At 46.2% G+C, this 143,140-nt stretch overlaps 2 protein-coding genes, 1 long non-coding RNA gene and 1 pseudogene across 6 annotated transcripts; 1 reads left to right on the top strand and 3 right to left on the bottom strand.

Moving 5' to 3' along the window:
* Positions 1-23,687: 23,687 nt before the first annotated feature.
* LOC120395045 lies at positions 23,688-96,078 on the top strand. The gene is made up of 3 exons (XR_005592464.1): positions 23,688-23,789; positions 35,688-35,883; positions 95,960-96,078. It is a non-coding gene; the product is annotated as an uncharacterized LOC120395045 (long non-coding RNA).
* LOC120395043 (kell blood group glycoprotein-like) lies at positions 29,180-60,695 on the bottom strand. Of its 4 annotated transcripts, XM_039519234.1 has the most exons (18): positions 60,425-60,695; positions 52,389-52,530; positions 50,649-50,698; positions 49,536-49,658; positions 48,461-48,607; positions 44,672-44,737; positions 41,264-41,452; positions 39,720-39,865; positions 39,143-39,269; positions 38,451-38,561; positions 36,656-36,754; positions 36,002-36,079; positions 35,387-35,490; positions 34,670-34,780; positions 32,092-32,159; positions 31,534-31,700; positions 30,770-30,865; positions 29,180-29,291 (listed from the first exon to the last, which is right to left on the bottom strand). In XM_039519234.1, the coding sequence occupies exons 1-18, from the start codon at positions 60,449-60,451 to the stop codon at positions 29,217-29,219; spliced, it is 1,926 nt and encodes a 641-aa protein (XP_039375168.1). In that variant the 5' UTR covers positions 60,452-60,695; the 3' UTR covers positions 29,180-29,216. The 4 variants fall into 4 exon arrangements, with proteins under 4 accessions (XP_039375168.1, XP_039375169.1, XP_039375170.1 ...); XM_039519235.1 differs by lacking the exon at positions 41,264-41,452; XM_039519236.1 differs by lacking the exon at positions 60,425-60,695 and having other exon boundaries at positions 52,341-52,518.
* Positions 96,079-119,020: 22,942 nt separating the features above from the next.
* LOC120395042 (taste receptor type 2 member 9-like) lies at positions 119,021-119,950 on the bottom strand. The gene has a single exon (XM_039519233.1). It carries the CDS (start codon positions 119,948-119,950, stop codon positions 119,021-119,023), a length of 930 nt encoding a protein of 309 aa, XP_039375167.1.
* A 15,633-nt stretch (positions 119,951-135,583) lies between these two features.
* LOC120395041 lies at positions 135,584-136,523 on the bottom strand (annotated as a pseudogene).
* Positions 136,524-143,140: the final 6,617 nt, after the last annotated feature.

Here is a 143,140-nt window from a genome sequence, read left to right as displayed (position 1 = left end):
AGTCACATTTAGAGTTTGTGCTTTCCCATTCCAGATAGGAGTTATTTTATCCATGAGGTTTCAATTTAGAATCAACTCTGTGAAATTCTGACTCATAAAGAGTGTTCATTTCCTAATTATGTAAAGTAAAACTATTCAAACTCTTTTTTTTAGCAATTATATGCTATATATATACACTATTCACTAATCTCTGAATTATCTCTAGTCTTAGCGGGCCAGGGCCATCCCCTGCCCATATGCAAAGTATGGAGCCGCATGGGGCACCAGGAAGTACAGACACCAAATTTCCTGGTGCCCTGCGCAGCTGCATCTGCTCCATTTGCTCTGGCTCTTCCCCAGGGCCCCTATGCCAGCCCGGCCTCTTCCACTTCCGCCACCCCAGCCGCCCCACTCCCTGAGGACTCAGGCGGGCCCCAGGCGGGCCCATTTGTGCTCCTCCCCTTGCTCCCCAGCTGCGGTGGTGCTGGGGTTCAAGCCTGGGAGCCAGGGGGGCAGAACAGGCTGGGACTGGAGTCCTCCACTTCCTGCAGTGGCCAGCCCCCATCCCTGAGGCTGGACCAGCCTTTTTCCGGGGCCAGGGCAGGGCTCCACAGCCCCCCATGGAGGCCTGAGAGACAGCCCCTCCACCCCCATGGAGGCTGGACGCCAACCCCCCCTACAAGAGGCTGCAGGGCACCACAATAGCTGAGGATGGCCCTGGCTGGACGCCTCCATTACTAAATTATTTAAAACTAGACTAGGAGGGAAGTGCTGGAAATAGACTGTAAGGAAAAATCTCTCCATTGGCTGGGAGCTTGGGGGTATAGGGTTTGGGACAGAGATTACCTAATAGAGTTGTTTCTTCCCTTCATAGCTATGACTCCAAGAAATTCTCCAGCCACTTAGCTCCCTGCAGCCTCCAGTAAACCTGAGATTATCATATTGCTGTGATGCAAATTATTTTTATTCACTATATTTCAGTACTTTCTCTTTTGTAGTTTGGGGATGGTGCAGACGGTAGTGCTGATGAGTGATGCAGTAGAGGGCACCCATCTCATAGAGTCAGCACTGAAGTTAATAACATAGCATAATACATAGAATCATAGAATCATAGAATCTCAGGGTTGGAAGGACCCCAGGAGGTCATCTAGTCCAACCCCCTGCTCAAAGCAGGACCAAACCCAACTAAATCATCCCAGCCAGGACTTTGTCAAGCCTGACCTTAAAAACCTCTAAGGAAGGAGATTCCACTACCTCCCTAGGTAACCCATTCCAGTTCTTCACCACCCTACTAGTGAAAAAGTTTTCCTAATATCCAACCCTAAACCTCCCCTCTAGGGAGTATTACTTTGGAAGGTGACTTGGTAGGGGCTTACTTCTCCTGGTTCAGTACTGATCTCAGTGCTCCACCATGTGGTAGGGAGCACTGCACAGTCTAGCATTCCTGCACTAGTTCAGGCTGACTCAGAGTGTACAGACACCACTACAGAATCTGCATCACATTTTTCCTACTGCATTGAGGTTATTTTTGGGTTTCCTGTCCAAGTGTCTAATCTGACTTTATTTAGCTATGAGACCCGATGAGATCACAGCTCAGGGGTGGCATGATTGCAATATGGTGTAACAATGCATACCAGTACACATTCCTCTCAACCCTTCTCTTTGTGGCACCAAGAAGTGAGTTACTGCCCTCTTGTGGTGTCATGAGAGTATCAGGTCAAGTTTTACCATGTTTCTCTGTTTTAATAAACTTCAAAGTGTGGTTAAGGTCTGAAAAATGACAGCTGTGTAAAAATGGCACTTTGTTACGCAACACATCTGCTACCACTGTGCCTGAATCATACCTGTCCTACTTCACTGACTCAAACACATTTTTCTCCTGTTAGAACCATAGAGCCACCAAAACTCAAGAGCTTGAATTAGGGTTGCCAGTTTTGTCCTGGAGGCTTCCTCATATGACATAATCTTTAATTAAATATTAATCTTTAATTCCTGGAGACCCCAGGACAATATTGGAGGGTTAGCAACCTCTAGATGGAGTCTATTCTTCATGCACCATCACCCTAAATTTCTGCTGGAACTCAGTGAATTATTCACTGCAAAAAAAAAGTATCCAACAAATTTGGCCCTTGTTTCTGTTCATGAATTATTTGAGAACCTACCAAAATGTCTGTGAATCTCTTCAGCATTTGCAAATATTTACTAAATAGTTTTTACAAACAAATGTCAGTTTATGGGATGTTCACAAACTAGCAATTTCATTGATGTCTTTAGTTCTTTGCTGTTTGTGGGTCCAGTTGGTTGTATGTTACATTTACTGTTCCTAGTCCTTAGGTGAACAATTGAAACTTTTAAAACAGAAGAATAATGATTGCTGAGAAAGAGAAGCAGTGCTTTCTTGTCTGAATTTGTGGATGAATGACTATTTGCATTAAAATTCATGAACCTTTTGGGATTTATAAACTTCTTCACAAATAAGTTGGCAACCATCTAAATCCTTGTAAATAATGAGTAGTATCTCCTGAAATACCAGCAAAAAGCTGCCACACCTATAGCTTTTTTGTATTAATACCTGTCCACTGAATTTTGATAATGAAACATTTATTATTGTTGGAAGATGGGGCACACAGGAGTGCTGAAGGCTGCTCTTTATTTCCTGGTTAACAAAAGGTTTTAAGGTATAACCCCTGTCACATGGCAGGAGTGAATATCCACTTATTCCAGTGGCTCCTTTTACAACCATGACCAATGATTTCAGAAGAAGAAAGTGTCCAACTAGACACCAAGACAATCACTGCCCTGGACACCTTACAGTGTAAGAGGCAAACCTTTCCTGATCTGTCCTACCTAGAACGTAATTCTCATGTGACCTTCTACCCAATGCCAGAAACTGTTGCCAATCCTCCTAAACTCCAGTTTCACCCATGATTCACTCAGAAACCCTCCTAACTTTGCCAAGACCCAACTACACCATGTGATCCATCTATTTTCTTATCTGATGCCTCCTGGGGATGGGTGGGGATTCAGCCTAGAGCAGAAGTTTGAGGGAAAGGCTTGGTGGTGAGAGTGAGGGAAGCAGCAGAGAGGACACTGGATTGAGTTGGGGGCCATCTGAGTTGATGGGAGAGATGAAAGAATCATATAAAAGTGGGGCTGGAAGAGATCTCAAGAGGTCGCCTAGTTCATCCCCATGCTGAGGCAGAATCAAGTATACCTAGAGGGAAAGGAAACTGGGAATAGATGCTTGATTAGAAGTTATTCTTGCATATGTGACCGTCATGTCTGTTGTTGGGAAGGAGTCACTCCCCACTCCCCAAACCTATGGGATACAATTTTAGGAACTTGGGATTCATCTTCCTGTAGTGCATTGAACATCCCATGTGCTTGATTCCTCATGAGAGCAAGAGGTTACTAACTGACAGTGTGGGCCCTCATTACTTCCCAGCTTCTTCTAGTTTCAAGGTCCTGGGATACAGGGAAGGTCTCTTGGGCTGCCCTGAACATACTGTAGGTCAGTGATTGATAGCCTGTTCAGTGTGACCTTCATCCAGACCCTGAGTCTAGAGCGTTTTCCATCTGAGCATCCTCCATCCACCCAAGGGCATTTTCCACACTACATTCTTTGAGTCACTGAGTTTATCCAGAGACATGCTTAGCAAATACACTCTCTCACTCACATCCTCCTCTCTGTGAAATTAATCATGAGGCTAGAGTCGATAGCTCGGAGGCAAGAGTAATTCTAATAACAACTTTCCCTCTTTAAGTCCCTGTTTCTGCGATCGACTGGTCAATTGTAAAATTAACTCCTGGTCAATGCTCATTTAATATTCATCTAATCTGCCATCCCAATTCCCACTGTTAACAGATCCGATTATTGGCTCATCCAGTCAGCATCTTGCTTCCTGATCTTTCTTACAGATCTCTGTAATGTCATTTTCTGTTTTTTTTTTTTCTTCAAACTATACAATAGACTATCTAATCTCTCTTCATATGGAAACCTTCCTTCCTCCTATGGCTATAATCTTTCCAATTTGCTGCTTTTTCTGAAGCTTTTAATCTATGTCCTTTTGAGATGATGTTACCAAAACTGAATATAATATTTGAGGTATGATTATGAACTGATTTATGCTACTTACTGGCATTATATAGACTTTAGTTATGTGTGTGGAAAAGAAAGTGTGGCAATATTTTCTTTCCCTCTCTTTCTTTTTTTACAGAGAGAACTGTATTTTGGCCATATAGAATTCTAAAATGACTGAAGAGATTTTTCTCAAGCTACCTACATAATGGAAATTTTTAGCCCAAATGAATCTTTTTTGCCTTGTCCCGTTAGTTGGGGTCAGCCGCTCTTATTCTTTGTCTCCAAGAGTTCTTGTTAAGTGCATCTTTCAAGCTGATGCCAACCTTCTTCATGTTCTCCTTCTGTGTCTTGAACCACTATATTCTGGGTCTGCCTCGTGGTCTTTGTTCTGTGACTACTAGATCTTGTACTCTTAAAAATAGCAATAATGATCATAATAAATAAATAAATAAAATTGGGGTCCATTCAAATGCATTTTATAGTTCAGATTTGACCTCAGTCTGCTTATTGACTACCCCGGCATAGCCTATCAGCTCTCGACTTAGCTCCACCTGAGTATTCTCATTTTGACAGTGTGAAGTAGTTGTACTTTTCTCTCATTGGCCAGCATTCTGATGCATACGTCATGGATGGCCTAATCATGGTTGTATACATTTTGTTCTTTAGTTTACTTGTCATATTCTTATTGCAGAGAATTTCTGTCAGTTCCCTTTTCCTGCAACTCCTAACATTCCCATCCACCTTCCTGTCATGGCTTAAAGATGAACCGAAGCATTTAAATTGTTGCATAGACTTTAACTCTATACCATATAGCTTTACTGGCTTCTCATTGTCCCTCTCAACAAAGCACTTCATGTTTTCCATCTTGTGTTGGTTGATTCATAAACCATTTATACATACAACATGATGGGGGCTAATTTAGCTACAATGAGTCAGGAAAAAGATCTTGGAGTTATCGTGGATAGTTCTCTGAAGATGTCCACGCAGTGTGCAGAGGCGGTCAAAAAAGCAAACAGGATGTTAGGAATCATTAAAATGGGGATAGAGAATAAGACTGAGAATATATTATTGCCCTTATATAAATCCATGGTACGCCCACATCTCAAATACTGTGTACAGATGTGGTCTCCTCACCTCAAAAGATATTCTAGCACTAGAAAGGTTCAGAAAGAGCAACTAAAATGATTAGGGGTTTAGAGAGGGTCCCATATGAGGAAAGATTAAAGAGGCTAGGACTCTTCAGTTTGGAAAAGAGAAGACTAAGGGGGGACATGATAGAGGTATATAAAATCATGAGTGAAGTTGAGAAAGTGGATAAGGAAAAGTTATTTACTTATTCCCATAATACAAGAACTAGGGGTCACCAAATGAAATTAATAGGCAGCAGGTTTAAAACAAATAAAAGGAAGTTCTTCTTCACGCAGCGCACAGTCAACTTGTGGAACTCCTTACCTGAGGAGGTTGTGAAGGCTAGGACTATAACAATGTTTAAAAGGGGACTGGATAAATTCATGGTGGCTAAGTCCATAAATGGCTATTAGCCAGGATGGGTAAGAATGGTGTCCCTAGCCTCTGTTCGTCAGAGGATGGAGATGGATGGCAGGAGAGAGATCACTTGATCATTGCCTGTTAGGTTCACTCCCTCAGGGGCACCTGGCATTGGCCACTGTCGGTAGACAGATACTGGGCTAGATGGACCTTTGGTCTGACCTGCACGGCCTTTCTTATGTTCTTATTTTCTTTTAATGCAGCCCTTCGTCATTCTAGATCCCTTTCCAGTTCGTATTAATCTTCACAGCACAACATGTCACTGGTGAAAAGCATGCTACATGGAGCCTCTCCCCTAATACCCCGAATCAAGGTGTCCATTACAACAACAAATAGAACGTACTTAAGACTAATCCTTGATGACCTACCCTCACAGTGAATGGTTCACTGTAGCCACAGCTTCTTCTCACGAGTGTTCTGCTACCGTTGTACTTGTCCATGATAGTCTAAACATATATCCTTGCAGACTGTGCAACTGCAGGCACCACCATATCAGTTCTCTAGGAACTCTGTCATAAGCCCTCTCTAAACTCACAAACACTAAAAGCAATTCCTTGCAATCTCCCTGTACTTCTGTGATATTCGGGTTTCAGATACTACATCCATCCGTTGTTGACCTTCCAGGCATAAACCTGAGCCGGTTGTCACCTACTTGGTGCTCCACTTCCTTACAAAGTCTTTTCTCAATAATTCTAATAATTTCATCATATGAACCATGAATTTGGTGGATTGGTAATTACTATATTCTTGCACATCTCCTTTGCACTTGAAGATAGAGACTAGTATGCTCTTCCTCCAAGAGGAAACCCAAATGGATAATTTCGTAAAAAGTTATGAGCAAATAAAAACATGGGGAAACCATTTTCCAGTGTTAACTATGGCTTACACTACCAATGAAATATTATAATGATTTCTATTATTATCTGTTAGCTAATCTTAACTCTACTATGTAGGCAATTTCTGTAACACTTTTAGTAAATTTGTAAAGCCTTTTAAGATCCATTGGTATGAAGACCATTATATAAAATAAAGGTTTTCTATTAATAATAGCATGTTTAGATCATACATACTTGACAGCCCTTAAAAGCTATAAATAAAGGTTCTAGTGGAAAAATACCAGGGACACACTTTTTAACTACAGTGAATATGGAGAGTTTGGGGGTCAGTTGTCATATAACATGATAAGAAGCTCTCAGGGCAACAGTGTAATGTTACTACATGAAGTGAATTTGAACTTAGTCACCTTTGAGATCCAACTCAGCCTTAACATCTATGATTCTGTGTTCTCTGGAATGAAGGACCAATCCCACAACCAGAAAAAAACAACCCACCTCCGCCCCCAAAAAACAAAACCAAACCCTGTGCTGTTTGTTTCCTGGGGCAAGGCTATGAGGCAAACACAAACAAACTCATCCTGTATCTGAGCACAGGTATCACAGTAATGAGCATAGTACAAATTCCAAGACAGATAGATTAGATTAGATATTTGGAGGTCACACTGTCAAAAACACTGTGGGAAGAATGCATATTCCAGAATGATGCTCTAGCATACTGCTGTGAGAACAGCAAAGATAGGGCATGGTACTGGAGAATACTTGGGCCAAGCATAAAAAGATATTTTAAAAGTTCAGCATATGATGCACACTTTATATTAAGTTTGTCGTGTAACAGGGAAATATTAACTGTTGGCTATTATTTTATGATTATTGTACAGGAAATATCTCTGAGAGGAGATGAGAGAGCTCCAGGCATGACAGAGAAGGAGATACAGATAGGGACACACACATGTAGAGAAACTCACACACTATATGTCCCAGCAGTGCCAGTATTTGGGAAGGTCAGTTCTTTATTGTTGTAGCAATCATTTGTCCCATCTGCCTTTTCAAACGATGTTGAAAATGCATCTTTTTCTCCAAATACCTTCATCTGCACAATTAAAATGGTTATTATATTTCCCATACACAAATAGCAAAACATTCCCATTCAGTCTGGCTGACTTTTGTTTCCTGGTAAGCAGTAAGAAAAGCAACTAAATAAAGTAAGAACAAATATAAGGTGTCTATGGGAGAGCACAGCATCAAACTCTCTGTACCAGCCGTTTTGAAATGACTCAGAATCGTGATTATTTTACCAACTTCTACGGAGCCGGGATTTCACCATTTATATTTAAAGGTACAACACCTGGAAACGATAATTTTTTCATCACCCCAACATTTACATAGCTACATAGGCTACATGAGTATGGCAGATATGGGAAATACAGAGATAGAAACAGGGAGAGAGACTGGGAAAGAGGAACTTCTCAAGTAGAAGGAAACTGGAGTGATTTCAATTTTGTTACTAATTCGGAAGTTAAAGTTGTCTGGGTTAAATTATAATATTCAGTGGCTATTTGGAGAATGTGATTAAAATAATGAGAATTAAATAAGAATAATCTCTCCGATAATCAGGATTTAAATGTTAAACACAGAGTTATTTGTTGACTTAGTTCTTTTCAACCTTGGAGATTCTGTCTTGTTGGAAAGGGATATCTAAATGTGTCAGTGATGGAGCTCATTAATATAGAGGCAGTTTATGGTAGCAGCCGAGATAGCAAGTGAACCCTGGCACCTCCAGTTTCACAGACACCAGGTTCCCTTGGCACCCAGAGCCTAACATTCTACTACCCTCATTCATCCTACCCTAATTGCAGCCTGGAAGAAGATTGCAACAGTGATTCGCATGTTTTAGCAAATGAAAAGTTAAATCATGTGCTCTACTTCGGAACAGGCTCAAGGGAAACGAAGACAGAATCCAGCAGAACTGCCCATTCATAAAGAAAACGTGTCAGAAAAATGTCAGTGATTCTGTGCCCCGGGAGGAATGAACGCAGTGGCCTGCCAGAGCACTCAGTGACTCCATGAAGCAGCTCTACGCCAACCTCCTACCATTGCTTTCTGTAAGCACCTGCATTGAGGCATGGCACCCCAGTCCCAAAGGAGCCCAAGTAAACAGCCTGCACTCCCTGTCCAGTGGCCCCCATATCAATAATAGTAATTACTACTGTTAGCAATAAGAATACCTAGCTCGTCCGTGGTGCTTTTATCTGTATATCTCAGATCACTTTACACAGGATGAGAAGCAGCATTTTGCCCAAATATCACAGAGTGTGAACCCAAGGTACATATGGTATCAGTGATAGGCACAGCTTCCACAGCAAGTCAGGGAGGTATAGACCCCTGGCCTTACCGCCCATGTCACACACACACACAAACACACCCCGCAATTGCAACAGGAACCAAAACAAGGCCTTGCATGCCTATTGCATCTCACAGGGAGACTGAACACTCAAATGGAAAAGAGGTCTAGAAGTGAAAAGACATTAGTGGAATACGTCTGCTGGGTCTCACTGTGGAGATGGTTTTATTTCAGTGCTGCATGTGAGAGATCCTTATATAGCTTGTATATCGGTTTGCAAAGTATTTCGGGATGGGAGAAATGCAAGGTATTATCTAGACCAGGGTGGGCAAACTTTTGGGGCGAGGCCACATCTGGGTGAGAAATTGTATGCAGGGCCAGGGCAGGGGTGGTGTGTGGGATGTGGAGGAAGGGGCTCAGGACAAGGGATTGGGGCAGAGAAGGGGTGCAGAGTGTAAGAGGGGGCTCAGGGAAGGGGGTTGGGGTACAGGAGGTGCAGAGTGCAGGACGGGGCTCAGGGCAGGGAGTTGGGGTGCAGGGTGCAGCAGGAGCCCAGGGCAGGTGGTTGGAATGCACAGGAGTGCAGAAAGGGGCTCAGGGCAGGGAATTGGGTGCAGGAGGGTGCGAGGTACAGGCAGAGGGCTTAGGCAGGAAGTTGGGGCGGGGGCAGGAGGGGTTTGAGCTCCAGCCCGGTGCCGCTTACCTAAAGTGGCTCCGGGGTGGCAGTGGCGCACACCAGGGCCAAGGCAGGCTCCCTGCATGCCTGCCCTGTCCCCACACTACTCCAGGAAGTGCTGCGGCCCCTGGGGCAGAGGGCTCTGCATGCGCACATGGAGCCCTTTGCCTCCCGGCCCGGGGGCTGCTTCTGAGAGCAGCGCCGGGCCCGCACCACCAGGGTAATCCCGCGGGCCGGATCCAAAGCCCTGAAGGGCCGGATCCGGCCTGCGAGCCATAGTTTGCCCATCCCTGATCTAGACCTTCGCTCTTAGTCTATAAATGTGTCACTTTAGGGCAAGAGTGCAACGGTGTTTGGATGGGTCCCCAAATACAATTCTGAGTGCCCCAGTGTCAGGAGTATGGCCAAATGAGCTAGCGAGGCTGCTTGACACACCATCCTGCCTGATCGGCTGAGCAAGCCAGAAAGCTGGTTCTTAGGCCCTGCAGCAGCAGGAGCTTGCTGGTTGCTCAGTGCCCATGCCTTCTGGTGCTCATCTTGCTTCTAGCCCTGCTCCTGCCTAGATCATGACCTGCATACAACCTTGCTCCAGCCTAGACCCTGCCTTGCACCCAGCCTTGTTCCAGTCCTGTCCCAACCTGCTCCTGCCTCCTCAGACTACAGGTACTTCGGTTCTGACCCTCAGCTCTGATCTCTGGCTCTGACTCTGCCTTGTCCCTGGGCTCTTGCATTCAAACTCTGACTCTGGTTCTAGCCCTCACTCTGCCCACTAGGTCTGACTCCTGTTCCGTCCACAAGGCCAAACTGCCTATGACCCAGTCTCCTGACACCCTCCCTACCCTACATAACCTGGAAGTTTACATGCCCATCATGTACCCCAGCCTCCCCAATCCCTAATGGATCTTGATGTTGCCACTTCTCATGATTTCATCTTAAATCTTGATATATTTGGTGTTTTCTGAAAGCAACAGCTCCTGGAACCATTTAAGTACATCAGAATCTCTATGAGCAGTAGCTCTACTGGTAATGTCATAAAACTGTGCTACGGGCACGCTCCTTCCTCCATCTCACTCCCTGCCTCCTCCTGCTCCCTCCACCCCTGGCATGCCCACTACCTGGGCTTGTGCAGTATCCTTCAGAGAACTACGTAGGGTGCTATATGCTGTACCTGTGTTGAGGGAATTCTCTCTTTCTCCCTACCAGCTACAGAGTGTTACTGGTCTTTTAATGTTGGTACAGGGGGCAGGCCGTGTTGGGCTGAGCTGGGGGAGGAGAATCCTTCCCTGGTCCTGTGCCTGAGCCACTCCATCAAGCTGCCTCATGTTCAATGGAAAGACGATACATTTTAGTGGAGATTTTAAAAGGAATAGCAAGCTAATGAGGTGGAAAAATAGAGGCTGTCTTCTACAGAGGCTTCCACTCTGAGAGTAACAATGAAGTGTCAAGGAGACAGAGGAGAGATTGTTGCCAGACAAACAAAGGGAGCCAGGGAAGATAGTAGAGAGAACCAAGAGAGGTTGCCCAGTCTTGTGATTTTAGCATGCATTTCACACTATTTGGTGTTTTTCTTCAAGCTCCAGATCCTGGAGTCAAGAGATTACACAAAAGTCTTTGCTTTCTTTTATTTTAAAAAATAAGTTGCTAACCAGAGAAAAACCTGAAAATCTGAATCAAGTGTACTCAGAAACCAGAACCTTGGAACTCTGGAACTTGACTTTCAATGACATTAAGGTTCCTAAGTCCCTAAGTCACTTTTAAAAATGGGACTTAGGCGCCTGTATCACTTAGGTGCTTTTGAAAATGTTACTGCTAGTCTTCTGATCCTCAGAGTCACATCTATTTATGTGGACTGCTGGGGAGGGGGGCCTTTGTGAGAAATCAGCTGTGTGGGGAGAGGGGAGTTTAGTGTTCTGTGGGGGATCTAGTTTTGTTTGGTAATTTATGGCAGGCTTTTTATTATATTTTTAAAACTGTTGTAATGCTAATTAAGGCAAGAGGAGAAGGTGGAAGCCCAGATGAGCGAGGCAGAGGGCAAGGTAAGGAAGTGGCATTCATGCACAATGCTGAAGAGGAAGATAAGTTTGCAGAGGAAACATATATCTGACACAGTCTGCACAAAGGTTCTAAAATGACCTTCCTATAGCTCACAAATCATCATAACTTCCATCTTATTGCTACAGCCAGGTAGGGAGAGAGAAGCAAGCCATACACTGGGCTAATAGGGTCTAGGCTTGTTATTTGCACAGGAAGGCATCAGTGAACTGCTGGCACCTGCAGTAACAGAGGCAGCGAGATGTTTTTCTGTGTCAGAGCTGGAAAGGGGTTATTTTGCTGAAGCCCCATGTCAGGTTTCTGTATGACTTTGCCCTTTCCCCCAAGTCCGCCTTACAGGCCATGAATGCCGCATGAGAAAACAAAGAGCTAAGCGGGCATGCCTAGAGGTGGAATGCATATGAGAAGCATGAAAAACAGATTCTGACAGAACCGCTTAACACCCTGATAATAAGCAGGACAGAGAGCTGTAATGGATTATCTGCCCCAGGAGGAATGGCCGCTCAGACCTTGCAGTGTACTCACTGACTCTCAGTACAGATACCATGCTGTTCCTATCACAGTCTGTGATCACTGTGCCAGTCTTACTGTGGTCTCTGGACTGAGGCACTTAATTGACAATTCCCCTGGAGCCTGGTCTGAACTCCTTCACCTCCATCCCCATAGGTTTACATTCTGATCTGCAGCACCCACTGCTATTCCAGCCCTGGCCCCACTTTCCCCCACAGCTCTGCCAATGCCACTTAGTCCATACCAGCAGCCTTCCCTACTAGTCCAGTCGTGGGGCTCCCAAAGAGCTTTCCTAATGTACCTGTCTCTGACCTGCAGCGCCCCCTAGTACTCCCAACAACATACCTGTGCCAATGCACTGCATTGCTGACCCGCAGCTCAGTCTGCCTGACTTCCTGTCCCTATAACTCCACAAATGCACCTCAATCCAAATTAACTGCACTCCTTGCTGATCCAGTCCTCCACCCCTTCCCTCCTCCCGCCACAGTTCTGCCAGTGCCCTTCAGTCCTGTCCTGCAGTTCTCCTGCTATTCCAGTCCCGGGCTCCCCACAAAGCTCTGCCAATGCCCCTCAGTCCTGCCCTGCAATCTCCAAGCTTTTCCAGCCCTGGGCCCCCATAGTCTCCTAGTTCTGCCAGTATCCCAGTCTGTTGCACCTATTGCTCACAGACAGGTTGTGGGAGTCTTTGTGTAGCTTAACTCCCTCCTGTCCTTTGAGGAGCAGAGCCTGGGGGGAGGATGCAGAAACCTCACTGATATGATCTCTTAATCTATTTCTTTTCTTCCCTCCACTGGCTCCTTTTTGCCTCGAGGCCTTCACTCCTCCATCTTGGGAATGACTTTGCAGCCTCCTCCACCTCCCGCCTGCAAATGTATTGGAGTTTGGCCTCAAAAGAAGAGAGCCATCGGATGTGGAGAGCAATAATCCCCCTGGTGCGGCTGATGGCTTTGTGCTCCACTGGACCGGAGAGCTGCTTGACTGGATTTCATGTACCAGCTCACTCACCTTGGTGGGGAAGAGGGTACATTAACCCTTCTGTCCTAGCCCTCTCCCCCTACTGATCCATGTGCAGTGGCTGGACCTGCCTCTGTTGGAGAGTGGCTGGGAGATATGGCCTTTTTTATTCCCTCCCTTAGATCATGTCGGAGAGACTTGCTAGGTAGAGGTGGGAGCCCTGAAAGACGTAGTCACCTGCAAGCCGCCTGAATGCCCTTATCCTGGTTTCCTCCTACTTCATTGCTACATTCCTGCATTGCTACTTCATTGCTTCATTCCTCCTCTTCCTTCTAAGCAGCTTATCCCAGAATCCATTTAGGGGGCACAGGAATCCAGTTAAGGTTGCCAAATTTCTAATTCCACAAAACCAAACACCCCTTCCCGGACCCCTTACCGAGGCCCGCCCTGCTGTCCATTCCCCCATCCCTCTGTCACTCGCTCTCCCCACCCTCACTCACTTTCACTGGGCTGGGGCAGGGGGTTGGGGTGTGGGAGAGGGCTCTGAGCTAGGGAAGGGGGGTGAGTATGGGTTCTGGGCTGGGGGTGCAGGCTCTGGGTGGGACCAGAAATGAGTGGTTCAGGTGCAGGAGAGGGCTGTGGGCAGGGATTAGGGTATGTGGGGGTAAGGACTCTGGCTGGGGTGCAGGCTCTGCTGTGGGGCCCAGATGAGGGGTTTGGGGTAAATGAGGGGGCTCTGGGCTGGAGCAGGGGGTTGGGGTGTGGTGGGAGTGAGGGCTCTGGGGTGGGGCCAGGAATGAGGGGTTTGGGGTGCAGGAGGGGGCTGGAGCTGAATGTTGGGTGTGTGTGTGTGGACTCAGGGAGGGAGTTTGGGTGCGAGAGGGGACTCCAGGCTGGGGCAGCAGGTTGGGGTGTGGGAAAGGATTCAGAGTACAGGGTACCTGGGGTGCTTACTGCAGCTCCCAGGAAGCGGCTGCCAGGTCCCTGCAGTGCGGTCCCTAGGTGCATGGATGGCCAGGAAGGCTCTGTGCACTGCCCTCACGTCTGCAGGTGCCACCCCCGCAGCTCCCATTGGATGTGGTTCCTGGTGCAGCCTCCCTGGCTGCTCATGCATCCAGGGGCTTCAGGGACCTGGCGGCTTTTTCCAGGAGCTGCGTGGAACTAGGGCAGGCAGGGAGCCTGCCTTAGCCCCGGGCCTCCGCTGCACTGCCGACCAGACTTTTAATGGCTCAGTCAGTGGTGCCAACCAGAGCCGCCAGGGTCCCTTTTCGACCGGGCGTTCCAGTAAAAAACTTGGATGACTGGCAACCCTAAAACCAGTCCAGGCTATTCTCTCACACCCAGGGCTGCCTTCTGCAAGGGCTATAGGAAAGTAGGGCCAGTCCCCAAGGAGTTGCACCTAGACTCCATTACAAGGGGCACAGAAATTCAGTTGTTTCTGGATTTGGATGGTGAAGAGCCGGGGTGGGCTGGGGTTGGTAGCTTGTAGGAGTTAAGATTGATGTTAACAGAATAGGGGTAGACCACAGCAGGAGGGGGAGGCGTGCAGTGAGGTTTCCAGGGGCACAGGGGAAGCCAACCTAGTTCAAAAATGGTAAGTGGTGTTTAATCTGCCTTGTGATCTGTCAGCGCACAGGCTGGGGAGTCCAAGCGTGAGGAGACTCGAGTACAAAGAACAATTAGCTCAGACAGGAAGCCAGCAATGCAGAACGGCCATTCACACATCAATGTCAGAGCCAGGGGGCTTTCATCCCCCTCCCGCCTCACTCCAACACACACCTGCTCACCTCGCTCCCTTTACTTAAGAACATAAGCACGGCCATACTGGGGCAAACAAATGGTCCATCTGGCCCAGTATCGTGACCTCTGAGTGTGGCCATGTCAGATGCTTCAGAGGAACGAACAGAGAACAGGGAAATTATTGAGTGATCCATCCTCTGTCATTCAGTCCCTGTTTCTGGCAGTCAGAGGGTCAGGGACACCCAGAGCATGGGGTTGCATCCCTGACCATCTTGGCTAATTGCCATTGATGGACCTGTCCTCCATGAATTTATCTAGTTCTTTTTTAAACCCAGTTATACTTTTGGCCCTCACAGCACCCCATGGCAACAAGTTCCACAGGTTGGCTATGTGTTGTGTGAATAAATACTTGCTTTTGTTTGGTTTAAACCTGCTGCCTATTAATTTCATTGGGTAAATAACACTTCCATATTCACTCTCTCCACACCTTGTCTCTCTCTCTTTCTCCTTTCAATCCTGCCCCCCTTCCTCCTCTCATTCACACCCTCTCCCTGTATCCTGGTCTCATTCTCTCAGGCCTGGACTACACTTAAAAGTGCTATTGGTATAATTAGTTTGATTAGAGGTGTGATTTTTTTAAACCAAACTAGCGGTATCAATAAAAGCCCCTATTGTGGACACAGTTATTTCAGTAAGAAGGGGCCTTATACTGGTACAGCTTATTCCCGTAACTGAACCAGAATAAGGCCAAGTCTAGACTACAGACTTCTGCTGGCACAGCTCAGTGAGTCAGGGAGTGTGAAGAGGTGTGATCCCTGACCAACTGAGCTGTGCTGGCGAAAGCCCTGAGCACAGGCATAGTTATAGCAGCAGATCTGCACTTTTATAAGTATAGCTTATTTCACTTGGGAGTGGGGGGTGGAAGAAGCTATGCTAGGAAATGTGCAGCTTTTCTGACATAAGCTGCAATCCCAATAGAAACACTTGGCTAGTACAGTGCACTGGTCTTCTTATATTGGTAAAGCCTTCCTAGTGCATACACTGACTCAGCAATACTAGTATAAGCACCTTTAGACCAATATAACTATAGCTATGCTTTGGGGTGAGGTGGAGTGCATTTCATTATACTGGCACAGTTAAAGTGGTAAAACTTCCTAGTGTAGTCAAGCCCACACTTTCACGCTTCCCTTTTTACTCTGGCTATGCCTACACTAAAGAGTTTATAGTGGCACAGCTGTACTGATGCAGCTGTGCCGCTTGGAGATCTCTCATGTAGCTGCTCTATGCCGGTGGGAGACAGCTCTCCCATCGACATAATTAATCCACCCCCCACTAGTGCTTATGCCAGCATAATTTATGTTACTCAGGAGGGTGGAATATTCACACCCCTGAGCAACATAAATTTTGCCAACTTAAGTGGTATTGTGTACACAGCTAAAGTCTGTTTGATACTTATTTTCATTAGGGTTTTATTAGGGAGACAAACCAAAATCCCACCTCTGAACAGCCTGATGTTCAATTCAGATCCCAGCTTCAGAGTTGACCCATATCCCTTTCACTGAAAAAAATATGTAAAATTTTAAACATTCAATTGGCCTGGTGTTATACACAGACAAGCAGTGGAAACATCTACACTGTGTTGTCTGTACAGGAGAAAATATAAGGCCAGAGCTAAAGTTGTGCATTTGATTGGCACTGAACTGTTGCTGCAGATCTCTGGACGAGGGTACAGGTGGGAGGGATAACTTAACCCTCCACAGCAGGGGGCTTGGCTGGTGAACTTGCTAAAGCCTGCCAGACAGGGGCCCTATGGTGAACCAAGGGAGATTTGCCAAAGGAGAATGATGTTCATCACAGCATGTAGGAAAGACTAGGAAGAATCATATTACTAAGATTACCAGCATTTCCCAAACGTGGGGGTGGGGAGAGGAACGAAGGACAAGCTGACCAGAGCAGAAGATGGGCAGGCCTTTAGCAACAGGCCATGACTGGGGTCATTTTCCTGAAGGGAGGAGAGGGGGGTGAGCTTTCAAAATGTGGGAAAACACTGGGGATTGCACCATACTAGCTGCTTGGGAGCCTTATGAAATTACCAGGCTCCTCCACTGTGTGTATTGCCTCACTCATAATTTCCCTGTGCTGAGTGTTTTATTAGCTTGACGGCCTAGGTGAAAACATCCCACTGCCACAATGCCCCCCCAGTTCCTTACAGACCCTGAGCTCCCTCTGATCTGAGCATCTGCTCGTATGTGGGGGTGGGAGCATAGAGTCAGAGCAACATGCACTCAAGTGCTGGAAGGGTGGTGCCTGAGCACCTCCTTCTGATGGGGCTGTTCAGACAACCTGTCTCATCCTCACCCTCCAGTTCCACCCTGCACATAGTTTCTATTTTTAGGAATTTTACTTCCTGATTTTTGCTCAGCCAGGAATCATAGACTATCAGGGTTGGAAGGACCTCAGGAGGTCATCTAGTCCAACCCCCTGCTCAAAGCAGGACAAACACCAACTAAATCATCCCAGCCAGGGCTTTGTCAAGCCTGACCTTAAAAACCTCTCAGGAAGGAGATTCCACCACCTCCCTAGGTAACCCATTCCAGTGCTTCACCACCCTACTAGTGAAAAGTTTTTCCTAATAAGAACTGTTTTTAAGTAGGGCTGGCATTAACCCAAAGTCCTGTCACTCTCTACAGCACCTCCGTATGGGTTTGTGCTATCTCAGTTACGTGTCTGCTCTGCTGCCAGATTTATTTTCTGTGGGCTGAGTGAAAGCGGATTGCCCAGAACTTTGTGTAATCGGGGAAGATAATACAATCATCCTGTTCCAGTTTCACGGGCCCATGAGCTTCTAGCCTAGGACTCAGCTCCTAGCTACTGCACCTCCTTTAAACAAGAAATAGGTCCCCATAGGGATACACTACTGGGATACACACTACACCATCCTTAAATTGGGAACAGGGTCCAGTTGGTCCCCTGGGGTCTCTATAGGAACATGTTCCTGGGAGTTACCTTTCCAGCCACTGCACCCATTTTAAACCGGGACAAGCTGATTTCAAGTAGTGATCAAGAGATGAAAATCTCCATAGCCCAGTCTCATTCCCCTTGAACCATATCTGGGGATCATATGGCACCTGTGGTGTCTTGTGTACTAGAGTATCCTTGAATCAAGACACTGAGACTTGATAGTGGTATTCATAAACAGTGATCTGTATTGCTCTCACCTGCACTGCATGGTATCTGTACAGCACTCACTAAAGGCCAGATTTTCAAGGAGCTCAGCACACTGCAGGGCCTATTGTGACACTAATGGCCTTCACTGGCCTTCATTTGGCCACAAACTCCTGAAGTCCCTGTCCCAGCCAGCGCACCCTAGGCTCATTGTAGAAACAGGGAAAGATTATCTGAGGGCAAGTCTCTTTTTTGATTGTTTCAAAGTCCGAGTCAGGAATCTGAAGGTGGCCCAAGAACATCCCATGATATAGAAAATCTCCATATTCCAGCCCATTCAGTCTTCTGATAAATTCCTAGGCTTGAAAGAAACGGTATCCTGAGTATAAGGCTAAAAATCCCAGGCACCCAGGAAAGAAGCAAATACCTGAGAGTAGAAGCAGCATCCCTGAAAAAGAGCGTAAGATCACTTTGGGTTTGACACAGATAAGTTTGTTAACCAGCTACTGCCCAACAGTTATATCCAGGGCAGAGTAAATAGCCCAAGAGTCTGTCCCATATTCATAGATGAAAGGTAAACAACCTGAAACAAATAGGAAGAATAAGAAAATGTGCAGGGGAGGGAGGGAAAAGGGCAGAGGAACAGCCTATAAATGATTATGCAAAACTTTCTGTTTAAAATTCCACAAACTGTGTAGGCATCCACTAAAGGCAAATGGAGCTGGGGTTACGCCATGAGTTTGAAAATGATTAATGAAAATTGCTTCCCAAGCCATGTGCTGGAAACCCATCACTTGGGACACATAAATGTGCTCCAGACAAAGACCTGAAGGCTAAACTGTAGTGGACAATCTTCTAGAGGCTGGGGGAAAGAGAAGTGATGGACAAGACATGACCTAAAAGAACTTTTTCATCTATAATATAAAACTACTCAGTAACAGCAGCTGTGTCTCTTCACTGATGATGCTAGAGCACCATCTGGAGGCTGTTTTAGGGCACATACTTCTATTTAAAGCTTCATGTTGAAATCTAGTTACATTCTACTTAAGAAGAAGATGGTTTCAGGCCTCACCTCTGCCCCTGAGCCCCTTTCACGTTTTTTATGGTTTTGCAAGCACATTTTCCTATTTTTAAAAATGTTTCTCTCCACTGGTGCTGTGTGAAAGACCTACACAAATAACAGGGATTCTAGCTAACTGGTAATACAGGGAAACTACTACACACCCCCTTCCCTTGCACAAAAACAGAAAAATATGATTTGTGAAGTCTGTTTCTGTTATAGTGTATGAAGTGAAACTTGTAACCATAATAGGTACATGTTCAGAGTGAAGTGTGATTTTCAGATCAGTGGTCTCCCTTTAATTATGATCTTACAGTTTGCTGGCCCAATTCCCTTCACCTCCCTTTTAGTTTTGTACAGTCTTTGCTGTAAGTAAATCATAGTCCTACAGGTTCCCAAAATGCTTTCCCACTATCTCCACATTCTAGGTTCTTGTTAGCTGTGAGTCCTTGCTCCATTCTGAAGGGGACTGTTCCCCGCCCTCTCCTCCTGTTCACAGGGCAGATGCATAACAGAGTATGACATCATGGTATGTCACAAGGGCCTGATGATGTCATAGCCCACCCTGAGCTGGGGTCAGTCTGCCAGGAGGATCCTGAGTCCTTCATTAATTCAAGGGGCAATGAGTACAGGCATCTCCTGCTGGACGGGAGAGGTGGAGGAGGGGTGATCCAATCCTGATGGTTTCCCTGGGGTACACCATCTATCTGTTGGCCGTACTCCTGGCCACTCACTTCCTCGTGTTCTCTGATGCCTTCATACCATCAAAAAGCCAGACCATGTTCCATGGAGTCAAGGACAGGAAGCCTGAGGGAAGGAGCCCACCACCAGGTTAGAGAGGCTGTCTCTGGCTTTCCTGTGTGGAGAGCCAATGGGGAGAGAGGATGGACTGAGAAGATGGCAGAGTGGGAAGGAAGAAAGGATGTGGTGAAGGAGGGGTTAGAGTGTGAGGATTAAAAGAAGGGAGGGTGCAAGGTGACAGCTAGAGATGGAGAAAGAGGGAGGGAATGGATAGAAAAGTGGGAATAGGGGTTGGCAAAGAGGAATGAGGGGGAAAAGGAATGGGATGGGGAGGAAGAAGGAATGACAGCATAAGGAATAAGGAATGACAGCATAAGGGAAGGGTAGATATAAATTGAGGGGATATCAGAGGAGCTTGTTTTTTAGTTATCTATATGTCCAATGCCTCAATTCAGTGAGGCCCTGCTCTGGGCCAGGGCCTCTGAGTGGTACTAGAGATTGGTAAGCCTGCTGCAACTGTTGCTGAAAAAGCTGTCTTTTAGTTCAGGCAGCAGTCCTGCATTAAGATCAAGAGGTCTCAGGTTTGCTCCTCACTGCTGGCGACCCATCCAGGAGTCATAACTGCTAAATGATACAATCCTGTCATTCTCTCAACCATGCCAGCTGAAATGCCGCTCATAGGCAGGGAGCAAGGTTTCCCCTTTATCCCCTCAGCTTCCCTTCCCAGCAGGGGTTGCTCTCACAGCATCTCTGAACAGGCAGCCAAGGCTTCCTCCCCTTGCCCCACCCTCACTTGGCCTCACTGCTTCCTGCCTCACATGGGGAGAGAGAGGTGAGCAGGCTGTGAGCTTGAGCACATTCCACCTCCAGCAGCCTTCTGTGCAATGAGGGAGATGGGACCAGAGTTCACAAGCTCAGGGGGAGCAAGGGCTCTGCGAGAGGGGCACTGGATCCCTGTGGGAAGAGGGAGAGCAGAAAAGGGGAGGAGAAAGGGCTGGGTGAGAGCAAAGAGAGAGAAAGGGCCAGTCATGAAGAAATAAAGGTGGGAGAGACTAGATGAGAGATTGTGGTTGAAAGAGGGGAGGGAAAATGCTATAGGGACAAGTCATGTGGCTCCTGCACAGGCCTGGAACTCCTGACTTCCATTGCCAGCTCTGCCACTGACTTGCGGTAGGACCTTGGGCAAGTCTCATCCCTCCTCTTTGCCGCAGTTTCCCCATCTATAAAGTAAGGATAATGACCTTGGGTCACAGGTGGGTGAGAGCACCTTCATAGCCTCGGATGGCAGTATAGCATTCATTTATTAGCATTAGATGATTTTTCTGGTGTAGAAAAAGTTCACTCACTTCACACACATCCATAAGCGCGTCACACAAGGAGCTACATAGAATTTGGCAGCTATGACAACAATGTGGTGAGGGATGGGCTAACATCTAGGGAGACATCTAGGGAGAGGAAGGATAGTGAAGCTAGGCAGTTTGGAAGAGAGAAAAGGGGACAGGAAGGAAGGGAAGCAGTTGGGGAGTTGGAGGGGACTGAGTGCAGAAGGGAGTGAAGGAGTGAGAGAATGGAGATGGGATGAGGATGAATTGAGGGAGAGAATGGAGAAAGGAGTGGAGGAGAGGAGAGACAGACATAGAAGCAGCAAGAGACCAAAAAGAATGAGGGAACAGCTAGGATGGACAGTGAAAGAGACAGAGAGGAGTAAGAGAGGCAGAGAGGAGAGCTTATGTCCCCCTCTCGGGTTGCAGGCTGGGAGCAAATGGAAGAAACCTTTGTGGCCTCATCAACAGGGGAAGGCATGGAGGTGATTGACATGGTGCAGAATGAGGATGCACAAAGACTGAGGAATGCAGTGGTGAAGGATTTGCTGTTGGATCTGGCCATCTCCTTGAACACAGGCAGCATCGTGCTTTTTTTTTTATGCGTGACATAGAACCAGAAATCATTGCCATGCTCATGGATGAAGACAACCTGAATGTCTACCTGCGTTTCATGATTGCCTACTAAGCAACAGTGCTTTTCCTCACTACTCACACCCCAGGGAACCTGTGAACCAAGTGACAACAACAGGCACCTTCCCCATCACCTAGACCTGTCTCATCTCCCAACCCCCTTGAGAACCCTCAATAAACCCTCAATCCAAAGCTTGTGGAATCTCTTATAAACCAGACTTCCCCATCTCAGGATCTCCCTCCTCTATCTCCCATCTGCTTTTTATGGCAGAGCAGAGCACTCCCCACTGAGCTGGGCCGGAGGGCTCTAAAGGCGCTTATGCACTGCATTGCCATGCTGGAGACCTACCTATGGGTCATAGTCTTGATTCCTTTCTCACCTGGTACTGCTAAGGTGACAGAGACCCAGTTCCTAGTTACAGTGTGGCAGCCAAAATACCTGGTCCACCTGGTGCAAGAATCTGGAGTGACTCACCCTGTAGGTACTTGCTCCAAGTATGTTAATGGTTAAATCAGTGATATGGATTGTTCACATGAGAATGAGTGAAAGGAACTATCTACGCCAGGGTTAGGCAACCTGTGGCACGCGAGCTGATTTTCAGTGGCACTCACACTGCCTGGGTCCTGGCCACTGGTCCGGGGCTGCTCTGCATTTTAATTTAATTTTAAATGAAGCTTCTTAAACATTTTAAAAACCTTATTTACTTTACATATAACAATAGTTTAGTTATATATTATAGACTTATAGAAAGAGACCTTCTAAAAACATTAAAATGTATGACCGGCACACAAAACCTTAAATTAGAATGAATAAATGAAGACTTGGCACACCACTTCTGAAAGGTTGCCGACTCCTGATCTACACAAAGGGAAGCAGCTGATCCATCTGGCCTGGTATTCTCTCTGCAGCAGGGGCCATTACCAGATGCTTCACATGAAGCTCTACCATAACTATACAAATACATGCTTACAGGGGAAGGTATTTCTTAATGCAGGCAGCTAGTGTTTGTTTTATCCATAAACCAGTAGGTCTGATCCTAAGAGTTGATCCTACCCAATGTCATTGCAGATATTTTCTTACTCAGATACGTATCAGCCTGCTTTGAATCCCACTATACTCTGCATCTCCATAATATGTTGAGGCAATGAGTTCCACAGGCCAACTATGTCCACTGTAATAAAGTCAGACTCTGTAATGTCCAAAAATAGTCCAAATGTTAAGATGTTTCTGTCTTTGAAAGAGCAGCAGTATAAAGGGGTTAAACAATTATGTTGTGTCCATTGCTGGAAAAGAAACTACTGAATGACAAACATTTTTCTCAACTAACATTCCAGAGAAAATGTTTTTTCCCTGATTAACAAGGTATAAAAAAGTCAAAACAGAGCTCAATGTAGATTACTATCAGAATCAGTTTAAATAATAAAATATAGGTTTTGTTGGGGACATAATCTTTTTTTGATTATGAAAATTATGAGTAAAATAATTAAATACACTCTGAGATACCAATTATAAAAAAAAATCCACCATGAGCTGAATTATTCCCAGTATATGTTGCTAACAATTCATTAGCTCAGGTTGTAGTATCTGAAGAAAATAAATGCAAAGGAAAGAGGAGTATTTTTCAAGGAGCCTTTCTTGAGCTGACTGGACTAGGAATTGAACAAAGAGGAAAAGTTTGGGTGTGGAATCAGTAAACACTTTAAGAGTGACCTGCAAAGGATAGTAACATTGGGCTTGTGCTCTTCTTTATGAGGGACAAAAAAAGAGCCTAACAGGATTTGTTAAGGTAGCACCCAGTCATGAACCTGGACTCCATTGCTAGGCACTGTACAGACACCGAACAAAAAGGGAGACCTGCCCAGAGAGTTTACAATCCAAGTAAGGGTGTGTCAGCTCATGGAGTTATTCAATAATAGCTGTCCCTGAATAACTCCATGTGTGGTTAAGCTGTAAGGTATTCAGCACCTTCTTCTTCTTCTTTTTTTTTTAAAACCTTAGAAATACCAGGAAAATAAAATCTTGCTTTTCCTGTTTTGCTGGAGGTCTTTCTTGGAAGAAATGGATATGTAGATTCTCAGATCTCACAGCCCATACTTGAAGGGCAAGGTGTGCCCTATCTACAAGAGCTTTGCTTCACACTAATCATTCAGGTATTTGAATTAGTTAAATAGATGTTTAAAAAAACAAAAGCATCACCACCAACAACCAAACAAATCGTTTTAAACAGTTAGAGTAAAAAAAAAACACCTCTTTCCATATCAATGAATCAGGTTTCATTTGCATGATTTCTCTGATGTCATAAAGATCCTAGATCTCTAGTAGTCCAAGAGGCTTCCAAGAAAAGCATGGCTGACAAGACCTGAATTTCCAATGTTGGAAAAAAAAAGGGAAAAAAAGGAAAAAATATTGGGGGGCAGAGGAGGAAATACCAACACTTTCAGGAAGCAAACAAACAAAAGAAAAGAAAAATCCCTGTGGTGTTTAAATGTTGCTTCTAATCTTAAATATATAATATTAGGTTGTTTTTTAAAGGGAGTCAGTGTGATGTAGTGGATAAAGCATAGGTGTAAGAATTGGAAGGCCTGGGGTGAAATCCAGCCGTATTAATGTCATAAGGGAGTTTTGTCACTGACTTCAAGGGAGCCAGGATTTCGCCTATGGTTTATTCTCTCATCTCTGCCACTGACCTGCTGTGTAATCTTGTTTAAGTCATTAGTGTCTCTGTGCCCCAGTTTCCCCATCTGTAAAATAATGATATCTAACCCTGTCTGCATAGTGCTTTGAAGTCTATGCATAAAAATCACCAACATATGTGCTATTACTTATATCAAACCGTGAGTTTGATATACACCATTTTTTCAAGACTAGTAGAAATGTTTCTAAGATTTTCTTTGTTCACTCCAAGGAATACAGATTTTAGTTTGTATTTAAACATTCTCCTGCAGCATTTGCAACTCTGATATTACAGCAATGACCTAATGCTTGAGAGCTGGAAAATAAAACTGACAGGAAAAAAAGTGAAATTCACCAGTCTATTTTCATTCTCTCATACTGAGTGAAATTCAAAAATGAATCAATCAGCATTAATAGTAAATAGTACATTTAATTTTTAAAAAATATTTAAATTATATTTTTTCAGTCAAAAGACTTATTAATAACAACACAGGTAAAGAACCTTTTATTCACATATATTCTGTTTGGCCTTTAATCAGTGAGAATACAACAGTGGAATAGTCTTTCAAAAGAAGTGCTGTGTTGGCCTATACTGGTTGGCACTGGATTCATAGATGCCAAGGCCAGAAGGGGTGATCATCTAGTCTGACCCCTTGTATAAACAGGCCATAGAACATCCCCCAATAATTCCTGTTTTTTAGAACAACATCCAGTCTTAATTTAAAAATTGCCAAAGATTGAGAATCCTCCACAACCCTTGCTAATTGTCACAGTGATAGGGATTAACACAATTAATAGGTCTTTTCCAGCTTTAATTTTGATGCTCATTCCCAATACCAGTATCTACTCCCAAAGAATTACCACACCGGTAATATAATGGTCAGAATAAAACAGCTCCAATCATTTAAAATTTTTCCCAGGGACAGCTTTACAAAGAAACAGCGGCCTGTGAGCTGTAGGAGGGTTGTGTTTGCCAATTCTAGTGAATTTTAGTTTTTTTTTTTTTTTAATATAGGTCTAATTATCAGAGCCTCCAAAATTATAGTTTAAAGGGGTTCTTAGTAACATAGAAAAATGTTCTTATATGCCAAGTTTCTTGCTGCTCCTGAAATCCACCATATCTTTTACGCTTTGCCCCCCTACACTGCATTACTGCATGACATTTGGTTACAACAATACCATGTCACAAAACATAACAGCAGCAAAACTCCCCATCTGGATAGCAAAATTCCTGAAAAGCAGTTTGGTATTTGGAGAAGCATTCTAAAATCTGGGTGGTTAGTCTGACCTCTGGAGGCTCCCATAAACCCTGGAAACCATCCCCTATCATCCCAACCTTTCCTTAAACAGGCCCCGGCCCTAGCTAACTTGATGTAGGGTAACCATATTTTCCAAAGGGAAAATGGGACACCATACGGGCTAGCCTGAGGCACCTCCTCCCTTCCCGTGTGGGGCCTACCCAAGGCTTCCCTCTCTCCCATGTGTGTGGGGCCAGCCCTAGACCTTCTGCCACCCACCTGTGGAGGGCTGGCCTGGCCTGAGCTGCTCTCCCAAGCCCTCCCTCCTGTGAAGGGCTGGCATTGCTGCTCACCCCCACACACATGTTCCTCTGCACCCTGCTAAAGTTGCACCCCACTTTTTGGGCAAAACTGGGCATTTGTCCAGTTTGCTCTTGCCAACTGACCAGTTTTGGGACAAATGCACAGTTTTGCCAAAAAAAGTCAGGACAGCCAGGACAGGGCTTAAAAAAAGAGACTGTCCTGGCCAAAATGAGACATATGGTCACCCTAACTTGATGCCTTTTTGTGAGAGGGAACAAGACGTGTCTGTTATCTCCATATGGAGTGACTGGGGGCAACTACTAGGAATCTCTATCTTAGGGGGGCATAACACCCTCCCACACCCCATTGCCTCCTGACACTGCATGACAAGGCCCTGGTGCAGGACTAGGTTAGGGGCTCCCTTCCCCATTCCAAAATCTAAAATGTTGCTTATGCCCAGCATTGGACCCACATCCTATCCCACGGCCTCCAACATCTTCAGTTGCCCCCCAAAGCTCCCCCCACCTCTCCCACTTGCCCCCCTCCTCCCAGTCCTTCCCACTCACCCCATAGTACACCAACACCTCACCCCCCCAACCCCTCATCCACCGGCCTCCAGGACTTTCCAGGCCATTCACCAGCGCCCAGCTGAGCACTCTGCTCCCATTCCAGGCTAGGGAGGCAACTCCTAATCTTGGCTGGCAGCTGCCCCTCAGTTCTTCTCACCCCACTGTCCACCCCACATCATGCAGGAGACCAAATCTGAGTGATGAGTGGTGTCACCTGGTCACAATGCCGCTTAAATCTGGCCTGGGCCCCAGAGGGGTGAGGGCCAAATTTGTGTGAGCAGCATTGCCACCCTGTGAGCCAAGTGATATGCCGGAGTGCCATTCCATCTGGAAGTCCCTCATAACTCAGTGGTTCTGGTGGAACTTCACTACTTGCAACATTATAGCTATGTCACTGACTCTATGTCACTGACTCCTGAGATTCCACTCCCTGTCCTGTCCATGCATTACTTCCCACCTTCCTCTTCTCCACAGAAGGGGTTCCACCGTTCCAGCCTTTCTTATCTCTCAGCCAGTGCAGGCTCTTCCCCTTCTTCTGAGTGCGAAAAAGCTTGAGAATAGCTGCTGCTGCTATGTCCTTCTCGGCAGAAGTCAGCAGGGGGAGCAATTAGAAAAGAGAGGCAACCGCTGCATCAGAGGAGCGATATCTAGGGTTTGATCCAAAGTCCAATGAAGTTAATGGGACTGAGCTTTCCATTCAAGCTGGCACTGGGCCAGGCCCCTAGTGGTCAGAGATAAGAATAACCGGGGGGAAAGCAATCCCAAAGAGCTAGACAGGTCAGATCCAGGACACTAGGCTAAATAGCAGAAAATAACATAGAATCCCAGGACCATCCCACTCATATTGGGGGCACTAAGACAGGTTTGCCATAACATATCTAGGTGGGGTTTTTAGCAATGTACATTAATTAAATGTCTCATCTTCCCATCTGGAAGCAGTAACCAGTGAGTCTCTTCCCCTCGTGTAATTTCAGAGTGAGAGATCCGGGTTCTTCTATCCCTGGTGGTCCAGGGTGGGAGGTGTGCATGGGAACTTGTGAGGTTCCCCCCAGAATTATTAATGATTGCAACTTGTCTTCTGACCTTGCAATCCTGTACCCCCACACTCTGAAAGGCAAGTTTAGCCTAATTGGGGCAGGGCATGGGGAGCATTTGGGAAGTAGCACACACTGTACTGGCTGCTATGTTTAGCCTCTCTTCCCTCCTGCTACCCGGACTGGAATCTTCTGCCACCATGACCTGTTGGTGGGGGAAAAGTATGAGAAGAAGGGATGGGGAGGAATGGGTTAGGCTCCAGAATGTCTCTGTGTGAGGGCAGGCCATTCTTCAGCAGGGATGAATTCTACAGCTCCAGTCTCCATACCTCTGCCTTTCTCTCTCTCCCCCCCTCCTTCTCCATGTGGATTACCAGATGTGGCACTTGAAGGCTGGATTCATTGGTGCTGTGCTGGAGCAGTGGAAATGCCTGGCAAAGTCCTGGCTGTTGCTGAGGGGCCCGCGGACGCGGAGTGGTGGGGGGCTGTGTGGGTCCCTGTGCAGGAAGGCTCGCAGTCTCTCACGGCTCTGGTGCCCACATCCCCTGGAAGGAAACAAAACAGTCATGTCAGCATCTAAGAATGATCCCAAAGGCTCACTTGCCCACGAGCCCTCACATAGGGTCTGCCAGGTTCCAGCTTGTCATCCTTCCTGGGCAACATGAGCATGAGGAGACAGGGCAAACAGAGAGAGATGCTGGACAACAGTGCCAAGAGAGAGGATGACACAGATCTACACATCTGGATACTGCCATTTCTTAGTGCATGGTAAAGGGGAAGAGTTCCATCTATCCATATCTATCTGTTCTAAACTCTTCACTACGTTATTTCAGTATGTTAATTTAGTCACAGCCCCAACAAGGCAGAATTTACGCTGGCTGGCAGGGGAAACACCTACAGGACAGGTAGTGCTGTGAATATGCCATTCTTTGGAGGGGAGTGTCCAGCTTTTATTCAGATGGTTTGCAGAGTCTGGGGCATACTGGACTCATCACTGTTGCTGGAAGCCCAGATGATCACTCTGGTTAATCCTGCCTGCATTCACTGACAGCTGGTCTTAGAGCTGCCATATCCCTTCTCTAATTCAGACCTTACCAGAGTGACCCAATTCTTTGTAGCCTCAGGACTGGATCACCTTCTTCTGCACTCTTCTCAGGGCTACTATCAATAAGCACCCTGAAGCTCCAGCTAGTGTGGAATACAATGGCTGATCTCTATGATCCCTGAATCTCTATGAGAACATAACACCAGTGATCTATGAAGTGCACTTCACTTGCAGCTCAAGGGTTTGGTTATGTACAAGTCCTAAACTTGCTAAGAGGAAGGTACCTGAAAAATCTCACTCCATCCATCCATCCACGTACTTGACCCCCACCACCAAAATACTTGATCAGCTCTCTCCCTAAAGCTCATTGTGGTGGCGGTGCTGGTTCACTATTGCTGTCTTTTCCTTCCTGCAAACCTAAATTTCTTCTTGCCCACTCTTCCCAGGTAAGTAAATTATCTTTTGACGGGCAAGTTAAATATCATTCATTTTTTTTCTTTCATTAACATCAGTCATCAAAAACAAGGGTGCTTAGATATTCCAGTGACTGCTGCCTTAGATCAACCTTAAATGATGGATAGTAGATAGTATGTTGTGCTTGGTCCCTTTGACAGTCTGATATTACTTCAGAGCCCACTGTAAGATGTATGTCTTCAGTGAGGCCTTTGATCAGCATTTAGGGAGCAGTCCAGCACTGCAAAGTGGGGAGAGAGACTCAGACCAGCAGGGCGGGCTTTAGGAAATGCGGGGCCCAATTCGAACATTTTCGGCGGGGCCCTGGCAGGAATGACTAAAAAAAAAAAAAAAGTGTAAAAAAAAAAAAGCCTTTCATTTCTTCCATGTATTATTTACTTTCCATAACTATATAAATAATAAAATTATATAGTATGTACATTGCATCATATATGCTGTTGATTGGTTATTAATGACTGCTGTTTCACATGTGTGGGTCCCCGCCAATCCCTGGGGGTGTGCACATGTGTGGGTCCCAGCTGCTCCCTGCCCCCCTCATTGAAGCAGGTGTGCAGGGTTACTGCCCTGGGAACTGCAGGGCACCAGTGGACCTGGGGCTGGCTGGAGGCAGGGCAGGGGCTGACTGGAGGTAGGGTCTGGCTGCAGGCAAGGCAAGGGGTGCGGGGTTGACTGGAGACAGGAGGGTGTGGGGCGGGCTGGCTTCAGGCAGGGCCACAGGGCAGTGCAGCAGGGGTTGGCAGGGCTGGAGACAGAGAAGTGCGGGACTGGCTGGCTTCAGGCAGGGGGGTGCAGCAGGGGTTGGCTGGAGACAGAGCAGGGGGTGCAGGGCTGGGTGCGGGCAGGGGTGTGTGTAGGGCTGGCTGGCTTTGAGCAGGGCCGCAGGGGTGTGTGGCAGGGGTTGGCTGGAGACAGGGCAGGGGGTTTGGCAGGGGCTGGCTGTGGGCATGGGGTGCAGAGCTGGCTGCAGGCAGGGGAGGTGGGGCTGGTGCGGGCAGGGCAGGGGATGCAGCAGAGGCAGCTGGAGCCCTGGCCCTTTAAATAGCCCCCAAACCCCCCGCTATCCCAGGGCTCTGGGGGCTATTTAAAGGGCCCAGGGCTCCCCTGCTTCTACCCCGCCCCGGACCTTTTAAATAGCTGTGGGAGCCCTGGGGAATGCATGGGGGCGACGGGGCTCCGGCGGCTATTTAAAGGACCGAGGTGGCAGAGGCAGCTGGAGCCCCGGCCCTTTAAATAGTCCCCGGAGCCCCCCGTTACCCCAGGACCCAGAGCGCCAACTGGGAGAGCGGGGCTGCAGGGAAGGGCTTGCCGCACTCTGGCCGGAGCTCCAGCCGGGGCCATGGGGCTTGCCGCGCTCCAGCCGGAGCTCCAGCTGGGAGATCAGGGCCACGGGGCTTGCCACGCTCCAGCCAGAGCTCCAGCCGGGGCCGCGGGGCTTGCCGTGCTCCAGCCGGAGCTCCAGCTGGGAGAGCAGGGCTGTGGGGCAGCCGCGCTCCCGCCTGCGCTTTGGTCAGGGGAGCGGGGCCACGGAAGACCCCGGAGCAGACAGACGGCAGCCGGAGTAAGTAAAAAAAATTTAAAAAGGCGCCAAAGGCGCGGGGCCCTCTTAAGCGCGGAGCCTGATTCCCAGGAATCGGGCGAATCAGCCTAAAGCCGTCCCTGCAGACCAGGAGGGAGGGAGATGGTGATAATCAGACACACAAACCAGAGAGAGAAAGTATGAGAGGAAGATACATTAAAGGAGGCCAGATGGACTGGGACAGACAAGATGAATAAGATCAGCAAGGTGTTCATTACATTGGCAAAGCTGATGTAGAAGAGCTGATGATGTGAGAGTCCACTCCCAGGTAAATTCCTCTCCTGTTTGTGCTTTTTCAGCCAGTTCTTATAGGCCTGTGGGCAAAGAGGGACAGATAAATTAAATAAAAAACTCAGACTGTCACAAATATCATTAAAGTTTAACTCACAACAGAGAGCTGAAATCAGGAGCCTCCATCCTCCCAGTGTGCATGCTGGTGCTGCCTGCTGGTGCTGCGCTGGAGCTCTTATGCTGGGACCACAGACATCCATCCACCCACTCACTGAGAAAGTATAGTATCCTTTTCTTTCCCGTCCCATCTCCTTGCTCTCCAAGTTGGCGTATCCCTGCCCTCTTTCCTATCAACCTAACTGTTGTGCTTCCCGTTCCAGGCAATACCACATAGTGGCAGCAGAGGGTCAGAAGATGATGATGTTTGATGCACTATAAATGAATGAAAACCATTTCAACTTGAGTCACCCATGCTCAAAAAATACTTGCCATGCTTTGCATTTCACTAGTACCTTCTGTCTAAAGATCTGAAGACATGTGACAGACATTATTGAATTAAACTTCATAACTTCCCTGAAGAGGAACTTTCTTCCACAGAGTTCTTTCAGCTTCATAGATATGGGTATTGATTCATACAGGACCAAGACAGGACCAGAGCAAGAAGGTTGCAGGGCAGGGTAGGGCAGGACTGAGGGGCACTGGCAGAGTTGTGTGAAACTACAAGACTAGAACAGCAGGTAGCTTGTGATACCTGGTAAGCGATGGCGAGTCCTCCTGTGTCAGCTGCATTCTCCAGCAGGGTGAAAGTGCCATTGATTCTCAGGCCCTGCAGAGAGTAGCGTTCATACTGTTCCACCAGGCAGCCTGTACCCCGCACTAATGCATCCCTGTTGCATCTAGGACAGCTCTCAGGCACCACTGTGGAGAAGAGGGAAATCCAGGAAGGTAAATGTAATGCCAGTGTCCTCTGGGATTCAGTCACTGCTCCCATTAGTAATGAGCATGGTCTGGGATTGAGTCTTTTGAATTTACCAAACCCACCTTTGCACTACACATTTAAATAGGGAGCAGGTCCTGGAGGAGCGCCCCTGAGCTCTCCAGAGGGAACACACCTCTGAGGTCTGTGACAGTGAGCAGAGGGAAGACTCTATTATAAATTACCAGCAATGGTTTGGGGCATTGGAACAATTTTTATAGTCAGGGTGCTGAAAGTGGAAACCATGGTTGTTATTACTACTTCAGGCCAGGGGATGTTTCTGCACCCCGGCACCTCTAGCTCCAGCACCCCTGAATGGTTCACAATACTCACCGTAATCATAGAATGCGTGAAGCAGCTCGTGTGCCATGATGACTCCCATGGCTCCAAAGTTCACAGCGCTGAAAAACATAGAATGTAAAAAGGTGTCAGCTGCCAAACCTGCAGGAGGCAGGGGACGTAAGGGTTTCTCTGTACAACCCTGCTCCATTAAGTGTGATTCTACTCTGCCAAGTGATGGTGTAAAACCAGTATCAGGGGCTGCATGCTTATCGTCTCTGTTATTCCAGACCAACATGTTCAGTAAATGTGCAAGTAAAGGTATGATTCTTCTATCAGCACTGCCAATTCCCCCTGGCTATGTTTACACAGCAATTAAATACCCACAGCTGGCCTGGGTCAGCTGACTTGGGCTTGCTGGATGGCTGCAAAATTGTCGTATAGACTTTGGGGCTTGTGAGCCTGAATATCTACACAACAATTTTAGCCCCACAGCCCGAGTCAGCTGACCCAGGCCAGCTACAGGTCTTTTATTCTAGTGTAGACATACCCTGAGAGTCAAGCTGAATTCTTTCTAGCTCATATCCTTTCATCATTAATAAAAATTCTGCAAGTCAAATTCTGCCCTCATTAATTGTGGAATCCCAGTGTCTTCATGCCAGGTTAGTGACATGGTAATGCCAGGTTAGTGACATCTGTTGAAGAGTTGCACAAATGGTAACTGAGGGTAAAGATAATGGGGTTGTACAAGTGAACAATTGCAATTGGATGTTTGTTAACAAGTCTGCTAAGTATGCGCAAGATAGTAATCTAATTGAGGGTTTCACTAGAAATAGTTGTGGTACTCCCACAGATTCCACCCACAAACCAAGCTCCACCCATTTGAAACACCAGAATGAGTCCACTCACAGTCAAATTTCCACAGTATGATCATCCCTCTCCTTTCTTATATGCATTGATCAATAATGAAAAAGCAAAGCATGTACGTAGTGATCATCACTAGATTTCAGAATTAACAGGTCACTGAAATGAATAGGAGCAACTCACATCTCTCTAACAGCAGCTGCTTTAAGAGTTCTACAGACTCAGTTCGCATTTTAAAGGTTATCTGCAACTACAGCTGGATGTATAACTGATTTTTCAGTTTACTGGCCATTCTGAAAAATCAACACTAACTTTTGTTTCAGGGTTGGCCAGAATTTATTTTTTATTTTTTTTTAGCAAACTGTTGAAAAAAAAATCTGATTGTATTGAATGAAGCATTAAGTTCCACCTGAAATGGAATGTTTCATTTTCAGTTTTTTAAAAAAAATTCTTTAATAAAATTGAAGTAAATTTCAAAATGAAAAGTCATTTAAAATTGAAAAATCAAAACTTTGCATTAAAAAATGTCAAAACAAAATGTTTTGATTTTTTTTATTTCAACTGAAACAACTTGGAGAATTCAAAATAAAATCGTGAAATATTTTTGTCAACCCCGAACTGCATTTTTTTGAGGAAAAAACCCCAAACCCTGGATGTCTGACTCCTGAATCTAATGCTCTCTCTCTCTGAACTGTTGGCTCTGCTGGGCTAACAGTGTTAACAAACTTACTTCCGTCACAGTCAATTTAGTCAGCAGATCAGACTGAATACAGGGGGCAGATCTGCTGATTCAGAAGTGACTCACTCATTAAGTGGAAGCACATAGCATTAGAAAAGTATATTTGTCTTGCCATTATTCATTTCAGCTGTGTCCCATTCTTAATCCTGTTATGAGTTTTATGAGTCATCAAGGACACATGGGTGTTCTACAGATAGGAGGTGTAAGTTTCACCATAGACTAAAAAGAATTATAATATTGATCAGACCACTTATTTCATTTCTTTCCCCAGTGAGAGCCTATTTTTGTACAATAGGAATTTAATGAGTCTGGGATTATTCTCCCTGTGCAAACCTTTCTCCCGGGGGACAAAAAAAAATGACATCAAACAATGTTTGATGTCTCTTCAATGACCACTCAATGACAACAACTGGTTGCTCAACAGAGGTGCTCTCATTATAACAGAGGAACAGAATTGTACTGTTTGATGGTTCACAGGAATGCATACAAACCTCATAATGCAAAAAAAAAAGTTGCTTAGTAGAGGTGGTCTTTTTATAAAGGAGGAACAGAGTTGTCTTTGATCCATTTGAAGACACTTTGGATAGGAGATTGCCTAAAGGTTTCACAGGATTTATTCTTGGACTCTAGAAAATAATATAGCTCCATCTTTGAGTGACTCAGTATTGAGGTGGACTCAGGAACTGTCTTCTTTGTAGCCTGTCTTGATGAGCCTCATGTCTTTTTTCCTTCTCCTCTATTATATTCTGCCTGCATGGGAGGGCCAGGAAAACTGCCAGCCTGAGTCTCAGGGTAAGAGCCTGAGGTTACTCAGTGACAGATGAGAGATGGCTTATCTCAGCCCCTCATGGAAAGCACTTAGGCTCTGATTTTGCTCGAACTGAAGCCAGTGAACAAATTCCCACTGAGTTCAGTCAGAGCAGGACCCTCTCTCCCCCGTTTTGGCCTTTTACAGTGAAACAGTGTGGTACAAACACAGCATGCCGAAGGGGTGAGGTTTATGCTGGTGGCTTTGCAGCCTCTCAGTACCTGGGGAACTCAGCGTGGAAGAAGGGGCTGCGGAACATTCCCGCCGGGAAGACCACGGCGTGGCGCCTCAATGAGTAGTAGGAATGGACAGACCAAGGGAAGACCTCCCAACTAGAAGCAGAAAAAGAAAAGAGAGAGAACACCCACTATTAATGACTTGGGACCTTCTCCTGATCTCTCTCCCTACTGGACCTTTGTGGGAATGGTGGTGACATAGAGAAAGAACTCCCCAGTGCAATCCCATTCAGAGAGGAGGCAGAGTTAGAGGTTCACATTATTCAGAGCCTCATGTGTTCAATACAAACACTGTATCTGCCTTTATTTATTTATTTATTAGGCACTTATCACTGCCATAGCTAAGTTCCTTGAAAACATTCATGGATGTACCCTCCTCACACCACTGTCAGGTAAGCCACTGCTAGTAGCCTCATTTTACAGAATGGCTAAGAGACTTCCTCACATGCAGGTGGTATGTGGCAGAACAGGGAAATGAACCCAGATTGTCTGACTTTCTGCTCAGTGCATTAACCACAAGAGCAACTTTCCTCCCCACTATCTTGGCCCATTCCTATACTATATCTCAAATCCTCTTGTTTTTGTTGTAACTTCTTCTGTGTCCAGTCAGCTGCTCCTATACCTCCTCTCCGCAGCCTATATACATCCTATAACCAGTCCCCTACCACACATCATCCCCACCACCTGTCAGCTGACACATACTTATCCTGCAGGTGGGGATGAAGGAGCCTCAGGGAGAAATTTTCCCTCACAGCCTTCAGGCAGGCCACCACATTGAGCAAAAAGGTATTGTCATGTATCTCCAGCTGAGGAAAGAGAAAGGCAATGAGAGCGAGTTTAAAAGGACACAGAAGAGAGAGCAAGAGCAAGAGAGAGATGAGAATCAGAAAGAGGATGGGGCAAAAGAGACAACACCAAACAGGGCAGAAAATGGGGTTAATAAAAAAATCAAACAATCAAATATTCTCTTTTTTCTCCCAACCCTCAAAATCTCCAACCTAAGATGTGGAAAAGGACTGCAGGAGATATTATCACAAGCAAAGCAGAGCACGGCTTCTTTGGGGGATGAACTGTGCCACCCCCAACTTCTCCTGTCCCAACAGAAGGCAGAGTAAGCAAAGACGCAAGAGCACTGGCTGGACCTCCCAGCTTCTCCAGACCCAACCTCTTTCAAAACGACATTGGAGGGAAAGGAGAAGGTATGCTAGTTGTATGGAGTATGCTCTGCTTCCTTCCCCTCCAGCAGAAATTCCCCTTGGGTATGGAACAGGTATATTACCAGTAACAAGAAAGGTATGTTTGCATTGTATAACTCACATCCTGGAATTCCCGGTCCATTTCAGGAGTTTGGAGGGTGCTGTCTGGATAGCCAATTTCCACCTGCAGCTTAGAAACCTTAAATCATTAAAATAAAATAAAATAATACACATAACCAAGAGGATTCCTTACATTTTGAATGTCCCTATAAAGTGTTTCAGGGCAGGGTAAGAAGGACTTATAAATTAGCTCTGTAAAAATAAGAGATGTCCTATTTGACTTCTCCAGGTAACACATCTCCCCTTGCTCTTCTCCTTTCCCAAATCAGTGCCATAAGGCCAAATGCAACCCTGACATAAACAGCAGCTGCTCTAATGAAGCCCATGGAGTTGCAGCTGCTTACACCAGGGCAGCTTTGTGCTTTTTTATCTCCCTCCATGTGGAAGCTTGTTGGTGTTCATATATGTTGGCACGTGTGCAGCTGTGGGTGCGCATGGACAAACACTGACCTTTTCCATATATACATCAGAGTATGACCATGTGCATATGATGGTATATGTGTATCCACCTAGAAGTGTTGAGCAGGTATGTATAAAAGTGTCCATGTAGGATCATGTACATGAGAACACATGTCAAAGTATGTGCAGGTGCACATCCCTTCTCCACGGGCTTCTGGGACATAAGGACCCAGTGACCTGTGACTTCAACACATGCCTTGTCCTTGGCCTCTTGTCGGGTCTGCTCATCCATCCACTCCACCTGATCCAGCCGACTGTTGAGGGCATCTCGGACCACAGAGAACATCTTCTCAGCCTGCCAAGGGGAAAGAGAGATATACTCAGGGCTACAGAAAAGCAGCTACTCCTTAGGAAATACCATATCTGGCTCTGAGAGGAGAGGGGAGCAATCAGGGCCCGTGTTTATTCAGTCCTGGGCTACTCTCTCTCTATGCTCCACAAATTGAGCTACAACCCAGCCCTGGTAAGGATCCCTCTTTCAGGGGCGGCTCCAGGCCCCAGCACGCCAAGTGCATGCTTGGGGCGGCAAGCCACGGGGGGGCGCTCTGCCAGCGCCACAAGGGTGGCAGGCAGGCTGCCTTCGGCGGCTTGCCTGAGGAGGGTCCGCTGGTCCCGCGGTTTTGGTGGACCTCCCGCAGGCATGCCTGCGTGAGGTCCGCTGAAGCCGCGGGACCAGCAGACCCTCCGCAGGCAAACCACCGGAGGCAGCCTGCCTGACATGGTTGGGGCGGCAAAATCCCTAGAGCCGCCCCTGCCCTCTTTCCAGGGAGTGAGAAGGGATTTCATTCTTCACTTCCTTTCAGCCATGGGCTTGTCCCTGTACACTGCTCCCCAGCCCTGCCCTGTTCTCCTCATCTCCCCATTGCCTCTGCTTAGGTGAGAGGAGAACACAGTCCCTTGTTCATTCAGTCCTAGACTTCTCCTCTCCTAACATGGGATGGGATCTACTCTAGACTCTTTCCCTTTGTTTGAATTAAAGGAAAATTCAGGATGTATTTAGTTCCAGCTCCCTCTCTTATACAATCTGACCCTCCTCTTTACTGGTGGTGTCTGAGGGGGATTCAATCAATCAGTTCAGGGCTCCGCTACACGCATGTGCACACACACATACACTTCTCTCACAGTGGAACCTATATTCTGCCTTGGAGGAAGCCCAGGAAATTCACTTCACTGATGCCCTTACAAGGAAGATGAGTGCTGTAGTTTGACAGGCTCTCCTGTGTCCTTCTTCCCTCTTTCTCTTCTCTGCTTCTTCATTGATCTTCCCTCTTAATGTCTCTCATTGTCCCATGTCCCTGGGTTATTTTGTCATGGCATTTTTCACACATTGCAAACCCTTTATAAATTCAATGCTTGTGCTAATAATCTTGGAAATGGAAATCTGATCCCTTAGCAAAAAGGTTCCCCTTCCGCAGGGTATGCAGACTTGTTTGTTATTACTGACCACTCAGAAGCCCTGGCATATTGGTTTGTTAATATAGGATTGTTCACAAGTACTGGGTAATCCATGCTAGTTTGTTGTAATGAGATGGTTAATGAGTGCTGGAACTGCACTTACTGGGGCTGCATGCACTAGTTTGTTCTTGTAGGGTCACATATAAGTACTGGGCCTGCAAGCACAGGTTTGTTATTATAAAATCACTCATGGGTATTGGGGCTGCATGAACTGGTCTGTTATTGTAGGGTCCTGTATGAGTGCTGGGGCTGCACACAATGGTTTGTTTTAGTGTAGGATCATGCATGAGTACTGGGGGTCCCACTCTCTGCTTTGTTACTGAAGGGATGAGGCTAAGGATAGAGGTCCTAGTACTGACTATTTTAGCAATAAGTGTATTGAAGCTCCAATAACCTACCTCACTCCCAAAGAATGATGGGACATTTGTAAGGAATAAGGAAGTGACCTGACCTTGATAGTGTATCAGGTGAGAATGGAAAGAGAAGAAGGAAATTAAGATGAGTTTGTGTTTGGGTGGGGGAAGAAGAATACCTACGAGTTCCTTTGTCTCTTGAGGGAAAATCTCTTGCACAATCATCTCCCCAAGGACAGGCTCAAAGAAGGTGCTGGTGTCACTCAGGCATTTCCTCCAGCGATGGGCCAGTACCTGGGAAAGAAGCAGAGAGAGAGAGAGAGAAACAAAGTTCCAGAGGAGGAAGGCAGAACAACACATAGAAAGCAAGAGGGACAGAGAAATATGTGTACATGTGTAGTAATGATCATAGCAAATAATCAAGAATTTAATTTATTTTACTTAGATTTTTATCAACCCTAAAAGGTTTTGAGCACTTCAGAAAACATGGCCATAGAACTCAAGGCTGGTTCACCCTCTTCGCTTCCACAAGTGGAGGGAACTCATATCCTGGCTGGAAGGGACAGAAAAGGGAAACCTGCCCATCTGTATATTGTTCTCCAACCCCTGTCCTTGTGGAAGTCTCTTAGTGTGGATTGGACTCCATGGGTGCAGTAGCAGGTACAGGACTGGCTTCCTCCATGGCATCATCACTAGAGGAAAGTGCTAGGAAATAGGAAGTAATGCTGCTATCCTGGTCAGCATGTCCTTCCACTCTGTCCCTCCAACATGAGAAACTACTTCGAGGACTAGAGATCGGGGCAGCAGCCGGAGAGGGGGGTGGCCATGGGAGCAGAGCATCTACAGAGCTGCCTTGAGAAGGAAAGCTGACTCACCAACCCAGATTCCCCTGTCTTTCCATGCAGCTTTTCATATAGCTCCCTGCGTGCATCTTGGAACCGGCTGTCGAGGGCTGGGGAGAGGTTTCCAACCAGGCAGAGGATCATATAGATCTGTAGGACCCTGGGGAAAAGACACAAAGCAGCACATTTATAGGGATTAATATATAAGGATCACTTCAGCCAGTACTAAATGCATCCATATCTTGGGTAAACTGTGGCAGCTGTTTAACTGCAAACAGCAATACCACTTAACAGCTGAAGACAAGGAGTGATTAACAGTACCTCTGCCTGGAATTGCAGGAAGAATTTAGTTTGGCAGAATATAATTGCCTGAGCTGGAACTGGGCCAGGAAACAGGTCAAAGCTTGCAGAAAGTGCCATAGGATCTTTAATGACTACAAGTGGGAAGAGCCTTGCTAGTTAACCCATTGATCTTCTGCAGTGCCTTAGTGTTTCCTTGGCCATCTCCTATCTGAACACTGATTAAGTCCATTCAGGTTTAGTTTGACACCTGAAGCTATCACAGCCTCCTCAAGGCACAATGGCTACAGTATCAGACATCAGCTCGTACCTCTCCTTCTGCCATTTTCCAATCATCCGCGACATGCCTTTCAAATAATCCATGTCATGCACTGCGATTGGCTGGGAGATGTTCAGCTGCACAGGATGGAAGGCTGCCTGGAGGCATGACAGCCAATCGATCGCGGGTGCCTTTTCCTAAAGGTAAAGCCAAACAGAAATGCTGAAATGTGACTTCCCAGCCAGAAGCAGCTGCGCCGCGCCGCCCGCTGCGCCCCCAGTCCCTCGAGTCCGGCTTCCCCTCTTCCCGCGGCTCCGGCATCCTGGGGCGTCTCGGTGCTCGGTGGAGCTCTGCGGCGGCAGGTCACGGGCCGGACCCGGCGGACCTGCGCCTGCATGCCTGCGGGAGCTCGGCGGGAGCAGCGGAGGCAGGGACCGCGCGGGCGGCGCGACTGCGGCGCAGGTCCCGTCGCCGGCCGGAACCTCCCCGGCAGGCATGGCATGGCGGAGCTCCACGGGCCAAATGGCGCCCAGCGCCCTCCCAGGATGCGCGCGGGGGCCCGCCGGTGCCTGCCTGCCGCCCCTGTTCCCAGCCTATCCCCAGGACTGAATGGGGAAAATAGGAATGTCTCCAAGGAGACTGAAGTGCTGGCAAATGATGGCATATATCACATTGGTAGATGTGCACAATGCCTCTGTGCCATGTACATTGGCCAAACCAGACAGTCTCTACGCAGAAGAATAAATGGACACAAATCAGACATCAAGAATTGTAACTTCAAAAACCAGTAGGAGAGCACTTCAATCCCCCTGGACACTCAATAACAGACTTAAAAGTGGCCACTCTTCAACAAAAAAAACTTCAAAAACAGACTTCAATGAGAAACTGCAGAACTGGAATTAATTTGCAAACTTGACACCATCAAATTAGGTCTCAATAAAGACTGGGAGTGTCTGGGCCATTACAAAAAATATTTTTCCCTCTGTTGATACTCACACCTTCTTGTCAACTGTTGGGAATGGGCCACATCCACCCTAACTGAATTGGCCTCATTAGCACTGACCCCTCACTTGGTAAGGCAACTCCCATCTTTTCATTTGCTGTATATTTATACCTGCTTACTGAATGTTTCTCTCCATGCATCTGATGAAGTGGGTTATAGCCCATGAAAGCTTATGCCCAAATAAATTTGTTAGTCTCTAAGATACCATAAAGACTCCTCATTGTTTTTACTGATACAGTCTAACACGGCTACCCCTTTGAAACTGACAATTCAGTGGCAGAGGAGACTCTAGGAGGCAGGAGAATGGCAATTTCTGTTGGGCTCCTGCAAGGGGCTCCACACATCCAGAGCCGGCTCTAACAAACACTCCCCCTGGAGCGCTGCCCTGCCCCGCTGAAACAAACAAACAAAAAAACCTCAAGCGCCACCCTGCCAAACCAAAACAAAAAACAAAAAACACCCTGAGTGCCCCCCGCCACCCGAAGATTGGCCGCCCCTTACAAGGTGCCACCCCAAGCACGTGCTTGGTCGGCTGGTGCCTGGAGCTGGCCCTGCACACATCCTCTCTCATCTGGAAGTTCAAGACACACACCTGCAGCTCCCTGATAGTGGTGTGATAGAACAGCATCCCTTTCTCCCGCCGTTCCTGCAGTGGGGTGACCTCCTTCTGGAGGTTGGAGATGAAGGACAAGGCAAAGGAGATGGAGGTGGAGGTAACATTCTGTGGCCCTCCCAAGAGTGTCCCCAGCTTCATCAGGTATGAGAAATACACACGGACCACCTGTGATTTAAAACCCATCACCAGTAGAAGAGCTATGAGTTGGGATCTGAGCCATCCCACTCACCCAGCCATTCACCTGGATCATCCCACCCAACCCTCAATCTTTCAGGAGTTGCTCCCCACCACCTCACCAACACAAACCACCTCTTTCATCCCAATGTTCCTGTGTATCTGTCTGGAGCAAGGTTTGCTGAATAGGACTGTTAGAGCTGTGAACAAAACTGAATAATCAATTAGAAATAAATAGTGTATAGTTCCCTCACACTTTACAAATGGTTTAAATATAGGGATCATTTTAGCACTGAAATGCAGCTACTTTTGGGCTGGGAGGAGGCAGCTGTTTAATTGCATGAAGCAGTAGTGAACAACAGTGAACAGTGTGATGCTGTCTTCCCTGGTGCCAGCTCAGGACAGGGCTGCAGGCTAATTCAGTCATATGTTAATAGAAATCAAAGGAATGTCAAAGGTATTGTAGTGTAATCAGGCCAATTCATTTGTGAACACACAAAGGAAATGTTAGTGGTATTGTCTTTGCTTATCTATAACCTGTTGATTGATATCACATTACATTATGTATATCTCTATAACTAGATAACCCTAGATCAAAAGTGTTAGTGTTAAAATGAGAATGTACTTGATGTGTAAACTTCACAAAAACTAATGAAGAATTGTTATTTGCTATTATATTACCTTTTACATTATGTATATCCCTCTAATGAAATTACCCATCAAACGTGATTGGAACCTTGGAAATGTAAATGAAGAAGAGTGCTAAAGTCAAAACAAGGGCCATTGTATTTGACAATAGAAATTCACTGGCCCATGTGGGTGAAGACATGTAGATGGCACTAAACTGGGAGGAGTGGTAGATACGCTGGAGGGTAGGGATAGGATACAGAGGGACCTAGACAAATTAGAGGATTAGGCCAAAAGAAACCTGATGAGGTTCAACAAGGACAAGTGCAGAGTCCTTCACTTAGGATGGAAAAATCCCATTCACTGCTACAGACTAGGGACTGAATAGCTAGGAAGCAATTCTGCAGAAAAGGACTTAGGGGTTACAGTGGATGAGAAGCTGGATCTGAGTCAACAGTGTGCCCTTGTTGCCAAGAAGGCTAACGGCATTTTGGGCTGTCAAAGTAGGAACATTGCCAGTGATCGAGGGACGTGATCATTCCCCTCTATTCGGCATTGGTGAGGCCTCTTCTGGAGTTCTGTGTCCAGTTTTGGGCCCCACACCTCAAGAAGGATGTGGAAAAATTGGAAAGAGTCCAGCAGAGGGCAACAAAAATGATTAGGGGGCTGGAGCACATGACTTTTATGAGGAGAGGCTGAGGGAACTGGGATTGTTTAGTCACAGAAGAGAAGAATGAGGTGGGATTTGATAGCTGCTTTCAACTACCTGAAAGGGAGTTCCAAAGAGGATGGATCTAGACTGTTCTCAGTGGTACCTGATGATAGAACAAGGACTAATGGTCTCAAGTTGCAGTGGGAGAGGTTTAGTTTGGATATTAGGAAAAACTTTTTACCTAGGAGGGTGGTGAAGCACTGGAATGGATTACCTAGGGAGATGGTGGAATCTCCTTCCTTAGAGGTTGTTACAGTCAGGCTTGAGAAAGCCCTGGCTGGGATGATTTAGTTGGGTATTAGTCCTGCTTTGAGCAGGGGGTTGGACTAGATGACCTCCTGAGGTCCCTTCCAACCCTGATATTCTATGATTCTACGATTCAGATTGTCTTCTGTGAGCAGAAACTATAAATATTGATTCAAAGGAATAATCATTATCTCTGACTGTTTGGACTTTTGGATATTCTATGATTCTATGACTTTTACAGGGAAGATGCCAAATGCAAAGTGGAGATCCCCAGAAATGTCTGGGTTTCCTGAAAAGACTTTTGGGCAACTAGCAGTTTATTATATCAACTGCTATCATTTTGGACTTCCAAACTTTGAGTCACCCGTTAATGTATTTTACGTACTTTAACCTCTCATCAATTCTCATTCCTTTTCTTAGGCCTGGTCTACACTGGCGGGGGTGTGTCGAACTAAGGTATGCAAGTTCAGCTACGCTATGTAGCTGAACTCGAACTACCTTAGTTCGAAGTACTCACCCGTCCAGACGCCGCGGGATCGAAGTCCGCAGCTCCCCCGTCGACTCCGCCACCGCCGTTCGCGGTGGTGGAGTTCCGGAGTCGACAGGAGTGCGTTCGGAGTTCGATATATCGCGTCTAGATTAGACGCGATATATCGAACTCCGAGAAGTCGAACGCTAGCCGCCGACCCGGACGGTAAGTATAGACGTACCCTTAGCTAATACATCTTTAATTAGTTTACTAGAGAATTGGCTGCCAGCGTTGTCTTTGGTGTGAGATCCAGAGTACCAAATTGATCTGGGTAAGTGACTGATCCTTTGGGCTTCGGAGTAACCTAATGTGATGTGATTATTGGTTTATATAACCTTTTATCACAAAGTCCAGTTTGTCTGGGTGGCAAGATAGACTGCAGCGGCTATGACTCTATGGTAAGACTGGCATAGTGATCCAGGAGTGCACCATTTGTTACTGGCTTGATGAAATCTAATTATAGAATACACCACCAGTTTGGGGTGTCTGCCCTGTTTTCTGACAGTTCTGAGCCACTCCAGACAGTGAGACAAACAAAATGGAAATTTTGGACAGAGATAGCAGACCAGACTCCTGTTTCTACTTTGATTATCAGGGGATCTTAAACATCCATGGTGGGAAGACAGAACTTTGGTATTTAAGATCTCTTCTGAAAGACCCACAGTCAGTAAATTGCAGCCAATTCAGCTGATCCAATTCAGAAAGATGAAGAAGACGAGATGACTAAATGGAATTCCAAGGGCTCTCATGTACATTAGAATGAAATGTATCATATTTTAACTAATGGGTTATAAAGTCCTAGTACAATCAGACAAGTTTTTTGTAAGCCATGTTCCCCCTGACAAGCTAACATATTAAAAAACTGCAACATGCCCTTCCTACACCAGGCCTTAAAAACCTGTTAGCTAAAAATGTTCCAAAAACCCCTGCATCCTGTCCTAGTGTGGACAAGCTCTGGAATAGTCCCATGATCTCATCAGACACTGAGCACATGTGATCACCACTCACAAACCATTCCAAATCAGGGGACATTTCAAAGTAGAGCCGTGAACCCAGTAGGTATTTTTTTGCCTAGCCCCAACCTCTGACAGGGTACCTCGGGATAATTTGCTTTTTCATTGTAGTCACTCTCTGGTGGCATCTCAAATTCAGGATGGTCAATCTGAGGAAAGGAGCAAAGGAAAAACACTTAGTTAATGCCATAAATGCTAGAGATGGGGAAACAATTTATTCAATGACTTTTGTTTCTTTATCTGTTCAAGAATTTGTCTGCAAGCAGGTTATGATTGTCATAAACTGATTTTATTATTGGGAAGTGTCCCCCAAACAGTTCTAGGCTTAATTTTTGGTCTTCAGATCATTTTCAAGAATTTTGCCGTCAGTATTTGACATTTAAATTCAAGCTACATTTGTTAGTCTTCACTGGATACATGGTAAAGTGGTATTATTATTAGGGCCATCGATTAATCACAGTTAACTCACGCGACTAACTCAAAAACTTAATTGTGATAAAAAAATTAATCATGATTAATCACAGTTTTAATTGCACTATTAAATGATAGAATGCCAATTGAAATTTATTAAATATTTTGGATGTTTTTCTACACTTTCAAATATATTGATTTCAATTACAACACAGAATACAAAGTGTACAGGGTTCACTTTGTATAATTTTGATTACAAATATTTGCACTGTAAAAATGATAGACAAAAGAAATAGTATTTTTCAGTTCACTTTATACAAGTACCGTAGTTCAATCTCTTTATCATGAAAGTGCAACTTACAAATGTAGATTTTTTTTGTTTCATAACTGCACTCAAAAACAAAACAATGTATAACTTTAGAGCCTACAAGTCTACTCAGTCCTACTTCTTCTTCAGCCAATTGCTAAGACAAACAAGCTTGTTTATATTTACAGGAGATAATACTGCCCACTTCTTATTTACAACATCACCTGGAAGTGAGAACAGACGTTCACATGGCACTTCTGTAACCAGCATTCCATGGTATTTACATGACAGATATGCTAAACATTCGTATGTCCCTTAATGCTTTGGCCACCATTTCAGAGGACATGCTTCCATGTTGATGGCACTCATCAAAAAAAATAATGTGTTAATTAAATTTGTGACTGAACTCCTTGAAGGAGAATTGTATGTCTCCTGCTCTCTGTTTTTACCAGCAGTCTGCTATATATTTCATGTTATAGCAGTCTCAGATGATGACACAGCATGTTGTTCATTTTAAGAACATTTTCACTGCAGATTTGACAAAATGCAAAGAAGGTACCAATGTGAGATTTCTAAAAGTAGCTACAGCACTCGACCGAAGGTTTAAGAATCTTCAGTGCCTTCCAAAAATCTGAGAGGGATGAGGTGTGGAGCATGCTTTCAGAAGTCTTAAAAAAGCAACACTCTGATGCGGAAACTATAGAACCCAAACCACCAAAAAAGAAAATAAACCTTCTGCTGGTAGCATCTGACTCAGATGATGAAAATGAACATCTGTTGGTCTGCACTGCATTGGATCGTTATCAAGCAGAACTCATCATCAGGATGGATGCATATCCCCTGGAACGGTGGTTGAAGCATGAAGGGATATATGAATCTTTAGCACATCTGGCACATAAATATCTTGTGACATTGGCTACAATAGTGCCCTTTGAATGTCTGTTCTCACTTTCAGGTGAACAAGAAGCGTGCAGCATTATCTCCTGAAAATGTAAACAAACTTGTTTGTCTGAGCGATTGGCTGAACAAGAACTGAGTGGATTGTAGGTGCTAAAGTTTTATATTGTTTTATTATTTTTTGTACATCAAATACTAGTTTAACTTTCATGATAAAGAGATTGCACTACAATACTTGTATTAAGTGAATTGAAAAATACTATTTATTTTCTTTTTACAGTGCAAGTTTTTATATTAAAAAATATAAAGTGAGCACTGTACACTTTGTATTCTGTGTTGTAATTGAAATCAATATATTTGAAAATGTGAAAAAAACATTTATATAAATAGTATTCTATTATTGTTTAACAGCGCAATTAATCGTGCAATTAATAGCAATTAATTTTTTAATTGCACAATTAATCATGATTATTTTTAATCACTTGATAGCCCTAATTATCATTATTACATATAATACATAACAACAACAACAACTTATGGATTTTTATTTAAGTGATGCCAAGAAACCCCATTTGAGACCAGGGCCCCACTGTGCTAGGCACATAACAAGAGCCAGTCCCTTCCAAGACAGCTCACTATCTAGCTAGACAAAGGCAGATAAAGGGTGAGAGAAAGGGAAATAACTTTATCTGCATGTGCTCACCCTAACCCACTCCCCATATGCTCAATTCCCAGAAATGAATGATAAAGATGATGTTTATCATAGGGTCGGTGCTGGGGCCGGTTTTGTTCAATATCTTCATTAACGATCTGGAGGATGGTGTGGACTGCACCCTTAGCAAGTTTGCAGATGACACTAAACTGGGAGGAGTGGTTGATACGCTGGAGGGTAGGGATAGGATACAGAGGGACCTAGACAAATTAGAGGATTGGGCCAAAAGAAATATGATGAGGTTCAACAAGGACAAGTGCAGAGTCCTGCACTTAGGACGGAAGAATCCCATGCACTGCTACAGACTAGGGACCGAATGGCTGGGTAGCAGTTCTGCAGAAAAGGACCTAGGGGTTACGGTGGACGAAAAGCTGAATATGAGTCAACAGTGTGCCCTTGTTGCCAAGAAGGCTAATGGCATTTTGGGTTGTATAAGTAGGGGCATTTCCAGCAGATCAAGGGATGTGATCATTCCCCTCTACTCAGCACTGGTGAGGCCTCATTTGGAATACTGTGTCCAGTTTGGGGCCCCACACTACAAGAAGGATGTGGATAAATTGGAGAGAGTCCAGCGGAGGGCAACAAAAATGATTAGGGGGCTGGAGCACATGACTTATGAGGAGAGGCTGAGGGAACTGGGATTGTTTAGTCTGCAGAAGAGAAGAATGAGGGGGGATTTGATAGCTGCTTTCAACTACCTGAAAGGGGGTTCCAAAGAGGATGGATCTAGACTGTTCTCAGTGGTAGAAGATGACAGAACAAGGAGTAATGGTCTCAAGTTGCAGAAGGGGAGGTTTAGGTTGGATATTAGGAAAAACTTTTTCATTAGTAGGGTGGTGAAGAACTGGAATGGGTTACCTAGGGAGGTAGTGGAATCTCCTTCCTTAGAGGTTTTTAAGGTCAGGCTTGACAAAGCCCTGGCTGGGATGATTTAGTTGGGTTTGGTCCTGCTTTGAGCAGGGGGTTGGACTAGATGACCTCCTGAGGTCCCTTCCAACCCTGAGATTCTATGATTCTATGATTCTATGTTATTGATTTTAAAAAGTAATTACAGAATTAAGAAATGAGTGGAAAATGTAAGAAAATGAACTGATATAAAATAGCATCTGGTCTCCAGTCTCCGACAGACAAAGGCTTTAAAATATCCACAACATACCTCATTATGTAATATTATAAAACTGGAGCATGGAGGACTCCTTGGCCTCCCAGCTCATGAGGGCTGATGACCAAAACAATTTAGCCCTTACATAGTTGGTGTTGGTTCAGTTCATGGAAGTGCCTAATCCTCTTCTAGTCTCACTGAGCTAGTAGCATCAACGATATCCTGCAGCAGTGAGTTCCATGTGTTAATTACATAGTGCATGGCAAAACAGTTTTTCTTGTTTATTTTAATTGCATAGATTTGCAGAGATCTTTTTAAGGCGCTAATGTGTCCGATTTCCACTGCCTCTCCCAGTAGCTTAAGCAGTTATTTGATCCTAAAGGCCCACAGGTACTGCCCTGATCCTGTCCTTTCTGACTGCTATCTACTGCTGATCCTCTCACCTGGATGATATTGGTGCTGGGGTCAGAAGAGTTGGGTCCCACATATGCTCTGAAGAAGGGGAAAGTGTTGTATTTGCCCATGAGTATTTGCAGGGTCTGGTTAAAATCGGTCTGTTTCTCAGGGCCTGTGAAGTTCCAGCCACCAATCTGAGGAAATAGAGTGACAAACAGAGAGAACTTACATTGGTGGAAAGAGAAACGGGAACATCTGCTAGATACTGATTTCCAAATTTCTCTCCCCCCTGCCACCCCACGGAACATGATGAATATGACAGCCAAGGTTCAGGATCAGTACAAATAATGAAGAATGGGAAGAACCCATGAAAATCTTCACACTCGCTGTGTGACCCTAAAGTGACACTGTCACTTTATCTAGATGGAATGACATAAAATTGCCATACAGGGCAGAGGCGAGCAAGAGGATGAGAGGAAGTCACTTGAGGGCCACGAGTGACATAAGAAGGTAGAGGGGGATGAAAGGAAAGTGTCTACACTTCATTGTGACCCTCAAGCAGGGCAGTTAGGGCTCATTTTTCATACTTGGGGATTTAGGTGCATTCCTTGGGCTGCAAAATTCCATATGTTTTGCAGGGAGTTTCCTATCCTGCTGTCTGGATCTTACTGAATTACACTGAGTTCCTGTTAAGAAAAAATATCCCTGCCTGCAGGATGGGAGGAATTCTAAAACTGCAAGGCTGCATGTGCCTGAATGGACATTAAGGTAATAAATACATATTCAGGGCCTGAAATCAGGCAGCCAAATATGACCTTTGAGCCCATCATATCTATTAGGGAAATGCTGTTTGTGCCATGGAGTCTCGTCAGTTATAAATTAGGCTGTGACTCCTCATATACAAATTTTGCTCATTCCATGGGCAGAAGCCACTAACTTGCCATCACTGACACCTTAGTCACCAATGACCTGGTGCTGGCAAGTGCAATAATGAAGGAGCAAATAATGAAGCAGATTATTACTCCCCCCCCATTGTTTTCTATCCTTTTCCTGGTAGAACTCTTTTCTGAAGTGTAAGGGTATACATATGCTCAGAAATAGTATTGTGTGAACAATGATCACCTGATTTATAAGCTCCTTCAAGGGCTGAGCCCCTTCTGCTTCTATCTGTTGGGTATCCATGCAGGAGTGGTAGAACTGGATGGCTTTTTCCTTGGCTGAGCTTCCAACCCTGAGCTGTGGAACCTCTGAGAAAAGGAAAACACACAAAACACTAACGAGCCAAAAATTAAAGAAGACCAAGAAATAGCATCAGGTGAAGAGGTGGGGTTAGTAAGAGGTAATGTGCATCCTGAAGCAGGAACTACAGCTTGTTTGATAATCCATGATGAAATGTAGCACACTGGAGCTGCATAGATAAATGCCATGGTCACCAGTGCAGATCAAATCTGGATCTTCCACATTAAAAAGTACAACCCACAATCACCTAAACCAAAGTAGTAGCTTTAGCCGTGAGCAAGGAGATTTCTGGTATAGTTTCTAGGGGCCCAGAGAGTCCAGGAGACAGAGGGATACAGTCACAAGTCAGCACTGGAGAATCCCAAGAGAGCTTTATGTTTCCATCTAGGATGGTTATAGCTCTGGTGGCAGTGACAGGGAGATAACATGCGGGTGGTTGTGTGTCATTGCACGGTTGGTTGTATTGCTGCCCGATTGGTGTGGCTACTTCCACAGTGGTGATGGTGTGAGATGGCAGGAAAATGATTTGGACTTAAGGGGCTGAAGTGAGAGACCATGTGGTGTTACTGTGGCTATGGTGACTGAAATGGTTTGGTCATTTTCTGGGGAAGTTTGTAGTGATACATGGTGGTGGTTATGGTGACAGGGGGATGGTGTTATTCCCATTGGTGTGGTCCCATACTGGTACATGCTGGGGTTCCTGGTTGTGGTTGCAGTGACAGAGAAGTAACAGGGGTTGGGTTTGGTCCCTGTTGGGAGTGGCTGCACTGTTGTATGTTAGTAATCAGAGCTCTGACTGAAGAGCACGCTGGCAGTACATACACCATTCATCTCCACTCCCTACCTAAGAGCCTCTTCAGGATCAGCTGGTTTTCTTCCAGCAGGACATCAAACACATTTGATGACTCCATAGTCCCTGTGCGCAAGTGGTTGGCTTCCCAGTTGCCACAGGCGTAGCTAAAAATCCTCACAGGGGTCTATGGTGGCATTTCTCACCTCCAGGAGTCTGGCCAGTAGCATGAGACACTCCTTGGTATCACAAGGTTCTGAGCAAGGAGCAAAGACAGGAGCCATCATTAGCAGGGTGAAGGAAATTCAGGACAACTGTATGAAAATATAGGAGAGAGGTTATTTTGAAGTTTTATTTGTGGTAAAAATTCTATGCTTTTGGCACAGTGTTGGATTCTTTGAAAAATTATTGCTGAACAGAGGATAAAGTGTATCCTATGTTTGACTTTATGGATGGATGTCAATAAGTACCAATTAAGGGAAGCCATTAAAATAAAGGATGAATGGTCACCCCAGGGAGAAGGTCGAATCTTGGCACAACCCAAATGGCCACAAAGCTGATTATCAACAAATTTCTCCTCCTATTTTCATCTTCTTACCACATTCCCTGTATGTCAGTGGGTGTTTGGCCAAGTAATGATCCCAAGGGAATATGATAACCACTACAAGGTTAGGAAGGGTGTAAACACCAGAGAGGAAGAGAAGGGCATAGCTACGGGAAAAGAGCTAAACCTGAACAATGATATATCAGGAAGCATTTTTCAAAAGTGAAATCTGTCAGACCTTTTCTACAAAGGAAAGTTGCACCAGTCCAACTTATGTTAATTTAAAAACTGATTTAATTAAGCCCATGTAAACTCCTGGGTAGACACTCTTATTTTGTTTTAGGAGTAGTTTGTGTTGGTTTCCAGTTAAGTCAGTTTTTCCTGAAATAAGCCACTCTTCAGTCAAAATAATAATACATCTTTAGTTAAACCCTTGGAAGTTTATGTCTAGACAAGGCCATAGGCTGCGGCTTAATGTCTCAAGGTGAAGGGTGGAAGGGCTATTTTCTGAGACATAGAAAACTGGCCTAATCAAAGTCCTGGCTCAGACCTTCACTGGTCGGTATGATGTATGTGGGAAAAGGTGGGAGATAGAGAAGATCTGAACTAATACAGCCCTTCTGTCTCGAACTTCTAGGGGTCTATAGTCAGGGGCTCCCCAACCCTCACACATGGGGAAAGGACAAGAGAGGAGTTAAAGGGAAATGCCAGCTAAGGGGAAAATTAGTAAACTGGGGAAGAGGATGTGTATGACTTGGCCTCTTCATATTTATAGATACTTATAGCAGAGAGCTGTCTAATGTGAGAAAAGTGGACTGCTTGTGGATCTGGATTCCTGGGCTCTATTTCCAGCTCTGCCACTGACAGGAACTCTCTAATTGTCTTATTAATACAAGGATTCCATTGGTTGGACCTGTGAAAACTAGGACGGGACTATGAATTCAGGGTTGGAAAGGAAGGGCAATTCCAAGCCCCAGCCCCAAATTCTAGACTTATCCACATTTCTGCTGGGTCACCTACAGACAGACCACTATTGCTCAGGGATACAGAAGCTGTGAGTAAGAGGGAGGGGATGAGAGTACTGTAATACAATAGCTTTTAGAAAGTGAAGTGCTGATCTTCATGGAAGCTGGGCCACACCACACTAGGTTGGCAGGAAGCTTGGGAGTGAGGAGATCTCCACATGGCAGGGAAGGCTTGGAAAGGGGTAGGGCAATATCTCTTTATTAGAATATATTTACTTCAGACAATTATGTTTTCCTAAGACTTAGGAATCGCCCAGGGAGCTGGACCTCATATAGATGCTCAGCCCAAAAGGCAATGAAGGGAGAGGAGAGAGAGGAAGGGGTCTCACTGGTGGGTCAGGTGTGAGGGAAGGGAGAAAGACTGTCATGTCTTGTACCCAGGCCCTGGTGTAGGATGGTGTAGGCAAGAAGCAATGCAAACCCAAGGACAGTGCTGAGCATGAGAGCACACAGGAGCAGGCTCTTCCCCCGGAGACATCTTCTGTTCTTTGCAGCCTCTCTTGGATCCTCCTCACAGGGCTGAAAAGGGGGAGTTAGGAAAAGAGAGGAGATGAAGAGAGAAACATTCCTGTTAAAGTTATGCCTGGTCACATGCCTCCCAGCTCTACCCGTTCTACTAGTATTGACACAGGAGAGCTGGTAACCAGAGACATTAGTAATTGTACCAGTTCCCCAGCTGCTTCTATCCATGCCTTGCAGAACCCTCAACAGCAGTTTCTGCATCTCTTCCTTACCAGCTGCAGCGAACCTTCCCTTTCTTTCCATTTAGCTGACCCCACAATTCCTCCCCAAAAATCATGGCAGTAACATGCTGCCATCCCATTGTTCATTCTGCTTGTGTGTTACCCCCTTGCCCCCACCCTGTGTCTCTCCGGTCTGTTCAGACTGTAAGCTCTTCTGGGCAGGGACCATCTGCTGCTCTGTGTTTGTACAGCACAATGGGGGCCCAATCTTGGTTGGCCTTAGGCACTACTGCCATAAACATGATTAATAATAAACAATAATCATAATAAAATCAGAGAAAAGATAAGAACAGAAAACCCAGGCGGGGAAGGAGGAATGTGGAGATGGTACAGAAAGAGAAGGATGCATTGGTGCAGGAGACAAAGCTTTCTCAGAGGCTGATCTGAGAGTGTGGAATGGACTCCTCCAGAAACTAAGGACCATCCCAAACCTCACCACTTTCTGCTTCAAGTGCAAGGTGTACTTATTCAGCCTGCCTTCTTTACCATAAACACAGAGCCATAGGTATATTTAAGCAACAACAACGACAACACAAAACTAAACTAAACATTCTACCAAACTGAACACTCTTGTGCAACACCCTTTTCCCCATGGGAGAGTATGAGACAACTAACCAGACATGACAGATGTTAGTCATGCTGCTTAATGCACTACTGGAAGGTGCTCATACATCTGCTGGAGGCTGCTCATACACTACAGTGATGAGCGTGATAAGATCCTATACAGAGCTGAATAGAATAAAAGGAGAAGAGCAAAAAGCAGTGTTATAGCCCCAGATCCACAAAGGTATTGAGGCTTCTAACTTCCATGATTTCAATGGAATTTAGGAACCTGCCTCAACATTTTTATGGATCTGGGCCATAATGCTTAGCACACCTAGTATTTTACATCCTTGTAATGCAGCACAATTGTTAATGTGGGATTTTCAAAGACAGACATTCCAGTACTTGGTCCTGCTAGTGAAGGCAGGGGGCTGGACTCAATGACCTTTCGGGGTCCCTTCCAGTTCTATGAGATAGGTATATCGCCATATATTGTATTATATTACATTATTATTATATTAGGTGCCCAGTTCCCACTGGCTTTCAATGGGTGCATAACTATGCCTTTGAAAATCTGCCCCCAACTAATTAAGGCAGGATTTGGAATAGGAGAAAGGAAATCAAATAGTCAGAAGCTGGGCCTACACAGCACAGAGAACATAGAAAGTGACCAGACAGAATACAACAAAGGGAGAAAAATGGTTTTCTTCCACCCTTCGATCCCACTGTGATGGTAACACACACTGAGTTTTACTCTGAAAGTGAAGAGAGTCTCAGGGAAGGGGTGGAAAGGGAAGGAGAATTTGCATGGCTTAAGGACAGAGAGGAGTGAGTACCCTTTTCTTCTGTAAAAAAAACAGGAGTACTTGTGGCACCTTAAAGACTAACAAATTTATTTAAGCATGAGCTTTCGTGAGCTACAGCTAGACTCTGCCTGTTGGTATGCATACTTCCACCTTTTCATGTTCTCTGTATGTATAAATATCCCCTGTCTGTGTGTTCCATTCTATGCATCCGAAGAAGTGAGCTGTAGCTCACGAAAGCTCATGCTTAAATAAATTTGTTAGTCTTTAAGGTGCCACAAGTACTCCTGTTTTTTTTGCGGATACAGACTAACACGGCTGCTACTCTGAAACTTTTCTTCTGTGTGCAACTCCTTCACTCTCTCCAAAACCATTCCTTGTGCCCCCTCTTTACCCCTGTAATACGTTTCCCTGTTTTTCAAGTTGGCAGCCTGATTACAAGGTGTTCAAAATCCTGGATTACCCTGGTCTTGTGCTCTTTGAACAGTATATCTAGATCTAGATTTAGATCTAGATCTCCTCCTCAAATGCTGAAAGTTGTGGTATGTGATACAGCATGGCCAGAAGGCAGCAGGAGAGTGTTACAAGGGAGCCTTATTCCCTGTAAGGGGAAGAAAGTTTGCTATAGATTAACTAGAGCACCTAAAGCCAATTAGAGCACCTGCAGTCAGTCACATGATAAAAAACCCCCCGCTTCAATCAGACAGTGTGGGAGTTGGAGCAGAAAGGATTGGTATTGGAGCAGAGAACAGTTTGAAGGAGTTGGAGCAGAGAACAGTTTGAAAAGAAAACAGAGGAAAGTTTGGAGGAGTGCTGTGGTGGGCTAAGAAGTCCAAGACCCTAGGTAAGGGGCACCTGGCTTGTGCAGAGGGAGGGCAGGAAGCCCCCCCCACAAGCTGAAGGGCAGGAGAGGGAAGTAGCCCAGGGGAAGGAACCGCCAGTTCAAGTGGTTCACCACTATCCTCAGGGCCCCTGGGCTGGGACCTGGAGTAGAGGGTGGGCCCAGGTCCCTCCCTCTCCACTCCCCTGCTCAAAGACATTAGTGGGGCAATTAATATTCCAATTCAGGGGCAAGAAATGGTGCCCTGAACCCCCCCCCCCCAAAGAAGAGAAAGTGCGAGACCCATCATAATAGTGCTGGCAATTTGCCACATGTATAAGAAGACAGGAAGCAGCAAGATGTGACTTTTCATTTCCTGTGGAAGCTATGATTCAAAGCACACTCTACACAAACAGTGTATTAATATTTTCCTTATTAAATAATGCCTCTATTAAATAACAGTGTTTAAAACAAAGAAGCAAGCAAACAAAAACAGACATTTAGAGTACTCCTTCCAAATCCACAATTCTGAACAATGCAAGGAAACTGAGATTTTAGGGTCTGTGCAATGAGGATATGACAAGAACAAATGTTCCTAAAACACTTCATATTTCCTAAATAACAGCCTTTGGATTTAGCTTATCTGTTTTTGATGTCGGGTTTGAAGGAATGACATTCAACTTTTGAAATAACAATGTCCTGGGTCTGCTCGGAAGAACACTGATCTCCTCCCTTAGTGCTGTGGGAAGAAGATACAGAGTGGGAGAATGCCTCCTCTGCCTTTCATGGCTAGATACACATGGCCCAACACAAACTAACTAACCCTGACCATAGCTCTGGGGGACTGTAGGGAGGAAGGGGTGCCACTGATCTACAGAATTTTTCACATAGTCTCTGGTTTCAGTCTGGTCGCAACTCAGGAAGGTCAGGATACTCAAAGGGATTTGGCAATGGGATATGGAGGCTTTTACATCTTGTTCCAATCTGGCCTGAAGTTGTGGGGTGCAAGACAGTTGGATGGCTTACATGAGACTGAGGAATGGGATATGGAGCCTATCATGTGCAGGTTGCCCCTGCCAACCTGGCCTCAGGTAAGAGAGGAGTGAGAGGGTAAACTGGCTGTATGGTTGGAGGAAACTGAGGAAGAAGATAGAGAGCCTTTTACCTCCAAGCCATCACTAGCTTCAATTCATGAAGGAGTGTGGAGTCTGAATGGTTTACAGGAGACTGAGGAGTGGGTCAGCATTTCCAGTGCTTCTCCATATTGTGGGGACTGGATATTCCAGGGTAGGGGATGGACATGGGCGAATGGGGTATGGACCCTGTCATTTATAGGTTACATATGGTAATACAGATAGGATTGCCAGGCATCCAGTTTTCAACCAGAACACCCAATCAAAAAGGGACCCTGGCGGCTCCAGTCAGCACTGCTGACTGGGCCGTTAAAAGTCCGGTTGGTGGCACAGCAGGGCTAAGCCAGGCTCCAGTGTCAATAAAAGCAGATCTCCCCAAAGCTCTGCTTACTTCATGAGCTCCTTACAGAATAAATGGCCAAATTCAAATTTTCTGTTTCAGTCTTTAAGGTTAGACACAGAATCAAGCCAAGCCAAGTAATCACCTGGGCAGATACCAAAAAACAAAACAAAAATGGGTTTAATTAAAATATTTTTGTGAATAAATGTATAAATAAATATATCATTGCTGATGACTTGTTTGTTTAGAAAAATTTCTAAACAAAAATGTTAAAATATCCAAAACTTTTAAAATTTTTGAATTTTTTATTTCAAAATAGTTAGAAATTTCTCAGTTTCTATTTTACTTACTTCTCAACTTTCTTCCCCTGAAAAATGGGGATGGGAAAGGTAAAGAAGTTAGAGAAATAAGGGGAAAAACCCACTCTCTCTTATTTAAATTATTCTCTACAGGAAATGTATGAAAATAAGTGTGTATATATAGTGAGAGAAAATCCCCCCCACACACACACATTTTTACACTCCCTTACCTTTTTAAAAAATGGGCAGGAGTAAAAATTGATACAAGTGGGAGGGGATCCAGAAATTCAAAACACATTTTTTCAAAATTTATTTTCTTTTCCCTTTTTTTTAAAAATTGAAAACAATGTGAAAAAATTTTAACAAAACAAAACAGTTCATTTTCTTTTTAATATTTTTTGCTGAATCTTTAACTGTAATTTCAACCAGTGCAGTGCTAGAAAATGTCTTTGGCTGTCTCCATAGATGTCTAATCAGGAACTATGAAAATGTTAGTCTGGACAGTTAATCCTGGGAAAGAAGAAATCAGAGCTTTTTCAGCAGCTGGCTCAAGAGATAGAATTCACTTCCCATGAAAAATAAGCTCACAGCTCTTAAAGCAAAGTATCAAACTTGCTTCTTCAGCTGATCTTTCCCCACATCTGCAGTAAAGGGGATGATAGAGGAGGAGAGGAATTGCTGGAAAAAACAACCCAGAGTGTCTAAGGAAGAGGCTTTTGTCTTGTGGTGATGATAATTTTGTAAGGTGCTCAGATATTGAAGTGCTGAGTGTGGGAGAAATTCTTGGTGGTTGGAGGGAGAGAGAGAGAGAATCGCCATCTTAAGCAAAGATATATCTAGAGGTGAACAAAGCAAGGAGACAATTTTCTAAGAATATTAGCATGAAGTGGAAAGTGTACTTCGACTCAACCATGTTCACAATACTATTTGCTTTCCACGAATATTCAGGCACTGAAGTTTTACTAACACCAATTCTTGCCAAATTTTCAATTTCAGCCCAAATGCTTGAACAGTCACTGGAAGCTAATTTCTAACGTATTTGAGAGTACAATACACAATTTGGAATTTACAGTGTGTAGGTTAATTACAGAAGTCATCCACTCAGGGATGTGAACCATGTGACTAAACTAAGAGGACATGAACTGAGACTGATACAGTTAGAGCCGGTAGAATTATTTGTTGCAAATAAATTCTCCAAATAATGTAGCCCTTTTTCTGTTTGTGACAGATTTCTGCCTATGCATTCACTGGGCCTGGTTCTCCATTGTCATTAACATTTACACTTGTGCAAAAGGAGGGCAAAGCAGGTGTAAAACACTACCAACACAGAATGGTAGCATTCTACATCTAATTTGCACTCAGTACGGGTGTAAATGATTAAACAAAAGGTGCAAGACAGCGGAGAATCAGGGCTATTATTTGTAAGTATTCTCTAAATAACTTGAATGAATTGTTTTCAGCCACTGGGTTGTTCACAAACTGTTCACTTTGACCATTTGCTATTCAGTGGGCCTGAGGTGTGATTTGCCATGGTAATCACATGCAGGGGTGGATGTAGTCCCCCAATTCAATGGGTGCACAATGCCTCCTCCTCCTTGCCTTGCTGAGGGAGCACTGGCCACAAGCAGCAGCACCCTCTGCCTCAGCACTACAATCCTAATACTGTCACCGGGCAGATGGGAGGTCCCAGGGAGCAGTGGGTAGGTTGGAGAACAAGCCTGCCTCACATTCACCCCCCGAGCAGAGGTTCCTGTCCCTTGGGGCTCTGCCCTGCTCCCTGCTCCAGGCATTGTGACCTGGCACCGAGGGTCTCACTATCATTCAGATTTGGCCCAGCCCCCACTTCATCATGAGGGAGGAATGGCTGATCCAAACCTGGTCCCAACACCACTCACTCAAATTTGGGCTGAACATCATACTGGAGGGGTGACTGAGCAAAACCTGAGATGGGGGCCCCGTGCAAGTGCATTCAGTACACATTGGTTAATCTGGGCCTGATTTCTGTGGGTGCACTTGCACCCAGAACCTCCACTAAAACCCGATCACATGCTATTATTATTTATGCTCCCAGATTTAGAGTCCCAATCCAGCAAAATACTTTAGCACATGCTTAAATCCATCTCTGTTTAACAAGGCACTTAAGCACGTGCATAAATCCATGGAAAACCAATGGGATTGAAGGACACATTGAAAGTGAAGTACATACTAAAGTGCTTTGCTAAATAGAGATGGTTTGCTGAACCCTGGCCTGGAAGACTGAAAAGTGTGAAGCATAAAAACAGCCAATAAAAAACTAAAATAATGAATGACACCTACTCTTGTTCTTATGAGAATAGGGTATTTGTCTGTAAAAGAGCCATTCCCCAAATATACATGCCTCATTTGCCTGAACAGAAAATAAAAATGGGTATGAACACGAACAAATGGAACAGCAATTCAGAATACAAACAAAGGCTTATGAACTCTGTCTTTTGCTGTATTCAACAGCTTAATTATAATCTAACAGATATTTTGAAATTAATAAGAACAGGAGTACTTGTGGCACCTTAAAGACTAACAAATTTATTTAAGCATGAGCTTTCGTGAGCTACAGCTCACTTCTTCGGAGACTAACAAATTTATTTAAGCATGAGCTTTCGTGAGCTACAGCTCACTTCTTCGGATGCATCCGAAGAAGTGAGCTCATGCTAAATAAATTTGTTAATCTTTAGTGCCACAAGTACTCCTGTTTTTTTTGCGGATACAGACTAACACGGCTGCTACTCTGAAACCTTTGAAATTAATGTTATGTTGATTAGTTACATAACTCATATGGTATTGTTTCTGTTCCATTCGGATCTTATATATTTAACCAAATTAGCATGACTTGGCAAATGTACATTTGATTATAAATTTGCAGTTATGTTGATTAATTACATAAGACATCTAGTCAGGAAAGAGAAACAAAACCACATGACATATAATTAGGCAATACAATGTGATTTTCAATTTGCAAATATGTCCAATTGAAGAATGCTCTCCAGGCTAAAAAAAATGTTGAAAAAAATTGCAAATAATTCTGAATAAAGAGGTCATCTGGAATTCTGAAATTTGTGTGTGGACAATTTGTGGATACTATAAAAAAAAGAAACTCATCAGATACATTATTTGTTGCAAATTGTTCACTTAGGTCTCAGCATAACCTAAATATGGCCACCAATGGGAACTGGTTTTCTGAAACCTTTAACTGTGGACAGCAATTCCAAGACAAAACTGCCCACTGGGATGACTCTGAATTGTAGCTGGTTCTAGCAGCAGTTACCAATTGGAATAGCGCAAAATGAGCCTCCCCCTGCAATTCACTCACTCTAACACAGAGATATGGAAAGAAAGACTCTTAGAGACAAATGTGGGCAAAGCAGGGGATACAAATAAATATAGAGACAGAAAACTCTGATATCTTGTCTCACCAGCAGCAGGGAGGGGGATTTATCTACGTGTACATTAGGCAAGTCCAAACAAAGTTGAAACTCAATCTTCATAGATCCCCATGCTGGAACCTGAACCCCTAGTGTTGGGCCCTGTGCAAGTTCTTTTGTACCCCAACTCTCAAGTGCAATTGAGTCCAGCTGTTCAACCCCCTTCGGGCACCGATCAGGGTAAGAGTGAAAGAGAGTCATAGAGAAGAAGGAAAAGAGAAGGAGCGCAACTGAGTTAAATGATATGAATAGGGGACTAGAATTCTTTCCCTACCTGCTGAGGAGTCCTTATGCCATTCATTGTGGAGACTCTCCTGCTCCCTGTGTGGTTGCTGCTGCTGCTGCTAGGTTGTCTATGCCCTACTCCTCCCCAAGGGCTGGTAAAGAACACAGTTCACATCACAGACAGTCTCTCCTTCCCACCTTGGCTGAGTGCTCGGAGGAGGAGGAGATGGGAAAAAGGGCTCTGAAAAACACCCTTAAAGAAAACAGGAGGCAGAGAGCGAGAGATATGGATGCATTTCTGCAGCTCCCCGCCCACCTTCTCCTCCTGACACCCGTTCCTCCCCTGACAGTGCATTTTTGCTTTCTACTTCCCTTTGGGAGAGCAAAGTTCGACCACAGTTCATCTATCTGTCTGAGTTACCCTGTGCACCTGCCCCCTCCCCACCATGCCAGGAACCCATGTTGGTCACAAATATGCAATTCTTTCCCCTGGCCAACTCTCCACTTCTTCCTTCCTACCCCAGCTGCCCTGCTGTTCCTTGCACTCCACATGCCTGCTCTGATATTCAAACTGCCTGTTTGAACCTGCTGTTCTGGGCCCTGAGGCCTTTGCTAACCTCCAAGATAATGAGAGTTACAGATTCTGGTGCTCCTCCTCCCCCAGAACGTGCAAAAATCCACATGTGCTTCTCCTGCTGCTTCTACAACAGCACCAAAATCTATTTCCAGCAGGAACAGAAATGGAATTCTGATTCTCTTCCTTCTGCATCCAGAATCCATTCCAGGGTGTCAGGTACACCCGTGTGCATTCCAGCTTGGTACAAAATAGCAGCAGCCCACTTCCCTGAAGACCCTTCCTGGGAAAATTTAAGAGGCGTGGTTCCTCTGCTTCGAGAAACCAGCTGGTGGTCCCTTGAAGGTTTCATGAGTGGAGTGGGAGTTTAGGTTACTTCCCCCAAGACCCCTAAAGCTCAGTGACAGGGAAGGACAGTTACAGAGGGGTGGCTGGGACCTATTTGGGGGGTGAGAGTTTACAGAAAGGTTAGACCTGAGCAGAGGTCCAGGGCAGGGTCCTCCCTCACCACTCCACTCTGACCGACTCTCCAGATGAATGTGCCATTGTCTTCCCACACTGCCTTTGGGGTATACAAACAGGGGCGGCAGCTTATATGGGCTCGAGGTGCTTAAGCACCAGGAATATTCAAGGCTGAGGGCTCTGCTCCACCAATATTTGGAGCTGGGTTTCTCCCCTGCCCCTGCCTCGGAGCTTCCCTGCCTGAAAGAAAACAGCCAGTGCCTCTCTCCTTTGTTTGTGCTGCTTCTGCCTAAGGCTATAGAGATCAGCAGCCGGCAGCCTCTTGGAGCACTGGGGGAGGGGAAGAGGGAGAGAGCAGGAGGCACACAGGTGCTTGGGAGCTCTCTTCCCTTTCCCCTCCCTGGCACCCAGGGGGAGCAGCAGGGGTGGGGAGACCACACATGATGGCAACCCCCCACCCCGGTGTGACGAACTGGGAATGTTCTTAATGTTTTCTCTGAATACTGTGTTGGTGCCTCAGTGTCCCCTATGCAGTTCTTAAGTATCTAGGTGGTGTATCAGGGTGTGTGATTGCTACAGAGCAAAGGGCCAGTGCACCTAAATGCCTGACACTCTGTCTCCTAGCTACCGATGGCCTGGGCCCCTCCCCTGCAAAGGTGCCTGCTGAAGGTGTTGGAGACAAAGAGGTCAGGTGACCTCCTGGCCCAGGCAAGGAACTGAGCAGAGAGGAGGGGCTGGAGGGTTTGGGAGTCTGGAGCTGGCTGGGGACGAGGAGGGAAGTGCAGGCGGGGGTCTGGCTCATTGCCCCAGAATGGACCCGGCCAAGGGGTCCGGTTCACTGTACCTACAAGCTCTGTTTTAGACCCTGTTCCTGTCATCGAATAAACCTCTGTTTTACTGGCTGGCTGAGAGTCATGTCTGACTGCAAAGTGGGGGTGCCGGACCCTGTGTCTTCCCCAGGACCCCGCTGGGGCGGGCTCGCTGTGGGAAGCACATGGAGGGGCAGGGATGCTGAATGCTCCAAGGAGAGACCCAGGAGGTGAAGATGTGTGAGCTTCTTGCCCTGAAAAAGTCTGCTCCAAGGGAGAGGAGGCTCCCCAAAGTCCTGACTGGCTTTGTGAAGAGCTCTTCCAGAGCATCGCCCAGGGACTCCGTGACACCCGGTACCCACCATAGGGGAGGCGAGTGGGCTTTCTGGACCTGAGAGAGTCCCTAGGAGCATGTGCAGTGACTGTGGTGCAGAGTGAGTGAGCTGCGGGGGGGAGAGGACGGGTCCCTCCCCTGGAGCTTGCTGCTGCCGGTAACGGGGTGGAGGAGGGAGTCCTCTCTGGCCCTAGCCCTGGGGCAGCCTGTTTGCATCCCAAGTTCCTTATCCCCAGCCCTGCCTCACCCCAGAGCCTGTGCCCCCAGCACCCCATCCCTGAGCACCCTCCTGCACTATGAACCCCTCATCCCCAGCCCCACCCCAGAGCCCTCACCTGAGGGGAAAAATGTGCAACTTAAATTTGGTGGTCAGTTTGGAGTATCATTGTGGTTAGCACAATACTTGATTATTTTACACCCTTTAAAGTATACAGGTGTTACAAAGTGGGAATGTTCTTAATGTTTTCTCTGAATACTGTGTGGGTGCCTCAGTTTCCCCTATGCATTTCTCAAGGATCTAGACGGTGGGATAAGGGGGTGTGATTGTTGTAGAGCCCTAGAGGGCCAGTGTGATGCCGTCTGCACAGAGAATGGCTGAAACCCTGTCTCCGGGCAATTGATGGCCTGGGCCGCTCTTCTGCAAGCTGCCAACTGAAGGTGTTGGAGAACAAAGAGATCAGGTGGCCTCCTAATTCCTGGAAAAGAGACAAAGGCCAGAGGAGGGAGTGTCAGTGCCTGTGTGGACTTCCAGGAAATGCATGATGTGGAAGGGGATGCTTTGGAACTACTCCATACAAAGCCAGTCAGGACTCTGGGGGAGCCTCCTCTCTTGGAGCATACTGTCTCCAGGGCAAGAAGCTTACACCTTCCTGGGTCTGACCTCGGAGCATTCAGCATGCCCTTCCACACCATGAGCTTTCCGCAGCAAGTGTGCCCAGGCAGGTCCTGGGGCAACCAGAGGTCCCTGCACCCCAACTCTGCAGTCAGACGTGACTCTCAGCCAGCCGGTAAAAACAGAAGGTTTATTAGACAACAGGATCACAGTCTAAAACAGAGCTTGTGGTACAGAAAATGACCCCTCAGTCAGGTCCATCTTGGAGGGTTGGGAGCCTAGACCCAAGTTCTGGGCCTCTCCCCATTTCCCCAGCCAGCTCCAAACTGACACTCCCTCCTCTAGCCTTTGTGTCTCTTCTGGACAAGGAGGCCACCTGATCTCTTTGTCCCCAACACCTTCAGTTGGCACCTTGCAGGGGAAACTGAGGCACCCACACAGTATTCAGAGAAAACATTAAGAAAATTCCCCCTTTGTCACAACAGGTGCAACAAAATTTAATACCGTATATTGAAGCAGGCAAGTGCTGCTTCTGACTTTCCACTTTTAATTGACCCTTGTAATCTTGTGGTGCCGACGCGTTGTAGCTTCATTTTATATCGGCTTACAGGGCGAGAGCGGGGGGATGAACCACCATTTTGGGCACCATCAAAAATTATACAAACCTGCCGCCTATGTATACAAATAGGCTTGGACTCCAGCTCAGGCATTCAGATATTTCCCAAGTATTAGCCCCCACCCCTCATCTAACAGTAAGGTTATTCGTGTATCTGTGAAGTGCACATGAAGATTATAATTATGAGATAAGGATATTGATCCCTTATGAAGCTGAAGTCAATTACTTACTCCAGGTCCTTATACCTCTAGGGTCACCCCAAGTCATACATCTCCATATCCATCTGATGGTTCTGAACAGCCTGGAACATGGAAGTCCCTGTAGAAGTTTTCTTTTTGTGCAGTGTTTTACCCTATGTCACCCCCAGCTCAGCCTCCATTTTACAAATGCTCCTCAAATATGCAACTAGCTGTGTATGAGAAAATAGCTCTTGGGTCACCCCAAATCAAGTCTCTGAGACTGAGGGCATCATGTTCAGAACCATGTGACAGACACAGGGACATATGACTTGTGTGACCTGAGAGATGTTATGTCAAACCACCAGTTACTTATTTAAATTAAGAGCCCCTGAACAATGAACCAGGATCCTGAATAAGGGGATGGGAACAGGTAAGTCATTTCAGCCTCATGATTGCTTTATTTAGCACAGCCTCTGTCATCCCCTGAGCAGCATAAACTGTTGTCCCCAACCAGTGTAGGGAGAATAAGTGTGAAGTGACAGAGTGATTTATATCATGTGACTGAGGTACTCAATTTGTCCTTAGACCAGCTGATAAGGCTCTCCTGACAGATGGCCTGGACCCTCATGCCCATGTCTTCACTGTGGCATGTGCTCTCTCAGACAACTGGCAAGATGAATTACAGCAGTATTTATATTCATATTCAAGCTCTTTATCTTTGCCTTCAAGGCCCTACACAATTTAACTTCTACCTACTGCTCAGCTCATGATTATTTTTGCTCCCTGCCCCTTCCAAGCTGCATCTAGCTGATCCTTTCATGTCCCTCTGCCACACTTGTCTCCGTGCCTTTACCATGGGGCTCAATTCCTGTACTCTTCATCCAGAGGTCCCCCATTCCACCTTCTCCTCCTTCAAATCCCTTCTCAAAACATAGATCTTCCATGACACTTATAAGCATCTGTGAATAAACTGGCCAAATTTGTTCACTGCTATTTGCTCTCTGACTCTGTCCCTCGGTCACCCTTGCACCCACAGGTGCTGGAACTACGGTTCCTGGGGGTGCTGCCGCACCATTGGCTTGAAGTGGTTTCCATTATATAGAGAGTTTACAGTTTGGCTAAATGGCTCTCAGCACCCATGCTATACAAATTGTTCCAGCTCTCTCTTACACCTCTGCTTACACCTGGTGGTGCTGGCAGCAACAAGGGCCAGGTTCCATATCTAGAGGTCTCTGTTAACATTGCAAAAGAGGAAATGCCTCGAGCCCCCACCCAGAAATCTGAGGAAAATAACACCTCTAAGAGGCAAGCACAGAGTCTATGAATAACAAAAGAAAACTTTTATTGCCAGGGAAAGGAAACCCAGCATTAATTTGGGAAAATACCATAATAATGATTCAAAAATATGCAACCTACAAGTGAACTCCTGCCCCACAATATCTTGGGCAATGTCCTTTGCCTCAGTTTTCACCTGGTAGAGTAAAAGCCTGACAGACAAATGTCCTTTAACATGCTGCATCTCACTCACAGTCAGTTGTCCAAAGTCAGCAAAGTCCCAGAAGTCAGGGGTGCTTTCACGTGGGTTCAGCTCCCACTGCTGAGGGGGGCATGGAGCAATGCCTTTTCTGCTGCTCACTGCTACCACTGTTGTCTATGCTGCTGCCGCCTGTGCATCTAACTGTGATGGTTCCACTACTTAGCCCAGTTCTTAGCCATCCCACTGGGTAGTGGGGAACCTCACTGCTGCTGCTGCTGTACCCTTTGTGTTGTATTTCAGTGCAATACTGTCCCTACACAAGGTCGAAGGTTCAACCCCCTAGACCAGCGGTTCTCAAACTTTAGCAACCTGAGGACCCCCATTTTGATTTTAAAATTTTCACAGACCCCCAAACCTCCTGATCAGCCCCAGACCCCACCCCCGCTACTCCGCTTCCCACCCCTTCCCCTGGGCACACCCCATCCCCACTCCTCCCCCTCCCTACCAGGGCCTCCTGCATGCCACTGAACAGCTGTTCTCCAGCGTGCAGGAGGCACTTGGGAGAAGAGTTGATCAGTGGAGCCCACAAACCCTCTGAAGTACCCTTACATACCCCCAGGGTCCACAGACACCAGTTTGAGAAATTCTGCCTAGACCTTCCCATCAGTGATTTTACCTCTAGTCATTAATTAGTAAGCAGAAACCAGGACTCTCCTTTGAGTCTGACCAGCTCTGTCTTTAGACACTGAAAGGGAGTATCAACTGGTACAGACTTTTTAAACAATGCCATATCAGCAGGTAGGAACGCCCATTCCAATCTTCTCTGACTTTCACTGGGATTTGGCATCATTACGCCCTGTTTAATGAGTAAGGTAAGAGAGTGAGGTTACAGTGAGGGTGATCCCCTCAATTAGGGCATATTAAGTTCTGCTGCCCTTTCATCATACAATCAGGATAATAACATTTCATTATCCCCGGGTCCAAGGTTAAAGTGAATTTTAACCCAACACAGCCAAAATTGATTACTTTGGCAAAGCAGGTCTCGCTGCTTTTCAGGTGTGTCTATGCAAATACAGTCTGCTCCTGAAGTCTCTTCCCCCAGCTCATCAATAGAGGATAGAAGAAAACTTATTCTGACTGTTTACATATCTAGCTAGCTATTTAAATGCTTCCTGTAAATGAGGTACCTGAGAGCCTCCTAAAATTAAGGAATGTACTCATAAAATAATATTTACCCCTCTCCTCTCCAGTTAGCAGGGACTGGGCTTTGTATGCTCTTTGAGGCACAGATCTTATTTCCATTTTTGTGTGTAAAGTGCCTAGAATGGTTTGGGCATAATACAATTTAAAATAAATTGGTTTGCTAAATAAGATCAATTCTCCTGCTATTCAGCAAACTAGATTCAGCTTTCCTGACCCAGAAATGTTGATGCTTGTTTAGGCTCTAGCTAACTTTTAAGAACATTTTAGCTCCTTTCCTTGAAGTTCACCCACACCCTTGAAAAACAAAATGTTGATAAGTACATTAGAAGCTCAGATGGAGGAATAGCTGCCAAGAAAAACCATCTAAAAACACACACAGAGTAAAGGAAGCAGGGGTCCAGCTTTCAGAGTTGCTGAACATTTACAACTGTGCAGGGCTCAAATTCAGCCAGAGGTGTCCAGAGTGGAGCTCTGGTAAATATTTTTAAACTTGTGGGGCAGAAGCCCTGAGCCCCAGCACCTCCAACAGGGCTAAAGCCTCGGGCCCAGTGTCTCTCAATGGGCTGAAGCCCTGAGACCCACTGCCACCCCACATGGGGCTAATGCCCTGAGACACCCTGCTCTTCAGGTGAAGCCCAGAGCCCTGCTGAACTGCAGGGCAGAAACCTTTAGCCGCACCACTCCATCACCGGGCAGAAGCCCTGAGCTCCCCCAAGCCCAGCAGCTGAAGCCCTGATGGGCCTTGGAGTTTTATAGCATGTTTGTGTGTGGTGGTGGGGCTGGGAAATAATCTATGAGAATTTAAGCCCTGCAACTTTGATGGAAGTCCTTGGGAGCTGTTGCAGCTCAGATCCTCTGAAAATGAGGCCCCAAACACATTTGGTTTTAAAATTACTGTGAAACGTGAATTGGCCAGCAATCAACATTGAAGAACATCAATGAGAGAATGAGACTGGAGTTAACTTGCTTGAGTGAATCTCTTAACCAGATGCTAGTCACTGATAGGCTTTTTAATGTATGCCCCAACAGTGGGAGAAATGTAATTCTTATTATTATGACCTTGCTATGTATTCTCCATGGTACAGTATATAGACCGTTTTACTCATAGACTCATAGACATTAAGGTCAGAAGGGACCATTATGATCATCTAGTCTGATCTCCTGAATGTGAGTGTGAGCTGTTTCAGATCTCACAAGCTAAGGATAGGAGACCTTCATGGAGATCTAAGGTGCTTCAAGAAGTGCCATTTCCTCAACAGAGACCACTCATCCCTCTGTCAGTGCTCACTGCAATGACCAGTATGGCACTAGAGGGTGCTGTGCTGTAGTGGTATGGGTGGCTCAGTTTGGGGTGCTCTCCCCTCTGAGTCAGCACTGACCCCAGTGCCCCAGAATGGAGCTAGTGTGCCCTAGCATAGTACTGGATTGCAGGGAGAGTGATTAGTAATTTGATAGGAAGGTGCCGCGAGTCATCTAGCTGTGATATAAAGTGACTCTTGGCCATTAAAGATTCAATGGCATTTTTTCTCCAAGAATAGAGGATGTTAAGCCCCATGTCCTTGCCAAACTCTGTGTATCTCTTTCAACTGTCCATATTTCCACTGGATATTGAACTCTTCTGCACTTCATCCCCTACACTGTTGTGCATGTAGTGTGACTGTGCTGGAGGAGTGATGCCTGTACTGTCAAAGGAGGAAAGGTGCTGTGTACGTGAAGTTGTTTTTGCTGCTAACTCATGAATTTCTTCGAAGACACCTTATCAGCTACTGAAAGAGCAGACAAAATGCTTTTCCCTGGAAACTTTCTCGTGCCACTGATGGAGGCAGAAGTGTCGGTGTGGGGGACGTCACAGGACAATTTATCAGCTGACTTTTTTCTTATCTGTGAGCTGCAGAGGATAGCTCTGATCCCTTGAGGCACGTGTCTGTGACAGGAGTTGTAGAAGTGGCAATACTGGCTTTCTTCCTCTTTCCTGTACAGAACTGTACTCTTATGAGGGCTTTGCATTCCTTTTCTCTCCCATCCCCTCCCTGGGCCCCCAGGATGCAGTGTAGGGCTGTCCTGCAAGCAAAATAAACTGTGGCACATGTGTGAATTGTGCTAATATAACACATGTCGTAGAATGCTCTCTGCTCTGCTACAATGCTGTAGCCTGTCCACGTGAGGGGAAAGGATTGTGCCCATTGGCATAAGGGCCTGGGTAGCAGAGTTACAACAGTACTCATCCCACCACACAAAATCATGAGTTTGACATAAAAACAGAAGGGTTTTTGTTTGCTTGTTTGTTTTTAAATGTTGGTTTCTTTGTCTGCTGGTTCTGGAGCCTGTCAGGGTCACTAGGTTCACATTTTCAAACTTTTCTCTGCAACCATGAGTGCTAGAACCTTCCTTCTATTTTTATATGAAAACTGAGATTTTCCAGTAATTGCTTGAATCTAGGAGCTGAGACATAGAGCAAAACACCAAACACTGTGAGAGCTGGCAAGAGTGCTGACCAGCCTATTGTCAGCTGGAGGGGGGAGAGTGAGGAGAGTCAGTGCACACAGACAGCATGAGGCTGTCACACTGTGGAGGCTGGGAGGGTGACCTTATGGGCAGGGTGAGTTCACCTCTCACCCATAGACTAGGAGTGAGGATGCCATTCGGGGGTTTTGTCATTTCATTCTGACCAGCCAGTGGTTGGCAGAGCCCTTTGGTGGCAGAGACTGCTGATGGAGACTCAGTGACACACCCAGGTGCACCCTGCTTCTCACCTTATCTATACCTTTCCTCCCTCTTTATGTATGCTATCTCTTCTACTTTCATTCCTCCACTTGCTTCTTCATCTCCAACCATGAATGAAGACAGAAATCCTGTGAGGCTCCCCACACTCAGATGGCAGGGAAGCTCAGCCACCAGGGCAGGGAAAAGGGGAAGGAAACTCTAGCATTCAAGTTAGGGAGGGATAATGGGATAGTCCAACTCATAGTAGAGGAGGTGGTAGACAAGCCTACAATAGAACTAGGGCAGGGAGGGTGGAATAGTGTCATTTCTGTGGGCCCTTTGAAGAGAAGGAAATGGCCAATCCAGTCTGGAGCCAGAGCAAACTTAGGCCAGGAAGCTGAGTTTGTATGAAAGAGGCAGAGGCTGGATCAGGGAGCCTGATATCCATGGAAAGGAGAGAAACCAGAAGTAAGGGTGAAAATGGAGGGCGGGGGGAGATCATGGGAAGCCAGGAAAGAGGGGAAAGGACTGGAGGGGGGCAAGACTGGATGGTAATCCTGGATGTGTGTGTGGGGGGGGGTGGGAAGGAACAGGAGGAAGGGAAGAAGGAAAGTGATGCAGAGAGAAAAGAGCAAGAGATAAGTGAGAGCCAGGAAGAGAACAGGGGTGGATAATCATGGGGAGGGAGGAAAAATCAGGGCCTCAGGGAAAGGAGGGCAGGAGAATAGAGAGGATTGGATGTGAAAGCCTTTCATCGCTTTCTGAGAACTTTAATACCTGGTTTTACTGCTGCATTGGGCAAGGTTTCTGAGAGCGAATCTGTCTTAATTAAAACATCACTTCAGGCTAGATTTAGTGAGTTCTCGTTTGTGTATACATGAGTTCACAAAAGTAATAGGGAATTTAAGCTTTTTCCACAAAACGTTATAAGGACTCAAGCTAATCATAATACTTAGAGCTTGCATAGTGCTGTTTTGTGTTCAGGTGCTAATTATGAGATGCAGCTGCAAAAAGGCTAATATAATGGTTCCCAAACTTTTGAGGGTTGCACCCCCTTAATCCCATCTTCCTCCCCCCCCCGCCCTCCCCAAAGCTGGGACTGAGAGTGGGGCCACAGCTCTGGGAGAGGTGGATGCGGCCAGGGATAAGAGAACCTATGGGGGCTGGCACGGGCCCCATTGCTTCCCCTTGGATGTTCCTTCACACCCTCCTTAGGGAGGCACACCCCACAGTTTGGGGACCTCTGGGCTAATAGTCTGGGGTGAATTAAAAGGAGTGTCATAGGTACGACACAGGGGTTGATTGTCGCGCTCTACTCAGCACTGGTGAGGCCTCAGCTGGAATCCTGCATCCAGTTCTGGGTGCCACACTTTAGGAAAGATGTGGATAAATTGGAGAGAGTCTAGAGGAGAACAACAAAAATGATAGAAGATTTAGAAAACCTGGCCTATGGGGAAAGGTTAAAAAACTGGCCATGTTCAGTCTTAGAAAAGAAGACTGACTGGGGACCTGATAACAGTCTTCAAATGTCTTAAGGGCTGTTATAAAGAGGATGGTGATCAGTTGTTCTCCATGTCCACTGAAGGTAGGACCAGAAGTAATGGGCTTAATATGCAGCAAGGAAGATTTAGGTTAGATATTAGGAAAAAACTTTTTAACTATAAGGATAGTTAAACTCTGGAACAGGCTTCCAAAGGATCCCCATCCCTGTCAGGGATGCTCTAGATTTACTTGGCCCTGCCTCAGAGCATGGGGTTGGGCTTGATGACCTCTTGAGGTCCCTTTCAGCCCTACATTTCTATGATAGCTTTGATTCTATAAAATTCTGCCATCACTCTTCTGGGGTGCTGCTTTCCTATTCCAAAAAGCAAACCTTGAATGGCTTTTATTTTAGATTATGGGAAAACAAAACACGGTAAAACAAAAATAAGATCCCTGCAAAGAAGAGCACAGTGTATGTATCTTCCTTATGATAGGCTGGAATCACTTGAAATACAAAATGGATGCTGTTGTGTAATGCACATATTTCACAAATTTAAAGGTACATTACACAGAAACTAAAGACATCATGGTTTCAAGCTACACACACATAATTGTGATGTAAGTAAGAATAATTATCCTCATTTTACAGATAGGGAAACTGAGGCAGATAAGTGACTGACATGCCCAAGGCCAGCAAGTCACTCATAAGACCTGCATTAAAACTATACTGCTGGGATGGATAGCTCAATGGTTTGAGTATTGGTCTCCTAAACCCCCAGGGTTGTAAGTTCAATCCTTGAGAGGACCACTTAGGGATCTGGGGCAAAAATTAGTCCTGCTAGTGAAGGCAGGGGGCTGGACTCACTGACCTTTCAAGGTTCTTCCCAGTTCTAGGAGATTGGTATATCTCCAATTATTATTTAACTCAGGAATCTTCCTCACAACCCCATTTTTAATCCTCCAGAGTACACCATCTACCCAAATACATGAGCTACCCACAGTCCTAAAAGGTAGTGGTCTACTCTCCAGTTATTTTTGTACAATTACAGTTGCATCTGTCCAGAAGCAAATTTCACATGACATATGATCTGAAGTGCAGTTGTACTTTGAAAAGTGACTAGGTAAAAATGTTCCCTTCCTACCCAATAGACCTGCTCCTTTTCGGTATTCAGAGTCAAGTCTGCTGAATTTAATGACAAGGCAGATATTTACTGCTTTTTACTCATGTTTGCCCTGCAGAGCCAGCACAGCTCAGTGAGAGGAAACTGGAGTCTATTCCTTCTTGTGCACCATCAACAGGATTATTTACTAAGTTCCACCTGAGCAAACTCATTGAAGGCAAAAGGGCTGCACAGGTGACAGTAAGGGCAGAATTTAGCCTGCAGACCCTTTTTTTGTGGTGCTGATATCTGAGCTGGAAAGAGCTCAGCTTGGGTCTCAGAGCCCAGGCATCAGAAATAAACATCTTTTTACCTGTAAACTGATCCCATTGGATCTGGAGTCACTGAGAGCCAATAAACAAGAAGCCTCATTTACAGGGAGTCACTTTTCAGAGTAGAATTGTTTTCTTGAAACCCTTGTTCCCTTGTAAAGATTTTTGAAAAATTGGTAAATGCACAGGAAGTTGAAAGTGGGACAAGAACAATATTTCTATAACTCTGGTATAACTAACTGGATTGAGACATTCTGAGAAACGATGCTGGAGGAAACAAAGGATATGCAGTATACAGGTGTAAATCAGGAATAACTCTGTTGAAGTCAAAGCAGATATGCTGGTGTCACTGAGAGGAGAACTGGGCTCAGAGATTCTGTCATTTGCAAAGTAGGAACAATTGCATATACATACAGTGCAAGTGGAGATTCAACAACTGGATTTTTAAAATGTTTCTGGGTGCAGCAAAATTGTAGGGGAAAGTCACTCATTTGGGGCCCAATTCTGCAAGGTGTTGACCACCTCCTGAGAGCTGCTGAGTGTTCCCAACTGCTATGGAAGTGCATGGGAATTGAGGGTGCTCAGCAGCTCTCAGGATAAGCCAATGGAGGTGACCTACAAAATGACACCAATGTAACTGCTGGCCCGTTTAAGAGCAAACTGAAAATCAGGCCTCAGTCGCATGTATCCTCACTTTAAAATGGAACCTCCACCCATTTAATTCCTTGTCAAACCTCCCATTGACTTTGGAAGGAGTTAGGATCAAACCCTTTGAATATTTCATCCAGGCTTGCTCATGTCTTACAAAAAACAGGTTATAGTAGAAATAAAACAGGCCTGGAGAAGGGCAACAAAAATGAGAGACGTGTCTGCATGTGCATATGTATGTCAGGTGGGATTTAAAGGAGTCAGGATTAACAGATTAACAGCACAACAGTTTAACTTGGAAAGAACTTGACTAAGAGGAGTTATGATAAAGTTAAAAGATTAACAAAAGCAAAAGAGTAAGACACCACTGGCAATGAAAAGAAGACACATTGAAAATGGGGAAAAGGAAATAAATTTTTAATGTAATATTCCTAAGGAACTCACAGTAGGAGAGGCAATTAATTTAGGAAGAGTCAAAATTGGTTTAAACATAGAAAGAACAGCACTTGCAGTTAAATTAGCTAGGATAATAATTACAAGGCCACCAGTTCTTATGCTTCTGCGCATATATTGACCATCATCTGTGGTCAGGAAGAAATGTGCAGCTGTGGTATTGTATGGAAAGAAAGGTAATCAGCTGAGACTGTGAGGATCCATATAAAGTGCACAAAATTATCTCTTGCACTGGAGTATTCTGGGCTGCTAGAGTTGTGATGCTGCAGACTGGGATATCCGGCCATGCTGAATAAAACTGCAATAGTCTTTGCTCTGAGAACCTGTGTCTTTTCTACTAATCACGATAAACACACAAAACACGTTGGCTTCCTGGAGTAGCCTTCTTTATCTTTAGAAACTACATCCCGCCTTTCTCACTCTGTGCTTCCTCCAGCTCGCCTTCCCAAACCCAGAAACGTCATATTTACTAATGATATGTGTGACGCATGGCTAGAAAGGGTTAAACAGCTTGCAGGCTGGATGACCTAAAGCTCACCTTTAAAGTCATGTTAGAAAGGTATGCAAATTATAATTACGGCCGTTAATGCTAAATAGGCTAGAACTTCGAAATGCAAACCTATATTGTTAGAAGTAATATTAATTGTGTGTATCTTAAATGCTACCCGTAAACAGACAGTTCCTGTCTGTCATTATAACTATTGATTCAGAGATCAAAATGGAATATTAACATGTGGATGTCTCTTGGGTAAAATTATGTCATTGTCTATATGTTTCTTCGAAGTTTGTGATAGACTGCCTAATGGATAAATTGCCCTGTGTTAATTTGTGTAACTTATTACTGGTGGTGTTTAGAAAGCAAAAGGTTACATCAAAAACCTATTGTTTAACCAAGACTGTGTGGTCAAGTGTATGCTAGAACACTGTATAAAAAGACCCTTGGGTCCTGATCCTGTTAATCTCAGCTCTGCTTAAGCTTCATCAGGGGAAGTTTGAGTCACAAGATTGAGGTCTCAGTTATGCTAGCACGCCCTGAATATAATATTTGGACATTGAACTATAACTTATGAACTGAATTCTAAAGGAACTCTTTGAAACTATAAAGCTCACCATCTCTGCTATGAATCTAAACCTCAGTGAATTGAACTCATGTCTGCATGTATATTGATCTTTTAACCATTCTGTCACTCTTTTGGTTTTTAATAAATTTTAGTTTAGTTAATAAGAATTGGTTGTAGCATGTATTTGGGTAAGATCTGAAACATGCATTAACCTGGGAGGTAATGTGTCCGATCCTTTGGGATTGGTAGGACCTTTTATTTTATTTGATGAAACAAGATTTTCAGAAATCATCATGTTTGACTTAAGTACCTGGATGGAGGCCTGAGGCTGGGTCACTTTAAGGGATCTGTATTGTTAGGACTTCTGAGTAACCAGTAAGGTAATAAAGAAGCTGTTTCATGCTGGCTTGGTAAATCTAAATATTGGAATATCCACCAGCTTTTTGGAGATTGTCTGCCGCATTTTTGCAGTTCACCTAATTGAGTGACCACAGCTGTCCCCACTAGGACCCCGGTCACAGTATGGTACCCAGGCCTATAGGAACCTAATGGCTGCTGAGGAATATACCCATGATTAGAGTTGGTCAAAATTATCCACCAGAATGTTTTCTATTTGAAAATGCTGTTTTGTCAAAATTGAAACTTCCAGTGGAAACATGTCAGTTTGGACCAAATTTCATTTTAATAAAATGTAAAAGCATTTTTACAATGAAATGTTTTGACTTTTTAATTTAAAACAGTGTTTTGTATCAAAATTTATTTTATTTTGTTTTAAAAGTCAAAATTTTAATGAAACTTTCTGATTTTATTGAAATGAAACATTCTAGTTGTGTTCTGTGGAAAATTCTGATTTAGAATGAAAACAAATTTTGAAATTTTTCACAGAGCAAAAATTCTAGTACCTGTGCAGCTCTACTAACCTAGGCTCCCATGTCTCCAATCAAAATAGTTTAGTCATAGATCATAAAATCATAGAATATCAGGGTTGGAAGGGACCTCAGGAGGTCATCTAGTCCAACCCCCTGCTCAAAGCAAGACCAATCATATTCCATTCTGTAATCATACTGAGCTACCCAGACTTCCTGACCTGGGGCTACAGTGAAACTGGGGACCAAGAGATGAAAAGCTCCATATCCCATCCCCTGACTGTTCTGAGTCATCCAGTCCCCACAGGAGCTTTGACTGAGATCTTAATTTTGTTTCTGTGACACAAGCAGCAGGTGGGTCCCAAGATGAATAGACACAAACAGAGCCATGGCGATCAACAGGCGAAAAATCCAGGAGCTCCAAAAGTAGAAGACACGGCGGTGGGATGGACCAACTGACAAATCCTCTGGGGAAACATAAAGGGAAACAGGAGTCAGCAGGACAAACCCAAGGGCCATCAATTAGCATTCCATGCACACTAACACAGGATAAATAATTTCACTTTGAAAACTCCATCTAAGAAAGCAGGGACAGGGTGGAAGTAAGAATAAACTAAGCGAAAACCATCACTCCAGAACTAGAACCTTCACCCCAAATTTCAACTGCATCCATAATTCTTCTCACACAACTCAAAATTTGCATCCAAAAATTCAGCCCTGGCAAACCTTCAGTCCCCAAACTCAGCCGTCATTCCTTTAAAACTCCCTCCTCCTCCTAGCACTTCACGCAAAGAACCCAAACCACAGGGTTTCTAGGGCTGTGAAGAGCCATATTAGAGCCATTCTCCCAAGAACACAACTCCCCTGCCCCCCAGCTCTCAGATCCCTCCCCCAAAGACTCCCCTCTCCCAGGTGTACTCTGCTACACTAGAGTCCTCCCATAGAGGCATAGAGGACCACCAGATCATCTAGTCTGACCACTTGTAGATCACAGGCCACCAGCACCACTCAGCACCCACACACTAAATCCATAAGCTTTCTGCCACTGGTGAGAGGCAGGAAGGAGAGGGACATGCCCCCCACAAGGGTTTACTATCCTGGTTATGTTCCTCCTTGTGGCTATCGGACTCAGGAATTCATTCCCACCTCCTCCCCCATCATCCACTACCCTCCCGAAGCCCACTTTGCCTTGGACTGGGGAGAATAAGGGGTTCCTCAACTACAGAGCTCAGGGGTGGGATCAAGATAAATCCTTGTGTCACACCTGTGTCTGAGCATACCACCACCACGGCATTTGCATCAGCGTGGAGCTTCCTGTCCGACAGCCACGAGCTGCACTGAGAGATGTTGCGGTCTGCAGGGCCACAGAGTAGGCCATGGAGTGCCAAGGAGTGGCCTGACACTGATGCTGGCATAGATGATGTCTCTAGAGGTGGTCCACAGCCCAGACTGCCACAGAGGATGGAGGAGGATGTGGTGCTCCAGCCCAGGCTGCACACAGTGCCCCATCTGCCCTGGAGAAATACCTCTACACGCCCTGCACAGGGGCCTTGGTCACCTACCAGGCGCACACTAGAGATATCTGCAGAAGAAAGGGCAAGGTTGGAGACAAGTACTGCAGATTGATACTGGCCCTGTGTCAGAGTAGGGAGCAGCTGAAGTGTTTTCTCCATGGGAAGTTAAGAGATCAGGGCTGGGAATTGAGTCCTGGTCTCCAACATGATGACAAAGAGTGCTAGCCTCTAGGAGGCAGCCAACTCAGCCTCTAAGCTCTCCCGACACCTGTGCAGCTGTAGGAGGACAGCAGGAGGCTAGAATTGCTAAATGAATCTGGATTTCCCATAAGGCAGCTCAGAGTGCCCAACTCTAGGTCCCCCAGGCCCATCTGCTTTGGCACTCCCAACCTCCATTGGCCCTCCCAAGGGAAAGCTAGAGACCTGGCCCAGGTGACCCAAATCTGTGTCTCCTGAATGGCAGTGCAGAGCTCTAACCAATAGGCGGTAACAGACTCAGCTTCCACAGTACTAGTGGCTCCTGGAGAGTGAGCAAGTTGGAAGTAGAATTGTCTCATGTCTGTCTGTGCTAAACCATATGAGTTAACAGCAAAGAATGTAATTACCTGATCCCGAGCATATTACTCCAACATCCTGAGAATGACTGCAGGACTCCTGCCCCATCCCATGGCTCAGACACTGTGAGAGATATTGCTCAGTACCACGGCAGAATGTGGCCTCCAGCCACACAGGACCAGAGCCTGGTCCAAAGCTGAACCATGGAGATTCCAATGCAGATCCACACCCCAGCTGTTTGCACACCACCGCAGAGTCGTGAGCATCCCAATGCTTATCACACACTGTGCCCCATGTAGCTTCATGCAGCACCTCCAGCCGCCCAGAGCAGGGGTTGTCCCCACCTACCAGTCGCACACTAGAAATACCTATGGGAAGAGAAGCAATGAGAGGAGTCAATGTGCTCCTCTCCAAGGGCTGAAAGTGGCCTATCCGTTTATACATAGGTGACCTGAACTGACGTAGTTCTCAGGGCTGGCAGCCAGTTTTCCTCATTCCTTTACTGTCTGCTGCCACTATGTGATCACTTAGTGTCTTGCACTCCCATCCTTTTATGCTCACACACATCTCAAACTATTGCACCATGCTCCAGTGGCTAGGGCACAAAACTGGTGGTCAGGAGACCTCAGTTCCATTCCCATCAAGGTGTGATTTTGGGCAAATCACTTAACCACTCTGTGCATCTGGAAAATGGGATAATTATGTTTAGCCACTACTGTAAAGTGTTTTGAAATTAAGCAAAAAATTTCCTGTATAAGTACAAAGTAGGGCTGTCGATTAATCACTGTTAACTCAAACAATTAACTAAAAAAAAATTAATCACGATTAATCACAGTTTTAATCACACTGTTAAAAAATAGAATACCAATTGAAATTTATTAAATATTTTGGAAGTTTTTCTGTATTTTCATATATATTGTATTCTGTGTTGTAATTGAAATCAAAGTGTATATTATTTTTATTATAAATATTTGCACTGTAAAAATGATAAACAAAATAAATAATATTTTTCAATTCACCTCATACAAGTACCATAGTGCAATCTCTTTGTCATGAAAGTGCAACTTACAAATGTAGATATTTTGTTATATAACTGCATTCAAAACCAAAACAGTATAAAACTTCAGAGCCTCCAAATCCACTCAGTCCTACTTCTTGTTTAGCCAATCACTAAGACAAGCAAGTTTGTTTACATTTACAAGAGATAATGCTGCCTGCTTCTTATTTACAATGTCACCAGAAAGTGAGAACAGGTATTTGCATGGCACTTTTGTAGGTACTTACATGCCAGATATGCTAAACATTTGTATGTCCCTTCATGCATTGGCCACCATTCCAGAGGACATGCTTCCATGCTGATGATGCTCATTAAAAAAATTATGAGTTAATTAAACTTGTGACTGAACTCATTGGGGAGAATTGTATGTCCCCTGCTCTATTTTATACACATTCTACCATATCTTTCATGTTATAGCAATCTCGGATGATGACCCAGCACATGTTGTTCATTTTAAGTAGTGTCACTGCAGATTTGACAAAACGCAAAAAAGGTGCCATTGTGAGATTTCTAAAGATAGCTACAGCACTTGACCCACGGTTTAAGAAGTTCCTTCCAAAATCTAAGCAGTACAAGGTGTGGAACATGCTTTCAGAATTCTTAAAAGAGCAACATTCCAATGCGGAACTACAGAAGCCGCACCACCAAAAAAGAAAATCAACCTTCTGCTGGTGGAATCTGACTTAGATAATGAAAATGAACATGCATCAGTCCACACTGCTTTGGATTGTTATCGAGCAGAATCCCTCATTAGCATGGACGCATGTCCTCTGGAATGGTGGTTGAAGCATGAAGGGACATATGAATCTTTAGCACATCTGGCACGTGCATATCTTTGATACCGGCTACTACAGTGCTGTAAGAACACCTGTTCTCACTTTCAGATGACATTGTAAACAAGAAGTGGGCAGCATTATCTCCTGCAAATGTAAACAAACTTATTTGTCTGAGCGATTGGCAGAAGAAGTAGGACTAAGTGAACTTGCAGGCTCTAAAATTGTACATTGTTCTATTTTTGAATGCAGTGGTTTTTTTACATAATTCTAGATTTGTAAGTTCACTTTAATGATAATAAGATTGCACTACATTACTAGTATTAGGTGAATTGAAAAATACAATTTCTTTTGTTTTTTTACAGAGCAAATATTTGTAATAAAAATAAATATAAAGTGAGCAGTGTACACTTTGTATTCTGTGTTGTAATTGAAATCAATATATTTGAAAATGTAGAAAACATCAAAAATATTTAAATGGTATTCTATTATTGTTTAACAGTGTGATTAATCACACAATAATTTTTTAAATCACTTGATAGCCCTCATGCAAAGTATTATTAATTACTTTGTGACCAGTATGCAAGGTTAAATGTGATAGTGAGAGCATAATGTACAGAGAAAGAGATCTCTCCCACAGATCAGTGAGATGAAAAGAAGACCATTTTAGCCAAATGGTTTCTCAAACCAGGCTTTTTTCAGTATCCATTGGGTTTGCTGTACTGGGCATTTTCAAGAAACTGAACTACAAATACAAGAGCCAGAATCTGCACAAGAAAAACCCTTCCTAAAGTCAGTTACACTTTAAAATCACCACCCCTAAAAATAATGCACAAAAATAGAATAAAATATAGGAGTACATTATTTCATTTCTGTTAAAAGCAGCATCTCTTTCATACCCTTTTTTTCTTATTTTTCTGGCTGACCAGTCACATAGGGCAAGAGCCCATATAACTGGAACATTTTAATTTTACAGCAAGTATTCTAATTTCTGGGGTACCGTAATGTGGTAAAGGCATCTAGACCAAGAAAGGAAATAGCCATTTATTTCTAGGGTGCAGTACAGGTTACAAGACAATAAGTAGTGTGATAAGTCTTAAACTTGGCCAGACCTAAATGGACAAAGACAATTCTCTCTCTCTCAGTACTAGCATACCTCCTTTCCAAACTGTCCATCTGCATAGTTTAACGCCCTGTTTAACATACTGTTGTTCAAAATGTCCAAATATTTCTCATAACTGTGGATATTCTTTAAGTGAGAAAGCCAAGGAGACATATCTGTTGTATGAACAAATGCCACATTCAGTTGTTTGCAGGCATCTTTTGCTCAAAGCTTAATTAAAGTTTCCACACTTTTGCCGACAGTCCTAAATCTAGTTCTGAAAAGCACAAAGAATGGAGGGCAGTGAATTTGAAAACAGCCAAGCGAACTTTACAATATGTATCTGCTTGAGCTGTTCCTCTAGACTAGGCCTGCACAACTCGTAAAGCGGTGAGGGCCATATTACTCCAAAGAAAACAGCTGAGGGCCGAACCCCCCCGGCCCCGCTGAACCCCCACCCCAGCGCCTCCCAGCCCCCCTGAAATACTCCCCCCCCAGCACCGCCCACTTCACGGAAACAAACCCTCCTTCCCCAGTGCTGCCCCACCGAAACAGCAGTATTGAACCTTGGTAATATAATTAAGGTAAAAGAAAATTGTCTTTTTGCTAGAAGTAGAACAAGCTCTTCCCCCAACTTGGTAATCAATTGTCCTGTTGAATGAATGCGGTGTGAATGGGGAAGGCGTGGAAGGCAGGCACTCCCAGACAGCTGCAACCCGTGGAGAGGGGATGGGAACCAGACCAGATCAGTAGAACAGGTCAGCCACTGACTCCTCGCTCACCTCCTCAGTCCCCACCGCGGCAGCTCGCCTCCTCACCCCCCACCACTGCCTGCCCACTTGCCTCCTCACCCCCACCCTTCAGCTCGCCTCCTCAGCCCCGCCACTGCCCACTCACCCAGTCACCTCCTCATCCCCCACCACTGCCCGCCCGCCTCTTCAGCCCCCCTCCGTCACCCGCAGCTTGCCTACTCACCCCCCGTGGGCCACATGCGGCCCCCGGGCTGCATGTTGTGCAGGCCTGCTCTAGACATAATCTTGGAAGGCACTGTAGATTCATTTGATAAATGCAGAGACAATAATTAATATAAAAGCTTTGGTTGAAATAGCACATTCCCCTACTTTTGCCCTGAGTAAAGCAGGGGTGTAATTTGGAGCATTTTCTTTAAAATCCTGACTCCTAAGACTCTTCCAGCCCCAAATTTCCATGTGATATAGTACCTGGGCACAGACTTTAGCCATGAAAACTCTACAACTGGAGTGATTAGATTTGCCCCCATAGACCTGAGTGAAACAGCACTGCTTGTATAGAATTTAAGGCTTTCTTCTTTCCACCATCTATACGTTTGTCCCCTTAACCATCATGAAAAGTTTGACTGTGCAGGGCTCTCAGGAGATAAAATAGCCTAGCTGGTATACTAGCCCATGCAAATTTCTCCCAGAGATGACCTCTGTCAATCCAAAGCCACTTTCAGGTCGACAAAGGCTGCATAACATTTTCCCTGCTTGGAGGAACAATATTTGTGAATCGATGAGAGGACAAAGCAGTTAGCAATGGTAGAGCGGCCATTCAGGCTTGTTCCTTGGCAAATAGCCTCTTTATTCCTGGGCAAATAAATTACAGTTCTCTGCCCAATACTCTACTCACCCCAGGAGATATCTAGTGTAAATTTTAAAATATACATGTAAGAGGCTAACTGGCAGTAATTCCCAGGATCATTTCTGTCACCGTTTTGATAAAGTGGAACAATAATACCTGTGGACCGATCTGAGGAGAAAAATCCTGTATTATTTATATTAATAAAAACTTTTGCTCACATAGGGGCCCACCAATCAATATTGTCCATACAACTTCTGCTGGGATGAAATCCCCTTCCTGTCTTGTCAAAGCCCATTGCCACCAACTTCCAAAATAGAGATGAATTTTTCTCTGTGATTGAAAATTCAAGTTACTTCCAATTTTGAGTGTTCAAATTTTTCTTTATTCAGCATTTTTTAATATTCCGTTCTAAGGATAAACTAATTTCTTAATAGAAACTGGGGAATCATTATTTCTGGCAGCCTTTGCAATGATCTGAGTGTAACGCTGTTGCAAAAAAAGAAAACATCATTCTGGGCTGTATTAGAAGGAATATTGTAAGCAAGACACGAGAAGTAATTCTTCCCCTTTACTCCGTGCTCATTAGGCCTCAACTGGAGCATTGTGTCCAGTTCTGGGCGCCAAATTTCAGGAAAGACATGGACAAATTGGAGCAAGTCCAGAGAAGAGCAACAAAAATTATTAAAGGTCTAGAAAACGTGACCTATGAGGGAAGATTGAAAAAAATGGGTGTGTTTAGTCTGGAGAAGAGAAGACTCTGAGGGGACATGATAAAAGTTTTCAAGTACATAAAAGGTTGTTACAAGGAGGAGGGAGAAAAATTATTCTTCTTAACTTCTGAGGATAGGAAAAGAAGCAATGAGCTTCAATTGCAGCAAGGGCAGTTTAGGTTGGACATTAGGAAAAACTTCCCAACTGTCAGGGTGGTTAAGCACTTGAATAAATTGCTTAGGGAGGTTGTAGAATCTCCATCATAGGGGATTTTTAAGAGCAGGTTGGACAAACACCTGTCATGGATGGTCTAGATAATATTTAGTCCTGCCTTGAGTGCAGGGGACTGGACTAGATGACCTCTCGAGGTCCCTTCCAGTTCTATGATTCTATGATTCTAATGGATTCCATTTAATTCACCTTGAGTTTACAGCTTCAGAATTAGGAGTCAGACACAATCTGCCAGCAGTTGTCTGGAAAAAAATGGTCAGAGGATAGGGGTTGGTTATTACTGTTCGATTTAAAAGTCACTAAAAGTTAGAGAAACAAGACCAGCTTAAAATTGTAACTGTGATATAATCCATCATATTGTCCTCTCTATAAGAGGAAAGGCAACCGTTTAAAAAAAGTGACAAATAGAGTCTTTACAAAATAATAGAGGGGTAGCCATGTTAGTCTGGATCTGTAAAAGCGGCAAAGAGTTCTGTGGCACCTTATAGACTAACAAACGTATTGGAGCATGAGCTTTCGTGGGTGAATACCCACTTTGTCAGATGCATGTATTCACCCATGAAAGTTCATGCTCCAATACGTTTGTTATTCTATAAGGTGCCACAGAACTCTTTGCCACTTTTACAAAATAATAATTTAATAATAAGAATTTTAAAAAAAATTCTTTCTAATTTTCCACACAGTTTCTGGACCCCTGCACATTCCCTACTATTTAAAGGTCAAAATATCAAAAGCAATTAGAACTGAGTGAATTAGTTAGCATAACCTTAGTGAATGCATCTTTGTTTTCAATAAAAAGCTTAATAGGAAGTTCAGTGTTCACACTGGAGAATGTCCAATAGAGTTGATTGTGAAATATTTTTTCCCTATCAAGTTTTTTATTACATTTTTTTAAAATTTGCTACAAAATGTTTTGAGTTCTCAACAAAAGTTCCAAAACTGACATTTCCTTGGTTTTCAGCAACCAGAGTTGATTTAAGATTAACTAAAATAAACTACTTTTAAACTGAAATGAGCCCTTTGCACCAGTTTAACTAAATCATATGTTAAGTTAAACCCAAGCAGCTTTCTCATGCAGACAAGGCCACTGTCTTCCAAACTGACACATTTCCCACCCAATGGGAATTTTTCATCCTAAAATTATAACTCCCGCTTTTCTGAAAGGAAACCAGAGAAGTTAACATGCTTCCCTAGCAAGCACAGTGCCATCTACATTCAGTGTAATTGGCTAATCAGAGCTGCAGACTCACCCTCTGCCATGAAGCCTCCGTCAGAGAGAAGGCAGAGTAGGAGGAATCTCAAGGTAGATATCATTATCCAAATTAATTCTTCACTGTGCCCCAGGAGAGGAGATGTGTGAGCAGGGGACTCCAGACCACAGTTAGTGCGGCTTATATCACCTCTGCAAAGTGTGAGCGCTGGACACTCTCTTGACTTCCTGCCATTCGGCTCTGCAGTCACCCCCAGTGTAGTGACTTGTGACCACAGCCAATGTCTCATGCAAAGTGTTGGCTATGGGAAGTAACTTGACTTATTGTTATCTGGCTCTGTGGTCAGCCTTCAGCCTGGGGTCCTTAGGCTACTGTCAGAGTTACAGAGACCTTAGAAACTTAGCAATAGAAGTTATTACTAATAATTATAATAGCTGGTGTTTCTATAGCACCTCTGAACCTCAAAGAACTTTACAGGCATTATTGAATTTACCTTGATTCTGCCCTCACACTGTTGTAATCAGGAGTGACACAATGGTGTAAAATTAGTAGCCTCCATGCTTTGAAGCAGGGACTTGAAATTAGGTAGCAGGAAAGGGGGGGAAAGGGGTCAATATAGTGAGAGGGATTTGCTTTTTGCTAGCCCTGTGAAAATCCACCCAAATTAAACACCTCTGGAAACCACCATTTGCACATGGTGGTTTCTTAGGGTATGTCTACACAGCTTACAGAAGCGAGCCTCTCAGCTTGGGTTGACTAACTTGGTCTAGCAGGGCTCTAAAAATAGCTCTGTAGAGAGCGCTCTGAAGTTGTAGTTTGGGCTGTGGCTCAGGCTCTGAAGCCTAGGAACGGGGCTTGGCTTCAGAGCCCAGACTTCAACCTGGCCTGCAACTTCAAAGCACTGTCTACACAGCTATTTTTAGAGAGTTAGTGCGAACCCCATCAGCCCGAGTCTGTCATCCTGGGCTGGGAAGCTCACTCCTGCTGGATAGAGGCTGGCAGCATTCTTGTCCAAAACTTATTTTACCCTTCTTCCCCACTAGAGCTCACTGAGCATGCTTTAGCCTGGGCTGAGCAGGACTTTTCCTGCAATTGGTCCTCCTGGCTTCTGTGGCTGCTGTGGGGCTAGATGTTAGGATGGAGACCAGGGATCCTGTCTCTGCTGTGCACTCAGTGACCCCCTTCTGGCACCCTGGCAGCGAGGAAGAGATAGGAGGAAAGAACATGATTGAAATGCAGAGGTGTGGGGGGGAGGGGAGAAGCTGGGTGGGGGGGTTAGCAGTAGAGGGGGACCAAGACAGACTGGAGTGGGGACAGATGTAGAGGGGGATAGAAGCAAGGACAGCAGAGATAGAAGGGGGCATTTGTGTCTTCTTGTAAATGGCTCATCACGTTGTTATTTTGCTGTCTTCATGGACCCCCCCCCACACACTGTATCTGTGAAACCTAGTTGGCTGATCCTCCTTTATCTTGTCCCTGCAGCCGGTCAAATTTTATTCATCAAAACTTTTTTGGTCAAAAACAGCTTTTCAACAGAAAGGAAAATTTTACGTTTTGAAGAATTGTGTTTTTGTCAGAATGTTTAATGGAAAAAAGGCATTTCCCAACCATCTCTACCCTGCTGCATGAGTAGGAAGACATCCCAGAGTGCATTGCTCCATGTGGTGCTCGTGCTGTCCTCTGTGCACTCCATGCTCACTACGGGATTGTACCCAGATTTTTCCAGAATACGAGACATCCCTTTTTAGACAGTGGGGTGGATGTAGACACAAACTCATTTACACATAGTTAAAGGTGAGAAAAGCTGCTTCTGTGTGAGTGCTGCTTGCTTGCATTTGCTATAACCAGGTCAGATAAGAATGCAACGGCCTGGTTACTAATGCACATCCATCCTTGTACAACCGACCAGCCTATAATTTTGCGTTCCTTTATAACAGAATTCTGAAGACCTAGGGACTTGCAGGGAGGGATAGCTCAGTGGTTTGAGCATTGTTCTGCTAAACCCAGGGTTGTCAGCTCAATCCTTGAAACAGGCCATTTAGGGAGTCTGGGGCAAAAATCTGTCTGGGGATTGGCCCTGCTTTGAGCAGGGGATTGGACTAGATGACCTTCTGAGGTTCCTTTCAACCCTGATATTCTCTGGTGGAATCTCCATCCTTAGAGGTGTTTAAGTCCCATCTTGACAAAGCCCTAGGTGGGATGATTTATTTGGGGTTGGTCCTGCTTTGAGGTCTCTTCCAACCTAATCTTCTATGATTCTATGCTAGACCTAAAACATATTCCTCCATGAACTGTAAGCAGAGTCTGAATGAGCTCTCTCCTGACATCTAGTGACACTGTGAGGGAAAAGACTTAAAGAGCAGACTGTTTTCATAGACATGCCTAGGTGCAGCATAATGCTTTGCCAAAATGATCAATTTTGGCTGGTTTTGGATTACAAATCACTCTAGTATTTTAATGCAGGGGTAATGAAATGTTGTCATGCTTACTGTCTGAGTAAAGGGCAGCAGAACTGTGCTTGGCCTACCCTCATTAAGGGGGTCATCCTGAACTGAAACTCACTTGCTAAGCAAAGAGAAGGGATGCCAAATTCCAGGGAAGCTGAGAGTGGGTGATGACAGGTGTTCCTCCTGTGGTCTCTACCTAAAGAGTTCTAGACACTCTTTGACCTGCTCCTCTCTAGTGGTTAATGGCAGAGCTAGTTAGACTCAATTAAAAGCCCTTATTTCTGGTTGGTGATTCCTAGTGCTGACTTCACAGCTGAATGAGTCTAGAAGCTAATCCTTAGTCCTTGCATGGGGACAGTGAAAGACAACACAGAGACTCCACTGACTGTGAGGTTCTCCATTCCCTGCTGAATTCACTAAGAGCCATATTAAGTGGTGGAACTTCATACGGTGACATCACGGGAACAGCAAGCAGTGGTGGCCAGTGGCAGCAGAATGGCAGTGGCTAGCAGTGGTAGAGAGACAGTGGCAGCTGTGAGCCAGTTGCAGAGGCAGCAGTAGAGGCATTGTTTGATCCCCCTCCCTGCAGAGGTGGGAGGTGAACCCCTGTGAACACACCTCTCAACTCTGGGTCTTTGCTAACCAAGGACAGCAACTGTGAGTGGGGTGCAGCAGAGGGAGAGGGAAGTGATGTGTTAAATCATTTGTTGGACTTTCACAAACAAGATTGGAAACTGAGGCAAAGGACCCTGCCCAACACACTGTGGGGTCAGGTTTGCTTATGGGCACATGCTTTTGAATGTGGTTGTGGCATTTTAACAAACAAATGCTGGGCTCCCTTTCCCTTTTAATAAATGTTCTTGTTTGTTAACACAGACTCAATTCTTGGGAGTGGGGAAGTATTGTCTCTTAGAGGTGCCTACAGGTGGTGGGACATTTTCCCAGATCACCAGGTGAGGTCTAGAGCTGGTTCTGTGTTATATTATTAAGAGGATCCCCTAGATATTGAACCTGGCCTTTGCTGCTGCTGACTCCACCTGGCAGAAGGTTACACGCCTTGCAGGGGTGGGGGTGGGGATTGCAGGACTGGTTTGAGTAGGTGTATCTGGAGATGAGGTCACATCATGACCCCTCCAGCTCATGGAGGTTAGTCAGAAAAATTAATCTAGACTGGGATAATCACAGCTCTTTTGAAATTGCACTACAGAGGCTCCTCCTCCCACATCTTTCTACAACTTTCCACAGAGGCAGCCTCAGGCATGGGAAGTCATGGGAATGCAGTTCCAATGGAGCTGTGATGCCAGGAACTGGGGCGGGAGGAGCCAGGGGACCTTGAGTCAGTACAAAGAAACATAGGTGTTGTGACCGGCGTCCCAGGGGGGGCACTCTGAGATGGGCAATCAGGGCAAACTGCAAAGAATGGGGCAGACAATCCCGCAAAATGGTGGTTATTCTAATACTTAGATTTACCAAGCTTACAACAAAACAGCTTCCACAATACCTTACTGGTTACCCAGAAGCCAGAAATACAGTTCCCTTAAAGCAACCCAACCTTGAGCTCCCACCTACAGTGTCAAATCAAATATGATGAGTGGATTACTGAAAATCCTGTTCATCATTTTAAAAAGTTCTACCAATCTCAAAGGATCAGACACGTTACCCACCAGGTTAATTAATATTTCTGATCTTACCCAAATAAACGCTTGCAACCAATTCTTATTAACTAAACTAAATTTTATTTAAAAAAAAGATAAAGAAAGTATTGGTTAAAAGATCATTATACATATAGATGTGAATAGAATTCTTAGGTCAGTTTCATAGTAGAGATGGTGAGCTTTAGAGTTGCAAAAAGTCCTTTCAGAATTAGTTCCATGTCAAAATATCAGAGTGATCCAGATGAGACTGGAGACATCAGTCTTGCATCTCAAACTTCCACTGATGAAACTTAAGCAGATCTGAGATGAAAGGATCAGGGCCCTAGAGTCCTTTTTTATAGTTGTTCAGCAGCCTCTTGACAGCATGCAGTCCTTGGGTGAACAACAGGCAATTATCTTAGCTTTCAAGTAGACCTAAGCATATACAGGTAACTATTTGCATTCATCAGTGTAAGGTAATTATCCATTAAGCAGTTTATAGACAGTTTACTGCAAACTTCAAAGAGAGATCTAGACAACGAAATTATGGCACCCAAGTTTCATCTAAATATTAATATTCCCTTTTGATCTCTGAATCAATAAATATAGTAACAGACAGGAACCGTTTGTTTACATGGTTAACAGCTAACAAGAAATAAGTAAACACTTACAATTAGTATTACCTTTAATTCTCTAACAGTACAGGTTTGCATTTCAGAGCTCTAGTCTATCTAACATGGAATGGCCCTAATTAACATTCATACATTTTTCTAATATGTTTTTAAAGGTTCAATTTGGGTCATTTAACCTGCTAGTTGCTTAACCCTTTCTGGCTCGATGTCACAGTTGTATTCTACCAATTAGAAATATATTGTCTAGAAATTATTTCAGGGGTGTTCTGTGGCCTGTGTTATAGAGGAGGTCAGACTAGATGATCACAATGGTCCCTTTGGGCCTTGGACTCTATGAATCTATGAAGGCTCATTCTTCACATATGTTTGTGGTGTCAAATCCTAACCCCTTCATGGAAAGATTTTGGGAGGGACTCTGCTGGGGACCTTTGTAGAGTTTTCCTCACCCTGAGCCCCTTCCCCGCGGTAATTCCATCAGAAGGGGTGAGCCAGCTCTGGAGCTGGCCCATAGTATGCTACTTCTACATGGGAGATGTCCCAGTTAGACATCTGAGCTGATGTTTTAGTTGATACTGTGGTCCAGAATGGGTCCAGGGTTACCCACAAGGCCTCCTGTGGATCTGTAATTTAAGGAAATCAGCAAAAGAGTTTAGAAACTCAGGAGCCAAGTTAGGTGAAGACATAAGTCATAAGGGGCTACCATGAATATTGCCTGGGTCCGTCCAGGACATAAATAATTCCAAAGAGAAGATATTTGCTGGTGGGGAAGAGGAACAGGAAAAATAAATGTCCAGGGGACCAAGTTTATAGCATACTTACATCAGTCAGGAAATGCCTATGCCGGTCTCTTGCCTCTCCAAATATATATATATATATTTGGAATAAGAAGTGAGGCATACATTAGATTACACGAAAAAATGTTTATTTCCATAAGCTGCAGGTTGTGAAGTCCACATTACAAAGAAGGGCTGGCTCAGCTCGCTCTCTCCAGGCAAGGAGCATGTCAAGTAATGAAACCGGAAAATTAATGATTAATTAAATTAAATATTAATAATGGTGATTTTTTTTATCAAATGTGAAATATCAGTGCAGAACTATGAGCAAAATAGTAATAAAAAAAGAGGCAGAAAAAAAGATGGCAAAAGAGGGACCATAAAAGGTTAGAAATAAGAAGGGAAGAGGACGTTAGGTGGTAAGAATGATGTTATTTATTCCTTGCATATGGAGCCATATCCTGAAAGGTGCTAAGTGCTCTTAACTCCCACTGATTTCAGTGGGAGTTTGGGGTTGCTACTTCTGAGTCATTATCTTTATTGCCCTTAAGTCAAATTTCTGCCCACAGCCTGAGCAGAAGGGATGTACACAGAGGAATTGAATTGCATAGGGTCTTTGTAGATAGAATCCAAGTCCTCACCATGCTGCACTTGCCACTAGCCTGCCAGTAGTTTGTCAGGCAGCAGCTTCCTGGCTCCTGATTGGCTCTCCACACTATATAAACTGACGGGGCATTCCAGGAAGTGCCCACGGAACAGCATGTATCTCCATCCCGGACCCTGAACGCATGTAGCTGTATAGTGACCACTCTGAGGGAAAAAGGTGTCATTGCCACCACAGGCTGTGTTTTTACTGTGGAGGATCCAGCCATGCTCTTGCCAACTGGCCACCCTGAGGTCTAGTACTATGCACAACACACCCAACTACACCCAAACAGCCACACCCAAACCCAGTAGAAGGGGTTGGTCAGGATGAGCCCTGAAATAATGACCCCCTTCTCCTTACCGAGACATGCCCCCGGCATGGTGAACCCTTCACCCACCTTAAAGTCCAGGTCTGCCTTTGTGTTCCAGGGGAGCCTTACCAAATTCTGCCACAGTGGGCACTGGTGGATTCCAGGGCAGCAGACAGCTTCATAGATGCTGATACAGGACAAGCCGTGGGTACTCTGGTTCAACCAAAGACTGTCCCTCACCTAGTGAAAACTAAAGTTGGCTCACTACTGTCATCAGGGCCTCTGGAACTTGTCATTCAGGACCATCAGGGAGGTCTTCAGTTCAGGACGATCCACCCACCACTCTTCCACATAATCCTTAGCATTTCATGGCTGGTGGCTCATGATCTGCAAATCCTTTGGCATGAGCTCCTGCTTAGCTTCTACTCCAAGTTCTGTGAGCAAGTCTGCCTTCACATCATCTGATGAACCTGAGAAAATCAGGTTACCATCAGGAATCAATACCCGCTTCCACTCATTCCAGAACTATTGTATGATCCACCAGGTATTCATGAAAATTGACCTGCAACCTGGTTCAGGTTTTTTGAACCCGGAACAGCCACTATGAATGCCATTTGCTCTCACAAATGCCCATGCAACATTCCAGAACTTCATGAATAAGGTCTTCCTTGACATCCTACACTTGTACATCATAGTCTACCTAGATGACATCCTCATCTTTTCTGAGGATCCTGAGCAACACCCCCAGCACATCCGGTCAGTCGGCCCTGGAATGGCTCCACCAACATGGCTTGTATCAAAGCTGGAAAAGTGAGTTTTGACCAGGGCTTCATGGAGTTCCTGAGTTACATCCTGTCCACTGGTGGGCTCTGAATGGAGCCCAAGAAGGTGGATGTAGTATGGAGTTGGGCACCCCCACAAAAAACATCAAGAAGCTACAACACTTCCTGGGGTTTTCTAACTTTTATAGATGTTTATCTCCAGATTTTCATGCTAAATTGCCCTATTGATAGTGCTTCTCCACAAGAACCACCTTCACCTGGTCTCCAGAGGCCTAACAAGCATTCGTCTGGCTCAAGATGACCTTTACCATTGCCCCAATCCTGGTCCATCCCAACCTGTCATGACCCTTTGTTGTCGAGATTAATGCCTCCAATGTGGCAATTGGTCCCATATTCTCTCAAAGACATGGTCCCTAGCATATCATCTCCCCCATTGTGCCTACTATTCACGGTGTTGTCAGTTGGCTTGCATGTTTGTGTTCTTTCTGTGTGCTGTCCAGCTCTGTACAGATAGCTGGTTTAGCAGACCTTGAGAGTACTACCTAGTGTTAAGTGTTGAAGGCCTTAGTGACACTGTTCAGGCTGCACACTGCTTCTGTTCTGAGATCTGCAATGTTGTTAGTAGATAGTGCATGCAGCATGTTCGTTCAGCAGACTTTGATGTTACTTATAAAGGAAGACCACAGGTTTGGTAGCGAAGGTGCTCAGTTAAATTTATTGTCAATGAAGCCTCAGACCTTCCACCAGACCCAATGCTCCACGATGTCTCTTTCTCTCTCTCTACTACATTCCCCTACTTTTTATCTTTTTATGGGGAGGACGTTTACCTATCATTCTAGAAAAGCATAATGTATGAACTGAAAATGACCCAGCAGGCTAAATACTGTTTTATGGCTATTTTGCTTTATCCGTCCATACATTCATGCTCCATATGTCCAATGGTCTGCACATTCCCTCATACAACCTGTGGACAATTCTTTTCCGTTAATTGATTTTAGTCCTCTATTGTGGGCTTGAGAATGCTAGGTCTGGGACTTTGATTGAGGAGTGTTGTTTTAAAACCATTTTAAAAAAACTGAAATAGGCACTATTACAATATATTTCACAATTTTATGTGCATGAGAAGTAAAACAGAAATTTGGAATAATGACATTACAAATGAGGTCTTCATATATAAATTTACTGCACAGTACTGTCCAGCCAAGTTCTAGGTTGCCCTTACTGCTGGTTGTTGCCATCTGATAAGCTTCTCAGAACAGGAGACAGGAGTGGCTAGCTTCTTTGTTCCATTGGATTGGCCTGAATTATTGTGGCAACTGAAGTTGCGATGTTGACAATATTCCTGGCATAAAAAGTTAGGTGCAGTGATCGTTAGGTTTGCATTGATTTGTGATACACCAGTAACTGTTGTAGAACCAGTTGTTTTTTGTAGATGCTGTTTTTTAGAATGGACAATAACCAATTTATTAAATATTGCTGTCAGAATTCAATAGTGGTAGTTTGACACTAACCAAAATTATTTTGAATAACATGTGCCTTAGCTAGAAAGCAGCATTAACTGATCCCAAATTATGACCTATACAGTAACTCCTCACTTAATGTTGTAGTTATGTTCCTGAAAAATGCAACTTTAAGTGAAATGATGTTTAGCTAATCCAATTTCCCTGTAAGAATGGATGTAAATAGGGGGGGTTAGGTTCCAGGGATTTTTTTTTTTGCCGGACAAAAGGCATTATATACATTTTAAACAAGCAATTTAATACAGGTATAAGTTTTAAACAATTTTAAAGAAACAATTTAACACTGCAATCATCACTGCTGAGTATGAAGCTTGGTTGAGGTGGTGGAGTCAGAGAGTGGAAGAGGGAGGATTGTCTGGCTGCTCCTATTGCTGTTCTTGGAAGCACAGGCACCGACTTTGCCAAGGGCGGGGGGTTCAACCCTTGGCCTGTCCACTCCACCCCTTCCTCCAAGCCCCCACCCTTAACCTGCCTCTTCTCCCCCCCCCAGCTCCACCTCCTCCGCCTTTACTCCACATGCCACGTCCTTGCTCCTCCCTTCTCCCCCCAGACTCCTGCCTGCAGCAATCAGCTGGTTTGCAGCGTTCAGGAGGCTGGGGAAGGAGGGGGGGAGGCTGCGCACTGTGTTCTTGCTCCTTCCACCAGTTGGCTGGCGGGAAGTGCTGGGGGGGGGCATAGGGGAGCTGATGAGGGGCTGCCAGTCGTGGACAAAGCAGGTGGCCAAATGACTTTATAGCGGAGCATTGCACAACTTTAAACAAGCATGTTCTGTAATGGAGCAGGGACATAACATTGAAAGAATGTTAAACGAGAGGACGTTAAGTGGAGAGTTACTGTACTAACAAAAATATTGTCTATACAAATGGCAAGTTACATACAACAACTACACTGAGTTGGTCTGACTCAAGTGTAGGGAGGATGGGTGCAGGGCAAAGAAAGTACAGCTCCAAAGTTACACAGAAATCGTCTCCCTTTATATACATTACACATCATATTGCCTTTACTGTACATCCACACACTGATCGTAATTTGACTTGCTCTTTACCTCATTTCTACATTCTTTGTCCCTTGTTATTGAGTTTACTGTAAATAGTTCTGGGTTTTTCCTCTTATCTTAGTTGGCTCAGACATTGTATTCTTGGCTTACTGACCTATTTACTTATCTTACTTATCTTACTTAATATCCACACTATGTTTTCAATCTAATAATTTATTTCCTTCTCTAATCTTATTTTCCAAAAAGGAGGCCCCTCTCTGGGCTGGATTAACCTTTTGTGGGCCCAGTGCCAAACATATCTGTGGGCCTCCATGGAGGCAATGGAGCATGGTGCAGGGAGGTCAGTCCCCGGAGTGAGGGGCCAGCCAGAGGCAATGGGGCGTGGCATGGCAAGGGCACTATTTACAAACTGGCAGTTGCCAGACACACAGTGGCCTGCCTGGCACTCTGCTGCCAGTGTGCCCTTTCCCCTTAGGGGCAGGGCCATGCCACACTCAACATCCCCCCTGACTCCCTACAGCCAGAGGCCTCCCAGACTCATCCACAAATGCACAGCGCCCTGAACAACACTACCCCACCACAACTGCCCAGCATCCCCCACTCCCTAGTGCCCCAAAACACATCTTCCCCGCCCCTTCACAGCCCAGCACCCCCTCAAAATTCCCACAGACCCAATCCCTCAAGACCTGCCTTCCAGCCACACTCAGTGGCCTTGCTGAGAGGCAACTGTGTCTGTTGGGCTGCACTGGCAGCGCAGCCAGGGCTGGCCCCAGGGCTGGGAATCACTCCAGCCCCTCTGGAGTGGCACCATCAGCCAGGCAAGGACCTGCCCTGGCCAGGGTCCCTCAAGATGCACTAGCCTGGAGGGGCCCAGCCAAGCCCTCCACACTGTTCCCCCCACCACACACCTGGCTGAGACTGGCCAGGCTTCTGCACCAGTCCCAGGTGGCTCAGCTCTGGGGAGACGGGTGGGGCATCACAGGTGGTGGGAAGCAGAGACTGCCCAGAGCTGGAGGTGCACTGGGGTCTGGCCAGGGGTCTGAGAGGAGCCCTCGGCCAGCCCACAGGCAGGCTGAGAGGAGCAAGTGGTGGGCAGGGGGAGCCAGCAGGGTCTCGGGGCACAGTGCAAATGGAGCAGGCCGGAGACCCTTCTGAGCATGGGCCCAGTTCCACGGAGCCACTGGAGCCATTGTAAACTGGGCACCATTTACATCTTAGAGCAGATTAACTGGTACTTTCTGGCTGCTTTATGCTACTCCAGAGCAGTGCACAACAGCCAGAGCATATTGGTCAGTTAAACTGGTTATACAGCTGCAATATTTCTCCAGAGCACTGAAAAGCAACTGGAATATGCACCCCCTTCCTCTTATCTTCCAAATTTCCCTGTTTTTTGCCCCTTCCTACATAAATGAAGACTAGATACAAGATTTTAGTGAGTTTTAAATATGTGGGAAGTCTAAAGAATCTTTTATCATTTGATTCCTGAGATCATTACAGGCCAAAAATAGTTTGAAACTGGATGCTAAATTTCTTAACAGGCCCATTTTTATTTATTTTTAAGTACTAACCTAATTAATGGATTGGCTTGTAAAGTTTCTGAAAAATTATAATGTAGTCTGGGTATTTACTGTAATTGTGGAGAACATATACTGTATTTTTCATATATAACAAAGAGTTAACTCCCTATATTAAGTGCAAATTCAACTGAACGTTCACTATGAAACTACAACTGGTAGCTACACAAATTCAACAGTGTAAGAAAAATATATGGTGAATACACTGAAATATTCAGTCACAAGGCTTGTATGTAATTTGTAAAAGCAATTTATGAATACTTTTTGTGACCATACTTGAACTATTCTAGATTATGAACACTCTAACCATTGTTTTGGATTGGAAATAGTTTGGTTACCTTTTTCTGATTGCTGTTCCCTTTCGGGGTGGTTCTTTTGTTCACAGGTAACAGGTGAAGTGGACAGACAGAAGATGGAGAATCACACCACGGTGAGGGAATTCATTCTCCTGGGATTTCCAAATCTCTTCAAGTATCACACTGGGGTTCTTCATCTTCTTCTCTGTTGTCTACCTGCTAACGATGATGGGAAACATGGTTAACATTGCTGTGACATGGTCTGACTTGTGCCTGCACACCCCTATGTATTTGTTAGCCAGGATGGGCAGGGATGGTGTCTCTAGCCCAGTGTTTCTCAAATGCGGCCACCGTGGCCACATGCGGCCACTGGATGCTTTTTTGAGGCCACGGCTTTATGAACTGTGACTGAGGGGGTAAAGTAGTGGCCCCTCCCCTCCATGTTGCCCCTTGATGCTCCACCTTGTTGTTGGTTGCTGGGGCCACCAGCAGGGGTTGGGCCCTACCCCCCTCTGGAGACACCTGGGGCACAACCCTGGAGAAGCAGACAGCCTGTGATTTCCCCACCTTCCCAGGGGCGGTGGAGCTCAGTCTTTGGGCTTCAACCCTGGGGTGGCATGACGGCAGGCTCTGGCCATGGGGCTTCGGGCTCCATCTCCAGGCTCCGGCTGCATGGCAGCAGGTCCCAAGCTCCGGCCACATGGCTTTGGGCTCCATCCCCAGGCCCCGTCTTCTGGCCATGGGGCTTCACTCTCTGGCTGTGGGGCTTCAGGCTCCAGCCTCCTGTTGCTTCCCTGCCCTCCCACCCATAGGCGCTGACTCCGTGGGTGCTCCGGGGCTGGAGCACCCATGGAAAAAAATTGGTGGGTGCTCAGTACTCATCGGCAGCTCCCTGCCCCGTGCCCCCTGCTCCAGCTTACCTCCGCCTCCTCCACGAGCGCACCGCCTGCTTCTCCCCCCTCCCTCCCAGCACTTGCGCCACAAAACAGCTGATTTGTGGGGCATGGACGGGGGGAGAGGGGAAATGCGGTGCATTGGGGGAAGAGGCGGGGCCAGGGTGGGGATTTGGGGAAGGGATCCAAGAGGGGGAGAGAGGAGCAGATTTAGGGTTGGGACTTTGGGGATGAGATTGGAATGGGCGCGGGGCCAGGAGCAGGGAAAGGGTGGAGTAAGGGGCGAGGGGTGCAGGCACCCACCGGCGCCGGAGAAAGTTGGCGCCTATGCCCCCACCCACCAATACCCATCATCCCTGGCCCCTTCTGCCTCCCCCAACCTCTCATCCAGGGCTTAATATGTCACCAGGAAAAGATGGTATTCACCCAAGAGTTCTGAAGGAACAATATAAGCACAGGCCTAATGTCTGGTGCCAATGCCTCTCAGTGTCAGAGAGGTGTAGGCAGGCCTGGTTCATGTGCATGGATTATGATGCCAGGGAAAACTCACATGTGTCAGGTGTCATGGATAGAAATACCGGTCGCCTCCAGAAATGCAAGGTAAGGTTGTGGTGCTGCTTCACGATGTGATCATTGATACTGCTGCATAAGTCAAACAGACCATCCAGGCTGGGTGGAGTTCCACCTGCGCAAAAATGTCTTTTATATTTGCATGTAACAAATGGGAAACAGAGGCACAGAGAGGTGAAGTGACTTGCCCATTGTCACCCAGCAGTCCAGGGGCTGAGCTAGGAATAGTCCTAGTCCAGTGGTTTTTATACCAGGCCATATGATTGCTATGTTATTCCACAGTTTTCCTCCCCATCTTGTACATTTTGTTATAGTGTGTTAGAGGGCTGTCCCTTCACCCTCCCACTTCCCTGGTTCTTGTCATGTAGAAAGTAAGCAACAAAAGACCAGAAGTCCAAAGTGCAGACAATGCAGTGTTTATTGGGGTTAATTTCCAAGTAAGCATATTCCAAAGCCCTTCACACCAGTTGGGCTTATCTCTATACACCGATAGTGTCTGTTCCCCTGTGTCCCCCTTCCCAGCACTGATGCCACAGAGCGTTTATCCCGTGTCTCACTTCCCAGCTCTGACGCCGCAAAGCCTTTCTGGTGTCCCTGTTCCCCATTCTCATTTCTTATTCCCCATTCCCCATTTTCCACCTCCCCTTCTTAGCAGGCCCAAATATACCTGCAATGGAATGCCCACAGTCTCACCCCTTACGGCTTAGGGTCATGTTCCATTTTGGGTCCGGGTTCTTCATCCCACCCCTTTTTAACTCCATGGAAGAGGTAAGGAGTGAGGTTATGCTGCAGTCGGGGATGGGCATTTCTTTGGTCTTTTCTTGTTTTATACCTCCCCCCCCCCACCAAGTCTCTTTGCCCCTTCCGACTGGTTGCTTGACTTTGCCTTGAGATAGGGGTCGAGGCAATCTTAGGGTACGTCCACACTATGGGACTATTCTGAATTTGCATAAACCGGTTTTGTAAAACAGATTTTATAAAATCGAGTGCGCGCGGCCACACTAAACACATTAAATCGGTGGTGTGCGTCCACGGTTCGAGGCTAGTGTCGATTTCTGGAGCGTTGCACTGTGGGTAGCTATTCCGTAGCTATCCCATAGTTCCCACAGCCTCCCCCGCCTCTTGGAACTTCCGGGTTGAGATCCCAGTGCCTGATGGGGCAAAAATCATTGTCGTGGGTGGTTCGGGTAAATGTCGTCAGTCACTCCTTCCTCTGGGAAAGCAACGGCAGACAAGCATTTCGCGGCTTTTTTCCCTGGATTGCCCTCGCAGATGCCATAGCATGGCAATCATTGAGCCTGTTTTGCCTTTTGTGACTGTCACCATATGTGTAATAGATGCCGCTCACAGAGGCGATTCAGCAGCGCTACACAGAAGCATGCTTTTGCTTTTGCATGATAGCAGAGATGGTTACTAGCCATACTGCACCATCTACCATACCATAAATTGGTAATAAGATGGTCATGGTTACCAGTCCTTTTGCACTGTGCTATTTGCTGCTGTCATAAGTGCCCCTGGCCGATCAGCCAGGGGCGCAAAAGCCAAAATTGGGAATGACTCCCTGAGTCAATCCCTCCTTTTTGGTATCTAAAAATAGAATCAGTCCTGCCTAGAATATGGGCAAGTGTACTAGAGAACCACTGTATCATAGAGCCAGAGAGCACAGCTGCTCTGTGTCATATCCCACAGAAATTATGGGCTGTATGCTATTCACAGGGGGTGCTCCTGCAACAACCCCACCTGTTGATTCCGTTCTTCCCCCAGCCTTCCTGGGCTACCATAGCATTGCACCCCCACTTGTGTGATGAATTAATAAAGAATGCAGGAATAAGACACAGTGACTTGTTAGTGAGAAATGAGTGGAAGGCAGCTTCCAGCTGCTATGATAGTCCAGACAGGACAGTAAGGAGTGTGGAGAAGAGGAGCCCAGCATCCCTCTGCTAGTCCAGGGGCAATTGAATCTTTTCTTTACACATGAAGGGTGGGGGCTGATGGAGCTCAGCCCCCTGTTGCTATTATGAGGATGGTTACCAGCCATACTGCACCATCTACAAGGAAAAATTAGGGCCAGGCGCCCTTGATTGACCTCACTGATGCTAGTCAGCATGGTTACCAGCCCTTTTGCACTGCCCCATGTGCCAATAGACTGATGACGAGAACGGGTATCAGTCGTATTGCACCATCAGCCACCCATGGCGGGGGTGGGGGAGTGAGGATGTTAGTGTTGACGGCTGCAGCATCGCGTCTATCTGCAGCATTCAGTAAAGATAGGGTGACATGTAAAAGAGTCAAGACAGGATTGTTTTCCCTTTCACTTCTGGTGGTGGGTGGGGGGGTGCGTAAATTGCCGAGCTATGCCCTGACCCACCGCGGACACGGTGTTTGACCCTAGAAGCATTTGGAGCTCAGCCAAGAATGCAAATGCTTTTCGGAGACTGCAGGAACTGTGGGATAGCTTGAGTACTCCAGTCCATGAGCGTCCATTTGATTCTTTGGCTTTCCGTTACGCTTGTCACGCAGCAGTGCGCTGAGCCCCTGCTATGGCGTCTGTCTGGAGATTTTAAAAAAATGATTTTGAATTTCGTCTTCTGTAACGGAGCGCTGATAGAACAGATTTGCCTGCCCTTACAGCGATCACATCCACATGGTCCTCTTTCTTTATTTTGATTTTTAACTGCATCCCCACACATGCTGATCGGAGCTCCATGCTGGGCAAACAGGAAATATTCAAAAGTTCGCAGGGCTTTTCCTGTCTACCTGGCCACTGCATCCGAGTTCAGGTTGCTGTCCAGAGCGGTCAGTGGTGCACTGTGGGATACCGCCCGGAGGCCAATACCGTCGATCTGCGGCCACACTAACCCCAATCTGATATGGTAATACCGATATTAGCGTTACTCCTCTCGTTAGGGAGGAGTACAGAAACCGGTTTAAAGAGCCATTAAAATCGATATAAGGTGCCTCCTAGTGTGGACGGTTGTGGCGTTAAATCGGTTTTACGCTCCTAAAACCGATTTAAACGCCTAGTGTAGACCAGGCTTTAAAGTGTGCTCTCAAGTAACACTTTAACTGCTCTTATCTGTTCCCATTGTATTAACGAATGCAGCTGACTAGGCAGAAGCAACATCACAGTGTCCCTGTCCCTTGTTTACACGTTTTAGTATAAGAGTATCAAAAAATCAAACCCAAAATTCTATCCCAGGCTAACAAACAGACCTATATACTGACACTCCACCCCTTTATTTTCTTTTTTTCTGGGACCCTTCTGACCAGGTATCCTTGGAAAAGCATAGGACACATGGCAGCACATTTCCTGATAGGGCCAGGTATCAAGATGGAATGTGTTGATGCTCCATTTGCCCCACTGTCCCTTATGCAGTATGATGCCCTGCACCTTCCCTCGTATGGACATATTGCACGTATATTCCAACGAGTGTGTCAGACTCCCCATAGTAATGGGCCCAAGAAGGTTGGATCCAGGTTATCTGTTACACTGTGGTAGGGAGCCTATTACATTACTTATACAATAATTCCTCAAGTAAAATCGTCCAGGTTAATGTTTAGTTGTTATGTTGCTTATCAAATAGAGAACATGCTCATTTAAAGTTGCGCAATGCTCCCTTATAATGTTGTTTGGCAGCCACCAGCTTTGTCCACTGCATGCGAAAGAGCAGCCCGTTGGAGCTAGCTGGTGGGTGGTTGGAACCAGGGTGGACTGGCAGCCCGCCTATCAGCTCCTGGCTCCCCTAAGTTCCCTGTGCAGCAGTCACCCAGGAGGCTATCAATTGCTGGCAGTTCAGCTTTCCTTCCCCCACTGCTGTATGCTGCTCCTGCCCTCTGCCTTGGAGCTGCTCCTGGGAGCCTGCTGCTTGCTGTGCAGGGGGAGGGGAATGGGGGAGGCTAATATCAGGGTGTCCCCCTCCCCCCTCCTCCTGTCCCCTGCATACCCCATCTTCATAGAGGGGAGGGGACAGGACAGGGCTCAGGACGGAGGGAGCTTGCTAGCAGCAGCTGATGGCTCAACTTCCTGATCTACTTAAAATGGCAGTGTACTTAGACTGGGGTCAGTGTACTTAAAGGGGAAATGCGCATCTCTCTCTCATACACACCTTGGGTGTGTGTCTCTGTCTCTGTCTGCCATGCTGTCTCCCTTCCCTCCATTTGTGCTGCCTTGTAGAGTGTGAGGCTACATTAACAACGTGTTAACCCTTGAGGGCTCAGACGAGTGCTTGTTCATCATTTAGCAGTAAGACATTCCCTGGGAAATATCCCTCCCTCTTCCACCCTCTGACTTCACCATCTCAACAAAGCTTCACAATCATCATTGCTGTGTACAGTATTAAATTGTTATATTGTTTTAAATATATATAATATAGTCTTTTGTCTGGTGCAAAAAATTTCCCTGGAACCTAACCCCCCCATTTACATTAATTCTTATGAGGAAATTGGATTCACTTAACATAATTTTGCTTAAAGTCACATTTTTCATGAACATAACTACAACATTAAGCAAGGAGTTACTGTATATGACACTTAGTGGTTATACCTTGTGGTCTGTGCCCCCTTTACCACTTCAGTATACGTTGCAAAATTAGCATACTTAACAATAGGCCAATAGCCACAATAATCCACAGTAATGTTGTCAGCCCTGACCATCATAATATAGTCCAACATCCGGACGACCAGCAGAAACACTGCTTCTCTTCTTTTGGCAGGGTTACAATCCTTTTAACACCATTCTGGAGAATGTATTTTAAATGTGTCCAATTGTTGGCAGTTGCATAGGCACCAACTCCATGGGTGCTCCAGGGCTGGAGCACCCACGGAAAAAAATTGGTGGGTGCTCAGCACCCACTGGCAGCTCCCCATGACCCTGCCCTTCCCCCCTGCTCCAGCTCACCTTCACCTTCACTCCGCCTCCTCCGTGAGCCCGCCGCCGCTTCCTGCTTCTCTTCCCTCCCAGAGCTTGTTACACAGCTGATTCGCGGGATAGGATGGGGGAGGAGGGGGAACTCGGCATGCTGGGGGAAGAAGCGGGGGGGATTTGGGGGGTATCACACAGATAATGGACTGGAAAGACACATTGCAAAGCACTGGTTGCACCCACTCCTACAGTGGCTCCCATGCATTCACCCGTCAGGAAGTATTTCTGGCTCCAGGCTGTGATCAGCTTAGATCAGGATTCTTCCAGTTTGGCATCTATATTACTTGTAGGGTTACATTCTGCAAAGCGGTTACATTGTCATACCCAGCCTCCCAGGGAGATGGTATGCCCACTGTGATGTATATATATATAACTGTATATCCAGGGATTTTCCTCTGTGGAGGTACCATTATGATTACACATGGTAACACACCCTGACTGTGGGACCCCATAACCCAAACACTCCAGGAGACCAGAGGGTTATATGTTTTTGTGCCCTCTATGCAGGGCCGGTGCAACCATTTAGGTGACCTAGGCGGTCACCTAGGGCACTAGGATTTGGGGGGCACCATTTTCTTCAGCAGTGACCGCGGCGGCCGGATTTTCAGCTGCCCCGGTCGCTGCCGGCATTTAGGCGGAGGGAGCTGGGGCAGGGGAGCACAGGGAGGGCCACCTGCAGCAAGTAAAGGGAGGGAGGCAGCACACAGGGGAACTCCCCGCCCCAGCTCACCCCTGCCCCGCCTCCTCCCCGAACACGCCGTGGCCACTTCACTTCTCCCGCCTCCCAGGCTTGCGGTGCTGTGACGAAGTGTGGGGGGGGTTTCTTGGGGTTTTCTGTGTTTTCCAGTGGTTTGCATGCAGAGGGGGTGGGACTCAGTGTTCCCGGGTGTTACTGGTTTAACGAGGTGAAGGGAGAGGGAGTTTGTTGTTACAGAGGACCGGAGAGGGACTCGGGACCCTGGCTGATGGCCTGGCGGATGGAGACCCCAGCGACTGGTGACCTGGTGACCTGGAGACCCAGCTCAGGAGTCGCAGCCGGTTCTGGCCAATGGGAGGACAATGGGCTGCGGGGAGAGGACCCCGGTGACCTGACCAGCTGGTTCCAGCCAGAGGGAACAGAGGGCTGAGAGGAGAGGAGACTCAGGCCTTCCTGTTTATGACCCTGTTTACCTGGAGAGAAGACAATGGACAGAGGCGGGGCTTGGGGCTGGGGATATCAGAGGCCCAGCTGGGAAGCAGTGGGGCTCTGGGCTGGAGAGGGGGAGCAGACAGAGCCCACCTGGCCGCAGGGGAGACTGGGATGTGCTGTTATTGTGAGAGGCCAGGTCTGAGGCCCTGAGAGTTTCCTGTGCTGTGTTCACCTCTCAATAAACCCTCCTGTTTTATGCTGGCTGAGAGTCACTCTGGTCTTGAGAACAGGGTTGCATCAACCCCTTCGGGGGTGAGAAGGCCCAGGGCGGTCCAGAGCGTGCGGACTCCCTGAGGGGGCCCATGGCAGAGGCAGACGTGCTAAGGCTCAGAGAGGTGCGGCTCCAGGAGGTGGAGGGATCTGACCCCGAGAGAGAGGGGGGACCCCCGAGAAGGGCTGTCACACTGAACGGGGCATCCCCCACGGACCGCATGGGGCCATGAGTGGGCACGATCTGTGAGTCCGTGACAGGCGCCTAAGCTGATTGGCGCCGCAAGGCTGGGAGGTGGGAGAAGTGAAGCAGCCATGGCATGCTTGGGGAGGAGGCGGGACAGGGGTGAGCTGCTTCACTTCTCCCGCCTCCCAGGCTTGTGGCGCCAATCAGCTTAGGCGCTGCAAGCCTGGGAGGCGGGAGAAGTGAAGCAGCGATTGCGTGCTCAGGGTGCGCATGCGCGGAACAGGGGTGAGCTGGAGCGGCGGGGGTGCCTCAGGGTGGAGGGTGGGGAGCTACTGCAAGGGGACACTTCAGGGCGGAGGGGAGCTGCCACGGGGTGCCTCAGGGCAAGGGGGAGCTACTGTGGGGTGCCTCAGGGCGGGGGTGTGTGGGGGGGAGGGTGCAAGGTGGAAGTTTCGCCTAGGGTGCGAAACATCCTTGCACCAGCCCTGCCTCTGTGACGAACCACATGTTCAGATGACTCTGTTTCCCACTGTCATTAATCATGACATATCCTAAAGAATACCATGCAACATATCTTGATAAATTTGATATTCTCCACCAAGTTAGGACCCCTCCCCTTCCAATCCATACACCACATCCAACACTGCCAAATTCACATGGGGAGGATCAGTGGTACCGTTTTCCATGGGTAGATCCTTAAGGGCTTTATCTGCCTTATTATCACAATTTGGGGGTACAGCAGTCCATATGTTCTCGCCTTTTGCCACTTTACATCATGGGATCTGGGCAGAGTTTACAATAGTGACAATTGTGATTAGCAACAATGATTGTTCCATTCCAGGCCATGGAATTTTGGGGTTCCCCTTTGTAGGTCCACCTGTAATATACATGTAACAATGTATACGTCCTCTTTCTTAACCCCCATTTTGTGCCTTTTTATTTGAATTTGATTTCCCAGCATGGGTAGACCATGCTTCCCAGGCAGGTCATACCATGTGTTGACCTTTGCTGTTACATGTGTTAACCCTCCTTGTACAATATCCACCAAAATAACAGTAATAACAAGACAAAAAACACAAACACACAACACACTCTTCATCACGACAGTAGATCCACGGTACTCTGGGTTATTCTTCCACTGGCATCAGCTTGCTTGTAGAGTGTCTGAAAAACAAAGGAAACATTTCCCAGCCCCCTGGTGGAGAAAGATTATTGCCTTTTACAAATCTCCTTGCTAATTGCAGGAAAAACAGAAGAATTACCTCCAGACTGTCCTTGTTTTGTTCTATGGGCAGGCTAGTAAATTATCTGTTCATTCATGAAATTCATGAGGTGGTGTACCTCAGTTTCCCCACTTGTACAGCAGACCACATTTGTATTGGTTTTTCTGCTGTGCCTCACTTCAAGTTTATTCACGGGTAATAGGTGAGACACAGTATTATCAGGAAACTATTGACATCAGATTTTCTTTCAATTACTATTTTTAGCATGTTTAAAAAATCCCCCAAAATCATACACCTTATCCATTATTACAAGATTACTTGCTAGCATTTATCCCAGAGTTTAACACTGTGACAGTTTGATTACTCAGAGCCACCTCAAGGCTCAGTGTTTCTGACATTGCTTTTTTGTACATTCCACCCCTGCCTTTGCTTCAGAGGTACACTGTCTTTTAACTTGTTGTTCCCCTCCTGCTATTCATTACCAAAAAAGGATCCAGAATCTCTCCCCATTCTCTCAGTTCTGTCTGCCCCATCCAGGGCCACATTCTCTGGTCCCTATTTAAAAAGATATTAAACTCTATTAAAAAACATGGAAGGTACCTGTGGTGGGACAGGCACCCCACCCCCTGAGAAGAGGTCTGGAACAGGTCTTTGAGGCTACACAGGCCAGCAGCCAATCAACAGAGGCCTGTTGGGAGCCAATCAGGGCAGGGCAGAGGCAGCCAAGCAGGGCCGGGCCCTATATAAAGGCTGCCTAGCAGGGGGATAGAGAGTCTCTCCCTGACTGGCAAGGGAGGAGGAGGAGGAGGAGGAGGAGGAGGATGATGACGACGACGACGACGACGACGATGACGACAATGACGACTGGCTCCTGAGTGGAAACGTAGCACCTTGGACACAGCAGTGCTGGGGAAGGGCAGAAAGAGTTGGGGAGCTCTGGCCAAGGAAAACCCCAGGCTGCAGGCCTTGTTACAAAGGGCCAAGCAGGTGCACAGGGCCGAAGGGGAAGTGGTCCAGGGACAAAAGGTGGACAAGGGGAGAGAAGGAGGGCAGGGAGGCTGCTGCTAGAGGGTCCCTGGATTGAGACCCAAAGTAGCAGGTGGGTCTGTGTCCCCCCCATTCCTTCTTGTACTACACCTGGCTGAGGAGGACCGTGGCCAGATTCAGGCTGTGGCTGGCCCCTGCGACAAAGGGGCTAGACTTTGAGGCTGCAGTCGGCCACTAGAACAGGTGCAGATGGAGGACTACTGATAACACCACACCCCCAGAAGGTGGTGAGACCGGAGCAGTGAGCACTGCCAGAGGGAAGTGTCCTGGAGAGGACACTGCCGAGTGGGGAGCAACACGGGTCTGGATACTGACAGGGGAGCAGACGATCGACTAGACACCACCAGCAGAGGGAGCCCCGCAGAGGACAGAGCTAATTCCCAGATGTGCCAGGCAAAGGCGGATCTAGGCACCAGCAAAGCAAGAAGGTGCTTGGGGCAGCCCATTTGCAGGGGCGGCAGCTGGCAGGGAGCAAGCCTGGGAGCTGAGAACCAACAGGGGGCCCTGAGAGCTGTAGTTCCTTGGTTAGCTCCCTGCCTATGGAGCTTGCCTTGGAGCAGGGAAAGAACTACATTTCCCAGCATTCCCTTGGCCGCTATCAACGGGAAAGGGAGGGGGAGGGAATATGGTAGCTGAAACCTCATGCTGCAGCTTGCTGTGAATGGAGAGCTCACTGCTAGAGCGGGTTGGCACTGTGAATGTGGAACAAGAGTGCCAAAGGAGTAGAAGGCTTTGGCCCAGATATCCCCTTCAGAAGACATCCCCAGACTGGATTAGGGATACTGGTGTGACCTCACCTTGCAGCCGCCAAAGAAGGAATTGGGTGGACTAAATGGATAGTGCCCCTCTTTATCTGAAGCCTAGCAAGGGAGGTATGTGGATCCCACTAGAATTTAAAATGAAAAGTTAGGGAGGGGAGGCTCTACTGGACCTGGGCAGCTTTAGATACAGTGCCAGGCACGTAGGAGGATTTCCACTTCTGAGCCATGGAAGCAGAAATTGACTTTTCTTTTCCAGATTTAGCTAATATTCAGAAAGGGAATCTAGCACGTGCCTTCCAGATTTGAACACCTCAGAATTCAGGAGTGTTCAAGCTCAATTTGGGCAGTGTTACTTCATTTCTCCCAAATCAAATATACTGATCCACTGTAATTTGCCGTAGATAAAATTGAGCAAGAAATGCTTCCCAGTGGTTTTTAGGACTGGAATTGCTATTTTCAAGAGCCATTGCCTTTTTGTTTCTTTGTTTTGTTTAAAAGGAAGACAGTGATATTGCATTGGCAAATTCCCCATAGAAAGAAAGAGTGGAACAAAAGAATAATAAAGGCACCTCAACTTTTCCTCATTTATGGAGGACAGTCTTAGGCCTGGTCTACACTAGGACTTTAATTCGAATTTAGCAGCGTTAATTCGAACTAACCGCTCAACCGTCCACACCAGGAAGCCATTTAATTCGAACTAGAGGGCTCTTTAGTTCGAATTTGGTACTCCACCCCGACAGGTGGAGTAACGCTAAATTCGACATGGCTAGCTCGAATTAGGCTTGGTGTGGATGCTAATCAATCTTAGTAGCTCCGGGAGCTATCCCACACTGCACCACTCTGTTGACGCTCTGGACAGCAGTCCGAGCTTGGATTCTCTGGCCAGCCATACAGGAAATGACCCGGGAAAATTTGAATTCATTTTCCTGTCTGGGCACTTTGAATCTGACGTCCTGGTTGCACATCGGGGCAAGCTCCGCAGCACCTGCAACAATGCAGAGCTCTCCAGCAGAGGAGTCCGGGCAATCCCAGAATAGAAAGAGGTCCCCAGCATGGACTGACCGGGAAGTCATGGATCTGATCGCTGTGTGGGGCGAGGAGTCTGTGCTCTCGGAGCTACGCTCCAGCAAGCGGAATGCAAAGACCTTCGAGAAGGTCTCGAAAGCCATGAAAGACAAAGGATACAGCCGGGATGCGATGCAGTGCCGCGTGAAAGTCAAGGACCTAAGACAAGGGTATCAAAAAGTCAGAGCGGCAAACGGACGCTCCGGAGCCAAGCCCCAGACATGCCACTTCTATGAGGCACTGCATGCCATTCTAGGTGGGTCTGCCGCCACTGCCCCACTAGTGACGGTGGACTCCAAGGACGGAATAGTGTACCGGGACAGTTCCTCCTCGATGTTCGCAGATGGGGAAGATGAGGAATGGTCTTTGGAGGACGGCGCAGGCGACAGCGAACCCACTCCCGCTTTTCCTGACAGCCAGGATCTCTTCATCACCCTCACAGAGATCCCCTACCAACCGTCCCCGCCCGTTAACCCGGACTCAGAATCAGGGGAAGGATCAGGCGGTAAGTGCTACAAACAGGGAAACATTTATTTTTTAAGAAACAGGTATATAAAAAATAGAAATACTATATAAGAAATTTTAAATCTCAAACTATACAAAAAGTAGGTCCACACATATAGGAATAGAGCAATAATCCTCTTGGGACAGTTCAAAAAAGCTCTCAGAGAGCATCTCGAAAAGCCTCAGCAGGAGGTTCCTGGGGAGAGGTGCCTTATTGGGTGCTCCGTGGAAGCACACTCTTCCGCGCCAGGCCATCCTAATGTAAAGGGGGATCATCGCCTCGACAAGCCTGGCAGCATATGGTCCTGGTCTGTGCAGGGCTTCTCTTAGCATCCGCTCTCTCTGACTCCGAGTGACACGCCTCAGGGTAATGTCGTTCTGGAAGTGCTGCGTCTAATTAGGGCAATTAGTGTACTGTTACTATTGTGCATGGTAGACTTTTACTTTGCATAAGAATGACCCTCGCTTAACAGCCACGTGTTGGAGGCCACAGAGTCTAAGCATACAGTGACCTTTCCCGTGCACTGCCGGGAGGGGCTGGAAAAGGCTCAGACTTTATGCTTTCCAGATTGCCTTTAGCGGGAGGGCACAGCTATCCATTAACTGTTAAGCAGACTGTACTGTAAGGCTTACCAGGACTGGCTGCTAGACGGATTCAGCTGTCCCTCCTCGCTTGGCGTCTCTCCTGTGCAAGACCGCAAGCACTGAAAGCGTATTCCGAAATCTCGAACTTGGCCTGAGATCTCGTGAGACTAGGTGCCCTGTATGGTCTTGTTCACAGAAACTGACTAGACTGTGTTCACTGTTCGCAAACATGTATCTGTTCAAGGAAATCACTTACTTTTTCCCATCACACAGCTTCGGCTCTTTCCCGGACTGCCCCGTCATCCACCTCGCAGAGGCTGGCTAACATTAGGCGGCGAAAGAAAAAGACTAGGGATGACATGTTCGCGGAACTGATGGCCTGCTCCACAGCCGAGGCGGCAGAGCAGAGACAGTGGAGGGAGACCCTGTGTCAGCAGCATCGCACACACATCGAACGGGAGGATAGGTGGCGGCAGGAAGACCAGCAGGCGACTCAAACGCTGCTTGGTCTAATGAGGGAGCAAACGGACACCGCTCCGGCGCCTTGTAGATGTTATGCAGGACCGCAGGCAGGAGGAGAGAGCCCCCCTGCACTGCATCTGCAACCGCCCTCCAACGCCAAGAAGTCCTGTCCCCCCCTCACCCAAAGTTACAAGAAGGAGGGGCGGTAGGGGCCGTGAGAACTGTCACTGCACCGCAGCAGAGCGCTAATGTACAAGACACCTCTCGCGCTCTAAATTTGTACAAGTTCTTCCCTTACAGGATCACCCAGTCCCAAATCCAAGTTTCAACCCCCCACTGTGTATAACATTATTAAAAGCGGTTTGCTGTTACTCTCTGTTTCCGTCACGTTTCTCGTGTCAGAAGACTTTGTGTGTGTGTGGGGGGGATTTTTAATTGCAGTGCATAGCCCACATTACCAGGGTACAGACTTGGGGGCAGGGTCAACTGCAGGGCACACACAGACTGCAGTCACTAGGCACCAGGGTCAGTCTGTGTGGTGTATGCTGCCCCGGGTCATTCGTTGATGTGTATGCTTGTCCGGGGTCCTGGCGCCTGCCATCCCCGAATGTAAAGGCAGGCTTCCCTTACCATGCACTTCGACCGTAGCCACGAGCCTCTCCGCTGCCCTGAGCCCCAAAAAGAGCCCTCATCCAGGGACAGATACTCACCCGTCCCCCACACCCCTCACCCCTTCCAACGCCCAAACCCACAGCCCACAGCCATCATGCAAACCCCTATCCAAAGACGGCACCCCTCGCCCCTTCCTGCAAACCCACCCATTCCTGCAAACCCACCCCTACATGCACAATCACTGTAAACCGTCCCCCACCCCACAGACCTATGTAGGAGCAGGAGGCTGTCCGTCCTGTATTGGACAAGCGGTCTGTACATCAGTGCACACCGAACCCAGCACAGTATGCTTCCATGTTTCAACCCAGGAACAGAAATGCAAAGTCAACGAAAGATTTATTATTAATTACTGTTACATTTCATTAGTTTTAAAACGTGCTTTGGAAGTGGGGGCAACTTGGAGAAGCGGGTTTGTGAGCTCAGATCTAAGTCGACACATACAGACACAGGCCCATGATCAGGCTCTCTTAAAATCAAGTGGACAGTCACAGGTTACCCTGCTCTGCGAGGAAACTAGCTTTCAAAGCCTCCCGGATGCACAGAGCTTCCTGCTGGGATATTCTCTCGGCATGGGTGTCTGCCTGATCGTAAACAGCAGCCAGGCGATTTGCCTCAACCTCCCATCCGGCCAAAAAGGTCTCGCCCTTGCTCTCACAGAGATTGTGGAGCACACAGCAAGCAGCAATAACTACGGAGATATTCTTTTCGCTGATGTCCGAGCGAGTCAGTAAGCTCCGCCATCTCCCCTTGAGAGGTCCGAAAGCACACTCCACGACCATTCTGCACTTGCTCAGCCGGTAGTTGAAGAGTTCCTTCTCACTGTCCAAGGCGCCTGTATAGGGCTTCATGAGCCAGGGCATTAGCGGGTAGGCCGGGTCCCCGAGGATCACTGTAGGCATCTGCACATCCCCAACCGTTATTTTGTGGTCCAGGAAGAAGTACCTGCCTGGAGGCGTTTGAAGAGACCAGAGTTCCTGAACACACACGCGTCATGAACCTTGCCCGCCCACCCGATGAAGATGTTGGTAAAACGTCCCCTATGGTCCACCAGTGCTTGCAGCACCATTGAAAAGTAGTCCTTTCGGTTAATGTACTCGCTGGCCTGGTGGGCTGGTGCCAGGATAGGGATGTGAGTCCCATCTACAGCCCCACCGCAGTTTGGGAATCCCATCGCGGCGAAGCCATCTATGACGACCTGGACGTTTCCGAGAGTTACTACCTTTGAGAGCAGTTGCTCAACGATTGCGTGGGCTACTTGAATCACAGCAACCCCCATGGTAGATTTGCCCACGCCAAAGTGGTTCGCTACTGACCGGTAGCTGTCTGGCGTGGCAAGTTTCCAGAGGGCTATGGCCACTCGCTTCTGCACACTCAGGGCTGCTCGCATCCGTGTGTCCTGGCGTTTCAGGGCAGGGGACAGCAAGTCACACAGTTCAAGGAAAGTGCCCTTACGCATCCTGAAGTTTCGCAGCCACTCTGTTTCATCCCAGACCTGCAGCACTATGCGGTCCCACCAGTCCGTGCTTGTTTCCCGGGCCCAGAATCGCCGTTCCACACCATGAACTTGACCCATTGCCACCATGATCTCCACGGCGCGGCGTACCCTGCTTTCTGAGAGGTCTGTGCCACTCTGACACTTCATGTCCTCACCGCGCTGCCGGAGCCTCCTCACCCGATTTCTCAGCAGCTGACTGTGGAAGAGGTGGACGATAAGGTGCGAGGAGTTGACAACGGCCATAAGTGCAGCGATGATCGCAGCGGGCTCCATGCTCGCAGTGCTGTGGCGTCCGCGCTGTAACCGACCAGAGAAGGGCGCGATCAGATTTCCCGCCGGCGCTTTCAGGGACGGAGGGCATGATTGACGGTTCAATGACGACAGTATCCCAAAACCGCCCTCGACACATTTTTTCCCCCAGCAGGCATTGCGAGCTCTACCCAGCATTCCAATGGGCAGCGGGGACTGCGGGAACTGTGGGATAGCTTCCCACAATGCACCGCTTCGAAAGTCGACGCCGGCCCCGTTACTGTGGACTCAGAAGTTCGAATTAGTGTATTTAGTGTGGATACAGAAATTCGACTTCATAAGGTCGAATCCACAAATTCGACTTAAGTAGATTCGAAATAGTCTTGTAGTGTAGACAAGGCCTTATATTATGCATCCAGATATCCTCCAATCACATAAGCTGAAAATTGTTCCACTTTACTGCAGTTCTGTAACCATATGGGAACCAATTATGTCTGTGTTCTGTGCACATCCAAAATTCCTGCTGAATGACCCGCCCTGGGAGCAAGTTACCAGTGACCCAGGGCTGGGGCGGAAGGAGGGTGCAGGTGTGTGTGGGGGGAGAGCCCAGGGCTGGGGCGGCAGGGGGTGCAAGTGGAGGGGGCAGAGCCCAGGGCTGGGGTGGCAGGGTGTGTGTGTGGGGAGACCCCAGGGCTGGGACGGCAGGGGGGTGCGGGGTGGGGTGGGGCGGGGGAGAGCCCAGGGCTGGAGCAGCAGGGGTGTGTGTGAGGGAGCCCAGGGCTGGGGTGGGGGCAGCCAAAATTTTTTTTGCTTGGGGTGGCAAAAAACCTAGAGCCGGCCCTGGTGCCAGCGGGAGGTGCTGCGGTGGTGAGTCCCAACCCTGTCACAGTACCCAAAAGATTAAATGCCAAATACCAAAGCCACATCATACTAACTAATCCAGTTCTGGCACAGAGGTCTGTCAGTGTTGCAACTTTGAATGAGAGATTCAAATGGAATTTTAATGCCATTGTTTTTTCATTATTTAAAAAATAAACAAACAATTTATCTTAAACCTACAAACAGCATTTTACAAACTACGAGTGGTGGTTTAGGTCCTTAAAACTTCACATAATTACACAAAAACATTCACACACAAAAATGCTCCTGCCCAACACCCCTTGCACTGCTTTTATTATTTTTTACACAACTGTACCCCAATAACATTCCCATTTTGTACAATTGGAGGCAGTCAAGTTAAATTCCAATAGAAACCCCTTACATTTCTTTAGTGATTTTGATTGAATCATATTTACAAACCTTTCCTGTGGGAAAAAGGCCCATTTTTCTTCAGAACAGCTGTAAAGGCTTCTGGGGACAAAAACATAGAGGTGGTAGTAGTTTAACTACCAGGGTTCCACCCAATGTGACTGTACGAGTTGTGCAAATAATTACATTTACATAACTGGGTTTTATCATCAAGCCTAAAACTTCCTTCTTATAACGCACTGTTACTCTTTACCATCTTCACAACTGGTACCTTTTAACATTTCCACAACTCTCAACCATTTACTTCCCTCCAAACTCCCCCACACTCTGTAGTATTAATTTCTGCAAACAACTGCCTTTTACCCTGTGCTGTCTTTACCTCGGGATTGTTAAAAAAGGCAGTAAAAACCTTTTATCTCCAGTGGTCGCCCCTGGATCTTTTACTCTAAAATTTTCAACAGAATCCAGCAGACTTCCCTCATGCTTTGTCCAAACAAATGTTTCACATAAATATCCAAAGTACCCTCCATTAAAACTTCAGAAAAACCAAAAGTGAGAGAGAGAGGGATGAGGTGGAAAGCCACCAATTACCCTGTGTAGTTATTTTTAAGTGCAGGCTAACAACTAAAACAGTTAGGAACCCTTATGCCTAGATTTTTATCCTGGCTCTGGGAGAGGAATGGGGGTTGTTACCCCTCCTGCAAACCCTGCTATTTTTCACTTTGAAACTTTTTTTCCTCCACTCCCCTAGGACCAAGTCCCAGCTCCTCTCTCTTAAGGTGGTCTGTTAACTCTGCTTCTGACTCCAAACCCTATAGTGCCAAATTATCTTTAGCTACCCCTAGCTCTAATTTACAACCCTCCAGTTGCCTTTGCTGGAATAGCATCAAACTTGAAAGATTACTGGCAGCCTCCCATAATGCTGTCTTTACTTCAAACCTCTCACAAGTGGACTGAAGTGCCTCCTTTCCCTGGAAGGCATCTTGTCCCCATGGGAAGGGACCTCCTTCCGCTACCCATTTACCAAGGAGGGTGGGCTCCTCAGCCAGCCCCCATCCCTCTGGGTCCCCTAACACTGCTCCAGTTTCCTTTTTAATCTCATCCCAGGTACCCCTGTACCTGGAATGGACCCTGATTCTTCTGTAACCACTTATCCAAAAAGACCATTACCCCAGCTTGCAAGGACCCGCAACTACCATCATGAGAGCCTGGCATAACCCCGTCCAAGCAGCTGCACAGACAGTTAGGGCGGGGGATTTGCATGCCTGCAGAGCGATGCATCCGAGTCACGGCACCAAGATGTTAGAGGGCTTTCCCTCAACCCTCCCACTTCTCTGGTTCTTGTCACACAGACAAGCAGCAGCAAAAGACTAGAAGTCCGAAGCGCAGACAATGCAATGTTTACTGGGGTTAATTTTCAAGCAAGCATATTCCGAAGCCCTTCACACCAGTCGGGCTTATCGCTATACGACAATAGAATCTGTTCCCCAGTGTCCCCCTTCCCAGCTCTGACACCGTAGAGTCTTGCCTGCGTCCCTGTTCCCATTTCCCATTCCCCACCTCCTCCTTCTGAGCAGGCCCAAATATACCTGCAATGGAATGCCCACAGCCCCACCCCTTACAATGTAGGGTCATGTTCCATTTTGGGTCTGGGTTCTTCATCCCACCCCTTTTGTACCCCATGGGAGGAGTAAGGAGTGAGGCTGTGCTATGGTCAGGGATGGGCATTTCTTTGGTCTTTTTGTGTTTTATACCTCCCCACCCCACAAGCCCCTTTGCCTCTCCTGACTGGTTGCTTGACTTTTCCTTGACATGGAGTCAAGGCAATCTTAGTGTGCTCTCGAGTAACACTTTAACTGCTCTTATCTATTCCCATTGTACTAACAAATGCAGCTGACTAGGCAGAAGCAACATCAGTGTCTCTGTCCCTTGTTTATACATTTTAGTATAAAAGTATCAAAAAGTGAAACCCAAAATTCTATCCCAGGATAACAAACAGACCTATATACTAACAGAGTGGAATGTGCATAATGGTTATACTTTGAAAAGTAGTTGCTAACTAGGCCAGTGAGAGAAATCTCATTTGTGGTCTATGTCCCTGTGATGGTCTGCTCAGGACATCCAGAACTGTAAGCCACTGTGATACCCACCTACATTAGCAAGTGAAAGCTTTGGTGCTGCTAAGCTGTGCGCCAGCTCCCTGACCTACCAACTTGGCTGCCTTTCCAGAAAGCTCTTCAAAACTGTCAGTCTAAATCTTGATTTGCAGGTAACAATCAGTGACCCAAGTTACCCAGATTTGTCTCTCAGCAGTGTTGACACTCAAAGAAATTATTGAGTTTGCTGCCTCCAAAGAGACAGTGCACACATCAGCCTGTTAGGTTAGCTGAAGCCCCACAATTCACTTTAATATAAAGCACTGAGATGATTTTTATAATAAAAAGAGTATGTTTATTAATAAAGAACACAGATTTAGGTGATACCAAGCAAGACTAAAAGAGATAGAAACGGGTTACAAACAAAACACAAATAGCATGCTGTCTTTGCTTGAAAGTTTCTCATTTACAGTAACTCCAGTCCGTCAGGTAAGAGAATCTACAGAATCAGAGGGTGATTTTCCCCTTGTCTCCTAAGTGATGGATAACTAGAATGTCTTTTTGCTCCCCTTGTATTTTTCAAAATTCACTATCTTTGCTTTAAGTGCCAGGAAGTCCTTTTGGGGGTACAGACTCCAGCATGTCCCCCATTGTGCTCACCAAGCTCTTTCCTCCACTTCTTGTTAGCTTGATTGCTTTGTTTACCTTATATTAAATGCACTTTCATTGTCCTCTGCCTGTAACCAAGTCAGGCAGACAGGTAAATTCACATTCCTTTGCCTGTGGCAGGCTAGTTTATCCATTGCCTCCAAAACATATTTTAAGAACTTATTACCAGCACACATATATAACTCTTTATATAAACCCATGCATACATCACACAATGATATTCATGCCCAGCATGTCGCCAGTTTTTATATCATACCTTACAAGACACTCTTTGACTAAATGTTCTGACAACAGAGTATTGAGTGTGCCCTTTGCCAGTTGGCATAGAGGGATTCTTAGGGTCAACTCTTGTTTAACCCCAGACAGAAATGGCAATTCTGCACTGCCTCATTCCACCCAGTGTAAGAGGCCCAACAATGAAATTCAGTGCCATATTTGGCAATGTGCTGGCACTCCTGCCCTGAGGCCCAAAGGGCTGCCTCGGCAATCTGTGTAAAATTGGGGTAATCACAGATAGACACAGCTTGAATGAATCCCTCTAATTATCCCAGGAGGCAGCTGGACTGTTCCAGAAGGGGGTAAGCCCAGGCCAAACCCTCCCCAGACAACTAACTTAAGATGAGCCCCTCATGGACCATGTATATTGGTCATAATCGAGGGTGTAGTAAGAACAGGAGCTGACATTGGCCCAGGATTTCTAAAACTTGCCCCCCTCCCATCAAATTTGTCAGGTACTAGAATCTTTGGCTCTGGAGAGGGGCAGAATCAGAGGAGCCGGCAGAGCAACCTGCACTTGCAGGAACACATTCTCTGATTGCTGGATGGTTACTTACACCTGCAGGTTCTGCAAGGCATCCATTAATTCTGCTGGTGCCTTAATCATGTCCATACTCATCCCTTGGCCCGTCTTTTGGGTTGCTCAATCGGTCAGGACATGGACAGTCTATCCTAGTGGTTCCTGCGGGCATTGGACCAGTGGCCAGAGCAGGCATCAGGAATTGAGTGTCAGAAACCAGGAGCTAGGGTGGGGTCAGAGCCAGAGTCAGTACTCAGAAGCCAGAGCCAAGGGACAAGTCAGGGTTCAGGAACTAGGACCAGAGCTGAGAGGCAAGAACCAGAAACCAGAGCTGAGGATCAGAGCCAGAATCACCTGAAGCAAGCAGGGTAATAGGCAAGATGGGTCACAGGCAGGAACAGGACTGAGGCAAGGCTGGGGACAAGGCAGGGGCAGCAGGAATAAGATACCACAGGAATAGTCACAGTGATGGGTGTGAGCAAAGAGTAACCAATGAGCAGCTGCTGCTTCTGCTGACTTAAGAGCTAGTCTACTGACCCTTCCAGCCAATCAGGTGGTATAGCCAATCCAACAGCCTGCTGCAGGCCAGCTGTGCTCATTAGGTTGCATGGAGACTAATTCTGCTGCAGGCTTTGATTCCTGACACACAAGGCCTATTGTCCCTAGTTCCTAGGTATGGAATTCACAGCATGCATAGACCTCAGTGCCCTGCAATGGCTCCTTATGAAGCACAACCCAGAAGGATGCCTGTGGAGATGGATTCACAAACCATCTGAATATGCAGTCACAGTCCACCGTAAACCTGAAAAGCAAAATGTGGTTACAGATGCTGTCAGTCAAGTGAGTGCAGTGAGAAAAGATTCAGTCTGGTCTTGTGAGCACATCTGGCAAGAGCAGCCTAAGGAACCTGAGTTGTGTTCTGTGCGCCAACAGATCTGTCAAAGGAGACCAAGACTAGGGAGGGTCAGTGCAGTTCAGGAATGATTGTCCATTGATCCAGCTACCAACTTGCTAGGTGTATGAAAGTAATGGGATTGTCTTTCCAGTAAGTGTACAGAGAACAGTCCTGGAGTGTCTTTAAGAGAACAAAGCAGCAGACAACTTGGGGTATGAAAAGACAATGAGCTGAGTATCCAACAGGTTTTTTTGTCTGGGCATGGCTGAAGATGTTAACGACAGGGTACCTCTACAGCACCAGCAAGGAGAGGCAGAATTCCTTTAGGGGAAATGCTCTAACCTTATATGCCCTGGACATTTGTACAGATTAGTTTCAAAGGCCCACTAGCAGAAACACCAGCAGAAACACCAGTACGATACTTCCTCAAAGTATGTGGTGGCACAGCTACTGAAGGATAAAAGGCCACTGATGAAACATATAGTGTTGTGGTTTGGCATACCCAGCTGCATCTGCAGTGATCGCTAGAAAGAATTTGAATCATGGTTATTGAACGAGGTTTTCCAGATAACGAAGATGAGGATCAGTGTTATTCACCTTGAGAGTAACAGAGAAATGGACAGTAAGCTGCACCACTGGTTCCATACTTTGAATCTTAGTCTGTGAAAACCAACACAACTGAGAAGACACCTTTTGTCATCTTTACATACAGCACTAATTGCCATTCAATATTCTTTACTTCCCCTATGAGATTATTTTTTGATTCCATAAACCCATGCTTCCCTTGTCCTGATGTTCTACACAAGTGGGAGACACAGTACCATCTTATAACCTGAGGACAACATTCCAGAAGATGGAGGAACAGATGAGACAGAAGCAAGCATACCAGGCACAAGGTACCAGGGAAAAGGAGGCCAGGGACCTGATGGGAAGGTTAGGTTGTAAAATTCATTTTGTTGTAACTTGGAAGTGCCCAGGGCAAGCAATCATTCAACAGGGAGTCTGGTTCCCAGATACACTGGAATTGGAAGCAGATCAGGAGGCAGCTTCTTCTAAAGAAGGTGTGTGGGGGGAATAGGGCTGAGTCTCCTACTGTCTAGTACAGCAAGGAGACACCCCCTTCCTCCCCACCCCTTCACCTTCAAAATGGTGCTGGGAACAGTTAATGGGGTAGGGGGATGACAGCAATCCTCCACCAGGTGGTACATATTACAATAGGAAGGGTGACCTATGCTGGACGATTTGTTGCTAGGTAGTTCCCAGATGTGTTACTTAAGTTATGGTCTAATTAACCAACATTCCTTGTCTTATCTTTCTTCTCATAGTGTCCAGGACAATCCAAATGTGAAACCATTCCTTGCCTGTCAGGAAGGCTGGGACATCTCTGAGGTCATGTGATAGGATTTAAAAAAATTATCCTTTCAGATGGCACTTGATAATCTGCAGAATCCTCACCAATGCCTGCTTCAGTTTGGGATTAATTAGAATCAGGATAAGGGAGTGCCCTGAAGGATAAGCAGCAAGGACCATGGAAGTGATTGTAGGTGTCCAGGTGCTATCAGTCAAACAAGTAGGTAATGAGAGCACAGTCACAGCTACAAAATAGAAAATATAGAGAATAAGGCAAGAGATCAGAGCTTTAATGGCACTTACATGGGCCTCTGTACTAGGGTCCCAGAAGCTGGTTGTATTGCGCTGCATGTTCCTGGTGTGTCTCCACAGAGAGGAAATTAACAGGATGGATGTTGTCAAAAATATGATAAGAGGAATGAAAGATGCTGCACCGTACAGAAGGTTGAAGTAAAAGTATGAAACATCCCAGGTTTTATCTTCCACAGTGCTGTTACTGAAAAGATCCCCTGTTGAGATGCAAAGGTAAAAGCTGTACTCACCCCAGATCAATGGGATAGAGGTAACGAAGGAGACCAGCAGTGACCACAGGAGCAGCTTGGGGACCATCACAGAGATTGTCTGCTTCATTCGAAGGAAGAGGGGCTGGTTGCAGATGGTGATCTTCAAACAGTAGAAAATGCCGAGACAGGCAGTGAACCAGAGACCAACAGTGTTTGCAAAGAACCACAGGAAGCTGAGAGATATCTGTACTTGATTCAAATGAAATGTCCCAGGAGCAAAGATGTGGATGAAGAGATCTGCTGTAAATATCCCCTGCAAGAGAATTCTGGACATGGCTAAACAGGTCAGGATCATGTCACATGAAAATAGTTTTCTGCTTTTGACCCAGTCAATGCAATAAATGACTGCAATAAATCCATTTCCAAACATCCCTATGATGATCTCCATCAATAAAATGATTAGGTTGATGATATAAAATGAAATAAACATCTTTCTTCTCACAATCACCACGACCTGCTTGTGGAGTTAAAGGAGAAATTTCCTAAGGAGAACAGGTGTCACCAAAGCAAAGGCTTACTGGCATCTGTCTAACACACATTCCTCCTGCTTTTTATTGGAGAGCAGGAAAGCATCTGGAAATGGGATTGTAGTTGCTTTCATGTCTTGATCTGGAGGATGCAAATCTTGGAAGGATTCCATTACAGGGTTTACAATTAACTCACTTGTGATATTTGCATTTTACACAGTTCTCAGTGCTGATCAGTAGCTTCATTTTACCTCTCATTTTCATCTTTTATCCTGTCATCTGTAGGCATTTTAGAGCAAGGTAAATGTGGCTATAATAAGACAGAACTCTATGGAGACAGATCCATCCCATAATCTGGAGTGAAAAAAAAAGTTTTGGGGCATCCATAGAGGTGAAGGATAGGTACAATGGAGAAAGAGAGAGAGAGATGGTCCATGGTGGAGATGGAAGAAGCGGGAGAGGAAAAGAGGCGATGCCTCTGAAGGAAGAGAAAGATATGGATGTTGTGGAAAGGAAACTAAAAATTGAGTGAAGGTGAAGGATGAAACAAGAAAAAAAATAGCTGTTCTTTTTTCCATAAAAAAGAGCAACCATATAATTTTTGAAATTTTGACTTTTAGATTTAGGAGTGAAAGTAGTGTCTTCATGAGAGAACATAGTGCATGTATCTCCCCCGACCAGCTGCAGCAACTCTGAGAACAAACTGGTTACTATCTCTGCACATTGCAGGATTCTCAAAAATGAAGAAGTGCCTGTTCCTTTCAGACAACTCTTGCAGAATGTAATAGAAAATGAAGAAAAAAATCATGTGAAATTTTATCCAATTAGAAATAGTTAGAAAATTAAATAGAATGAAAATGAAATAGAATGCTCAGAAGAATGTGCGGGTACTGTAGTTTTGAGAATGCTTGGTGGAGATTTTGTAGGTGTTGGTCTCTGTCTGAGGAGTTAGAGCAGATGCGGTTGTACCTCAGTGCTTGGCTGTAGACAATGGATCTTGTGGTGTGCCCGGGATGGAAGCTGGAGGCATGAAGGTAGGCATAGCGGTCGGTAGGTTTTCGGTATAGGGTGGTGTTAATGTGACCATCACTTATTTGCAGTAAGTACTACAGTACCCACACGAGGAAATAAGGAAACAGATCAACAAAGCCAGACGTGTACCCAGAAGCCTCCTACTGCAAGACAAATCCAAGAAAGAAACCAACAGGACTCCACTGGCTATCACATACAGTCCCCAGCTAAAACCCCTCCAATGCATCATCAGGGATCTACAACCCATCCTGGACAATGATCCCACACTTTCACAGGCCTTGGGTGGCAGGCTAGTCCTTGCCCACAGACAACCTGCCAACCTGAAGCATATTCTCACCAGTAACTGCACACCGCACCATAGTAACTCTGGCTCAGGAACCAATCCATGCAACAAACCTCGATGCCAAACTCTGCCCACATATCTATACCAGCGACACCATCACAGGACTTAACCAGATCAGCCACACCATCACCGGTTGATTCACCTGCACGTCCACCAATGTAGTATACGCCATCATATGCCAGCAATGCCCCCTGCTATGTACATCGGCCAAACTGGACAGTCTCTACGGAAAAGGATAAATGGACACAAATCAGATATTAGGAATGGCAATATACAAAAACCTGTAGGAGAACACTTCAGTCTCCCTGGCCACACAATAGCAGATCTTAAGGTGGCCATCCTGCAGCAAAAAAACTGGAGGACCAGACTTCAAAGAGAAACTGCTCAGCTTCAGTTCATCTGCAATTTTGACACCATCAGCTCACGATTAAACAAAGACTGTGAATGGCTTGCCAACTACAGAACCAGTTTCTCCTCCCTTGGTTTTCATACCTCAACTGCTAGAACAGGGCCTCATCCTCCCTGATTGAACTAACCTCGTTATCTCTAGCTTGCTTCTTCCTTGCATATATATACCTGTCCCTGGAAATTTCCACTACTTGCATCCGACGAAGTGGGTATTCACCCACGAAAGCTCATGCTGCAAAATGTCTGTTAGTCTATAAGGTGCCACAGGATTCTTTGCTGCTTTTGGAGAATGAATAGTTACTTGAAGCCAGTTTCCTATAAACATCTGGTTTGGAAGGTGTCCTTCCCCGCTTGGCTGCTCACTGCCCTGTTGTGAGGTGTAGCTGAAGTTGAGTGAGGTAAGCTCCATCGTTGATATACCTAAGAGGCTAAGTGACTATACAAAGCAAAAAAATGTTTACGATAAATAAAATTAAGCCCTTTTTCATTGGAGGTCAGTGGGAGTTTTGGGCTTTCTGAAACGCAGGCATATCTATAGATTTAGGAGCCTACCTAAAAGTTCCTATTTTTTCAAAATCTTAGTTTAACTGATCTAATGGGTCTGATTTGAAACCCAGGCCTGCACATGCACCCACCTGCATGCAGTGCCCTTCTCCAGCAGTACCACTTGAATATACAGGTGTTAGAAGGTATCAACTCTGTGCACAGGTTTTAGAGCTGAGAAGGTGTGGAAGCAGGAGTGTGTGTACACAAAGTTGTTCACACACTCAGTGGAGGCCAGGGTGCATCCCCAATGCAAGTGAAGCATAATAGTTTTCTTCCATGGCTAATTTACAATCCCATGAGCTCTGAAACAGGAGTCCTTAGGTTGTTCTTCCACATCTCATGGTACGTCTACACTACGGGACTATTCCGAATTTGCATAAACCGGTTTTGTAAAACAGATTTTATAAAATCGAGTGTGCGCGGCCACACTAAACACATTAAATCGGTGGTGTGCGTCCAAGGTCCGAGGCTAGCGTCGATTTCTGGAGCGTTGCACTGTGGGTAGCTATCCCGTAGCTATCCCATAGTTCCCGCAGCCTCCCCCGCCCCTTGGCATTTCCGGGTTGAGATCCCAGTGCCTGATGGGGCAAAAATCATTTTCGCGGGTGGTTCTGGGTACAGCCTCACCCCCCCCTCCCTGAAAGCGGCAGACAACTGTTTCGCGCCTTTTTTGCTTGGTGAACTGTGCAGACGCCATAGCACAGCAAGCATGGACCCTGCTCAGCTCAATACCGCAATCGTGGATGTTTTAAACACCTCGCGCACTCTCGTGCAGTATATGCTGAACCAGGACCTTCGAACCGAGGCGAGTAAGAGGCGGATACGGCAGCGCGGCGATGACAGTGATGAGGACGTAGACACAGAATTCTCTCAAACCGCGGGCCCCGGCGCTTTGGAGATCCTGATGGTAATGGGGCAGATTCTATCCATTGAACCCCGATTTTGGGTCCGGGAAACAAGCACAGACTGGTGGGACCGCATTGTGTTGCAGGTGTGGGACGATTCCCAGTGGCTGCGAAACTTTCGCATGCATAAGGGCACTTTCATGGAACTTTGTGACTTGCTTGCCCCTGCCCTGAAACGCCATAATACCAAGATGAGAGCAGCCCTCACAGTAGAGAAGCGAGTGGTGATAGCCCTGTGGAAGCTTGCAACGCCAGACAGCTACCGGTCAGTCGGGAATCAATTTGGAGTTGGAAAATCTACTGTGGGGGCTGCTGTGATGCAAGTAGCCAAAGCAATCACTAAGCTGCTGCTACGAAAGGTTGTGACTCTGGGAAACGTGCAGGCCATAGTGGATGGATTTGCTGCACTGGGATTCCCTAACTGGGGGGGGGGCGATAGATGGAACCCATATCCCTATCTTGGCACCGCAGCACCAGGGCACCCAGTACGTAAACCGGAAGGGGTACTTTTCAATGGTGCTGCAAGCACTGGTGGATCACAAGGGACGTTTCACAAACATCCACGTGGGATGGCCAGGGAGGGTTCATGATGCTCGCGTATTCAGAAGCACTACTCTGTTTAAACGGCTGCAGCAAGGGAATTACTTCCCAGACCAGAAAATAACAGTTGGGGATGTTGAAATGCTTGTCGTTATCCTGGGGGACCCAGCCTACCCTTGATGCCATGGCTCATGAAGCCATACACAGGCAGCCTGGACAGTGGTCAGGATCTGTTCAATTACAGGCTGAGCAAGTGCAGAATGGTGGTGGAATGTGCATTTGGCCGTTTAAAGGTGCGCTGGCGCACATTACTGACTCGCTCAGACCTCAGCCAAACCAATGTCCCCTATGTTATTGCTGCTTGCTGTATTCTCCACAATCTCTGTGAGAGTAAGGGGGAGACCTTTATGGCGGGGTGGGAGGCTGAGGCAAATTACCTGGCCGCTGATTACGCAGCCAGACACCAGGGAGATTAGAAGAGCACACCAGGAAGCGGTGCGCATCAGAGAAGCTTTGAAAACGAGCTTCATCAATGGCCAGGGTACAGTGTGACTGCTGTGTTTGTTGATGAACACCCATCCCCCTTGATTGACTCATTCCCTGTAAGCAACTCACCCTCCCCCTTCGAGTACAGCTTACTTATGCAAATAAAGTCACTCTCGTTTAAAAATCATGAATTCTTTATTAATTCATTATAAAAAGAGGGAGAGAAGTAAGGGTGTGGTTTGGGAGGAGGATAGGAAGGATGGAGAAGGCCATTCAAAAAATTTCATATTAACGACAGCCTTCTGGTTGGGCTGTCCACGGGGGTGGAGTGGGCAGGTGCACGGAGCCTCCCCCCACGCGTTCTTACACGTCTGGGTGAGGAGGATATGGAACATGGTGAGGGTTGAGGGTGGTTACACAGGGGCTGCAGCGGCACTCTGTGATCCTGCTGCCGTTCCTGAAGCTCCACCAGACGCCGGAGCATGTCAGTTTGATCACGCAGCAGCCCCAGAGTTGCATCCCGCCACCGCTGATCTTCCTGCCGCCACCTCTCATCTCGGTTGTCCCTCCTGTCCTCACGTTCACTGGCCTCTTTCCTGTAATTTGAAACCACGTCCTTCCACTCATTCAGATGAGCTCTTTCATTGCGTGTAACTTCCATAATATCCGAGAACATCTCATCTCGCGTCTTCTTTTTCCTCCGCCTTATCTGTGCTAGCCTTTGGGATGGAGGAGGGATGGTTGAAAAATTTGCAGCTGCATGAGGGAGATAAATATTTAGAAAGATACATTTTACAGAACAATGTTTATACTGTTTCACAGTGAACATCACTATTCACCTAGCACATGTGATTTCCCTACAAGGTCGCATTTTTCATCTTAATAGTGACTGCTTGCAGCTCTGGAGTTACAGATCTCACAGACACAGGTCCAGGCATCAGAATTCAGCTTGCATGCGGCCATGGTAAGCCACTGTCTCAGTGATTTACCCCTCCCCCCCAACGCATGGCTAATACCACGCTAGCTCCCTGCTAATCAACAACCTTCCCACCCCCCTACTCACTGCGTGTCTGGTAGCTTGGGGAAGATCGCCGGTGACCAAACAGAAAAGATCATCGGCATTTCACTCCTCCCCTCCCCCCGCTTTGCTACGTGCAGGAAAGTGTTTTTTTTTTAAGCTGCTGCATTCCACGAACCCAGTAGAAAAATGGCCACCCCCCTTACTTAAATTCCTGATTTTTAACCAGGTTATCCTGAACGATATCACTTTGCTGAGGATAACAGAACAAGATAAAGAGCGGATGCTTCTTGAATGCCAGCAGTCACCGGGGCCATACGCTGCTATGCTTTGCCACGCAATGATACCTGATTACTTGCTACATGCATGGCATGGTAAAGTGTCCTACCATGGTGGGCGGAACAAGGATGCCTTGCCCAGAAACCTTCTGCAAAGGCTTCTGGAGTACCTACAGGAGCGCTTCATCGAGATGTCCCTGGAGGATTTCCTCTCAATCCCCGGACATGTTAACAAACTTTTCTAAGTAACTATACTGTCTGCGAATGCATCCCAAGTCCTCAGGGCAAATCAATCATTTAAAAAGGCTTGCTTAAAAAACAATGTTTGCTATTTGCAAAGGTACACTCACCAGAGCTCCCTTCCATGGCGTCATTGTCTGGAATAGTTGCTTGTGAGGGCTGGGAGCAGGGTAATTCCGTCAGGGTGATAAAAAGCTCCTGGCTGCTGGGGGTCACGGACTGCTGTGTGCTCTCTGCTAGGTCTTCCTCTTCTTCTTCATCTTCATCTTCCCCGTCTGCATAATCCTCAGACATGGCAGAGATTACAACCCCCACCTCGGAATCCACGGTCAGGGTGGGGTACTTGTGGCACAGCCCCTAAAATTGCATGCAGCTCAGCATAGAAGCGGCATGTTTTTCGACCTGCCCCGGACCTTCCGTTTGCTTCTTTGGTTTTCTGGTAGGCTTGTCTGAGCTCCTTAACTTTCACTCTGCACTGCACTGAGTCCCTGCAGTGGCCTTTATCCGTCATAGCCTTAGAAACTCTTTCAAATACTTTTTCATTTAGTCTTTTGGAACGCAGTTCTGTTAGCACTGAATCCTCTCCCCATATAGCGATCAGATCCAGTACCTCCCGAGCGGTCCATGCTGGGGCTCTTTTTCGATTCTCAGGAGACTGCATTGTTAACTGTGCTGATGAGCTGTGCGTGGTCACCTGTGATGATGAGCTCTCCACGCTGGGGAAGCAGGAAATGAATTTCAAAAGTTCGCAGGGCTTTTCCTGTCTACCTGGCCAGTGCATCCGAGTTGAGAATGCTGTCCAGAGCGGTCAGTGGTGCACTGTGGGATACCTCCCGGAGGCCAATACCGTCGATTTGTGGCCACACTAACCCTATTCCGATATGTTAATCCTGATATTAGCGCTACTCCTCTCATCGGGGAGGAGTACAGAAACCGATTTAAAGAGCCATTAAAATCGATATAAGGTGCCTCCTAGTGTGGACGGTTGTGGCGTTAAATCGGTTTTACGCTCCTAAAACCGATTTAAATGCCTAGTGTAGACCAGGCTTCAGTCCTGAAAAATCCATCTGTGTTTATGAGGATGGAAATCAGGAAAGGATTCTGTAACAAGCTGTCAATTACACAGACACATCTTTGCATCCCCTGCCTGAGAGCTCATGCCTGTAAACAAATCACTATTTCACTAGACAGAAAACACATTGAAATGTGATTCCAAGACAGAGAAAATCAAGAGGAATCATAGGTTATGGCATATGGCCCCTGCCCCGAAATAAGGGACAGCTGTGGTTAGCTGGATTACTCTTATGGCTAGGAGTCAGGATGCACGGGTTTAATTCCTATGTCATTCCCCAAAAGTCTGTTAATTCTTTCTGTGCCTCAGTTACTCTGGTGATGACAATGCTTCTTTCCCATCATTATAAAGCACTTTAAGATGGACAGATGTAAATGTCTAAACAAGTGAAGTATATTGGTATTATTATTAAAAGATGAGATATCTAATTCCAGCTGCTAAAACATGGCTCCTTAGCTCAGCTACTTTGTGTCCTGGCCTTTCTTGGATGCATAATACATCAACTTTCCACAGTCACAGGCTACACAACAGAGGTAATTTCCTGTGTCCTCTACAAATGGATACTGGGATATTCCCTAGAGCTTTTCATATACCATATTAAGATACATTAACACCTTTGTGTTTACATACCAACTCTTCTCCTTCAGGTAACCAAAATCACTTTTTGAAACAGTGAGTCAGAAACCAGCTGTGCTGTAACTATGCAGGCAAATGAGAGAATTCCGATCTCAAATAATTTTCAGAAAACCTGAGCCTGTTTCTTTGAAAATGTGAGTGTTAGCCCAGACTCTGGAATTTTTTCTCCGAATGTTTTCAAAGAGTTTCCTGAGAATCCTTACCTTTCCTGGATTCCCCTCACACATGGGCACAGAACATGGTTTACAATACCACACTCTAATACTGCCTTTCCCTTTAGTACTGCCCTCTAGTGTTAGAACTAAATATGAGTCCCAAGCCTTGGTATTTTACTTCACTCCACATACTGTACTTCAAATACAAAATTGAGAGTACTACATCCCGTTGAGCAGGATAATTTGGGGTGGGAGTGGTTGGACCTTTTGGAAAGGCTCTGAAAGGAAGGATGAGTCTCTGATGCTCCTGACCTAGCAAACTTCTAAAGGGAACAGACAAACGTGGTGGGAAATAGCTCATATCTGTTCACAAATAAACCTCAGTGGAGACAGAGTGTGTCAGGGTATGTCTACACTACGGGATTATTCCGATTTTACATAAACCGTTTTTTAAAACAGATTGTATAAAGTCAAGTGCATGTGGCCACACTAAGCACATTAATTCGGTGATGTGCGTCCATGTACCGAGGCTAGTGTCAATTTCCGGAGCGTTGCACTGTGGGTAGCTATTCTCTGGGATGATCGCTTTACCCCTCCCCCCACCACATGGCTGGTATCATGGAAGATCACTGCTAGCCACCCTCCCCCTCACTGCATGGCTGGTAGCAGGGAAGATCCCAGCTAGCCAAACGCAAAAAAGCTCAATGCCAGTCACCAGCCCCCTCCTCCCCCTGCTTGGCTAAATGCAGGATTTTGTTTAAGCCACAGGCAAACAGCCAAACCATCTCTGTCCCCTTAATTAAATTCCTGAATTTCAACCAGGTTACCATGAACAATATCACTCTCCTGAGGATAACACAGTGAGATAAAGAATGGATGTTGCTTGAATGCCAGCAAACACCGGGACCATACGCAGCTAGGCTTTGTCATGCAATGATACCAGATTACTTGCTACATGCATGGCGTGGTCAAGTGTCCTACCATGGAGGACGGAATAAGGCTGCCCTGCCCAGAAACCTTCTGCAAAGGCTTTTGGAGTACCTCCAGGAGAGCTTCATGGAGATGTCCCTGGAGGATTTCCGCTCCATCCCCAGACATGTTAACAACTTTTCCAGTAACTTTACTGGCCGCGAATGCATCCTAAGTCCTCAGGGCAAATTAATCATTAAAAATGCTTGCTTTTAAACCACGTTTTATATTTACAAAGGTACACTCACCAGAGGTCCCTTCCATGGTTTCATTGTCTGAGATAGTGGCTTGGGAGGGCTGGGAGGTTAATTCCGTTAGGGTGAGAAAAAGGTCCTGGCTGTTAGGGAGAATGGAGCGCTGTGTGCTTTCTGCAAGCTCGTCCTCCTCTTCCTCCTCCTCATCTTCCCCATCCACAGAATCCTCAGCCATGGCTGCGATTATCACCCCCACCTCGGAATCCATGGACAGGGGTGGGGTAATGGTGGCGGACCCCCCTAGAATTGCATGCAGCTTAGCATAGAAGCAGCATGTTTTCGGCCCTGTCCTGAACCTTCCGTTTGCTTCTTTGGTTTTCTGGTAGGCTTGTCTGAGCTCTTTAACTTTCACACGGCACTGTACTGAGTCCCTGGTGTGGCCTCTCTGCATCATGGCCTTCTATTTTTACAAATGTTTTTTCATTTAGTCTTTTGGAATGGAGTTCTGTTAGCACGGAATCCTCTCCCCATACAGCGATCAGATCCAGTACCTCCCATGCAGTCCATGCTGGAGCTCTTTTTCGATTGTCAGGAGACTGCATTGTTACCTGTGCTGATGAGCTCTGCGTGGTCACCTGTGCTGGTGAGCTCTCCACGCTGCCCAAACAGGAAATGAAATTCAAAAGTTTGCGGGGCTTTTCCTGTCTACCTGGCCAGTGCAGCCGAGTTCAGATGGCTTTCCAGAGCGGTCCCAATGGTGCACTGTGGGATACCGCCCGGAGGCCAATACCATCAAATTATGGCCACAGTAACCCTAATCCGACATGGCAATACCGATTTCAGCGCTACTCCTCTCGTCGGGGAGGAGTACAGAAATCGATTTTAAGAGCCTTTTATATCGATATAAAGGTCTTCGTTGTGTGGACGGGTGCAGGGTTAAATCGGTTTAACGCTGCTAAATTCGGTATAAACGCGTAGTGTAGACCAGGCCTCAGTCACATGATTTTCAGAGTCATACTCTGGCAGTCATTGTTACAGAGATGATTGTGTGGACATTTTAGCTGAGTAATCTATCAAATCTTCAGGAGAAGAAAGAGTGAAACCAAGGCTTTTCACTCCTTAATCTGTGACATTTTTAAGATCCAAAAAGTTCACATGCCCACACTCAAATGCCAATTAAATATATATTTATTAAACTACAGTAAAAAAGCTGCTTCCACAAGATTAAGAGTGATAACATCAAAAAAGAGATAAAAATTATAATTACTTACCTGATAGCCAGAGTATGGGCCTGATCCCATTCTCACTAAAATCAAAGGAAAGATGGCTATTGATTACAGTGGGTATTAGATCATATCTTAGATTTTATTACATCTTTTGAGGTGATTCACTGAGCCTCTCTACCTTTTCTCAGACATGGAGACAGGAACTGACTGTGATAGCATTCAGCAGCCTGAGACTCAAACAGACACTCAGTCATTGCTGAGAGAGGGAACCAGCCAAGGGACAGCTATGATCTTTTCCTTCTGATCTGTGGAGTGACTGAAGTGTTACATAACTCAATAACAACAAAAATATTGACAAAATGTAATTGAGTGAATTAGGTGGCAAGTAGGTTTTAATGCTCAATGTTTTGTGACTTGACAGGGCAGAGAAACTCTCCGGTAGGACTGATGCAAATACTTTCAGAAGTAGCAAATTTGCCTAAACACTGATCCTGCAGCTACCAGCTGTTGTGTATTTGGTTGTAATGGTTTTTGTTCCTATGGCAACTGAGTTAGATTATTAGGGGATAGCCCAGCCAGCTTCGGCCGGTTGGGTGAGCTCTGTGTCTGTAAATAAAATGGTAGTTTTGTTAGCTGTCTGCTCTCTGGCCTCAAGTGATTTCTTCCTAAACCGGCTGCCCCTAAGGATATAACAAGTGGCGATGACAGATGGGATTCCGGTGCTGCTCCAGTAACAGAAGGAAGTAGAAGTCAAGGTAAAGAACAAACAAACAAAAAACCTGCTTGTTTGCACTGACTGTGAAAGTGAAACTAAAAATCATGGCTACTCTGACCAGGCCGCTGGAAACTTTTGATGAGAATATAGAGCAGTGGTATGTGTATACTGAGCGTTTTGAGCTTTTTGTTATTGCAAAGTGAAGAAGGTGCCAATATTCTTAAGTGTTGTAGGGGCTAAAACCTACTCCCTGCTACGCAGCTTACTACACCCTGTTAAGCCTGAGACTAAAGCTTACAGTGACATTGTGGAAATCCTGGGGTCCCGTTTTCCCCCCAAACCACTGGTAATTGCTGAAAGATATAGGTTACAAAAGAGACCAAAAGGAAGATGAAACAGTTGTACAATTTGTAGCAATTTTAAAAAAGCTAGCAGAACACTGTGAATTTAAAGAGATGTTAAATTATGCCCTGCGTGACAGGTTAGTGTGTGGCCTCTACAGTGAAGCTATATGGAAGCGCATACTGACAGCGGCTCAGCTTATATTACAGAAGGCTGTTGATATTGCTGTCTCCATGGAACTGGCTACAAGGGAGACGCAATACATCGGTGCATCCCCTAGGGTGCAAAAAGTGTCACAAGAACCGACCCACAAAACGGTGCAGAGTCAAGAATGTTACCGCTGTGGTAAGCCGGGTCACCAGGCATCAGAATGCTGGTGTAAGGACCTGGTGTGTCGACACTGTGGCAAAAAGGGACACATTGAGTGTGCCCGTAAACAAAAGAAAAAGAGGCCTGTGGTCTGGCCGACAAAAAGAGGAACCCTGCATACTCTAGAGCAGACCCAGGCTGATCAAGGTGACACCTCATCGCAAGAGGAAGTGCCACTGCATGTTTTGTCTTTGGCAGTGGGCTCACATGAATACTGGGTAACCCCGTTGTTGGATGGCAAACCTATACACATGGAACTGGACACCGGTGCAGCCGTCTCACTGGTCTCCGAGACTGTGTATAAAGAAGAGCTACAGCATCTTCAGCTTAAGGGAACAAAAACTGTTCTGAAGACGTATGCGGGAGAAGCTGTGCCCATGTTGGGCACTATTGATGTTAAGGTGGAGCTCAATGGACAGACTGCTAAATTGCCACTGTTTGTGGTGAGAGGTAACTACCTAGCCTTAGTGGGTAGGTCTTGGCTTGGGAAGATTCAACTGAACTGGGCAGAAGTGCACCGGATGACTAAAGAAGAAACCAGTCTAACCCCTATACTAAGGAAACATGCTGCTGTTTTTGGAGATGATTTGGGAAGTATGAAGGGAATCACTGTGACATTGAACATTAAACCTGACAGTCCACCAAAATATCTGAAAGCCTGAACTGTGCTCTATGCCATCAGGCCAAAAGTTGAAGCAACCTGGAGCGCCTGATCACCAATGGAGTCCCAATACCAGTTACCCATAGCTCATGGGCCACTCCTATCGTTCCAATAGTGAAGAAAGATGGCTCTCTCCGGATTTGCGGTGATTTTAAAGTCACTGTCAACCCAGTGTTGTGTGCAGAGCAATACCCACTTCCCCGCATCCATGACCTCTTCACAGGCCTGGCTGGGGGACAAAAGTTCAGTAAGATTGATCTGAGCCAAGCATATTTACACTGAGAAGTCCCAAGAGCAGTTGACTATTGTGACTCATAAGGGGCTTTATCGATACTGTCGCCTACCCTTCGGAATAATGTCTGCTCCTGTCCTGTTCCAGAGGGCTATGGACCAGATCTTGTGTGGCTTGTCAGGAATTCAGTGCTATCTGGATGATATCCTGGTCACTGGAAGGAATGAAGAGGATCACTTAAAGAATTTAGGGGCTACCCTACAAAGACTGGGAGAGTATGGCCTATGAGTTCGCAAAGACAAGTGTGAATTCTTCAAGCCCTCTGTTGAATATTTGGGACACATCATTGATTCTGCAGGTCTTCATAAGGCCCCTGCAAAAGTTAAAGCTATTGTGGAGGCTCCCCCACCTCGAAATGTAAGCCAGCTGCGCTCGTTTCTAGGACTACTGAACTATTATGGAAAGTTCATCTCACAGTTAGCCACACTGCTAAAACCACTTCATGAGCTCCTTGGGCAGAACAAGGCCTGGAAGTGGACTGAAGCCTGTGATGTTGCATTTAACAAAGCTAAGGATGCATTGCTAAATTCTGCAGTTCTAACGCACTTTGATCCATCCTTACCCCTACAATTGGCCTGCGATGCCTCCTCTTATGGAGTGGGAGCAGTCGTGTCACACATTATGCCTTCGGGAGAAGAGAGACCTATTGCTTTTGCTTCACGCACTCTAAGCAAAGCAGAAACTAACTACGCCCAAATCGAACGTGAGGCATTAGGCATTGTTTTTGGAATTCGGAAGTTTCATCAGTAGCTGTTTGGGCGAAAGTTTACTCTTCTCACAGACCATCGACCTCTGACATCAATTTTTGAACCCTACACAGGCATTCCCCCATTAGCTGCTAGTCGTATGCAACGTTGGGCATTGTTACTTTCAGCACACACATATGAAATCAAATATCGGAAATCCACTCTGCACGGCAATGCAGATGGCCTCTCAAGGTTGCCTTTGCCGGTCAAACATCAAGATAGCACCCAAAAAAAAATCTTCTACTTTGAACAGGTAGCTAATACACCCATCACTGCTACTCAGATAAAGAAGGCAACTCGCATTGACCCGGTATTGTCCCAAGTTATGGACCTCTTGATGCATGGAAAATCTCGACAAACCTCTCCGATCTCACCCAACCTTGTTACATACATGTCCAGGAGGACGGAGTTATCGGTCCAATCTGGTTGTTTGTTGTGGGGGAGACGTGTCATTATTCCACCTCCACTGAGATCATAGATGTTAGAACAGCTCCATTCCGGTCACTGTGGAATAGTGCGCATGAAGGAAATTGCACAAAGCTATTTTTGGTGGCCTGGATTGGACAGTGCTATTGAAGAGAAGGCAAAAGCTTGTATGTCATGTCAGGGTGTGAGGAATGCACCCCAGTGGGCACCCCTACACCCATGGGACTGGCCTGAAAACCCGTGGCAACGTATTCACATTGACTTCGGTGGCCCCCTTGAAGGAACCATGTTCTTGGTGGCAGTAGATATGCCCATTCTAAATGGCCAGAAGTCTCTATAATGCAGTCCACTACTGCAGAGAGTACTATCCAAAAACTATGAGGACTCTTTAGTTGTGTTGATCTGCCAGAACATCTTGTGAGCGATAACGGACCGCAGTTCGTCTCTCAGGAGTTTCAAGATTTTATGAAGGCAAATGGGATACACCACATCATGTCAGCACCATATAATCCATCCACCAAGGGATTAGCTGAAAGATTTGTGCAGACAATGAAACACGCTTTGAAATCAGCAAGGGGACAACACTCCATTCAAAAGCATCTGGATACCTTCTTACTTTCCTACAGAAACACACCTCATGCTACGACCCTGGCATCCCCGGCCTTTCTAATGATGGGATGACAGCTGCGCACTTGCTTTGATCTGCTGAAACCTTCTGAACCCCGACAAATTGTGCAACATCAGCAGCAATATCAAGTCATCAGACAGGCACCCAGAGCAAAAGACCGAACCTTTAGCCCAGGACAGCCAGTTTTGGCTCAGAATTATACTTCCAGAGCTAAATGGGTCCCTGCCACAATCATCACTCAAACAGGACCTGTTTCCTACACAGTCCGGACTGCAGAGAATCTTACCTGGCGGCGACATGTAGATCAGCTGTTGCCAGGTCATGCCAGTCCTCAGGACACATCTGCTGTTGTGTGGTCTGACTTCACCTCTTCTTGCGAGGCACCGAATCACGAATCACCTATTCCTGACTGTTCTCATGCATTACTGCTGGCGTCTGAGATACCCCTTTGCCCAGCAAGAGCTGATACCACCTCCTCACCTGTTCGTGCTGCGGACCCTGAGCCCATGGTACTTTTGGGTGCAACAACACCAGAAGTTCACCGTAATCCACCTAGAGACAGAAGGCCTCCTCATCGGCCGGATCTTTAGCTAAGGCGAACTCGCGGTTAGAGGGCAAAATAATCCCCAGGGTTTAGCCGGGAATGGAGGCAGTCTACCTCCTTCTCTAGTCTAGTGTGTGTTTTATTTAGGGGATGTTCTTATTGGGGGGGAGGAATATGTTGTGTATTTGGTTGTCATGGTTTTTGTTCCTATGGCAACTGAGCTAGATTATTAGGGGATAGCCCAGCCAGCTTCGGACGGTTGGGTGAGCTCTGTGTCTGTAAATAAAATGGTGGTTTTGTTAGCTGTCTGCTCTCTGGCCTCAAGTGATTTCTTCCTAAACCGGCTGCCCCCAAGGACCAGCCACAACCCCCAGACCAGCACCTACACTCAGCATTTGAGCATGTCTATACTGAGGCATGTCTGATGTGGTCTGTGTTGGTAGCCAAAAAGCTAAACCCTGTAGCTTTTGGATAACTGGTTGTGCTGCTGTTTGAGTGCTGGGCATGACTTGAGTTTTCAGAGACACTTCAGTGTGCAGTAGGTATATTTTCCACACCTCTTAAGAAAGGCTGTGTGTTCTTCTGAACTGGCACTTGTAGAAACAGTTGTATAGGACTGTGGGATATTTATCTTTAAAAATAGGAGAGGAAAGAGATCTTCTTTAAACAAAACAAAGCTCTATTTTCCAAGCTTCTCTACATGATTCCAGATACAGAGCCAGATTCTGCAGTCATTTACATGTATGTAAATTCATAATAACTCCTTTGACTTCAGTGGAATTACTCTAGATTTACTCCAGAAAGCACAATTTGGTCTATGCTTTTTTACATGGACCTGCTTCTCAAGTGACACTTGGCACAGTGCAGAATCCTGGCTGATACCTGTTTGAGTTTGGGATTGCCCAAGATCAAGATCATAGAGTGTCCCATGGGATAGGCAGCCATCACAACTGTACAGATGACATCCCAGCTGCTGTTAGTTGAGAAGATGTCAGCTAATGTGAGAATCAAAGCAACAAAATTGAAAAGGTATGGGATAAGGAAGGAGAAGATGGATTTGATGGCACCCATGTGGGCCTCCATGTTGGGATCTGTGAAGCCAGTTGCCTTGTTTTCCATCTTCCTGGTGATTAACAGGACAGTGGAAGCAACAAACACTAGTAAAGGCAGACATATCCCAATGTTGTTGAGAAGAATCTGGGGAAACAAATTGATCTCCTTCACAACTGTCCCCTGTGTGCTGTTTGCCATAGAGTTGTTGCAGTACACATTGTAGATGTCCCACAAGAAAGGAAAACTGCTCAGTAGGGAGAGAAGGGATGATTCTACCAGCATCCATGGAACCAGACTGGAAATTTTTCACTTCAGCCAGATGAACAGGGGCTGGGTGAAACTGGCAATCTTGGCACAGTAGAAGACACTGAGCCCAGCAGCAAACCAGAGGCTGGAGTGTTCAGAAACATGATGAGAGTATTGAAAATTTTGTATACCTTATCTTCATTATAAAAGGCTGGATAGAACATGCTGCAAACCACCATCAGCATGAACCAGGTCTGCAGGCAGAGTCTGGATAAGCTCAGGAAGATCAAGATCATATCACAGGAGGACAGTTTCCTGATCATGACCCAGTTGGTGAGATTGATAGCCACAATGACTCCATTTCCCCCATTCCTATGATGGATTCAATGGCTAAAATGATCAGATAGAAGAGAGAAATTTGAGTTGGCTTGTCTGCCCTCCGGGAAGCACAGTCTTCACCTGACATCCTTGTGGGCTGCTAAAGGCTCTGGACATGTAGGAATATGCCTGCCTATAGATGCTGGTGTCAGCTGGCTGCTGTCCCCAAAATTCCTGCCTATTTATCTCAGAGGAAGAACTCTGCAATAGATCATTTCTCATTTATTTTGTTTATTTCTTGCACTATTTGATGATCAAAAGCCCAGCTACATTCTCTGGCCATGCAAATTGGGGAAGGCTTAAATTACTGCCTATTTACTTCTCAGACAGAAGGGCTTGAAAAGCAGTTTGAAAATCTTACTTTTTATAAGTTCACAAAGTTCTCCCTGGATTCATATCCCTACAATGTGTGTACCTTTTTTTATCCCAGCACTGGACCCCAAACCCTCTCTTCTTTTACTAATTAGAACCTTCTATTTTGGAGGAGTTGAGGGACAGGTCCTATCAACCTGAGAGAGTATTTAAAATTGATTATAATCACACCTGCTTAATTTTTTATCCAGCCCTTTCAATCCCTTCCTTTTCCACACACACACCCCCCACACACAGCTAGATGTTTTGGATCTCTTTTATTTTACTTTGAATTGTTTTTGTGCCAGCCTTTGGTGTGCTTTGGTTTTGTTTGCTTTTTGTGTGTTTGCAACCTTGAACTCGGGATTCAAAAACACAAAAGTCAAAGGAAAACACAACCAAAACTGCATGATTTGACCTGGTTTGGAATCAAAGCAACTGATTGGGGATTTGCTGCTGGGTGGACTCTTCAATACACCTAAGCTTCCAGACTAGTATATTGGTCAAATTCTGATAGAGCTGCCTATTGCCCCTCCTTCCAGTCCTACCCTCTGACGGGAAGAGAGATCTGAGGTCTCGCTCTCCTTAGGAAAATAAGAACATAAAATGGCCAGACTGGAACATACCAATGGTCCATCTAGCATTGTGTCTTGTCTTCTGACAGTGGCTAGTGGGAGAGAGTGAACAGAAAAGGGCAGTTTATCAAGTGATAAATCCCCTGTCATCCAATACCAGGTTCTAGCAGTCAGCAGTTTAGGAACACCCAGAGCATGGGGTTGAATCCTTGGCTAATAGCCATAGATGGACATGTCCTCCATGAACTTATCTCATTTTTTTAAACTCTGTCATACCTTTTGGCTTCACAACATCCCCTGGCAACGAGTTCCACAGATTGACTGTGAATTGTGTGAAGAAGTACTTCCTTATGTTTGTCTTAAACCTGCTGCCTACTACTTTCACTGAGTGATGACCACTTATTCTTCTGTTATGTGAAGGGGTAAATAACACTTTCTTATTCACTTTCTCCACGCCATTCATGATTTTATGTATCTCTATTATATCCCCCCCCAGTCATCTCTTTTCCAAGCTGAAAAGTCCCAGTCTTCTTATCATCACATATGGAAGCTGTTCCATACCCTTAATCATTTTTGTTTCCTTTCTCTGAGCTTTTTCCAATTCTAATATATATTTTTTGAGATGGGACAACCAGAACTTCATGGAGTACTCAAAGGGTATGTCTACACTACGAAATTAGGTCTAATTTATACAAGTTGATTTTTAGGAAGCAATTTTATACAGTCAATTGTGTGTGTGTCCCTACTAAGTTGGCAGAGTGCATCCACAGTACCGTGGCTAGCATTGACTTTCGGATCATTGCACTGTGGATAGCTATCCCACAGTTCCTGCAGTCTCCGCTGGAATTGGAATTCTGAGTTGAGCACCCAGTGCCTGATAGGGCAAAAACATTGTTGAGTGTGATTTTGAGTACATGTCGTCAGTCACCCCTTCCTCCGTGAAAGCAACAGCAGACAATCGTTTCGTGCCTTTTTTTCCGTGCAGACACCATACTTCTTTCAGCAGACAGTGCAGTAGGACTGCTAACCATTGTCATCCAACCACCGCTTCCACTGCAACTCTGCTCTCCTGCTCTCCTGGTACCATGAATCCACATCTCAGGTCCTCTCAATGTTCTTTATAAATATCTATTCTCGTGGCATCCACCGCTTCCACTGCAACTCTGCTCTCCTCCTCGTGTCTCGATAGCGAATTTCTTCATGTTGTCTGTCATGGGCTCCGGGAACATATGTTCTTCCTCGGTAAATGTGTGCAGTGCTAACCATCGTCCTCCACCGCTTCTGCTGCAACTCTGCTCTCCTGCTCCCAGGAATCCACCTCGTAGGTCCTCTCGTCATTCAATATAAATATCTATTCTCGTGGCATCCATTGTCCTCCACCACTTCCGCTGCAAATCTGCTCCCCTGCTCTCCTGGTGCCATGAATCCACCTCGCAGGTCCTCTTGTCATTCGGCATAAATATCTATTCTTGTGGTATCCGTCATCATCCCCCGCTTCCACTGCAACTCTGCTCTTCTGCTTTCCCAGAGACTCCATACCACAGCAAGCATGGAGCCTAATCAGCTCACTGCTGCTGTTGTGAACATTGTAAACACCTCACACATTATCCTGCAGTATGTGCAGAACCAGAACCTGCAAAAGCAAGCGAGGAGGCGATGACAGTGTGATCACAATAGTGATGAGGACATGGACACAAACTTATCTCAAAGCATGGGCCCTGGCAATTTGGACATCATGGTGGCAATGGGGCAGGTTCATGACATAAAACTCCGATTCTGGGCATGGGAAACAAGCACAGGCTGGTGGGACCACATAGTGTTGCAGATGTGGGACGATTCCCAGCTGCTGCGAAACTTTCGCATGCGTAAAGAAACTTTCATGGAACTTTGTGACTTTCTTTCCCCTGCCCTGATGCACAAGAATACCAAGATGAGAGCTGCCCTCACAGTTGAGAAGCAAGTGGTGATAGCCTTCTGGAAGCTTGCAACGCCAGACAGTTACCGGTCAGTTGGGAATCAATTTGGAGTGGGCAAATCTACTGTGGGGGCTGCTTTCATCCAAGTAGCCAATGCAATCACTGAGCTGCTGCTATCAAGGGTAGTGACTCTGGGAAATGTGCAGGTCATAGTGGATGGCTTTGCTGCAATGGGATTCCCTAACTGTGGTGGGGCGATAGATGGAACGCATATCCCTATCTTGGCACCAGAGTACCTTGGCAGCCAGTAATAAACCGCAAGGGGTACTTTTCAATGGTGCTGCAAGCACTGGTGGATCACAAGGGACGTTTCACCAACATCAACGTGGGATGGCTGGGAAAGGTGCATGACGCTCACATCTTCAGGAACTCTGGTCTGTTTGAACAGCTGCAGGAAGGGGCTTACTTCCCAGACCAGAAAATAACAGTTGGGGATGTTGAAATGCCTGTAGTTATCCTTGGGGACCCAGCCTACCCCTTAATGCCATGGCTCATGAAGCCATACACAGGCACGCTGGACAGTAGTCAGGAGCTGTTCAACTATAGGCTGAGCAAGTGCAGAATGGTGGTAGAATGTGCATTTGGACATTTAAAAGCTCGCTGGTGCAGTTTACTGACTCAGTTAGACCTCAGCAAAACCAATATTCCAATTGTTATTACTGCTTGCTGTGTGCTCCACAATATCTGTGAGAGTAAGGGTGAGATGTTTATCGCGGGGTAGGTGGTTGAGGGAAATTGCCTGGCTGCTAATTATGCGCAGCCAGAGGCAGGGTGATTAGAAGAGCACAGCAGGGTGTGCTGTGACCAGAGAAGTTTGAAAACCAGTTTCATGACTGGCCAGGCTACGCTGTGACTGTTCTGTTTGTTTCTTCTTGATGAAAACCCTCCCCTTTGGTTCACTCTATTTCCCGGTATGTCAACCCCTCTTCCCCCTTCAATCAACACTTACAGAGACAATAAAGTCATTATTGTTTTAAAGTCATGAATCCTTTATTAATTCATCACACAAATAGGGGAATAACTGCCAAGGTAGCCCGGGAGGGGTGGGGGAGGAGGGAAGCACCGGGTGGGTGGTGGATGAGGGGAAGAGGGAAGGACAAGGCCACACTGCACTTCAAAACTTATTCAATGCCAGCTTTCTGTTGCTTGGGCAATCCTCTGGGGTGGAGCGGTTGGGTGCCCGGAGCCACCCCCCCCCTTTCATTCTTGGCCATCTGGGTGAGAAGGCTATGGAACTTGGGGATGAAAGCGGGTGGTTACACAGTTACTCAGGGGCAGTAGCGGCAGTCTGTGCTCCTGCTGCCTTTCCTGCAACTCCACCAGATGCCAGAGCATATCAGTTTTATCCCCCAGTAGCCTCAGCATTGCATCCTGCCTCCTCTCATCGCATTGCTGCCACCTCTCATCTTGCTCCTGCAACCTCTCATCTCGCTCGTCCCTCCTGTCCTTGCATTCATTTTCTGCTTTCCTGGACTCTGACATTGTTTGCATCCACACATTTTGCTGAGCTCTTTCAGTGCGGGAGGACTGCATGAGCTCAGAGAACATTTCATCGCGAGTGCGTTTTTTTCACCTTCTTATATGCGGTAGCCTCTGGGATGGGGATGATAGGAGGAGTGTTGAAACATTTGCAGCTGTGGGAGGAAAAAAAGCGAGAGTAATATTGAAAAAGACACATTTTAGAGAACAATGGGTAGATTCTTTCACGGTGAACCAAGCTATTAACATTACATAGCACATGTGCTTTTCGCTACAAGGTCGCATTTTGCCTCTTATATTGAGGGCCTGTCGGTTTGATGTGAGAGATCACACATGCAGGGCTGGCGGGCAGCAGAATTCAGCTTGCAGGCAGCCATGGTAAGCCACAGTCTTTCAGCTTGTTCAACCTTCATAACGTGGGAATGGTTTCAAACAGCAGTGCCCTCCTTTCCCATACCAAGCACCTATTGGGTTGGCCATTTAAAAGGAGCGGCTGTACTGGCTGCAAATGCATCCTAAGTCTTCAGGGCAAATTAATCATTAAACACACTTGCTTTTAAACCATGCATTATATTTACACAGGTACACTCACCAGGAGTGCTTTCTCTGGCTTCAAGGTCCATGAGCCCGCCTTGGGAGGGTTGGGAGGGTATTGGCTCCAGGATGATAAACAGTTCCTGGCTGTCGGGAGTAGTTTCTCCGCTTGTGTGCTGTGCGCTATCCTCATCCTCCTCCACCTCCTCATCTTCCTCGTCCCCAAAATTCTCATCCCTATTGCATGAGATTCCTCCCTTGCAGGTGTCCACAGACAGGGGTGGGGTAGTGGTAGCTTCTCCTCCCCCATAGAATTGCATGCAGTTCATCATAGAAATGGCATGTCTGGGGCTCTGACCTGGAGCGGTCATTTGCTTCTTTGTTTTTTTGGTAGGCTTGCCTGAGCACCTTAATTTTCACACGGCACTGCTGTGGGTTCCTGTTGTAGCCTCTGTCCATCATGCCCTTGGAGATTTTTTCAAATATTTTGGCATTTTGTCTTTTGGAACGGAGTTTGGATAGCACAGATTCGTCTCCCCAAACAGCGATCAGATCCATCACCTTCCGTTCGGTCCATGCTGGAGTTTTTTTTGCAATGCTGGGACTGCATGGTCACCTGTGCTGATGAGCTCGCCATGCTGGCCAAACGGAAAATGAAATTCAAAAGTTCCCAGGGCTTTTGCTGTGTACCTGGCTAGTGCATCTGTGTTGAAAGTGCTGTCCAGGGCGGTTACAATGGAGCACTCTGGGATAGCTCCTGGAGTCCAATACTGCCGAATTGCATCCACACTACCCCAAATTTGTCCTGGCAATGTCGATTTCAGTGCTAATCCCCTCATCAGGGAGGAGTACAGAAATTGATTTTAAGAGCCTTTTTAAGTCAACAAAAATGGCTTCATCGTGTGGACGGGTGCAGAGTTAAATTGATCTAATGCTGCTATAATCAACCTAAACTTGTAGTGTAGACCAGGGCAAAGTGTGGGCGTAGCATGGACAGGGGTGGCTCCAAGCCCCAGCACACCAAGCGCGTTCTTGGGGCGGCATGCTGCGAGGGGCGCTCTGCCGGTCGCCAGGAGGGCGGCAGGCAGCTCCAGTGGACCTCCCGCAGGCATGCCTGCAGCGGGCCCACTGCTCCAGCGGCTGGGGTGGAGCATCCGCAGGCACACCTGCAGGAGGTCCACCAGAGCCACTAGACCAGTGGACCCTGCACAGGCACGTCTGCGGGAGGTCCACCGGAGCCGCGGGACCGGCAACCGGCAGAGCGCCCCCCGCGGCGTGCCGCCGTGCTTGGGGCGGCGAAATCGCTAGAGCCGCCCCTGAGCATGGATTTATATAGTGATATGTTTTCTGTCTTATTATCTATCCCTTTCCTAACATTCTGTTAGCTTTTTTTTTGACTGCCACTGCACATTGAGGATGTGTTTTTAGAGAACTATCCACCCCAATTCCAAGATCTCTTTCTGGCGTGGTAACAGCTAATTTAGAAACCAGCATTTTCTATGTATAGTTGGGATTATGTTTTCCAATGTGCATTACTTTGCCTTTATCAACATTGAATTTCATCTGCTATTTTGTTGCCCAGACACCCAGTTTTGTGAGATCCCTTTAAAAGTGAAGTTGCCAGGGATGCATTGCTGTGGAGAACTCAATATTTTGGTCTCTGTGTAATTCTTATTAAGTGAATGGCCATTGGATGGATTTGGACAGAGTAGGGGTTTCATGGGGGAATGATTCCAATTGTGTAGGATCACCGTAGTCCATGTCAAAGAAGATTATGAGGGGACTTGATC

This window comes from Mauremys reevesii, unplaced genomic scaffold (assembly GCF_016161935.1).
Source record: "Mauremys reevesii isolate NIE-2019 unplaced genomic scaffold, ASM1616193v1 Contig90, whole genome shotgun sequence".
Lineage (NCBI taxonomy): Eukaryota > Metazoa > Chordata > Testudines > Geoemydidae > Mauremys > Mauremys reevesii.
This window is presented reverse-complemented; position numbering and strand designations above follow the sequence as displayed.

Bases quoted from the DNA above. Each gene is read 5' to 3' on its own strand.
- LOC120395042 (XM_039519233.1), bottom strand. From the start codon at position 119,950: ATGTTTATTTCATTTTATATCATCAACCTAATCATTTTATTGATGGAG.
- LOC120395043 (XM_039519234.1), bottom strand. From the start codon at position 60,451: ATGAATGGCATAAGGACTCCTCAGCAG. The intron at 39,270-39,719 runs GTACGAGCTGAT...TCTTTTCCCCAG, and splicing joins GGAAAATGGCAGAAGGAGAG to GGTCCTACAGATCTATATGA. The intron at 29,292-30,769 runs GTAATGAACACC...TTTTTTTTTTAG, and splicing joins TCTACATCAGCTTTGCCAAT to TCATTCCTGCCAGGGCCCCG.